This window comes from Lutjanus erythropterus, chromosome 10 (assembly GCF_056507025.1).
Source record: "Lutjanus erythropterus isolate fLutEry1 chromosome 10, fLutEry1.hap2, whole genome shotgun sequence".
NCBI classification, from domain to species: domain Eukaryota; kingdom Metazoa; phylum Chordata; class Actinopteri; order Lutjaniformes; family Lutjanidae; genus Lutjanus; species Lutjanus erythropterus.
The window spans coordinates 4604269-4736185 of record NC_139326.1 but is presented as its reverse complement, the minus strand read 5'-3'; the positions used below and the strand labels follow the sequence as shown (position 1 = coordinate 4736185).

The window sequence follows — 131917 nt, the reverse complement described above, 5'->3', positions numbered from 1 at the left end:
TGTGAGTCCATACATTGTTTTTTAAGGACAATGTTGCAGTTTAAACCTTTAAGAAAGAAGATCAAACCTCACCTGCTGTCTCAGTTCAACCATCGATCATCAGCATTATTCTGTTTAAGCTAGTTCATCCCTTTACTTGTCTGTCATTCAGGTTGTAAGACAGGTAGAAGTATTATCTCAAAATCAACTAAACACATTTTTCCCTTAGAGGACTCCCTAAAAGCTGCAGTAGTTTGAGCATTTCTTGAGGTGTCCCCCAGAGATTAATGCTCGGACTTTTATTGCTTTTACTTTTTAAATGTTATTGTGATTTCAGAGATGTGAGACGCTGCAACAATATAAAGCATATTGCCTTGCATATCACAAGTTAGGAGGATAATCTCTGTTAAATGAAACAAAAGAAAATCTCAGTTACAAGTATAATATTGATATCCACTTACACATCCAGTACAAGTATATTAATGAGTCTGAGAACGAGTGAAAAGGGTGCAAATGTAGAAAGGCATGCAGAGGATCCATCGGTCTCTTGGGCCAAATTCACTTCACTGCCAGGTTTATAAAAAGGCAGACAGACATTGAAGTTTCTGTGCAACCTTATTAAGTTAGTATGTTGGAAGTAGTTTATTCCAGCACTGAAAAACACAAAGAAAAAAGATTGTATTTAATGTTGTTATACACACACACAAACATAGACATTTTGGGAGATAAAAGGCAGACTTTTCTTATAGAATAACTATTCTAGCACTGTCCAAAATCCAATGAAGTTCCATGTTTTTTTTATGCCATCTGCAAGATGCACAAAGCAGTACTCTACGGAAATCATTATTTGGAAAGCTATCAGTTCTGAGTCCAGGCCTGCACACGCCCCACATGACTTCAAACCCGGTCACATTCAGCCTTGAGCTCAATCATGAGATTTATTGTGGACAAGTATGTATATAAATAAGCCAATTCACTTACCAAAAGGGAAACAACATCTGCCTGAAAATGAATTATCACAAAGCAGTATGACCATGCCGTCCTCTCTGTTCCCTGAAAAGAAAACGGACTCTCCATAAGCCAATAACAGCGGTTCATTTTTGGGAAAAAGGCCAACTAATGCTGTGAGCTGTGGCCTCATTACCAGCAGGAGGTGAGCTCTATTTATGGACAGACTGGTTATGTATGCACATCCTAAACAGCCTGAAAGAAAGCTCCAAAAAAATCCTCATTAAACAAAGGCAATTGGTGCAGCAGGGGCAGACCGTAGCATCCAAGCCTCAGAAGCTTATATCTGCATATGAATAGTTGGCAAGATATACTCATTAGCATTTTAATGGATTGAAATGGAAAACATAAATAAACAAATATGCTTATTCAGACACACTGGACAAATCCTGTATGCATAAATATAAAGATGCATGTTAAACATTTGAATAGGCTGAGCATATGATAAAGTTGAATTAATTCAAAGCCAGTGGGATTCAAGCTACCAGCAGTTTATGTTCTTATCTGCTGCTCTGCAATGTAAATGTGAACCTTTGAACCGTTGTTTCAGATGTTTTTCTGTGCTGATCGCACTGCCTCGATATAGGCAACTGTCACCACACAGCTCTGCCATGAGACTGTGCAGCTAAATGCACGTCAAATAAACCACAACACATAGTGAGTCTGTTATCGTGAGGAGATTTGTTCTGAGATTTGTTTCTGCAGTGTGTAGATATGCTTCATGCAAGCCAGCAACCACAAGGAAACTAGACAATAGTGAGAACATGCATCGCAGAAGTGTGATGATGCAATACTGCACAGGAATGGAGCAGTTGAATCCAGGAACAGACCTGATGTATTACATGTGTTTGTGAAATTGATGGGGTCTTTTTTAATGATGATCTGTTGTAAAGTGACACTAAGATCAGCTACAGAAGATATCTGATCTGTCATGTTAAAAAAAAGACATTCACACACCACTGAAACCACAGGAAAAAGATTGAAACAGAAATCAAACAACCTCCGCCACCCTCTCGACCCAGGCTTCACCTCTCCTCCCCTCCGGCTGCAGACACAGACGACCAGTCTGCAAAAAGAAAAACACGCTTCAGGAGGATTTTAAATGCCCTGCTATAATGGACCTGTTTGTTTGTACCTTACCTAAACAGAAAAAGAAGAAAAATAAAGATGTATTTTTACTACAGTGAAACCCAATAAGCATTTACATGAACAAATACACAATGATTCTTATTTTCTGGTAATTATACACAAATGAACACACACTTATGAATATTACATTCCATTTCTGGCATATTCTGCAAATAGATCCCCATAAATCTTACGCACTGGACCTTTAATCTTTGCTTGACAGCCCAATTCAAAATACAAACCACTAACTGAAGTTTTTCCCAATCTCTGGTTTTTATTGGAGTTTTTTCCTCTTAATAATGCTGCTTTTGTGAGGAGACTTTAACTGTAAGGCTATAAAGAATAATTATCATCAATTAATAACTAACTACAAACCCTAACATAGTTCGTCATGCCTCATTATGTGAAAACTTTCCTGTATTTCCTGCTGCTGTTTTTTCAGCACTGGACAGACAGGTGTGCAGTACAACAACAAAGTATGATTGCATTTAATAGCATTTAAAGCTACTAAAAGGGACTTTCATGTTGTGTTGATTCTGGAGAACCCGTGGGCAAAAGCAGTAATGCCTCCACCATGATAACCTCAAAATATAACACCAAAAACAAAATTATCTAAATAAAAATCTTAGCCTGCTTCTTTTTAACAGGATAACATATTACTGTAACTTTGCCTGGGAAATATAAACACAAGCAACCAAACAGAAATGGCCAGTCTTCTTGTGGGTGGACTCGCCAATTTATGTAGGTCTTATAGAGGCATCAGCAATAAATTGAGACCATTTCATCACCAGTTAAAAACTTCTTGTAGTAGCTTTAAATTGATACATTCATTCATTCATAATGGACTGTTCTGAATGTTCACTTTGTGGGTTTTGCAGGTCGAGATGTTTATCCAACAGAACATTTTAAAGCTGGTGAATCTCTCTGCTGCCAATTCGGCCTAATGTTCTCAAGAGACATAAGAGTTTTCAGCGTCCTGTATTTTTAGATATATGTGTGGCATCCTCTTCATGAGTATATGTGTGACCACAAAGAGCTTAAACAAAGTACAGAGTAGCTGCTGTGGATTCCTCAGATGAGGAGTTGGCGGCTGCAGTCGCAGTATCATCATGTCATTCTGTGTGCGGGTGGAGCGGTTAATGATGAGTTAAAACTCTCCTCTTTGTATGTAGTTCTTCATAATTCCCAGCACCACACCCATGACCAGCAGCCGTTGGTAATCAGCCCTGATCTTAGCCTCCTTTACTTTATCATCTTTGCAGACATGGACACACATACATATGCACGCTCGTTCAAATTAAAACAGATGGCATCCTCTTCCCGTCACACAGTTCACTGCAAGTAAACATCAAAAATAAGGGAGTGCAGGAGTAGAGGAACAAGAAGGGAGACGGAGTAAAAGCAACCTTACATTCTCACGAGGGAGAGGAAACTTTGCCTTTTTTTTTTCTCTGTTTGGTGCAATTTTTGAAGGTGTGCATATTTTCTTGAATATATTTTTGTTTCGGAGGTCGTACTGAACAAAATTATGTAATTTGATACAACAAAACAAGTAAAAGGGTCAAATAATTTGCAAAAATTAATGATTAACTTGCCCTTTTATGGTAAAGGTAGTGAAGCTAAGCTAATGTAATTAAAATGAACATGATAACTCCTGATCATGCATTGTTCTTGATGTGATGCTAGTTATTCCATTATATATAAGCTAAAATACTTTAATAAGTAATTTTTACTAAAATCTAAAATCTACCAAACAATTCAATTGTAACTCAGGGTTTAAAGGTAGTGATGGTAAAATAACAAATTTTAATTTTAATGAAAAAAAAATCTAATGTCCCAAAACATTTGTGTTATTGCACCATCACACAGAGGAGTGAGTCTGCTTTTTATTTCAATTATATTTTTTTAAATGGTCTGTTAAATAAAAAGAAAATGGTGGTTGTTGCTATTGTTGCAACATGGAAATAAAAAATGCAAAGAAAACTTAAAGGGCATTAAAGGGTTAAGTATCTTTAAGCAGCGCTCCTGTGTTTATGCTCCTTTTTCCAGCACAGTTGTTATTACACACTTATGATGCTGTGTGTTCAGTATGTGGAGCAGTGATCAGATACACCAGCGGGGGATTTTCTGGACAGGCTGTGAAACAGCTCCACCATGAGGCTCAGCCGGTTTAACTCTTTGCCTGGCACAGAGTAACATCTTCACACCCCTCACCAGGAGTTAGACAGTGACCCGTCTCCCCCCTCACTGCCCATTCAGGCCCACAAACACTTCCCCTCTGCCATGTGTAACCATTAATTTACTGCCCCCCGGGCTGCACTGTCTATGGCTATTGATCAACCAGAGCTCCCAGTGCTAATTTAGTGCCCATGATACATTCTGTCATGAGGGAAGCAGGAAGAGAGTATTGATTAACTTACAGTACTGCTCAGGATGCTGCTGCAGCACCGCTCTATGACAGGACTCTAATTAACTTCTGAACCTCTTAGAGCACTGCAGTTAGATTTGTCCTGGCTCTGCTCTCAGTGTTGACCACACTAAACTGGTGTTATAATGGTAGACATGGTTCAGTTCCCAGTGCAGTCATCCATTCTGAAAATATATGTACTGATGGTGCTGCAGGCAGTTTGAGTTAAAGTATCAGCCCACACTGACATGCATGTACTTCCTCAGCAGTGGCAGATTCAGGCTGTTGAATTAAAATGAAAGTTAAAACTATTTTATTATATGACTCAGATTTAAAGTAACTCCTAGCCTACATCTCTGTAGTAAAAACACAAAGAACTACTAACTATTTAATTAGGTAACTATCAGTTATAAACATTTAATCATTTATTTAAAGCTACTACAACAATATTTTATATTTTGTTGATTTTGGTGGCCTCTGTGGACAAAAGTGACAGTGTTTTCTCCACCATAACTGCAAAATATAAGATCAAAAATAGAAATCTCTAAATATAAACCTCACCCTCCTTCTTTTTAACCGGCTAACCTTCTACTCATTGTGACCTTGTGTGTGGAAACTGTGAACACAGGCTTGTTTCATCAGTAGCAGGTGTTAAGAACCATTAAAGAGAAATAACCGACCTTCTCCCGGATGGTCTTGTTTGCTTATGAGGTCGTAAACTGAGAGGGTTTCATAACCAGTTAAAAACTCCTTGTAGTTTTGACTAAATTTGTAGAATATGGAGCACACTAGTGGGCACTTAGTAGAGGGTACTGTATCATGTTTTTTACCTCAGGGGCATCCATGAGAGCACTTTTGTTGCATTTCTTTTTTTGAACATATTGACACCAGATAAAAACCCTTTTAAAGGATGCCCCCCCTGCTTAAAAGATCTAAGGCCTGGCTGTTATGGAGCCGAAGTGGGTGAAAAACTTGAGGCTTTTAATGAAGAAGAGGAAACAGTTTGGCAGCAGGAGGCATAAGGGGCCATTTCCTGTATCCCCAGTTCCCACATTTCTGCCTCTGTAATATGACTGCATGAAGTTGGATGAATTGGGAATTGTTTTTACTATAACATGTGAGGTACCAGCATACTGTCACAGTCAAGTTGTATTCTACAATTCTGTAAAACTCAAAGAACAATAGTAACAGGCAAAATAGTACAATTAAAGTAATAAAGCCGTGCTGGATCGTGTTTTTGCTCTCAGCATGCTATCAACCACATGAGTCTTAAATTTTCCTTTTGCTGAAATATTTTGTGACCAAACCATTAAAAGATCTGCAACAAAATATATATATTTTTTTACTTATATGTGGCATGAGATGACAGCAGATGAAGTGGTTTTGGTCTCGTTGACTGGACAGTGCTCCTCCCCTGTATGTTCTGCTGCTTTGCTGCCACCCAGTGACTCTGAGATAATAATCCAGATGAGAGGAATGTTTGCTGTAAGTGACTCACTGACACCAGAGCAAAAAGGAAGGCTTTTTATTTGATATAATGTTAGACACAACAAATCACAACACAGTAGGAATATGATAAAAAATATTAAGAAACAAACAGTCATTGATATGAAAAATCAACTTAAATTTTGGTAAAGACATTGTAGATTTGTAAGATTCTGTTAAACAAACATGAAACATGAGAAAATAAATTTTCATCTTGAAATAAAAAATAGAAAGTTGTCTCACTATACAAATATATATTTGTTATAAAGTCTGATTAGCATGATCACGGTTACAGACAGCGTGAGGACAGAACGGAGGATGAAACTGTAACAAATCACTTAACAGCACAGAGATTTGAAATGTGCTTTGTATTTTATGAGAGTGGCAGTTTTGTTTAACGGAGGACAGAGAGTCTGCACATTTTCATTCAGTCACAACCTGCAGCAGTTTGACATCAGTGATCAATAAGATGTCAGGCAGAGATGATCAACAGAAACTAATCGGGGAAACCAGCTGGTGGGACGTTTGGTTGAGATGAAAACCAAAACTGCCAGCACATCATGGTATGTTTGCCCAATTCCTGTTTTTGAAATAATCCAGACTTTGTACATTTCTAAACAAGGTTTTCCAAAAGCATATATATGTTATTGCCCCAAAATGTTTTATGTTTTAGTTCACATTAAAAGCCCAAATATTAAAAAGTGTAAACAGGGACCCATAAAACTTTCTAAATCATCATTGCACAATTAAAACAGCTGACACACCTTGTGATGAAGTGGAAAAAAATGCATCTTAAAACAACATATTCAGTATATAACATTTAAATAAACTCTTTGGTTGTCTTAATTAAATATAGATTGTCCAAAAAATAAAAATAAAAATCATGACAGGCACTTAAGGCAGGTAACATTAGGTTCCATGAAACAGACGCAAAAATTACTTTTCAAGCTGCAGATCATTTATTTTTTGGAGTGGCAGCATTTTCACCTTTAAATACTTTAAATAAGGTAAAAAAAAAAAAAAAAAAAAACATTAATAATTGTTGAGAAAAACAACCCCACTTCCAAAAAATAAAAACAGCATGCAATGATTTGCAAATGCTTTGCGACTTGAATGCAATGAAAAGAGTACAACGACAAGATATTCAATGTTCAGACTGATAAAAACTGATATAAACTTTATTGATTTTTGTAAATATCCACCCATTCTGAATGTGATGCCAGCTAGATGTTTCAAATAAAGTTGAGACAGTGGCAACAAAAGACTGGAAAAGTTGTGGAATGCTCAAAAATAAAAAAAATCCCGACTTTTTTTTAAATTGGAGTTGTCTCTTGAATTGTTCTTTGCATCATTTTAAGATCATATTCATCTGTTTTTAGCATTTATTATAAGAGCATGTGTTCAGTAGTTTGGATAAAAGGCACTCCTAAATGAGGGTTTGTTCGAAAAGTCGAGACAGAAAAGGCCAATAATGCACTGTAGGGCACAATATTTTGAACAATCTGAGCGCATGGAATTGCTATTTACACACATCTGCAGATCGTCTGCATAACATATATTAACCAGAATCTCGCAGTTCCAACACTGACTGAACCCTTTGACTCTGTGTTATCAAGAGAATTTAGACTTTGAAAGTTCTGGTACAAACTCGACCCGCTCTCAGAGACAGGAGGTCAGTCATTAAAAAAAACATTACTCAACATTACCGTACATTCTCAAAGTTAAAGCTTGAGTTAAAATAAATTACGTTTCCACCAAAAAGACCTTTCTGGCCTACTCTTCTGTTAAGAAGTGTGAGATAAAACAGTCAGTGATTAACTGGAGTTTTGGGGTCAATAGAATATGAGACTGTGAATGGAGGGGTGAGCAGATTACCAGATAAGTGAAGATTATCTGCCCTCATTAGACCAATTCAGCTTTATAGACGTGGATCAAAGGCACCGCTTATAATCTTTAAAACTCTTTGAGACTTGTCTGCTCTGGGATAGTTTGAAAAAAAGATATTAACTCATTCCTCAAGCTGGGGAGATCAGACAGAATCTGAGCACTGATTCACCCACATCTGAACTCAGTACAGTACACATGGATGTGACATTAACCTGGAGATCTGACTACATCAATCACTAACCCAGGTTTGTACGTGAGGTGAGTGAACACTAGTCATGGTCAAACGTGTTATCTTGGGTGGATAGTTTGGCTTTTCAGAAGCGGAGTTGAATAAGGCACATAGTCAGTGTGTTGCCCACAGTAGATGCCACTGTAGGAAGTTAAGCAATGTGCTGCTGTGGACAGGGTCAGCAGCAGCAGTGGTGCATCCAAACTATGCTTTTAAAACACCGAAGTCACACAATAACACACAGATCGAGGCAGCAGCAGACCAGCAACTCTTATTTTCTGCAAGGTAAAACCGCTGCTGGAGTTTGGTTGTTTTGGAGAGAGCGATATTTGGTGTATATCCTGTCAGAAAAGGCTGCCTGATGGCTAGTTAAAGCGATGAATATAGTCTTTCTGCAGGCCTTTTTGCTGTTGGCCCTGTCCACAGCAGTACATTGCTAAGCTAAGCTTCCGTGCTGGTACTCCTCTCTGCTTCTCCAAACTGGAGACATCCCGACTGCCATCTACTGAAGGTAGTAATGACTATACATGAGGGCTCATACAACCCCACTTCAAAACCTCCAAAATATCCCTTTAACACAGTGCATTTGAGAGAAATCCACAAATTGGAGTATATGTAACACATTTATGTCTATTTTGAATAAATATGGTATTTGTCTGGATTTGAACAACTCTGCTTATGTGTTGAAGGTTTTTACTTTGAGTGAATGTTGTTCAGGCACTGAAAAGTTATGGAAATCTCATGCTAAAGTAACTCCTAACATTTAAGTGTTATTGTTTACATCAGTCTCCTGTTCGGGCTCAGACACGACCACCTGAACCTGCTCTTCTCACCAAACTGAGCCCGTCTAAACACCTCTCAGAGGTCAAAACTAATGATGCATTCAGGCAATCCACGTCCATCGCAAATGTCAAACACTTCTAAATTTGTATCCAGGCAGCTGCCCTTCAAACGGTGAATGACATGGCAGAAAACCAATGTCTCATAGTACTTGAGTTCACATAACTCTGATGTTTCAGCTCAGCAATAACAGATTAATGGTAAATATATCCATTTAACATCCTTCTCTCTGTTATGTTTGGGATTAACAACACACAAAGGCTGCTATCAAGAACAAACAGTGCAGAGGTTATATTTAACTTCTGTTATTTACACATCGCAGTGCTTTTTGTGTATTCCAGATGAAAACCAAAACACCTATCAACTGTGATAAGATTATTTGATGTTTCTTAGCTACACAGATAGATGAGGATTGCCTGAATGCCACATGAAACAATAGAGCAACACCATGTATTATGGGCTGGCCCACAAAGATAACATTGGTTGTAGACAAAGAGGCATTGTCCTGCTGCATTTGGCAGCATTTGGCATTTCTGCGTTAGCCCCTTTGTCGTGTATGTGATCATGAAAACTGGCCTTTAAAGGATCAGTCAACAGATTTCTAGTCATAAAGTTAACAAACTCCTGTCATAGTTGAATATTACACACTTACATCACACATTGCAAGAGAAAACGTAACTGCAATCAACAGGGTTTTTTTTCCCTGATTAATCAACCAGTGGGGAGAAAATAATCATGTAAATTTCTATCTTTGGTTGGCATGAGCACCTGTAGAGTTTCAACAGGGCACATGAGCACTCATACATAAATTAAATTAAATTAAATTAAATTAACCTTCAGTTGGTGGACTTTGCACACTTTGTACAAGGTGATTGGGTCTTTTCATGCTCTTGAAGTCAACTGCAAAGAATAAGTGGCCGACTTTTCCATAAATGTACCGTGGGCTTATACAGTAAGGAGTCAATCCTCTGGTTGAACAAATATAGAATTATAATTTTTTGATAAAAATGTAAAGACTGTGCTGTAAATATATATACATATATATATATATATATATATATATATAAATATATATATATATATATATATATATATTTTTTTTTACATAACCAGAAAGCTTACAAACCCCGTCACAGGGTTTGGTCTGTACAGACGCACAGACATGGCTTTGGCTGTATTCCCGGTCACGCCTCTGAGGTAAACAAGGTTTCAGATGCTGGGTTGTTTAGGTTCTGTTTTTCCGGCAGGGAACCGTCAGGATCCAGGTCTATCGTGGAGGTCATAGCTGTTTTAATTCTCTGAAAGCAGAGAGGACAATATTTTGGAAACAGCCCAGGCACTTATACAAAGAGAAAGAAGACGGCGAAGACAGAAAGTACAAAACAGATAACTGTTAACTGCAAATATTATCCAAAGCCCCGTCTCTGCACATAACTTTATCCTATTAAGAGATTTTGTTTTGCTTCACTTGTGTTTTGACTGTATGGATGGCAATGTCACTCTGTTGGTCCACCACTTTGGTCAAGACTAAAAAATTTTCCTCAGCTATTGCATGGATGACATTTTTCTTTTTTAGTGAAATGTCTTGAAAACTATTGGAAGGAATTTGGTTTCATGTTCCCTTCAGGATGAATTGTAGTAAACCTCCCCCGACTTTTCCTGTATACCTGCTGTGACATCCCCATCAGCCTCACTGCTATATATACCTTGTGTTTTGTGCTAATTAGTCTCACTTGCCAAACCACATTTAGTTTTAGCACTGTGGGAGTCCTGGAGAAAGGGCTGGTTAAACCTATTATTATTCTGCACCAGAAGGAAAAACCACTCTGGATTGTTTGCATTTCTTTAAACCAATCACATTGTCTTGGGTGACGCTGAGGATGCAATGAATGTGCTTTTGCAAAATAGTGCCAGTAGCAGACTTGTTTTGGTTCCCAGACCCAGCATTAAAATGGCTAAATCACCACAAAAGGCCAGACGTGTCCAAACCAATATGGCTATATATCTATCAATACAGCATGTACATATGTGTATGAATGAAATAGTTGGGCTTATTCCAACAGCCTACTTCCTGTGAGTCAGACTCTGTGCTAATTAACAAATGCTGCATGCTAACACTCAAACTAAAATGGTAAACTTCAGTATGTGAGCATGTTAGCATTTAAGTCAAAGCACTGCTGCACAGTCTCGCAGACCCACTAGGCTTCAGACTTTGAGTCTAGGATGCAGATCAGCATCTGTACAGCTACATACATGCTTGACAGGACGAGCACGATCGGGAACAAAACATAAAAGCACATTCTTCAATGCAGGGAAGCAGAAGGGAGTAAAGTCGGTGTGGAAACTCACCTCTAAAAGCGTGCCTTTGTTGTTACAGATCTCTTGAATGGCTCCAAGTGGGATCCACACTATGGAGACCAATGAGACGCCCCAACCCACAATTTCAGCCCACAGTGGGTACGTGTACTTCCCATAGCGAGCGGGAGTGTACTGGGCGATGCTGGAGATCAGTATACACTATGAAGGCGAAAAGGACAGAAACCATTATTATTAATATTATTCTACTGATAATCCCGAAGAAAACAGTGGCGATTTTATTCAGAAACCTCACCAGCACCAACATGGGACACAGCAGCAGCCAGCAGAGACGAAAGTAGATGCTGGGAGTTCTTCCCTGCATCCTCTTGATCATTAAGGAGACTCTTGGGACGCCTAATGGAAAAACACAAGTGCTGATTACACATCATCAAACACCAACACAGAATTTCTTATGTTGTGGATGTGCAAGGTCTTAAGCATTTTCCATATATAGGGATGACAACATGAGAGCTCACGAGAAGTGAAGCCCCCTGGTGGCTGGTTGCAGTAGAGTTCATTAACCCCGCCCCCACAATTTTAATAAATAAGTCATGATCCAAAATAAAAAATCAAAGTGTGCATCCAATAAATTTATCCCCAAGATGGTTTCTGTCATTTTAGGTAGCGCTTATCACACGACTGTGTGTTCAAATGTTATTTTTTCTAATCAGTTTGGTTTTAATTAGTTATTTGATGATATAAAAAGGGGGTTTTGGCTCCAAATGACCAGCGCAAGATGGCAGCACACGTATCCATGATATTTTGGCTTCATTTTTGTGCAGTAGGAGGAAGTGGAGACAGTGTGTCAATGGCTTTAACTTACGATCTTTATGTGAAACTTACCAAAGATCCAGCAGACAGCTACAACCTCAAAGAAAGCCAGGAACACGAGGGAAACCACAGCAGTGTAGTGGTCCATCAGCTGAAACACATAGATGCCTCCCTGCGCAGGAGAAGAAAGACGGAGAAAGAGAAAGAGCAAAATTACAAAATAGTTGTCCCCTGTGATACAACTGTTAACATGAAGGCTGCCAAATATCCTCAAATGTGTTTTTCTGGTAAGAAAAAAAGAGTTGATATACTTTACCTGGGTAACATGAGGGAGTCCCAGCATATAGCAAACAAGGCACACAGCCAGCGTCAGCAGCTCCTCTCTCTTTATGAAGCGCAGAATTTTGTGACCAAACTCATCTTTTATGAACGTCACGGCGACCTCAACTGTTGCAAACTATGATGGCAGATAAAAAAAAAAAACATTTACCGTGTTAATAACAGTGATCCCCTTAACTGAAATAACAAGTGCAATTGTATGGACGGACTCCAGGGGGCAGCTGAGACACAAAAAAGGAGCCGTTAGTGAACCGAGTCCAGATTTACAGGTGCCTCTTTATTTTTTTGTTGACCCCAGTGTATGGAGTCATGAGGTAGCATAGAAAAAAATAATCTGCAAAAGAATAAGAAAATAACTGTCAGGAAAAAGTAAAAGCATAAATAAGTAAATAAAAATGTGGAAAAATAAAGACAAATGATAAATAAGAATTTTTTTTATTTATTTTCAAATTCATTTGTTTATTTATTCATATACTTTTAAAAATCTAGTTTTTGCATATAAATCTATTTTACCTGTACATTTATTAATTTTTTTAATTTATTTTCATTTAAAGTAATTTATACAAAAAGTTTAAAAGAAAAATAGGAGGATAAATTAAATCATGTGTAAATATAAAGACAAAAATATATATATTAAAGGATAATTATCAGCATTTTTTTTTTTATACAAGAACATTGTGAACAAGTTATGCTTGCATGTAGCTCAAAGCGTCACTAAGCAGGCTACAGGCTCAAAAAGGAGCATTTGTTCATCACATTAATTCACCTAGATTACACTACAACTTCCTTGTACTGTGATCTGACCATTTTAAATACATAAAGAGACAGTAGAGGTGAAAAAATACTATTATTAACTATTAGACTAATGACCTCTTTAGACCTCTAAGTTTCAACATGGAAGGAATGACTTTAAGGTCAGAATCACAGTAATTTTTTATTTATGCTAGTTTGCGCCTAATAGTTAGTCGGTTTAGTGGCACTTAATTTTGAATTGAATGTGAGTAATCATTTCCACATCCATCTCCAAATGGACACAGGTAAACATTTACAGAGAGACAGTCCACTGAAATACGCACAAGACAAAACTTCTGTAACTGTTTTGCCTACATGAGTTAAGCAACAAAACATCCGCCTGGCCTCATTTCCACACGAGCATGAGAGGAAAACTGCCATCTGATTTCAGTTTCCTTTTAGTATGAATGCATCCAACAAAAACAAATTCAAATGTGCAGAGTTCCAGCAAAGCACTTCATCTTCACAATCTCCTCCTCCTCCTCCTCCTCCTCCTCCTCCTCCTCCTCCTCCTCCTCTGTCATACACTGTGTTTACAGAAGTGTTAGAGATGTTCACCTGGCTGTCCAGGCCCAGACACAGCAGCATGAAGAAGAAGAGAGGGGCCCACAGCTGATACACGGGCATGGTGGAGAGGACTTCAGGGTACACAACAAACACCAAACCAGGACCTGAAACATCATATGCAATTGTACATAAATGCATACAAATTCAGCAGGCAGCTGCCGGGAACTGTGCTAAAATAAATGAGATATTATGTGTTCATATGTGAGCTTTAAAGGTGCTAGTATGATGTGTTTGTTACCTTTGGACAGAGACAACTATACGTTATACATAATATATAAATTCATTCTATATAAATTAGAAAGTTATAATTAAAAAATATTGCCTACTGCAGCTTTAATACCAAACTTTTATTACAATTAAGTCTTATTTTATCCTTAAATTTCAGCCGTGGTTTAGTCTAAATCCAGGTGTTTAATTTGTGGAAATAAAATGAAGTAAATTCAACAAAAGATTACATTAAATTAAGGATTTATGTAATATTATACAGTTCATGTGTAGGGCAGTGTTAGGCATTTACACAAGAAGTGTAATAAGGTACTTTTTACTCATTACTCCTTTAAAAAGAAATAAAATTACTTTATGTATTACTTGGTATCAAAAGTAATTAGTTACATTACTAGTTATATTACTATATTACTGTTGCACCTTGGTGGTGGCCTTATTTGGTCCCAGAGATGAACTGCTGATCCAGTGAACTGTTAACACCCAGAAAGCTTTTGTTGTTAGCTGTCACGTTGTCGGCTGTACTGACCTTCCAATTACTTTCCATCACCACAGTTTCTCTCTGGAGGCGACAAACAAACTCAAAATAACGATAATAGTTCCACCTGTGGAAAAGCTTGTTTCTCTCCGTCTCCCTCATCCTCCCCTTCTTTGTTTAGCTGCAGCTGAAAAGTGATCTGCCCTGACCTGCCGCACGTACGCCTCATAAGATTACACCTCTTGTCACTGGAAAAAGTAATAATATTACAGTAATGTATTACTGAATAATTGCTGTCCAACACTGGCAGGGGTTAAAAAAACAAAAGAAAAACTTTAGAAAGCTTCTCCAGAACCAAAGAAGACAAGAGCTTCTGCAAGCTGAGTAGTACTCTTCTGTGGAGTACTGCTTTAAATGGTACATTTCCACTATGTATTCCTTCGTGACTCAGACATGTCAATTATCTAATGCAGATGTGCACATATTAAAATCAGCATCTTGTTTTTCCCTGGAAACGATGGGAAAAAAATATGCTCCCGGGAGGACAAAACCAAAAACATCTTACAGCTGAGAGCAGAGTCTGGGATATATTTGTACATGCATTTCTCTGTAACAGCCTGACATCTTTTCTCACGTCATTATCCATCACATTAAGTCTACGATTCTGTCCTCCGGTTTGGACCCTCAAAGTGATGCGACTTTCCAGGCTTGATACTCACCATCTGTGGCGATGTTGTCCACCGGGAGGTTGTGTATATGAGCCATGTAGCCAATAGCTGAGAAGATCACAAAGCCAGCCAGGATACTCGTGAACGAGTTGGTAAATGCTACAATTAAAGCATCCCTGGGAAAGAAGCAGTATAATAAACAACTTCAGTTGTAGATAATGAAGCAGCCATTTGATCATCGAGACAGTTGTTTTTAGTTTTTCCATCAGATCAGATTGTTAGAAATTATTTTAAAAAAGTAGGAAATGAAAGTAAAAAGTATCAGTTATGGCCTATTTTCTGCATCCCTCAGAGAAGTCGGTGCATATCCTGTATTAAAACACTTTTTTTTTTTTCCTATCAAACATTTCTCCCTGATGGGCGATGTGGATGGTAGTGAGTCCAGCAGACAGGGTTCATTTCAGGCCTCCGCAGGATGGGAGTGACCTTTCTGGAGAGCAGCTGAAGCCTACAGCCACACAGTAAACACAGCAAATTTAGAAAGAGAAGTTCAAAACTGGAGCTTCTTTTATAAACAAGTTCTCCATTCTGTTCATCTGCTTGTTGCTGTGGAACAAAAAAACTCTTACTACACAGATTAATTTCAGTGGACTGTGTTGTTTTTAGTGGATGGCTATCAACTATGACTGATTAATTGTTAAAGTGAATTCTCATACAAAAATAGCAGGAAATACTGTTTTTGTACAGCCTTTCAAATGTGGAGATTTCCTGCAATTCTCTTTTTGTGTTTTGGACTGGCAGAACAAGATATTTTAAAACATCACGTTGGATTTTGAGAAACTGGAATGGACAATTCTCACTGTTTTCAGGCATTTTATCGACGACTAATTGATTAATCTAGAAGATGATCTGCAGATTAATCGATAATGAAAATGATCGTGTGGAAAAGGGTGCATCAGTTGCAAGTCTGTGATATAATAATATATACAGTGAAACCAATATTGTTATTCTTTATATCATTTGTTGTTGTATAACGTGTTTAGGCTGTGCAGTTTTGTACCAGTGTGTAGGTTTCCATAAATGCATCATACAGCAAACAACACTTGTAATTCACAAAAAAACACATACACACAAACAGTGTAATTCACTATTGTAAAGGACCAGTCTGTAGAATTTAGTGGCATCTAGTTGTGAGCCTGAGGAATGCAAACACCTTGTCTCACTCTCCCCTTCTAAGCATGTAGGAGAAACTATGATGATCCCAAAACGACAACATGGCAGCCTCAATGGAAGAGGACCCTCAGTAGATATTAACAACTCATTCTAAGGTCATGAAAGCACAACAATTCTTATTTTCAGCTGATTATTTGCTAATGAATGTTATATTCCATTCTGCTATATTCTGCCAATAAATCTTGCACACTGGACCTTTAACTAGAGCTCATTCACAGCTTTTCAGAAACAGAATATCAGACGTTTACCTGAGAATGTTGTTGTTGAACTTGTTGTAACTAGCCATTGAAATCATGGAGCCAAACGCTATTCCAAGGGAGTTAAACACCTGGGCGGCCGCATTAACCCAAACCTACGATGGACATAAAGGAGAGCATGAGGATTAACTTTATTATACTTCCATGTAATTTAGTTTTTGTTTTTATCTGAGCTCTTCTTACTGGTTTGAAGCGGGCGTCAATGTAACGCATCTCTGCGCACCAATCGGGTGACAGTAGTGGGGTTGTTTGCTTAAGTTGTCAGTACTTTTAATTAAAATCTGTGTTTTTCTTTAACTTTGATTGTTGATTGTGTGCATTTAGTAGTTAATATTTAATGTTCCTTTTCAATACAATTTTCAGCTTGAGTCCTAAGGTATGATATTCTCACCTCAGCTTACTTGTTTTTGTGCTATCACAATAAAGTCTAACAGCTGTTCCTGACATTTTCACTAAAGTTAAACTATCAGATGTTTGTACATAGACACACGTGATCCTTTTTTCAAGACAGTCAGCATGTCTTTAAAACTAATGTATCACTCACTGTCCTTCTCATTCAGTGGTAAACTCAGCAATAATTCATATGCAACATCCAGTTATACTTTCAAAATAAAGGCCTTGGGTAGGTTTAGGCACCAAAATTACTGGTTAGGTTTGGGTTAAAATTCACTGTGCAAAATCATACAGTAATTTAGTGCAACTTAACCTAAATATACAAACTTTATTTATTCAATTTAATTAAACTTTGTATCTATTTTCAGATCCCCTGACATAAGTAATTCTAACTTAAGTCTTCTGACTTAAAATGAGTTGTATGAATATAATGTACAAAGTTCAATCAACTCATTAAATTAAGTTTCTAAAGAAACATGATGAGCATTTAGCACACTTCTCAGTATGTGTCTGATTGTAAAACAAAATGTTTATCATTGTGACTGAAGAGTTTGTTGGTTCAACTTAATATCTTAAGCGAACTGAAGATATTTTCTCAAGCAAAACTGACTTAATATCAAGTTTATTTGAGTAGAAAACTTTATTTGTTTTGAATTATTACAACATTTTCTCGAACTGTCCTTTCAAATTCAGTCAACTTAAAATTTTAAGGCAGCCGGGACACTTAACTTTTTCAAGTCAAAACAAACAGTTTATCTTTACAGTGTAGATACTTAATACTTAAAACAATAAACACTGACTGGTCTCACGTGGGAACAGAACTCCAGTCTCCCGGGTGAAAGTCCTGTGTTTGTTTGATCCTCCCAATCCAGCTCCCCACCCCCCCAAAATCCAGATTTGGACCATCATGAAAAGTATTGGCAATTCATATCCATGTGTACAAATCCATCAGCTACATTTCATGCCTGTTTCACAAACTGCTGTGTTACTGGGCCGGCAATTAAAGAGTCAAGAAAGACCCAGTTGTAGCTGGAGCAGCCTATTCTGGGAAATTTGAAGCTCCTGCTCTGGATTTTTATGAAACATGAGAAGGAAACTATCACTCTAGTTTAGCTTTCTGCCCTGATTCTTTCTGGCAAGTGTCCATAAAATCTTCAAAGCCACATTTTTCATTGCGTCCTGACTGAGTACAACCTTACCAGTTTATTGCGTTCATTGCTGCAATGACCTCTTCCCTTTCTTTCTTTAGCAGCTGTAGCTTCAGCTTGAAGCTTGACCAAACACAAGATAAAAAATCTATTCTCTGAAAAGAGAGGCTTCAGGCTAAGAAAATGAATGATATGTGCATTAAATTCATTGCTCCCTCTCCAATCTTTGCTGTATGAAATAACAGTTAATCAATCTTTTTGATGTTACTCATTGATTAACAGCCTCACCTTAACTTCAAACAGTTTGCTCCAGACAGGTGTCACAAAGTACAGGATCCCATTCTTGGCTCCAGGAAGCTGCACATTATTAATGAGCAGGGCAAACAGGATGAAGTACGGAAATACAGCGGTGAAATACACAACCTGTGTGACACAAACAGTGAAAAGCAGAAATGGATCAGTGTGTGGGTTGTGAGTGTGAGGTTGCAACAGTGGAGCTACTGTAACCTGATTTCAGTGACACCAGAGGGGAGGATTTGTGTTTTACTTTTAAGGTCATCTCAATCTGGGCAGGATATGGTTTAATTTGTAAAATATTGCAGCTGATGAATTGCTGTACAGTTTATCACATGCTGTTCTGATACTCAGTTTCAAAGTTTTCCTCTGCCACATTTTATCATGTCCTGATTCTGAGTTGGCTGAACAGACATGTTTGTTTTGCATCTGACTGAAAACCTCCTTGTCTTTAGTCCTTGACGTGGCCGAGTTACGCACATTAACTGGTACAGACTGTTAAGGACAGAAAGTCTTCAAAAGATAAGGAATGCAGTTACAGAATGGGAGCAACACAACATTAACCATAATCACCACTATGCATCAACACATCTTGCAGAAAAGCAGCCATCATTCTGACCTTGCCGGTTGATTTGACTCCTTTAAATATGCATAAATACACGATGACCCAGGCAAAAAGGAGATAGCCAAAGAGTTCCCAGCGAAGGCCACCAGCTTCTTCAATGCCATTCGTTTTCTCCAGAAGTCTGTAACTGGAAAATGTGAAAAGAAAGTGTAAAAATAGAAATACCAAGTGATTCCATTATTGCATCCATAAAGGTCCTGAAAACCTGGTTTCAAACCTTAATTATTTCATTTCATTCTCAAACCTTTAGTATTTCATAACACACATTGAATACCCAGAACTAAAAGAGTGACAATTTAAAGCAACATACAGACTCGCATAAAAAAAAAAATCCCTGTTAATCTTCACTTATGATCCACTAGTTCTAGGTGGTGTCTGTATCTGCAAAGATCCTGCCCTCTGCCTGTATTTTAATTTCGAGATGTTTCTGGGCGTCAGCCTTTGGGCAGCTGTCTACACCCCTCAGCCAATAGCAGTGTGCAGGTCGTGAGGTCGGGGCTCTATAAAAACATAGCGACCAACGGTTACGTCGCTGTCTCCATCTCTCTCCCCTGCTCTCTGTCTGTGAGAGCTGCAGAGAGACACACACATACACACACACACACACACACACACACAGCCAGAGCTGACTGAGGAAACAGCAGCAGGATGAAGGAGCGATATTTGAATTATGGCAAGGTAAACAGATGTTCTAAATGTTCTAAATATAGTGTATACTTAAACTGAAGTTGATTTTTTTAGGTGGCTAAAATGTTTTGTTGTTGACTCTGTCCACAGCGGTACATTGTTCAGCTTCCTGCACCGGTGCTCCTGCTGCTTCTCCAAACTGAGGGCGTGCGTTCTGCCATCTGCTGTAAGTATTACAACTGACTATGGATGAGAACAGTTAGAAATAAAGGTGCTAACTAGAACCATAAGGGGTTCCTGGAGGAACCTTTTATAAAGCTTCCAACTGAATCCCTAACCAAGAGTTCTACCTAGAAACCCGGGATAGAGGGTTATACCAAGAACCATCTGTGAAAGGTTTCACTCAGGACCCCCTATGAGCGGTTCTAAAGGAGAACCCTTCCACTGTGTAATGGTTCCACCCAGAACTCTATCTGGGGGTTCTTTCCAGAACCTTTATACCTTCTAGGATGATAACAAGAACCCACAAAGGGGCTCTACCAAAAACTTTTTTAAAATTTAAAGAGTTTTATCTAGAGCACTCAGAGGGTTCCACTGAGAACATTTTTTATATTCCATGGGTTTTATTTAGAACACACTCAGGAGGTTCCAACAAAAACTTTTCTATATTCCTGGGGGTTCATCTAGAACCCACTCGAGAGGTTCTACCAAGAAAACCTTAAATATTCAGAGGTTTTTATCTAGAATACACTCAGGATGTTCTACCAAAAAACCCTTTATATGCTACAAAGAACAATTGATGAAAGAGTTCTTCAAGGATCTCAACAATCTTTGAAGAACTCTTTCTTCCAAAAAGTGTTCTTACTGGAACCCTTAGCCTTACAAAGAACCCTTGACAAACAAAAAGGGTTCTTCAGAGGCAAATAGTTTCGGGTAGAACCTCAGCCCCTCAGGAAGAGGGTGTACTTTTAGAACCTTTATTTCTGACAGTGTACCTCATACAACCCAGGGTCAAAAAATCTGAACAAGTCCCTTAAGAGAAACAAAACATGATTTTCACGAAAGCTGCTTCCACCAGTAAACATGACCCACAAATAAAAACCAGAGCACATTAGTGCTAAAAGTAGCGTAAATTAAATAATTTCTGCAGTTAAAAAGAAAGTGAACTATTCTCACTCAAAGAACTGTTGGCTGGCAGACTGCAGGTGGGTGTTGTTGCCGGAAAAACCGCTGGAACAGTTTCCGACAGCATTCCAAGTGTTGTTGCAGGACGTCCAGGGAAGGGTCGCTCCGAACGAGTTGAACAAATAGTAAAGTGCCCAACTCATGAGCACATTGTAGTACGTGGAAAACACGTAGGATATAACAACTGTGGCCAGACCAACACCTGCAGAGCAACAAGTTAGGAAAGAAAACACAAAGTAAGGGACGATTCTGCAGACATGATGCCATCTGTGGGAGGAGGTTTTATATATATTGCTATAAAATTACTCTCTTACTCCAAATTCTGAGGGAGGGGTCAATTATTTGTGCCCACATTTTTAATTATGGGTTTAGTCTACATCTCATATAAACATAAAGAACAGAGAAAAGCCAGCATTGTCTACTCTGTTCAGTGGTGGCCAAGACGAAGTGAAGGAAAGCTCGGCCATGGATAAAAGACATTCCTGGAGCAAAGGATTAGATTCCACTGTGTCATTGTGGATATAACAGGCTTTTGACCAGCTGAATAAAGGTGAGATCAAAGTCCTCCAATGGACGTAAATTATTCAGTCTTTTAACACCTGCGGCTCGAAGCTGCGTTATCATATTACAGGTTGGGGCGTGTATGCCTTTGTATCTCATATGCGTGTTTCTTGTTTTTCTGTCTGTATCCTCCTGAGCAATGACTCAGCAAAAGAGCGCAGCCTCTACAGCAGGCAGAGGGTCGTTATTTTGCTTGAGGACACTTCAGTAGAGTAGACAGCAGGATTTCACCTGAGCCATTTTAAATACAGGAAAGTCTTCTCAATAAGAATCCACAATAAGACATTTTTTACTGTTTGTTTTTCTGGAAAAAAACAACAACACTACTTTTTGTTTTATCTGACACAACAAAGAGAGCTGACAACCATTTTATATTATGAAATCAACTGAAGCAATAGTTCGACATTTTGGGAAATGTGCTTATCTACTGACTTGCTGACTCTGGTGCAGGCAGCAGGTTAGCTTGGCCAACTGCAAAGACTGGAAACAAATGTAAAAACAGCAAGCCTTTGCTTCGTCCAAATGTGACGACATCTGCAAAGAAATACTCTGGCACACAAACCCTTGTAACAGAAAGTCCTTTTTTCCACTCCAACTTCAACTTTCAACTTTATTCGTCCCAATGGACAATTGAGTTTGCTGTGTAAAGTGCAACATATGTTTCGTATTTGCATGTAGCTAACCTTGCTGTTCCCTCTGTTTCCAGTTTTTTTGATAAGCTCAGCTAACTGGCTGCTAACCAGTTACATTTACCATATTGGTATGAAAGCACAGATGGTATCAAATATGAATATAGTCTCACTGATGTCGCCCAAAGGTACCTAAAGAGCCATCATGAAGCTCCCAGGGTTCCTTGGCATCTTGGCAGTACCCAACTAACTCACGGCTAATCCAAAATTGTGCAAAGACATAAAGAGTGAGAGGAGCTGGGCTGAATTAAGCAGTTACCTAGTAGCTAGACACTTGTGACAGGTGACAGTACCCACCAAAGCAGCCAAACTGTTAATTATGCACAATGTTAAGCCTAAATATAGTTTAAACTGTTGAGTTATATGAAAATTCAACCCCGTACAGTAGGGATGGGTGATTGGACAAATATATCGCCTATCGACGGTGGACTAAATCCCTCACTGGACGCTTTTTTGGGCTGATTTTTAGGGTGATATTTGTCATTTTATTTCGCCAATGTAATGGTCTGCAGACTGACAGCTGCTGCTCCGCACCACACTCTCATCCAGCAACACAGTATGCAACACGACCATGAGTGCACTGAGGTGGGTGAGGAGTGAGACATAAACAGCCTGCAGAATTAGACTCTTTTCACACTGTGAATTAAGGATTTCATTCGACCAACGCACTGTTGGTGGTTGTTGGAAGAGTGGGCAGACTAACAAAGATGGTTTTGGTGAGTTTTTCTATAAGCATGGTGTAAACGTGTGTATTTGCTCTTAAGGTTGGAACAGACCCAAGTCAAGCCGTTTTTTGCCTTGTGCTCCAACAGTTGATCAAGCTTGATGGTCTATTTTCTTCCTGTACCTCGATATGCCATATGTTAAGCCCATCCAAGGTTTGAAGATGGTTAAAAGACGTTGCTGGGGAACCTGTAAAAGTGACATATAGACACATCTTAAATTAGCTGATGCGAGCTAACGATTGATCTAGATTAGCTATCTTACATCAGATGCAACGAGCTAACTGACTTTATATTTCTTTTACAGGTTCCCCACCAGCATCTTTTAACCATCTTCAATATCTACAGGACAGGAAACAGGAAAGGAGACACGTTCCACCAGATTTGAAGGTTGTTCGGTTGTTATTTGAGCACAGAGAAAAGGGGCGGGGCTGAGGAAGGGTCGACTTTCAATATAGGGGTGTACGGGGATCGACTCACTTTTAGAGCCCACCTCAAGTTGCCATTGGAGGAACTGCAATTCAGTTTTAAGCCCTTCTGTGTTGGTTTCATTTTTCTCATTTAATTCTCAGCAAGTAAGAAAAAAATAGGTAAATCATTTCCAAAAATGTCGAACAATTCCTTTTTGTGTTAGCTAGCCTGTTATTCCTATTCCTCATCTTTTTCATCATGCAATTGTTGCCACCTTTGTCAGATTTGTCATTTGAGAGTTATAGTGACATGTTATAGCAACAAAAACAAAAGGCTCTCTGTTTTTCAGCAGCACTTTCCTGAAAACATTTTTTTTTTGCTCGACTGGAATGCCATGCTCCGCTGGATCCAGTGTCAATATCTGGTAAAATGGGAGGACAGGCGGCTGAAAAACACCTCTGTGTCATCATAATGACAAAACCAAAGGAAACCCTCTCTAAGCTCCAGGATCAGCTAGAATCACGGTGTGTGATCCGCATTAAGCGCTCCCTCCTTTGTGATGGCCTGTTTGCCTCTTTCACTCTACACATCTGGCTTACATGGTTGACCGCTCCACTGGTACACCAGACACACTCCAAGTGGGGAAGTGATGCGTCATTCAAAACATTACAGACTGCTGGACTCAAAAACAAGGCAGAGCAGACAAAGATGGAGGGAATCAGTTAGAGCTATCCTTGTGTCTCTTCTTTATTAGTTTATTACTCTGTCCCTAGATGCCCTCACTGAGACAAATGAGACATGAATTTAACAAATTAAAATTATACATTTCTACACTGTGATCAAGCATACTGCAGTGAATTAAACATGAGCATAGCTGTTGATTTGTGGTAGATATTTGTGGGCACCTAAATCACAGCAAACTGCAGTGAGTTGCACAGGGAAATCATTCAAAAGAACATACAGAAAAACTACCTGCTTTTGGACCTTGTTTAGCACAGAGCATTAACCAGGAAGAAATGAGCGATAAATCAAGTGAAGGACCCATACGTTTTGACCGGGTAGATAATCTCTGTTTTTAAGGAGATAAGAAAACTATGGAGAAAAATCGTAAGTTAGAACAAGACAGGCAGCATTTTCAATTCACACCCATAAGTATAGATTGTTGATGGCTGGGCTCTTGTTTGATTTGGACAGTAATCGGTTTGATGACAGTGCTCTCTGAGTCCACACATTTCACTGCATTCAGACGTTTGATTTACAATTTTGCAAATACATAAAAACTGGTGTGAGTGTGAGCGTTCTTCCATAAGCACTGTAAGCTTTTAAACAAACAACCTGTTCAACTAATCAAAATCAAATTAAAATGTTTTGTGGTCAAAACTAATGTAGACTGTGAGAGCACATCTTCAGTCACCCATATTTGACTTGATTATCATTCATTGGTTCAGGTGATTTCATTATTTTTTCTAAATGATACACACTTTATGCTCATTCAGTTCCAGAGAATGTTAAATTTCAAGATAAAGAAGTCAAAAAAGACAGTGATTGAAATGTTCATGTAACAAGTTCTCATCCATCAACATGTGAAAACAATCCATTTATCAGACAGAAAGGAGCAAATTTCATTTCAGAGAAGATAGAAAGCACTTCAATGTACACCACAGTCCTCTAAACTGATCATTTTAATGATAATGAAAACTTTGAGCCTGGATTTGGATCCAGACATACATATGATTAATATACTGAAACAGACAAATATGGGATGCATGTGTCATGATAAAACTGTAAAAATGTTCATTAATGCCCTATCTTGGAATATTAAGACCTATTTGGCAGACATAAAATGACACAATCACTTACAGTTATCAAACTGCACACATATTATAATGTATGAAAGTTATTCTCACTGGGTAGTCAATATACAACTACTGACACAGCTGAATACATGTCTGAAATGAGTGCACTCTTGTAATACTTGTTTTTTAGTGTGTCTGTCAATGTACCACCAGGCCACTTCTGTGGAGACACTGAGTGTCTCCGCAGGCTTTTATAACCAAGAGCACATAAAACCTACTGTAGTCTTTACTTGGATATAATGTCCACACAGTATTACAGTTTGTGCACCTGTGAGTCATCACACATCATGTTTCCTGCTTTTTCTGTTCTGACAACCAGGAAGAGCAAATGGATTGTGGATTTTGTCCAACCTATAGTAACTAGTGCTGACTTTCATGTTTATTGCTTAATATTTATTTAAAATCAGTCATGACTGTGCCTAACATTTACGCACACCACTACTTTATTGCTTAGTTTCTACAGACTCACCTCCTAACAAACTATTCTGTTGTTGACAGCTATCACATGCTTATTGCAAAGGCCTATTCTGCCCAGTTTTTCTCTATTGTTTCATTTTTACATTTTGTTACAAATTTTGCATGAAAACAGTTCATCCTCTCGTGACATATTATGGATTAAATGATAGGACCACACGGTTCACACCATTATTCCTCTCCAGGAAAAAGTCTAGCGGAGCTATTTGTTTACATACTGTATTGATCAGCTGGGATTTCTGGGACTAATGGTTAATAATGAACTTTTTTGGGGGCGTAATTTGTTCAACAATGGACTGAGGCAACATTTTTGTGGTAACTATAGAATTAAATTACTATTCTTAATAATTACAGTTACCCCTGTCATTCTAAAACATATTTTCCAGTCAGTGCCCTTTCATGCTAAATGAGTAATGACAGAAAGGTCTCCTTTTTCTGGTGGAAGTATTCCTACTTCTGTGATTAAATCAGAGTATTTCTTGATAAAAATCAGAGTCACAGAGACGCTCTTTTGTTTTTGACTGTGCAACAGGTTTTCTAAGAGAGTGGTAGGAAAAATTACAGGACATTCCTACCAGACAGGTTGTTCAGACCCTCAACTTCTCAAGCCGCACAAGCAATTCCACATTAAAGGGGCCTTTACCTCTGGTTTGGTCCTGGCTGATCATTCAAATTCAGGGGCAGAAAGTTGCAAAAATGAAAACACCTGGAATGAATAGCTCTTAAGCTCTTCAAGAGAGTTAGCTTTATGTTGCGCACTGGAGCAAATCCGCCACAACTCATCATACCAGTAGAACCTGTATGCCTTGGGCCCCTGGAGGACCAGCTGCCATCAGGACTAAGCTGGGCTCGAGTCTGCAAGACCCTACCAGGAGCTTGGATGAACATGGGCCACTTCCAAGTTGCAAACCTGCCGCAGCAGAGCTCCAGAAGAACTTTTAGTAAATATGCTACCATACAGGAAAAGAGAAGGCTTGAGACAAGGTCCAGGGGAGACCAAGAAGCCATCAATCTTCTAGAGGCCAAGACTGTCCAAGTCAAAGTAGATGGGGTCTGTTACTGTACACCATTGCTGCAGAGGAAGCTTTGGGAAGCTTTAATGTCAAGCCTACTGAGCCCTTCTCTCATTGGTGTTCTCCTGTGATTTTGTGAACTCCAAGTTACCATCAGTAGAGGTATTATAGGCATGTTCCATCAGGTGTGCCTCTTGTGCAACAATAAGCCTCTCTTGCAAGATGAATCCCCTTCTACCTATGAGTGAAATAATTTGCTATGAGAGAACACTGACTCCCTCGGGGCTGCATTGACATGCAGGAAATTTCTTTGAGAATGCACTGACGCTGTCCTTAAGAGACACTTGGTTGCAGCGCAAGCCTGTAGACCCTGGGCCCCAACGATGCATCTTCTGGCCAGACAGTGACCAAGCCAAGCCAAAGTGCTTGTCCATCCCAACGGATAAATTCAAAACTGGGATGAAGCATGTTTAAGGTCTTTGTCAGGACTCAGACTGCTGAAATCAAGGAGCTTATGGTTCAGAGACCTGGAGAAATGTCCACTCAGAGGGATACCCTGCTGATGACCTGACCAGGGGAAAGACACTGACTGACCCAGCAGAGTGAAACCAAAGGAGCAGCAGTACACACTTCTTGCTGATACCTCAGGATGAGTGGCCAAAGGTTTCCTCCATCTTCTAGCCTGTAGTGCAAGAGCCACAGCAACATAACTCATAGAAGGAGTTAGCTGACGCCATCATGCAGCAGATTAACTGCCCAGCAAGTTAAAATGGACAACAGCAGACCAATTCTAGAGAGCAGAGGCCCTTATCCTTCAAAGAGCACAGAGAGTTTTCCCAAGGCGTACCTGTTTCTAAGAGCCATATCTTTCATTCCACTTGGATCGACTGCTTTGGCCCCTTCCAAGTGAAGATTATTTTAGGTACAGAGAAAAGATGGAGTATAATCTTCAAATGATTGATGACTCCTTCATTATGGTCCTCAGGAGGTTATCATCCACTGTGGTACTCCAGAAGAACTCTATTCAGACCAGGGAACAGCTCCTTTCACAAAAATGTGTCCCAGCCTGAAGGATGATCTGCCAAGCGAGCATCAGATTGACTTTCACTACAACCCACCTTTGGTACGACACTTGGGAGAAGCACGGGAGTGCGAAATCCACTCTGTGACACCCACCCACCAATTGCACATTGGAACTCAAATAATTACAGATGAGGCGCTGAGCACAGTCAAAAGCATCCTCATTACCGAACCACTAGGTTACATTCCAAGCAATGAGGGAGATCTTGACCCTATCACAACAGATCACTTCCTGATGGGGTGGCCTTGCAGCACTTTGCCTGTCCTTATTGATCCAAAGTCAGAGCTTCCTACCTCTCAGTAGGCACAGTGCTGTCACTGTCTGCATGTCAGGACTGCAGAAGTCAAGTTTAGAGGCAAAATCTACACAGCTGAATTAGTCGCGCTTCCAGATGACAGCAGTCCCATTCAAACAATGTTACTGGTGGTGTTTCCACTGAGCACATTTACAACTCAAATGTTAAGTTTGGCTTGATTTAGAGGCCAGGCATACACAGGCATGTAGACTACCAATCACCAGAACCTTTCTGGATGATTTATGATCCAGTGGCTCAGTGGAGGCAGCTGGCTGCTTCCAGCCTCCATAAACCCTGCCCTGTCTTGAAGTCTGTGGGCTCCCTACCTTGGAGTTGTATGATTTTGCATATAACATCTATAATTTAGCTGGCAGTATATTTTCTTGTCAGCTTTCTTTGTCAGAATCAACATTTGTATTAGATTTGTTAACTTCAGTTTATGTTTGCTGAACAAATTCCTTGGTTTTAGTTAATCCCTCATGTGTGCTTCCTTCATTTGTTGTGGTCTCCGAGCCCGGCTGTAACAATGTTAGTGTTGTTAGTTAGTTATAGATTGGAGATGATTAGCCAGACAGTTTCTCTGTCAGACTGTGAAGGTTATGTCTCACTGGGGACGAAGTTACATGTGAAGGAAGGTTTCTCTTTCATATATGTAAGGCAAGCATTTTCTTCACAGGTACTGACAGGTCGCATCTTTACAGTAAGCAAATACTAGAGCTTTCAATGCATTGTTAAAGTGTGTTTTTTCATATTTACCTCTACAGATGATACACATCAACTGTAGGCTAGCGTGGCTGTGCTGTGTTTTGCTAATTGACACTAAAAGAGTGAATGTTATCCATCCTGACTTCCTGTGTTTTGACTGACTCTGTGGGCCTACAACGATCCTATAACCAGAAGTCTCCTTAATATCTTATTTTTGGAGAGGATGCACTTGTAAGTTTTATATTCAAACACTGTGCAACTTCAGTACTGAGATAGGATTAACAAGCAATTGGTTTATCTTTTGATGAGCAAAACACTGATCGTTTGTGCTTGTTACATGTATACATACTAGAGCTGCAACTAATGATTATTTTCTATTATTCTATCAATTATTTTTTCCATTAATCAATTAATAGTTCGGTCCATAAAATGTAAAAAATGTTGATTGGTGTTTCCCATAGTCCAAGATCAGTGTCCCAATATCGCATTGACCCCAAAAATCTGGTAACAGTTAGGCTCTAATACATACAGCTCCTGGGCATGTGCCAGGAAAAGCGTAAAAAATCTTTCTTTGCAAGACTTGTCACCAAAAATGTGAAATCTAATGGAAATTCATCAGATGTTCCTCCCCGTCACATGAGAGGAGCCTTGGGCAGAGTCACTCACCTTTTAACAAGGGACAAATTTTGGCAAGAGCATGCACGGACCCTAAGCGAGTGTACTGCCCAATAGCAAACTCCATGAAGAGCAGAGGAATGCCACACAGGATCAGCATGGTGAGATAGGGGATCATGAAGGCACCTGAATAAGAGGAACAGACATGAACAGCGGGTGACTGATACTGACATCTTAAATATGTAAACTATGTATGAGACTCCCTCTTGAGATATATAAGATGTGGTAGCTGCTGTGTAATTAAGGGGATAGCTCACCCATTAATGATAATTCAGTCATTATCCACTCATCCTCATGCTGATTGAGGGTGGGGTTTTATTTTTGAGTCTGCAAAACACTGCTGGAATTTCACAAGAAAACAGCACTGCAGAATCTCACAAACAACCGAAGTGAACAGTGACCAGTTTTGAAATGTGAAAAACAACCAAAAACACAAAACGCAAACATGAAATGCCTCCCTAATGCTCGTCTGGTGTAATCAAAGCCTCCTAAAGCCCTGAAATGCCATTCACTTGAGCACGTGCACACCACACACACGCCCAGTTCAGACGGTGTGCATCTGAACGCGGCTCAATGTTAAGGATCTACAGTGAAGATTTAGGCTATAAACATGGTGTCAGCTTGGCGTGAGACTTGGATTACACCAAATAAGCAGTATGGAGACATTTTATGTTTTTTTGTTTTTTTTCCCAGCACATTTGAAAACTGGTCCCCATTCACTTTCACTGTTTGGGGGAGTCTGCAACACTGTCTTCCTGTGAAACTCCAGCAGTGTCTTGTGGACTAAAACACTAAACCCGTCCTTCAATCGGCATGAGGGTGAGTACATAATGACAATTTTCATTTTTAAGCGAATTATCCCTTTCAAGCATACTTACAGTACAACAGGCTTCTGAGTAGTTGCTAATGACCAGTGACACATGGTTCTGGTTTTGTGCCGACATGTTTAATTGAATATCTTGGATAGTAAGCTTGTGCACAGACTGAAAAAAAATGTCTTGTGCGTCATGCTTTCAAATATCTAATCTCTGTGAGAAGACTAACAGACCTGTGATCTTACAACAAAACAACAAAAGTTTGATTAACAGTTTGTTTATCATTGTAAACCCACACCTTAAAATAAATTTGCATCATGTCATTGAAAAGTAGGTCTGTTCTGTCCTGTCATGGCTGTTGCCTCACTATTGTGACTTTTGCTGAGTCATTCTCAGTTACAACACAGACACTATTGTAACATGAGAAACATGAGATAAAGGATTATTTGTTTAATGTCTCTGTAATGATTATTAATACACATACAGTTGTAAATTGGCACCTTGGAAGACAAACAGTTGCCATTTTAATTTCAATATAAAAACACTGATGAATGACTGTGCGGTTTCTGTTGTGATAAGCCAAGTTATGACTGAGACTACTGCTGTGAAAAGGCATCTGTGTAGCTAATATCAGTCATCCTGCATGTGACTGATTTGAATGCTGCAGATTTAAAGGGCTCCTAGTGGAAAGGAATGGAAACATGAAAGACAGTCTGCACACCGTAGCTCTCCTAAATGCAATTTAATGGCACATCCACATGAGAGCGGAGACTTCAGACTTAAAGGACAGGAGTCTGCTCGGGCAGTAAGAATAGTAGGTAACTTAACCTAGTGTGTTTCCTCCAAATGTCCTTTTGTGTGTGTTTTTCTTTAGCTTAATCACAGTTTTGGACATGCTACTGGTACATGAAATCATTATAACATCATTATTTTTATTTATAGTTATTTAAAATGATCAGAAATGGGGAAATAACTAAGCACAAATACTTTTTTAGTGTGCTGAAGTAGATTTTTCAGCTATCTGTACTTTACTTAACCATTTATTTTTCTGATAACTTTGTACTTTTACTTCTTTACAGTTTAACAGAAATATCTGTGCTTTTAATTTTGTTTCCTTCCCAACATCAAGACCAATTTCAGCTGGAAAAGACGACTCACGACAGACGTAACAAGATGAAAATTACATTCCAGAATTAAAGAGAGATAAAAATGGTGCAAAAGACGCAACAAGAATAAAACCAATGTAAGAAGAGCATAAAGATGTAATAAGATGAATAAAGATGTAAAAGAAAAACAAGACATAACAGACAAAAAAAAGAGCATAAAAGAAGTAACAAGAAAAAAAAATGCATAACAAGTCAAAAGAATCATTACAAAACAAAAAACAGATTAAAAAAATGTAAAAAGACAAAAGAAGACATAACAAAAAAAAATGTTGAAGAACAAGATGTGAAACAACGTAAAAGACTCAGTGCTGAATCAGTACTTCTACTTTTTTACTCTACTTTTTTACTTTTTTTTTACCTGTACTGAAACTTGGATAAAGTTTATTGTTAAACTGCTTCCTTTGTCACGAGTGTTTTTGAAGGAACATGTGTGTTTATGTATATAATCTATATTGTGCATATTATATTCCATACAAAGAATATCTGCTGATGTATCTATATGTGTCATAATTTTTCACTCCCTAATATCTGTATCAGCTCCCCAAAAAACCCTGTATGGGTCAGGCCCTATTGCTGATGTTAAAGGTCTTTGGACTATATTAAAGGTGTTCTGGACTATATACTTTACTCGAGGTGTTTCTAATATTTTGTCCACAATATTTACATACATGAGGGCAGATTATAACATCTCTGAATATAAAGCAGTCCAGTATAACACCATCACTGACTAGGACCTCAATGCTATCAGCTATAATATATAATTAAATTATTATAATTGAATACCTCTATGATATTAACATTATAGGAATCAGAAAAGTAGACTTCATGTCAGAACAGTTGTATTGGGTTGCATCAGGAATGAGAAATACTGATAATAAAACAAAGTTTAGTTGCTGTTATATGAATTTTGGTGGCTACAATAGCGACACCTTAAAGCAGACTATTCAAAATTAAAAGCTATCACTGGAAAAAAAAAAAAAAAAAAAAAAAAAAAAAAGCAGCACTGATCGGGCGTTTTCTGCCCGAGGTAGTGATTTTTTTTCAACTCGGGATTATTACCACAGTTCAGACTAACATCCTCCACCCGGTAGTCTGGTTTTACCTCCACCGCTGCTGTAGCACAGGTAGGGAAACCTCCAGACGTTGCCCAGTCCCACCGCGTACCCGACGGATGCCAGGATGAACTCCAGCCGCCCGCTCCATGTGGGTCTCTGCGCCTCTGCTTCCGCGGTCCTCTCGGCGATCACTTTGAGATCTAAGGGTTTCAGAGCACAATCTCTCTCATCAGATGGTATCTTTGAACGCTCGGCACCGACCTCCATCGTAGTTTATAAGCGATGAGAGCGAAGTAACCGTTTTTTGTAAACCACAATCACGCGGTGCTGCTGCGCTACTCTGTATCCTTGGCTGCATCCGAGAAACGACGCTTAAATTTAGACTGAACCAATTGGTCGTGTTCAAATTTACTCTGACTGTAAATTATCCTCTAATATAAATCCTGTGATGATCTATTCAGACCCACAATAAACTCCCTGGACGTCTTAACGGTTCAGGGTTTGCGATGAAAGCCTGTAATATGCGCCATTAAGACAGACAGGAGAGCCTACAACACAATCACCGGTGTCGTGCACATGCAAAGCCCACCACGTCTCTTCCCCATTCAGTCGAGTCAACTCAGTCTTGTGTTCTGTGACATAACTGCAGATGTCCTTTTCCACTCTCAATGCTTCCTCCGGCTGCCGTCAAGCTTGCCGGGTTTAGGTACGCCTCCTTCCAAAATAAAAGCCGACGGAGCGTGTTACGCATGAGAGCAAACAGAAGTGTCACTAATTACACATACTCAAATTACTGTAATTAAGTGCCTTTTTTGGAGGGTGGGGGGTTACTTGTAGTTTTATGAGTAGATTTTCAAGCCTGTACTTTTACTTGTACTTGTACTTAGTATTAATTACAAGATGTATAAGGATGAATGTGATACCTGCTTATAATTATTCAGAAAAAAATCATTTCCAAAATGAAATGCAGCAATGTTCAGAGTACCACTTTTTACTTTTAAGACATTTTACACGAGATATATCCTGAACCCTACTCTTATTATAATCTGAAAAGTTTTTATGAATCAAAAAGTTTGAGACAGAATCATTCTCATACTAATGCTGTTTAAATAATTTGCTTATAGTCAAATTACACTGTTCGTTTTTGGTCTTTGCATATATGACAACATATGGAAAACTATATTTTTTTAAACATTAAGTTTTTTAAGGTTGTATATGAAAATTATCCTTACTAATTACAGCGGTCTTTTGACATGAAAAGTGGTGCAAACACAGGTGGTGTTGGTTCACTGCTACACTAAATGGAACTGGATCTTAATATAAGTGGTGAAACCTGTGTTTACCTTAACTCTCTTATATCTGCCATGAAAAAGGTCTATTAAAAATAATAAGACAAAAGAAAGAAAACTGGTGATCCAAACCTGTCAGTAATGCAGCATATAGGAACACCAAGTCACTTATAAACAGGTAAATGTGTAAAACGGATAATAATATAAACAGAATAAGTCTTTTCCCCCTTCTTTTAATACAATTTATAACTTAACATTTTATTCTACTTCATGAGAGGTACTATATGTATCCCATGTGTCTGGTGTGACAACTGTTTGCCTCATGCTGTGCAACACATCCTCTCGGGACAGAGATGTTCATGTTGTTGATTGTAGTCTGAGGAATGTTGGCCCATGGGTGGATTACTGAACAGGACTAAAAGGCCCAGGGGCCCAAGGCCCCGAGGGCTCATGGGGCCTCTCTATATGAAGCTGTAACAAGCTTTGCACGTTTTGTCACATAGTTAAAGAGCTTAGTTGCTTATGTCAATAACAGAGGGGAGGACACTATTTAGTGGCGTTATTCTGAATATGATTGGTCGGTGTGTGTCATGCTGCTGTTTTGGATGATGCCCGGGATGATGCTCACTTGCTCACTGTATTTTATTCCAAAAAATCTCAACTGGCATTTTTGTTGGGCATTTGTCAACTTTAGATATTCAGTTTAGCGTCGGCTTTTCAACAAACTTTAAAATATTCCACATCTTTCATACATTAATGATATTATTCAACTGTTAAATTAAACCCACAGGAGGCCTCACGCCTGATTGTAACTTAAAAAATGAGATGCTTTTTTTTTATTATTATTGTTTTATGATCATCAGTTTACAAAGTCTCACTTAGATTGTGCGTCCTTGTGCTTCTGGCACAGCAGCAACTGCAAGTAACATTATACTTTCCTGATTTCCAAATGACTTTCACCTGACTTTAGAGGAATTCTCAGATCGACTATCATGACATTATACAGGAAAATATACATAAATTCAATACTTATTTTGTCCCATTACAGACAGTTGATCTGAAAATAGATGAGTAAACTCTTATTTCAAAGAGGATAAACTGAGTTTACTTGTTGTTTATGCCTCTGAACTAAAATATATTGACTAAATTTACTAAATTATATCCAAAGACGAGAATCAACTAAGATGCAGGGTCTGTATTTTCTGATATCGGAGCAGTATCTTACCAAACAGGCTTCCAAAGATCAAATATACTGATCTCATATTGTGTGCATATTATTCTGTCTAATTACCTACTTTTTCAAGTTTTAGAATTAAAACAAGCCTGTGCTAGCTTGCCACATAGTACGAAGTTCATGAAGCTTGCCAATGAGCTGAAGAGTGCACTGCTCCATCTTGTAAAACCACACCTATCTGTGCCAAATACCAAGATTTCAGGGAGTCTCATGATTTCATTTAATAAATGATTTGAGACCCAAAGAGGTAAAATTATACAGTGTTTCACACAAACAAACAAAATATTATATATATATATATTATATATATTAGATAAATATAAAAAAAAAATACCCAAAAAAGACAGATTTGCATGGCAGAACTTAAAATTGTGACTCGTCAGAGGGGCCCAGTCCCCTCCAATAAGTTGGGAACCCCTAAACCAGGCTACCTACCTGTATATAGAGAAGATAAAAGTAGCTCCATCTTGACTACAGAACAATAAAAATGTGCTCACTCATCAATGCATCAGTGACATTTATCAATCATCCATGTCAATAACTTCCCTAATTATGTGACATAACAAAAGTAAGAATTGGCAGCAAGAACAAATACAACATTTACTCTTCCAGCAGTGATGTTGACAGAAAGATCACTTCCTTGACTCTTCAAACACAGTGAGGAAGTCTGAAGCAGGATCTGCATCCAACTGTACTTTTACCGTACGCTGCATCACAAGAATCAACAAATGAAGGCATGAAACTGATTAATAATTTTTGTTTGCCTTTGTAATTGAAAGTTCATTCAGACGGGTGGTGTTGCAAAAAGTAACGTCAGGGTGTGACTGAGGCCAGCATAGCATAAGAAAGGTTGGCTTTGAGCAACACCTTGCTAAATGGATGTGAACCAACTTCCTGCTTCTAGCTGCTCCAAGAACACCTTCTGAAAAAGTTTAATCAGTATGACAAATACAAGGACAGTTGATTTTGACTCATAATCTAATAAATAAGGAGCTTTTCATTGTGCCGATCATATACAGCAACAGCAATAACCAGCAATCTTTTTGTGTGAGCTACTAAGCAGAATTTGATGTGTTGTTTGATACGTTCAGGGAGGTTGGAGGGGTGCGAGTCAGGCTGTGGGTCTGTTGGTCGGGGTTACATTTGTGTGTTATCAAAAAGAAACATGTTGGAGTTAAAAGGCTTCAAGGGAAAATGCCTCAAAACAGAAATTAAAGTATTGGCACTGGGGCCAAATGTGTTAGCTGACAGAGAGGAAGCTGCAGGAAACAGACAGAGGAAGTGGCTTAATGCAGGTATTATATCAGGTCATGCTGAGGACAAAGTCATAGAGGGGTCCAATGAGGCATCATGACTCTATCTATCAGTAAATACACAGCACCAACAATATCAAATATGTACAGTATTGTTCTTTATCGAAAGCGGAGACCAGCTGTGTTTTATGAGCAGGCTTTCTCACAAACTGTCTCCACAAACAAGGAAAAAAGATTAATCACAAGCTTATCAGGAATGTCCTCCTGATATGCCCTGATTACAGTTTAACTGTAGTCTGCTCTGTTTACTCTTCCTGTTTGGTTTTGTTATTTTCTTTTTCTTCAGTTTGCAAAATAGCAAACTGCAAGACTCCTCTAAAAAATAAAAAGTGTGTGGAAAAAAAAAATGCAGAACAAGTTTCTTTATCAATCCAACTTTAAATGAACATGATTTGCAGCAAGGTGAATTTTTCTTTTTGAAGGTTCACAGTAAGTCCTTGCACATTTCCCAAGATCCAGGCTACATGGTCAGATGATTTTTTTTATTTTTTTTATATCTAAAGGTATTCTAATCACATATTTCTAAAATACTTCCAGTTAAAAGCAATTCCAAAGCATATGAAGTAAATCTCAATCCCAACTGGGGGAAGCATTATGTTAAATTCTGTTCAGTCTGTGTGGAGTGTAGTAGGTTCTATTAAAGATATTTATATTTGACATTTCGAGAATATTACATCATTTGACATCACAGTGATTACATTCAAGGCTGATCTGTTTTTAAGATCAGTCTAATCTGGTCTAAGTTACTGTTTGGAAGAGTATAAATAGAAGAGGTCAGACTCTGTGTGGTGTACAAGACAACACTGATTTACTGCAGACCTTTATTTTATCAGATATTGTCAGAAAGTCGAGTTTGTTTAAGCCTTTTTGGGACATTTTCTTTGCTTTTAATGGAAAATGTCCTTACCATTAAAGAGGTCTTTTTTTCATTATTATTAAGAATGATTTTTTTTCTTAGAAACTTGTGAGACATTGTTTCTCCAAGTAAATGTTCTTTCTATTTTTAGTTGTTCTCAGGCTTCTTCACAGTCCGCTGGGGAATATGCTCCGCCTCATTATTGCCAACCACAAAGGGTGTCTCAGACAAACAGATTTAGTGTTGTGTGTCCCATTTTTCCATGTCTGTTTAGCGAGTGTATTTATTGAGTGCATAATAATAAACTGTGTATCTGGAGGATATTTTGTGCATCAGTCAAAACATCACTAGTGACCTTCCATCATGTCCAAGACACAAACAATGAGGAAAAGGAGCAGAGAATGGCTTCAGAAAGTGGCTGTCCTTATTGATTAAGATATTTTATGGCAACGGGGACAAGAGATGATCTGTTTGGAGGGGAAAAAAAAAAGATAAGAACGATTAAGGCAGGAAAGGATGAGGATGACACCTTGTGGGGATTCCGGGAACAACAGGACATGAACATCACAGGACAGTTACAAGGCAGTTCTGGAATATTTGAAGGAGACAGGATTATTTAATAGAATTCAGGGATGTTTTGTTTGCCTGATTTTTCTTAATTATTTACATAATAATGTAAAGTTGTCCAGGAAGAATATATATAGACTACACACAACAACAGACATACATACAACAATAGATTAAATAAGTTTGTGCAAAGAGTATTTTTTGTGTGGTGGGGGGTATTATCAGTGATTAGTAGCAACATTGGTTATGATGCATTTTTATTTTTTGTGCAGTATTAGATTGAAGTACAGAATATCACCTGCTAATTAATGTATGATATCCACTGTTATTTTTATTACTCTTATCACCCTTCAAAGTTTTTAATGTCTTCTTTTTAACTTATTCTGCTCTAAAAATAAAGCAAAACTACAAGTTCACTTTGAACAAAAATCAACACTCCTCTCTGCCACTGAGCCTCTTCTGTATACCTAGACACAATTTACAAAATTCACTCATTCTTCTTTTTATTCATCAATTTTGCTGGAACAATATATTTAAAAAGATCAAAATCTTGGCTATTAAACCTTGAAACATTTAAATGTAGATTTATTGCATTGGAAATGTCTGTGCTTTTGCTTTGTGCTCAGTTTGAAAGTTGATCTAAGAGTCAATAAGAGTTTATTTAGTTAGTTAGCCTGTTCATTCATTCATTCATTCATTCATTATAGATTATATTTATATGTGCTGTTATTCTTTACCTGACTGTCTGTATTGTTAATTAAAAAAAAAACACCCTATATACTCCACTGGCAGTATGTGTGTACATGTGTCATTTATTTATTTATTTATTTATCTATTTATTCATTTATTCATTTTGAGTTACATGAATAAAGTGTTGTTGTTCATTACCTGACTGTCTGTATGTTATCATGTTGTTAATAATAATAATCTATGCTGTTTTTGAGATAACTGCTAAAACTTGATTTTCCAATATTCTCTGGAGGTCAACGATCTCTAACATTTTAATCATAATAAAATATTCTGTTGGTGATCAGAGCATCATAGTGATTTTGTGAAATAGTGAGTTATATCTGTTTCTTACAGCCTGAGGAGAAGAGAAAGAGTTTCACATGAATCTACCAAAACAGACTGAGGCCTAAATGAAGCAGGTCAAGATACTTTCCTGATTAATTTAGATTTGTTGGAATAAGTCACACCCACTTTGATCAGTTATTACCAAAATTCATGCATCCACTTGTGACCCGAGTCATGGATTCGTGCAAAATGATTTTTGTATGAATCCATGCAGCCAATAACGTGATATAAACTTTTTGCATTGATGGCGCCCCCTACAGGTGAAACGCGGAGTGTTGTAATGGGTTAGCTTAGTGAAGACTCCTGAACACTTGCCTCAGTTTTCACGTTGATATCTCAGTGCTTTCATGAGTTATTGCAATTTTTTGAAAATTAGCTATGTTGAGAAAAAGCAAAAAAAATAATGTGATAACTTTAAATCAGCAACGTCTGCAGATGATGCTCAATCATCTTCATGCTGATTGGTCCAAGACGAGTTCATGAAAATGGGATTTTGATAAAATTGAGGAAAAAGTCATAAAAGTAAAATTTTTAAAGCTGAAGACTAGCTGAGAAAATATGCAGATGAATTAAATGATTATTATGGTTGAAGAACTTTTTTTCTACACCATGCCAGTTTTGAGATAACTGCAAAAACCTAAACTTTATGATTACAGCACCACTTTGAAGTCAAAGTTGTTGTTTTTCTTTTGGCTGAGCAGTGTTTTGTTGAGTTTTCATCATACAGTTTTTGCTGCACAAATGCTTTTGGGGGCGAAAGAAAGAAAAACAACAGGGGCCTGCAGCGGCCGAGGGTGCTTGGACCCCTGATTACACACTCCAGTGGCAGTATGCACCTTTTAAGTACGGTCACAACCTGCCGTAAAACCCAGAGACGAAGAAGAAGAAGAAGAAGAAGAAGAAGAGCGTGCAGTGCGGCGGTGTTGGCAGCAGGTGGCGCCCCTGTCGCTCCCTCTCGGTTTGGAGCCAAATCTCAGCACTTTTCTCTTGTTTCCAGGTGCTGCAGTTGAGCCCTTCCGCTCTCCGTATAGGAATTTGCAGACTGCATTACGTCAGTTATCCTGCCAGCGGCTGGAAAGCAGCTCCGCTCCGCTCCAGGAGGAGTTTGTTGAGTTACTCTTTTCTGTGGAGAATTAAAAGGCCGTTTGTGTGTGAGTTTGTGTGCGTGTGTGTTTTTGTGTGTCGTATTCGGAGTTTGGAGTTAGACGACGGAGAGGGATGAAAGTTTGAGGAGCACATCGCGGCTCTCCTGCTTCAGTATGAAAACTTTGTAAACCGGTTTGGATATCGACGACACTCAGAGAAAGTAGATGGAGGAACCAGAAGGTGAGGAAACTTTCAGGTTGTAACTTTATCCTGAGGAGAGGAGTCGTTACATTATATCCGCTCATTATAACTCGAGTTTTAGTCGCTGCGTTGATACAAAGTTGCAGGTTTATTTGTTGCAGTTTCAGTGAAACGTCGAACAAAAGCTACCTGTTGTCGACTCACTTTCCCGCAGCTACTCGAGTTTGACATATTTCAGCTTCAGAGTTTTAAGCCTCCGGTGTGGCTGGTTTCTTGCAGGTACAGATGCTTGTTACTGTTCGGGCTGTGGAGGAAAAATTCAGGACTCGTTTCACATGAAAGTCCTGCAGGACACCTGGCACAACGCCTGCTTTCAGTAAGTGTTCCAGTTTATGGTTTTTAACACGCCTGTTCTGCAGGCACTCAGTGTTCTGTAATGAACACTGTTCTGTCAAACGCGGTCTGATAAGTGAAGGCTTTGTTTTCATAGAAAGAAGAATTGGCATTGACATGGAAACAATTGTTTTTTTTTCTCTGTCGGACAACATGCTGGATGCTTTCTCTGTTTGGGTGTTCTGCATCTGGCCTTGTGGATAATCCCAGAAGCTTCTGTCCTGTAGCCTAAACATGGGCTCAGGTCTGTTTCTGCACAAAATGCACTTGGCATGGGCAGCCTGGCTTGAGATTTTCAGGCGATATACAATATATACCTCAATATACATTTTTCTTAAAACCACAGATCATTAAGACTCAAATGTTGCATGATGCAGGATATATCAACAAAATCAAATATCGCAATATTTTTTGACCAAATACCTCAATATTGTATGAACACAATTCGATTTTTAGTAATGTGAACATAATGTAGAGCTGTAATTATTAATAGACTATTAAATTAATTGCCAACTATTTTGATTACTGATTAATTGTTTGGAGTTATTTTTAGAAGAAAAAAAAGTCCAAATTCTCTCTGATTTCAGCTTCTCAAATCTTAATATTTTCTGGTTTCTTTACTCTTGTGTGACACTGAACTGAATATCTTTGGGTAGTGGGAAAAACAAAACATTTGAAGACGTTATTTTGGGCTTTGGGAAACACTCCTCAACACTTTTCAGCATTTTCTTATATTTTATGAGCCAAACAACTTATCAATCAATACAGAAAATAATAGAGAGATTGATCAATAATGAACATAATTGTTAGTTGCAGCCCTACTATAATGACTGTGTAAATAGAACAGTCTGGTAAATTCAGAAAATCACATCACTTTACTTTAATGCAGCCGTTAAAACCAGCAGCCAACACTTATCATGATATTGATATAATATTGAAATATTGCCCGGTAATAAAATGCTGTTCCTGTCACAGCTGACTGATGGACTCCTGCATTGGGACAGTCCACATCCTCAAATTCAGATTTGTCAGTGAAGTAGTCCTCCTGTCCTGGAGGACTTTGTACAGGCTCTCTCTCTCTCTCTCTCTCTCTCTCTCTCTCTCTCTCTCTCTCTCTCTCTCTCTCTCTCTCTCTCTCACACACACACACACACACACACTGGAGCTGGTGTGTGTTCTCCGGTGTTCACGGGTCACTGCGTCATGCTGAGATATCTGTGTGTGGGGCAGTGAACCTGTGGCTGGATGACTGTTCCCTACATACCAAACGTGATGTGACACTCGCAGGGTTTTCCCCTCCATTAACAGTCACATTCATTTGTTCTCCTGGGAGATAAGAAGGAAGAGCTCAGATTTCTTTCTTCTTCTCCATCAAACTGTTAATGAGCATAAACTGTCATGTGAGGTTTTAAATGAACTAGGGCTGCAACTAACGATTATATTCATTGTCGATTAATCTGTCGATCATTTTCAAGATTAATCACTTAGTTGTTTGGTTCAGAAAATTGTTGAACATGTTGATCAGAGCCAAAGATGACGTCCTCAAATGCCTTATTTTGTCCAAAACCCAAAGATATTTAGTTTAATGTCATAGAAGACTAAAGAAATCAAGAAATATTCACATTTGAGAAGCTGAAATCAGAGATTTCTTTTTCTTAAAAACTCTCAAAATGATTCATCAATTTTCCAAATAGTTGACAATTAATTTAATGGCTAATGAAGGGTAGAGCTGCAAAGATCAGTCGATGAATCAGTTAGTTACCAGCTAATCTGGTAACCGATTAATCGTTTCAGTCATTTTTCAAGAAAAATATATCAAACCACTGCTGGTTTGCTTTTTTTCTTTGTCATTTGTGACAGTAAATGAAGAGTTTTGGACTGTTGGTTGGACAAAAGAAGCAGTTTGGATAGAGCCAGACAGATATATTGGTCAGCTGATATTATCAGTCTGATATTGGCTGTATTGGTATCTGCTTATATGTTGTGTGATTTTTTAATTTTATTTATTTATTTATTTATGTATTTATTTATTTTTCACAGAATATAATGCAGTTTTTTTGTTTCGTTTTCTAGTTTTATGCAGGCTGTATGTAGTTTTGTTTTGTTTTGTTTGTTTGTTTGCCCGATTGGGCAAGTGGGTCAGAAATCTACTTGCCCAAACTCACTTTTTACTTTTTGCTAATCTTGGGCTGCAGTGTCTATAAAATGTCAGAACATTGTGAAAACATCCATCCCTGTTCTTCAAAGCACATTAGCGCTGAACAAATATTGAAGTTTTGTCAAAACTGCAATTTTCTACTACTGGAATTTTCAAATAGCAGGATGCACGATATTTGTTAAAGGCAGAATAACATTTTGAATTAAATATTGTGGTGCTGCAGACGTGTCCTGGCCAACACATCATTCTCTAGACTTAAGAAAATATCCTTAATTTCTTAAGGTCCCTGAAACAAAACAAAACAAAACAGCATAATCATTTTAATGTGTTTTTCAATGAAAATGAGAATAATGATGTAAAAGTTATCCTTTCCTGTAATATCACAATTGCAAGGTTGTTCAAAATAATTGCAATTAGATATTTCTGTTGGCCATTATATCAAGATCAGAATTCTTATACTCCCTGTTATCTGTATTAGTCGGCCAGCATTGGACATTAGTTGGGGTCTAATTTGATGCTACCATAATCACACAGATGATTAAGATCTGTGTGCCTGAATCTGTGAATGCAGCTGATTTGGAGCAGAGTTTTTTTTGTATTAGAAGCCACATATTGCAGAGTGTCTCCAAAAATCCTTTGGTTTTATGACTGCAGTTTGGCTCTGGAGGACTTCTGGCAGGTCCAGAAAGCCCCAAGAATAGAATAAATTAAATGCTGACTTGTGTTTCTCTTGAAGTTTTTGAGCCAGTATCTAGCAGCACATTGTCCTTACGTAACCTGGGATTTCACTCTCTCCAAACACTGACTCTTCAAAAACACATGCAGCTACTTATATCATCACAGAAGCAAAGTTCCTGACACAGCTGACCAGCGACCCCACCCCCCCAACTTTGTACTTTTTTACTCCCTCGCAGTTTTTGGCATCCTCCTTTCATAGCAGTGTCATTGTCTGTAACGTCTTCACTTACACTCCTTAAAAACTTGCAGATATCAGATATTTTTTGCGTGTGTGTGTGGGAAGCCAGACTGCAGTATCGTTACTCATCTAAATGTGCTGAAGTTTGTCCCTCTGAGGTTTGACTCCTTGTCTGTTTCATTACAAGGGTTGCGATATCTCCACGCCGCAGTAATTTGAGAGTCTAATCATAGCTCGCATTTTTTGAAATACAGTCATTTGGCTGAAAGAGCTAAAGGAACTTGTGCTGCAAAATAAAATGTCCTTGTTGATGTGAGCCCCCTGTGGTGCTCCCATTGTCTTGTGTCCACATGTTGCCACTCTGCCCTCTGTGCACCTCCACCTTGTGTAACATTCTTACAAGTTGACGTCACTCTTGTTCCAGTAAACCTGGCTGGCTGGCAGTGTTATTGAGGCCTATAGGTAACAACACGTTCCCCTCTGCCGCGTTCTGCATTCCTAGACAGCGATTCAGAGATGTGAGTCCGCTGTCCCAGACGCTGCCTCCAGAATCCTTTGGGATTGTTTTCTTCCTCAAAGAAAGCTGGATGTTTCTTATCTCCACTGGAAGTGTCTGCAGCTGCAGATATTATCACTATAAAAACAATCCCAAAAAGAGTCTTCTACTTCATTTGTTTTTTACAATACAGGATGGGGTGATATTTATATATATTTGTCCAATTGCTTAACCCCAGAAAAAGATCTACTTTAAAACAAACATTTGCTTTTTTTCATTTCAGCTTTTCAAATATGCAGTTTTGGTGCTTTTTGTTCATATTTCACAGTAAACTTCATATTTTGGTGTCTGAACTAGCGATAGATAATTGGTCGACTGACTAATTGGGCATTTTGACATAGTCAGCATCGGCCAATGCCTGTGCTCACAAGGCCAACAAGCAAAAAATGTCTGCAGACACATCAGCAGATGTTCACCTAAATTTCCTCAGTCGTCATCATCTTTTTTTAAATGTCAGCACATTTCTCCCGTCCTAATAATAATAATACAGTTGAATAATGATGCTTGTACACCATACCTGCTTCTGCCTTAAATATGCCACGGTCTATCTACGTCATAACCCAATGTATTTCTCTATTTTATTGATTTAAAAAAAACATCTAAAACAAAACAGCCATGTATAATATCTTGTAATTTGCCTGGTATAATGGAGCTATTAGTGCCTTTTCTTTGTTTTTCTTTGTTTCTATTTATTGGTCATTGGCAGTCCTGCTCTCTCCTCTCTTAGCCATTGAAGAGAAATTTGTCTTGGACATCCGAGGGAACACAAGTGAACACTCTTTAACAAAAATCAAGACTTCTTTTTTTTTTTTTTTCACATGCTTATGGAAATCTGAGGTGAGTGTTAACATGTAATCTGAGCCTAATTATATAACACACTGTCCTTGGGATATGAATGGAGAAATAACTGTCACTCTCCACTCCTTGAAAAGAGGTTGTTATGGAGAACATTAGGAACACAACAGTCACACACCCTCAGATATGAGCGAAACCCTCTTCAGGTCTACAAGGACACAACCGAAGGTCCCTCCTTTACTATCTCCACTCATGCTCCAACAAAGGAATACACTCCTGCAGGAATGTGGATTTAAGGAAATGAGTAATGTTTACTTTGTAGTGTTTGTGCAGGCAGGACCTTTGCATTGTTCACCGAAGAACCACCTGAGCGTGCCGCCCCCCATTCACCAGGAGACGTAGAGGGAAGTCAGGTGTTTTCATAAGCACCCTTACATCACTTTATCTTGACATATTATAGGGACATAATGGACAATAATTATGGTTTATCAGCTGGCTTTGTCTTCAGAGCGAGGCTGGACAAGGTGGAAGTTTTTGTTTCTCCTGCCACACCTGGACAGATACTGAATGTCATGCGCACCAGCTGAAATACTGCACTTCTCACAAGTCTTTCTCTTTCTCTTCTCTGTTGTTGTGCATATATCTTTGTGTATGTGAAAAGATTAAAACTGATGTTTCAGATGATGAAAGCAGTTATAATTACACAAAGTTAAGACACCAGGTTCCTGTTCTGCAGCTTATAAAAGACAAAATCACATCACAAAGACTTTAATTAGTATCACTGGTGACACTTCAATATGACTGCTGTGATGTATGGCTTTTGTTTTACAATAATTTTGTGTTGGGTATTTGTGCAATGTTCCTGGTGTGTATGTTTTGGTGTGTGTGGATCTGGGTGTGACACTGTATGTTAATTGTAGTTTGATTGTACATATGTGTGGCCTTCTCTCAAACGTCCAAGACAAATTTCTCTTAAAGGAGATAATAAAATCTAATCTAATCTGTTACTTTCCCTCCATGCAAAACATCCAATCTGTGCCAATTAATGGGCCAAACAAATTTACCAATCAATCTCTGTTTTATACTCAGATGTGTGGCATTAAGTGCAGCTGTGGCCACAGCAGCGCAGCCACCATTACTCATGCAGTCTTTACCTCAGCAAACTTTCAGCTCTGCCGCCCCTCATCATGTCACAGTGTGATGAATCAGGCTGGAGTCATTGTTATCACGCTGACCTCGTGTTCATTCTTAATATTTGTTGCTTTAATCTCAGAAGAACACACGGTTTGTTTCCTCACATTATTTGTTGTAAGGTCATTAACATGGATGCCACTTGATGTTAAAGACTAAAGCTTTGTTCCTGCAACACAATCAGTGCTTCCCCCTCTCCTTTTTTCTCTCCATGATAGACACAAAGTTGTGGTCTTCAGTAAGACGGCTCCTTCTTAACTAATGCCAGAAAACTTTGAAATATGTGGAATCTTTGCCAAAGTCAATAAGCCTGGATCAACTATACCTGCAGTGCAGAGAGCAACGTGATGCACAGGGCTCAGCAGAAGGCTGCTGCCAGCCCAGCACTGCACCAGGGGATTAAAAATGCATAAAAAACACATTCCCCCTCAAAGTAATATTTCTGACTTGTCATTTCGGATGATTACATAAGAAGCTGTACTTGAGTAAGGGTACTGTGAGTGGGAAGGATGGACCAGCATCCAGGCGTTAATTTTTCAGACCAAAAAACAAAATCAGAGTCAGACCAGCCACAAAAATGAACAAACAGTTTTATGAGGTTTATCACTTAGGATCTTCTGCAGATAATTAGTGGGAAAAAACCTTTACAGTCCACAAAACATTGGCTGAGCGAGTGGAAAAAACAGACCGAACGCTTTGCTGTCTTCCCAGATCTTTTATACCCTGTTACCTGCTGTCTGTGGCCAATCAGGGAAGGTCTCTGGCTTTAGTACCACTTTGACCCAGGAAAAGATGCTCTATGTAAGAAGATGACACTTCACAAGTTGTGCCAGTGGTACGAGATGATGTACGTTTCCTGTCTCGTAAGTGAGCGGGGTCAGAGATGCTGAAGGTAAACATGTAAATGCCGTGTGGATGGATGAAAGTAGAAACAGTGCAAATTTAATGTTTGCGCCTTATTTTGCAGCTCCAGTTGTAAACACCTTGGTCACGATACTGACTGCAGTTTTGATCTAGTGTACATGTTTTTCATTGTGGGAGAAACCAGAGCACCTGGAGAAAATTCTGAAAAAATATCTTATCTAAAATTGCAATTATTTTGACTGATACTGAAATTACACTTTGATATGCAATATTAGAGGGAGTGATAATTTTTTACATCATTATTCTGATTTTCATTGAATAACATTAAAACAGTTATGGTGTGATTCCTGCTGGAATTTATACTTAACAAATATGTTTTTTAAGTCTCTAGGATACGCTATGTGACGTTAAAGTGCGCCATCTCCCTTCTAAACCTTCTCTGAGTTGAGCCAAGTGGCATCAGTTTCCCTTCATTTAGAGCTAAATTGTACTTAATTGTACTTTGACACAATTTTTAATCAAATTTACGTCTCAAGAAGCATAATCAAAACATTTATACCATTAGTAAAGTTGATAAATAAGTAAACAGTCCCTTTTTTGGAACCAAATGACATTACAGCAGATGGAAAATACCCACAATTACATTTTCATTTAGAAGAGCATGCCTCCTTCTTAAGGTCAGGAAGTTCCACAACAGAAAACCTGTGTGAGCAGAAAGACTAAACACATTTCTCAAATATCACAAGTTCATGGCCCATATATAGACCTAAATGTTAATCAGATAAGCAAGAGGAATGCACACCTTCCTCTCTGCACTGACTAAATGAAATTACATATTGCGACTGGAGATAGTAGGCTCCCTCATGACAGACATAAATGTGATATTCTTAACACGATCATACACATACTGTAAACATGTGAGCATTCAGAGAGCATTTACCAGAATCAGCAGGGCTCTCAGCCCTATTAGAAATAGTTGTTGATCAGGAAGTCACTGCAGTGTCAGTTGAAAGTTTATTATTGTAGTCGTTCCTGAAAGCAACCTGAGTATTGCTTCACACCTGTTCTGTTACTCTTCGTTAAATCTGGAGTCTGGAGAGGAATTAGACCTGTGAACATTTGAGCACACCCATTCATTTTGCAAAACAAATGTCCAAATAGGAGAGACAACACGTCATTTATTTGTCTGCGTTTCATCGCCTCGTCTTTCAGCGTCCTTACTCAAATTACTTTGAAACCAAGGTTGAGAGACAGTCGGAGGATTTGCAAAGTCCTGACTGCACTGACAGCGTTAAAAAAGGAGCAGGACTGGAGACATTTCAGTAACCTAATCTCTGACACAATGGTTCATCCCCGATTGTGCTCTGGCAGTCGAACCTGCTGCCTGCCACCAGTTTGCATAACCAGTGCAGCATGTTGAAGGAACGCTCATAGCCTGCAGGTGCTTTCCAGTCTGCTAGCAACTTTAGCATTCCTCACTCTGAACATTTTGTCCCAAAGTCGCAGCCAGATGTGTCCCTTTTAATTTGCCAATCCTCTTGTGGATCGATCAGCCTGGTGGAAGTATTATTATGCAATAAAAAAAGTATGTGTGTGGAATTCTTGCTATTTACTCTGTAAAACTGATATTTTTGTGTCATTTCATCCTAATTAAACTGTCAACAGTAGAGAGTGACTGACAACATGGGTAGAAAGATTAGAATACAGTGTGATCCTGACTGAACCCACGACGTTAGTCATATGGTTTGCACCTTTGGCCACAAGGCTCACAGGATCCCTTTTTATTATTTAAATTGATGCAGATAAGAAAATGCACAATGGGAAGTCTGTTAAGTATCCTCAAACAAAAACTGCACAATAAGCAACCAGCTGATCTGAGGACTTTGCCCCTGCAGAGATTTTTTTTTTTTGTACCTTAACAGGTCTTTGTCAAAGTTTTCATGTAGTTTTTCCTTCAAACAACTGGGTCCTATTAAGGTGTTGGACTATTTGGCAGCTGTATTGTTAGTGTGCCTTGAATCCACCATCTGCAAAGTCATGCCGGGTTCTCCTCTCTCTCACACTGCACAAATAGCACATATGCAAGACCCAGCACATCTCAGGATGAGGTATTTACTGTGTTCTACACCTTGTTGAGAGGAAAGTACATGTTGTTGTTGATGGGAACATGCCCCCAGCTAATGTTCCTGTCCTTTCTAAGCTCGAAATTGAACGTTTTTTATTCAGCAGTGTGATTTATGGTTTCTAGACAAACTCTTTTACCTTATAACCCCATTCAGTGGTATGTAACATATATGATATGAGGAGCGAGCTTTGGAAAAATGCACAGATAGGTTACCTAGTTTGCATGATGGATCATATTTTTAACTCTTACTAGCTGCAAACATCTCCTTTTTTCTCCTCTGTGTGGCTTTCTCTCACCTAATTCTGTCTCATAGTGTTTAAACTAATAAAATAATAACTGGGGAAAAACTGGAAAAAGTAACCGCTATAGCCACTCACAAAGTAGCACAACGCAATATGAAATGGGGAAAGTTTTGCTCAAGTAAAGAGCAGAACTGAGTAAAACTATAATACAGTCTACCTGTCATATATATACTTCTGTTTCTAAATGTTTTTTTTTTTTTGCTGAATAAAGTAAATTCATTTTCTGACTATTAGTAATTTGTTAAAGAGAAATAATTGGTGTTTATTTTGATTGGGAAGTGATCATTTAATTCTCAAATGTGATGTTTTGCTGCTTGTCTGTGATTTATTTAACTGTAAAGACGAAGGAATTGCTGAGCTGACACCTTGTGATAAGTATTTCTAAAATATCTTATTTTATACACTAAAAGATTAATTGCACAACCAAACATTACAACTGATTCAGTGATAATGAAAATAATTTTGTTGCAGCACTACTGTCTCTGTAGCACTACAAGGATTTTTGATTGACAGTGCAAAAAAGGACATACAGTACCAGTCAAATGTTTGGACGCAGCTTCTCATTCAGTGTTTTTTCTTTATTTTTTATGTTATAGATTAATACTGGAGACATCAAAACGCACGCCGTCTTATGCACTGCAATCAAAGATTTGATAAAATCTTTGACTGCAAGAGCAGAGGACAGTGTGCAAGAGTCTTTTTGCTTTTTATTGTCGACCAAGTGTCTTTGCACCTGTTGACCTACAAGTGTGCAAAGATTTTTTGCTCTTTGATATTTCAGATATATTTTTTGCTTTAATGGCATCTTTGCACACTGACTCTTACTGTACATAGTAACAATAGATGAATACAGATCTGATAAAGCAACCTCACCCACACCTCGACATGTAAGAACGAACAGGAATGGCCAGACAAGCCCAAACATTTTATTAATAGACATACATATGAGTATGATGTAGCTTAGTGTACTTCAGTACAGTTCTTCAGCTTCCCTATTTGCTAGAAAGGTTTAAACTGTTTGCTACGTGGCAAAGAAGCACAAAACTGATCTCTAGATAAAACCTTGGATCTTCTTCATTTGTAAATAATAAATGGCATCTTTAGGATAAAGATCATTGCTAATCTAATTTTGGACCAGTGAAGGCAGCACTCCTGTCTTGTTTCACATAAGACAGAGGGAAGACACAGACCTCACCCATGTGTCTTTGAAAGTATCGAAAGGTCTTTGAAATAAGACCCCGGGCATTTGAGTTAACACCTTGAAGGTGATGGCTTTACAGTAGAAAAAAAAAAATCCCCCATCGCCTCATTCTTATCTGTTCCTCCTCTTTGTTCTGTGCAAACGTGACCGAGGCTGTTTTGTGTCCTCTCAGGTGTTCTGTGTGCTGCGACCACCTGACTAACTGGTACTATGAGAAGGACGGCAAGCTGTACTGTCGCAAACACTACTGGGAGAAGTTTGGAGAGCTCTGTCATGGCTGCTCTCTGCTCATGACTGGACCTGCCATGGTGAGTCTGCTGCACTGACTGTTAAATGCACTTAGCCTTTTGTCAAGAGATTTATAGGCAGTGTCGGTCCAAAATGTTGGACTAATGGATTCACATAAGATTTTATAGAAATACTTCCATCTGAACCAAAATATGATCAACTTCAGTTGTAATTTAAGATTAATTATAGCAATGCTATTAGCACATCTTTTTTTGTCTGTAGTTCCTTTCTTAATTACAAGATGCTTTTCAAAATAAAATACCATATAATATAGGTGCAAGGATCCTGAATCAAAGAAAAATAAAACCCCAAATTGTAGATGATGCATACACCAAAATGTAATAAACAATGAACATAAAAATAATACAAATTACTGTCTGCACAAAAGTTTTTTTAAACTGAGACACTGACATCAGCTGATCTGATGTTGAGCTAAAACAGTAAAAGCTTTGATCACACTTTCTTTTAAGCCTGCCCCGTGGTGCTTTTAACAACATTAGTTTCACAGATCTGAGGGGCGTTGGAGCAGAGGAAGGGGTTAAGAGTTCTGAAATTTAACGTGGGTTCAGACCATGTGCGGATTTAAAAATAAATCATAAATTGAACTCTGTAACAAACTGAGAGCCAGTGCAGTTCGGTCTGGACAGGAGTGATTTGTTTCCTGTGTCAGGTGTTTGTGAGGAGTTTAGTTGCTGCACTCTGGGCAAACCGGCCAACCGTGATGGGCGACTGCTCCATCATTCAGGCAAGTGAATAATAAATAATAGTGGTCAGGGTGGGAGAAAATGAGCAATGTGGCTAAGTTGTTGAGCAGTGTTTCTGGGAGGGCATTGGTTTGACTTGGCAGTTGGCAAAATGTCTGATTTGGGAAATTGAGTTATTTTACAAATACCACCCAACCTGTTGAAAATAGTTGGGGGTTTTGGCATGTGAAAAACAGGAAGCGAGGATGAAACAAACGGTGCCATCATATTGCATTATAGGAAGTGAAGCAGAACAATATATGTTGATCGTTGTTTCTCAGAACCCAACGTGACGTCCTCAATTGTCTTGTTTTGTCCCCAACCCAAAGAAATCCAGTTAACTGTCAGAGAGGAGTAACGAGACCTGAAAATATTCGCACGTAAGAAGCTAAAATTAGCAAACTTGAACTTTTCTTCACCTTAAAAATGACTCAAACCAGTTACATGTACCCACTGTATGTATCCAAAAAGTTTACATTGAGCGCCAACTTTATCCTTTCATATTTTTTTCAGTCTGCTGGTTTGTGATTGCGTGAGGCTTCAGTGTAATAAAGCCCAACCCTGGGTCATGAGTATTACTGTTACTATATGCGATTGCGAGGCTTTCAAAGCCAGCTCTACCATGATCGTATAACAACAATTGCCAACAATTTCCTCCTCTACTTAAATAATACCAGGATGCCCACAGAGCGTGTCAGTGCTCTCTGTGTTCCAGTCTCCCCCCACTGCTCCACATTAATACTAACACGCATTAAAAGGCAGGGAGGTGAGGGGGGGGTCTTTTTGTGGCCAATATTACATTTACAGATGAGTGATACTTTACATTGGCTGCTGCTGAACATAGCACATGGGGCTCTAGACCTCACTTGTGAAATCCCCCTCGAGGCCCCATTATGTTCCCTCTCTGTACAGAAGTTCTCCACAGTTCACTTCCCCGAGTACACAGAGGATGTAGTGGGAAGAGGCCAGAACATGAGGTGGTTTGGGAGCCCATCATGTTCAGTCCTCTGTGGTGAGGTGGCTCTGCTCAGATATTACCCACAGTCTAGGATCTGTTTTATAAAGCAATACTAAAGACGAAACAACACATTCTTGATTAATGAACAATTAAATGTGACCCTGCTCAACTGAATACTGTCGGGAGTGAAGCTACTACAGCCTCGCTTCTCTGCTATGACCAGTCGCTAATGTTACTAAACTTTATTAAGGAACGTAGCTCACAGACTTTTCTGCTTGTGCTAATGTTACGCTATGTGTTAGCATTCACCATCAGGCTGTACCTGTCACATGTGGCTACCGTTCTGACATGGACGGATTATTAGACAACAGGACGCAGACATGTAAAAGCCCCCCGACCCCTCCTTTATATGAGCACACTCAAGTTTAAAGCAACACCGTGTCTCTTTGTAGTCTTTTTGTGTTTCTTTGTGGTACTTTTGTGTTTCTTTGTGATAGTTTCATGCCCATTTGTAGTTGTTTTGTGTCTCTGTAGTCATTTTGTGTCCATTTGAAGTTCATGTTTCTCTGTTGTAATTCTGTGTCTCTTTGTGGGACCTTTGTGTCTCTCTCTGGTAGTTTTTATCTCCTCACAGTCAATTTTTGTGTCTTTGTGGTAGTATAATGTCTCCTTGTGGTAGTATAATGTCTCCTTGTGGTAGTTTTGTGTCTCTTTGTAGCAGTTTGGTGTCTCCTTGTGGTAGCTGTGTGTCGCTTTATGATAGTTCTGTGTCCCTTTGTGGTTGTTTTGTGTCTCTTTGTCATAGTTTGTATATCGTCATAGGCATTTTATGTCTCATTGTGTCAGTTTTGTGTCTCTGTATTTGTTTTGTGTCCCGTTGTAGTTGTTTTACATCTCTTTGTGGTTGTTTGTGTCTTCTCCTAGTCTCTCCTTGTGGTACTTTTGTGTCATTTTGTGATAATATGATTGACTTTCATAAAGAAACAGGTGCTCTGGCCCCGGGCCCCCCTGACACCCTGGGGCCCCGGGCCTGTGCCCAGTAATCCATCTATGAGGTCAGCAAAAGTTATGTAGCCTTCCGACCTGTTTTTACTTTTTTGCTTTTTTCATTCATCTATGCTTTTGTCTTGGTCAAGTTCAAATTCCAAAGTGTAATTCTCCATACCTTGATTCAAATCCTATGACTAATGTTTAAAAGAAATTTTAAAAACTTAACCATCAGCGTAACCACTTTACATGAGCTCAGACTGACACATATCATCAGTTTCTAAAGAAACTCAAAATAGGATTCAATCAGAAACGTGTCTTTTAATGTAGCATTTATGCACAAAGTCAAAGCAGATTTAAAATAAGCAAGAAATAACGGTAAAAGTCACATCTGGCACCAGAGAAACTGGTGTATCTTGAACTTAATCCAGACATCAGCCAGCTTTGATTCAGTATGTACAAGTTGAAACATGAAATTCAGGTGGCAGCAGCTCTTGCTGGTCACAACCGGGGTCACTTGTCTAACATGGAGCCAGACTGAAGTTTTTCTTTTTGCCACCAAGCAACACACACAATGGACTCTTCTATTTAGTATTGGCATCCTGCTTCATCAGCCAGTGAAGCCAAGTGCTTTTGGCAGAGCTGATTTGGCACCGCGTCCTCTCGGCCAAAAAGGGAATCATTGTGGGCCATCAGCAGAGGAGGGTCATGCAGAGCTGCTGCTGCTTGTTAGGCGTTCAAGTCCAGAACACTATTGTTTTTGTCCCAGTTTTAATTATTTGTTGGTTTATTTATTGATTTAAGATGGTTGTTGTATTTTAAGCCACTGTTTTTGAGGGATTTCATATAATTTATCTGATTTTACTCTCCACTTTCAGAGTTTCTACCTCTTCTTAATTAATCTCCACTTTGATTGTGTCTTGCCAACCTTGTTCCAGCTCCGTCTTGCTGTTGAAGCCCGAGGCAGGTTGTAACTGCGGTCGGTGGCGGTGGTTTGTGGTGGTTCTGTTCTTGGCTCGAAGGCAGGGAGTTACAGGCTCCTGAGCTGTCACAATGATTTGGCTGACATCACTCTAATCTGTCTGTAGCAGCAGGGAACCCTTTCCCAGCAACTGACTCACTGACTCAGACCTGTGACAAATGTGAGAAAAAAAATATCGGTGTCAAGTTTTAATGTGCTTAAATCGCAGATAACTAAACGGTGATTGTGTGGCTGTTTCCCTAATCCCTACTACATGCTAATTCTCAGCAGGATTTGTGTATGTTGTGTGTTCATAGCTGAGAAAATAAGCTTAATATTTGCTTTATTGAATCAAAGAAAATGATACATGCAAGGAAAGGAGAAATTTCCAAAGTAATTGATTGCATTAAAAAGTTTACACACAGAAATAAGAGAAAAGAACATTGTGTATCTAAGAGGATCATAACTCTATGAGCAGTTGTTTCCTACCTTTATCTTCCCTTTTAGTCTTCCTCATTTCCTATTTCCCCCTACCCTAGTCTATCATTTACCATAAATAAAATGAAACAGCTTGTAAATATAGGTTACAACTCAGGAATTTCTATGTGTAAAGTGTGTGATAATATAATCATATTATTTTGGAAAAAGTGACAAAATAAAGTAGACTCAGATCAGTCAGTATGACAACTAAAAAGTAGTGAAAGTATGCTGTTTATGCTCCCACAGTGGAATGCACAGAGGAATCAGAGGAGCTGCTCACAGCTTGAAACCATTAAGACAAATTAAGAATGATGGTGAACAGAAAACAAAATTAACTAAAACATTTTGGACAAAAAAAATCCCTTCAGATGGTTAGGTATGTTAATTTCTTGTCTGTTAACTGCAAAACCTCATTGCCAGAAAGATTTGGGGAACTGAACCGAATGTGATTTTCTTTTTTCCCCCCATTCGATTGAGGTTTAGAACTGAGCTTTGAATGTCTGTCATCATGTTTTGTGCCAGAATCACCATAAAAATAATAATAATAAATGAAAAATCCTTGAACAAAGTCCTCAGTTTGAATAAAATGATTCATAGGACTAAAGGAGTTAATCTTTCTTTGTTGAATGAACTTTTTAAATGAATGTAATTGGTTAGATTTATCAGCACAAATGAAATTAATGGTGCTGTTAGTTTGCTGCTAGACCACCCTGTCAGTACAGGTCAGGTGTGTGAGCAAATAGTTTTTTAACTGCAGTGAAAATGTTGTTTTTGAAAGGCTAAACAGATAAAAACACGTCATGAATTTTAAATGATTGCATCCATCTTTTTTTAGTACATTTTTAACTTTTGGACTTCATAATGCTTTAGATTTGTGAACAATCCTTCACAATTCTACAAACAGTATAATACTAGAAATATTAGTGTAGCCTAATCTTTATCTGTAACTGTGCAGAAACACCAGGTTTAAACAGAATGTAATGTAATGTAATGGCAATTTTTAATAATAATGTTCTTTTTAAAGTGAAGTAATTGAGTACATATTTGTCTGGAGGTTTTAAAAAGTTCAGTGTTATACAACAAGACAAATCAATAACCTTTATCTGCCAATGTATCGTTCACAGTCTTTTAAAGAGGACTGTCCTTGAAATGGAGTCCAGTCATGTAATACAGACTTGTATTTAATAACTGATTCTCTGTCTTTGTCTAGATACGAATTTAGCCTCAAAAACATTTTGATGTCAGAAAGATTTTGTTGAAAATTTTAGATTTTGCCCTCAATCTTTTTGTCATTATTTAAAGCAGCCTAATTTACAAAAATATGTGTACATGTTTGCTTTGTTAGTTTTTATTTACTTACATATATATAGTTTCTCTTTTTGGTAGATAAACCTGCAGTGGGTTTCAACCTCAGATGCACGTGTGTTTTACTTTTACTGAGTTTTTGTGTGTCTGACTTTTCTTTTAAAAATGTGCAAATAACCCGATGAATTGACATGAAAGAAAAAAAGTTGCAGAGAATTTGAACGTTGATGAACTGTCAATGTTATGACTGAAGCTATATTGCATTGTATTCTATTTTTGTGTTGTATGGAAATGGGACACATCGTATGTTTCAAAGTAATTCCTAACTCAATGGTTTTGCAGTCTCTAATGAAGGAAACCTTCCTGCAATTATCCATTTTTTCCTGCTTCATTTCATCTCCACATCCCTCAGGTGCACGTGTGCATTTTTCTCCGAGCCACATTTAAAATGAAGACTTAGCTCTTAGGTTTCATAATTGACCCTGAAATGCGCGCTCAGGTATGTGCAAAATTAGACTACCTGCTCGCTGAAGGCCCACGGGCAACACATTATCTCATCTTGCATGAGAGAGAGAAGCAAATGGGATGAAAGGGGAATGGAACATTCAGATTTCAGAAAGGGAAGAGGCTCAGTCGGTGTTAATGAGAGAAAGCACATGACGGACCGCGGGCTGCTTTCAGAGGTTGCAGTGAGAACGTCAGACGAATGGCTCAGACCTGCAGAGGGAGGTGACATCATAGCAGATTCCAGACAGTGTGAGAGTAAAGCAGGTGTTACGACTGTGTCACCGCTCACAGCGGGCGAGGAAGGCAGAGAGCAAACACGCAACACAACGCGCTCACACTCATCCCTGACGAGCAACACGCAACAGCACCGGAGCTCTGCTTCTGCCTCTCTCTGCTTCAAGTTGTGTGAACGCTTTGAAGGTCAGCCCGTTCTGTTTGTGGTTCCAGGTGGCAGGAGAACACAAGTATCACCCAGAGTGCTTTGTTTGTCTGAGCTGCAAGGTGGTGATTGAGGACAGGGATACCTACGCCTTAGTGGAGCGATCGAAACTCTACTGGTAAGACACTTGCACAGTTCTTTTTAAAGCTTTTTGTAATGTTGATGCTGTTGGGGAAACATGCAGCTTTAATGCCACTGATATAATGATTATGTTATGGCATATTGATGCTTAAGTCCACCCTTTCAAAGAACATTGAACTTAGATGATGAAAGGACAGAAGCAGCGTGACCGGAAAAGACAGAAAAACATTTACTGGACTTTTAGGAACTGGAAAAAAAAAAAAAAAAGTGTAGGGGCTGCACCCAACCTGATGTTTATTGTGGCATCTTTTTGGCTAACATGTTGGTCACATTTTTCTGTAAATAAACACACATGTAAACACATCAGGAATATCATAACATGTATGGACATGGATAATTTTAGCTGACCCTGATAACCCAATTATCGCAACAGGCCTATATGGCCTTTTAATTATCGATCAATCTGGTGATCATTTTTGTGATTAACCAGTTGTTTGCTCTATAAAAAGTCAGAAAGTGGTTAAAAGTGTTGACCACTGAATCCAGAAGCCTAATGTGAAGTCCTGAAATGTCTCAGGCCTCAAAACGATGAATCGATGATCAAAATAGTTGGCAATTAATTTAATAGTTGACAACTAATCCATTACTTGACTAATCTTTGCAGCTCCACAGGGCTTCAACTTAATGTACAGCCATGAGCGTTGGTTCTTGGTTAGACATTATTCCATGACTCCTTCAGTTTTGTGCCCTTTGAACAGTAACAACAAACGTGTCCACGCACGCGCTGATTCACCTCCTTTTCTGTTGTGCTCAGTGGAAAGTGCTACAAGCAGGTGGTCCTTACGCCCATGTTGGAGAAGCGCTCACACGACTCAGTCCTCGACTCCCTGCCCCACACAGTGACCCTCATCTCGATGCCCTCTGCGGCCAATGGCAAGAGAGGCCTCTCCGTCTCAGTGCTGAGGGACGTCAATGGCTTGGCTAGTGTCCAAGTCAAAGAGTAAGTAAAGAAGTATGACCTGATGGAGGGGTGGCATGAGTAATGCTTTACGTAACACTGATTATAGGTTTGATAAATAGCAGAGCGCTGCCACTGCAAGAAAAAGGTAGTTATTGACAGTTAAATATGATGTAAGAGTGTAGGTTACTTTCCTCCTGTATGTGCCAGGACTCACATGTAAGTGTTCTGTGTTACTGCAGAGTCAGAGGGATGCTTATTAGTCCAGAGGTGAGAAATGCCATCCACGTTGGGGACAGGATCCTGGAGATCAACGGCCTTCCTGTTGGGACACTGATGGAGGAGGAGGTTGGTCTACGCCTCGCACACGTCTCTGACTCTGGAGTGATTTATGATCCAAAATCACTCAAATGGAGCTAATTAGTGTCTCTATTAAGTCCATTCCTTGAGTGCAATTTGCAAAGCAATGTTCTCATTATACAACATGTGATTTTTGGCATTCCTCACATTCCTCCATCATTTATACATTCTTAAAGTGGGAGAGGACGGTATGTGGAATGACTGCACTTAAAAGCTCATTCTCACACTCTGTCTTCATACCAACTCTGTCATCATTCACCGATTCAATTCATTAATTTTTTTCATTGCTTTGTTTTAGAGTTCCCACCTACTGCATCCTGTTTCCACTATGACACATAACTCAAAGGTTTCATTGCATTTGCTGCTATAAAGTCCTGCCTTTTTAGTTTGTTTTGACCATTATGAGTCCCACTGTTTGTGGAAATCAAGTCTAACTATTCTACTCTCTGTCTGTAGTAGAAATCCAATCAATTGCCAGTTTATGAGGTACACCTGGCAAAAATTAATGCACCCTTTTGCAACAGTCTTGCAGGATTTAGGGTGCATTCCATTACCCATACTACCATATTATTTAGTATGCCAGAAAAAGATACAGTATGTCAAATGCAGTGTGCCAAAAATACCAGGATGTCCTGCATCAGAGGACATAGTAAAAAGAGGTTCTCCCCCAGGAAATGTTGAATATCAAACACTGTATTTGCTGCATTCCTGTGATTTTTTATGCACCAATTTGTACCTTTTCTGCATCAATCTATCATGTCTTATTTTATGGAAAGGAAAACACAAAATTCAGGTGCTATTTGACAATTTAAAATGTAATGCAATATTATGCCTTAAGGCTCTTAGGCAAGTGGTTCATCTTTTTTTTGGTTGGGAGGGGGCAAATAAATGTGTGAATGTGATCTATTCTCAGGAACTAATAATTTTAACATTCTTCAACTCTGATTGGCTTGTTTAGGTGGATGATCTCATTCACCGCACCAGTCACACTCTGCAGCTGCTTATAGAGTACGACCCAGTCAGGCAGCGTTTGGACCGGCTCAGGCTGGGATCGCCGAGGACCAGTCTGGGTGTCCCAGCCACGTCCCGCATGCGTCTGTCCTCACCGTCTGATGCGGTCCTGGAGAGAACCGACGTGGTTGACGACGGCACGCTGAAGAGAAGGTCTTTGAGGTGTGTTAGAGCAGACAAAGACCAAGGAAACTTATAAAGAAGCCACTTAATAGCAGAGTCACTGATTATTTTTTCTTCCAAATATGCAGATAATATCTAAAGGTTATTATAGGCATACTTAGCTAATGTTATAGGAATGTCACATATTCAAATCACAGCTTTACAAACCTCCTGTCACTATTAATTGTGCTTTGATGAACTAACCCTTAGCTATAAAACAATACTATATATGACATATAACATAGCTATTATTAGTCCTGTACGGTAAAGCAGATTCTGGATCGAAATTTAAGGAAGAGAGAAAGAATAATATATATTCTGTTTACAATATTTATTTATCCTGAATTTAGTATTTTCAAAGGACCCTTGACTTTCCCATGGTGAGCATTTTCATTTGACTTGCCATGAACTTTTTAAAGTATGCTTATGATCACCTTTTGATACTACTTGGAGACCATCAGCAAATAAACGAATGTGCACATTTGGGAAAATCTGTCAGTATGCTATTTTCTGAAGTTTGTTCTTTAATTTTTCAGAGGTATGTCTTCATCAAACATCATACGACGTAGATATGTTGTGTTTTAGTGATAGAGGTACCAGTCAGAGCATAGAAAACTGGTTCATGATGAAATGCTTGACAAAAACCTTAAAGCTTACATAATGAGATGAGAGTGCGTGATTTTGAATCAACCACACTCTGTCTGTTCCAGGCGCAGTAACAGCATATGTAAGTCACCGGGGCCAAATTCACCTAAAGAGACGCTTTTTATCACACGAGACATCGGACGCTCTGAGTCCTTGAGATCCTCCAGCAGCTGCTCTCATCGAATCTTCCGCCCATGTGACCTCATCCATGGAGAGATCTTAGGAAAAGGCTTCTTTGGACAGGCCATCAAGGTCGGTCTTACATTTTACTGCTAACATTCACGACTTCTTCAGTTCTTCACACAGCAGGCTTCAAGTTATGCATGTGCTGCTTTTGTCCCACCAACAGGTGACTCATAAAGCCACAGGAGAGGTGATGGTGATGAAGGAGCTGATCCGCTGTGATGAGGAGACCCAGAAAACGTTCCTGAAGGAGGTTGGTAATCTGCAGCAGCAGGCCTGCGCTTCCTCAAAGACAAAACAGGGTCCTCTGGCTCTGCACGGAAGTGTGATTTATTTTACTAACAACTGAAGTATGCTACATGTTCTCTTTTTATTTTGAGGTTTTTGTCAGAGCCTGGTGGGAAAGCATTAGTCATGGATGGAATTTTACTGATGTGGAAACTGATTAGACATAATCAGTTTGAAATCTCAATGGTAGAATTCTCTATATCTCCAACTTTCTTTTCTTAATCTTCAGGTCAAAGTGATGCGAAGCCTCGATCATCCCCACGTTCTGCGGTTCATCGGTGTGCTGTACAAGGACAAGAGGCTCAATCTGATAACTGAGTTTATCGAAGGAGGCACCCTGAAAGATTTCATCAGAGACACGGTGAGTTAAACTAGTTGATTCAGTTAACCCTCTCCGTCTCCTCCTCCACACCAGAGCACAAAACAACCCTTCAGCTGCTACAGAGAAAGCAGTTTGCAGTGTGGGAGGGGGTTGACCTGAAGTAAACTCGCTGCCCTGATAAGTGGGCTCTCGGCTCTGCAGTGGGCCGGCTGGCATGTCAACCGGCCAAGACACGGAATGAGAAAAGTTGAAGAAAGTGTTCCCAGGTGAAATTTAAAGAGCTTAACTCCCCTCCTCCCACAGCACAGGACTATTTTTGACGAGCAACACACAGCCCAGGGAGGAGAGAGAGTTTTTTTCTCTAATTATGTTTAAAGTATGTGGAGGAGGGCCAGTTTTTTTTGCTTTATTTGTTTAACTTTGTTTACATTTACTGTTGAATGCAGTTTTTCTGTCTCTACCTTGGTGCAAAATCATTTTGTATTCACGCCTGTTATGCATTATGGCCTCTGTAGTAGCTTCTATTCATTTCTCTTTTTTTGTGTTTTGTGTTTTTTTTTTTTTTTTTTCACTTGGGACTAACAGGACCCGTTTCCATGGGAGCAAAGGGTGAGCTTTGCAAAGAGCATCGCTTCTGGCATGGTGAGTTGGCCTCTTGCTAAGACGTTACTATTAGTGGAATCTCTGGCAGCTATTTGCCTAAATATGAGTAAATGTGCCATAAAGCACAATTGCACACAGGACCCCTTGTGGGCATTTGGATCACCGCAAGTGGTCCTGAGAATAATCTAAGGAACCCTCAATCTAAGGAGTAAGTGATGCAAGAAAATATATAGTTTTGTTTTTTTCAGTTTATTGCATGCAGTGTGTGTTATTTTCACCCATTCTAAAAATCAAAATAAATTGGGTCTGACTGGAAAACTGAGCAATGAGCACAGCTATATTCATGTGTGATGTTAGTCTCCATGGCAGCCATTACATTGTAGTGAAACCATTTTTTTGAACCTTGGCCTCACTGTATAAAATGAACCCGATGATAATCACAGCCTCATGAAACTTTACAATCAGAAACTACAGACCAGGGGTTTTCAGATGACGTATTGCTTTATTAGGGATTTTGACAATAGGGGGATTTCTGAGCAAATACCAGCTCACAACATGGATTTTTCTCTGGTCTTAATGTTGTATATTGGAGAGATTTTTCTTAACCATTTTTAGCAACTCACGTGGTCAAAAATGTGGCAGCAAATCAAAACTGTATCAACAACAGCAACTTATGATACATAATCAAGCATGAGAATGGCCATCACATATATGCCTGCAGAAAATAAGATTTATGACAGATTTATGTCTAGAAAATATGCTGAGCTGTATCTCAAATTAATCCCAGTTTTAATATGACGTTGACCATTTCTATGTTGTATATAAGGTTGATCTGCTATTTTCTTCCTAAAGATCCTCTGCCGCCTTTCTAAAAATCACAAAAATAAGTGAGAGGGGTGGAGTGGAAAAGTTAAAAGTCTAGACTGTGTTAGAGATTTGATGAGGCCTGAATTCAGCTGCAAAGTCGAGCTCATAGAAGGAAAGGATTAGAGATAGAGAGAGATGTGGATGATGTGTGGATAGTGCTGAAAAGTTTCAGTGAATTCTTTGACTCCTCTTTGACTATCCTGTTTTTTTTTTCAGGCCTATCTTCACTCAATGAGCATCATACACAGAGACCTCAATTCTCACAACTGCCTGGTTAAACTGGTAGGTGACTTGTCAACCAATCAGCCATTACGCACATTATAAAATGTGAACAATGAGAAGGAGGGGTGGGAACAATTAGTTCATGAACCGAGTAAAATTTGGCATGCATTCAGTTGTGAGTAGCAGTAGTTCCCAGGCCTGTGACTTGCCAAGACACTTGTCACAGTGCAGAGTCTATATAAACAAAAATATTGCAAAGCAATTTTTAATGAGATCTCAGGACAATATTGCAGTATTTCATCCGATTCTAGTAGAGCATCCAATATTTATTTATTTATTTATTTATTTATTATCCCTTGATATTAAAGGACATTTATTCTTCTCCCATTCTTGTCTTCCAAACTATCAGCATGTTTAGCTAGTACATGAAAAGTGTGCATTTCTAAAGTGATGTAACTCGTAAAATCATAGTGAACCATCATCTTTCAACAGGACAACACTGTGGTCGTCGCTGACTTTGGACTGTCCCGACTTGTAGTAGAGGACAAAGTTAAGCCTCCACCTGAAAAGCCTTCCAACAAGAAGAGGCTGTTCAGGCGTGTCGACCGAAAGAAGCGGTACACTGTGGTGGGAAACCCTTACTGGATGGCTCCAGAGATGCTAAATGGTGAGCATCTGACAAAAAAAGTGAATTAGCCACTAGATTTACAGAGGATATTCATTCTGTGGGTCAATCACTGTATTTACTTGATCCTGTACTATGTTATTTCAGGAAAACGCTATGATGAGAAGGTGGACATTTTCTCCTTCGGAATTGTACTCTGTGAGGTAAGAACATGCTAATTTTATCCTGATTATCTGCACTGATTACATAGCTCGCATAGACGGATTGCAGTGCTTTTTGCGAGGCATTCATGAAATCCTGAACGCAGGAGCTTCCAGGGAAACGGCAATAATGGCTTCTCGTGACAGCTGTATTATCAGAGCATGACAACACAACCATGACAAACTGTTGGATTACCAAGAAAATCTCAAACCTGAAGATCTAAAATGCACTTGAATGCTTAAGAAATATTAGGAAAGCATGCAGAATGGACAACATTGGGCTGAATCATGTTATGGTCTGTGCTTTAAGGTGGAGCGTGTAAGAATTTTAGTTTTAAACATTCAAAAATTAACTAAAATTATAAACAGAATGTGAATAAATGTAAAATGTGTCTATATATTGTCTTGCAGAGATATCTATTGAAGTTAGCATGCTAACCAGCTGACCCTGGCACCAGTCTTGTAATACGATTTTGTACCTCAAATTGTGATACTGATCGTATGACTGGGCTGCTGAACCAGGTTCTGTTGCCTTCATGCCCAGCCCATCCAAGGCTCCTGTGCTAGCGGTGCAAAAACTTAAGGCCCTGTTTAAACTATCTATAGCACATAGTCTAAATTGCAAGACACGAATACATTTTGGGCTGATTCAACTCTAATTAAATGCTGCATAATCTAGGTGCAAAGTTAGGCACAAGAAGCAAAGGTCTCTTAATCAATCATAGGTGTGTTTTGGGGTTTACATGATTTAAACCAATTGATGTCATCTCCCATTCCCTTTAAAAACCAGATGCGCCTGCACCTGGCACATTGCTATTTAAATGGCGCATTTGCCAAGTTGGAGAAGCAAACGATTTTGTGTGCAAATTCGTGAGATGCTGGATGACCCAGTTGCACATAAATGCAGCACAGCAGTGACTTTACAGCAACAGGGAGCCCATATGGTCAACAGGCATTTTGTCTCCAAATCATCTGACAGGAGATTACAGATGTCTGTTACAGCCTAGTGGGGTGAGCGAGATTTGCAGCATCATTTGTCTTTTCCATCGTCTCTGTGTGAAGTGTAAGCACGTTGTGAACCTGCCTATGTAGGGACATCTTACTCTCTGAATAATGCACCTTTTAAACAGCAGGAAAATACAGCGCCATTGACTTTAACCAGATTTTTGTTGGTCAGTGGTGCAGAGGCTTTCAGCTGCTTCAAGATAACATGGCATCAACAATGCGCCTGATCACACCTCTTTTTAAGTCCATTTGTTACTTACACAACATAAGCACTGCGTGTGAAAATGACAACTGCATTGGTCGGAAACTAGCAATAACAGTTGCTCTGTGCGCCAGTTTGTGTACGATAGGGCCGTAACGCTAACCAGGTGTTCCATGCAGCAGGTAGAGATTCCTCTGGTGATACGCTGCCCATTGTTTGTTAACAGGTGGCCAATTCTTACATATTACATCTTAAATGTATTCATCCTTATCTTTCTAAAGTGTGTGTCTGTTTATTAACAGATTAATGCTGACCACCTCCTCTGTTTTGTCATGCAGATCATTGGAAAAGTCTATGCAGACCCCGAGTGCCTCCCCAGGACTCTGGACTTTGGCTTGAATGTTGGAAAGTTTGTGGAGAAGTTCCTCCCTGAAGACTGTCCACCAGCTTTCTTTCCGCTGACCGTGGCCTGCTGTGACCTCACACCAGACAACCGGTGAGCACCTGCTGCTATTGTAATATATAAAGCTGATACTTTCTTTGTTATGAAAGGTGTTATTTTGCAGAGGTGCTAACTAGAGAGTACTGCTTCTTAATAACTTGACCAAAGCAAGACATACAATAGTATTTGTAGCCTGTTATTTGATCTCAGAGAGTGTGTAGAAGCAGTGGGGGGGGGGACAACTACTTTCAGATGCCATGTTGACCTGCCTGCACAGGGGCACGCCTCTGCTGCCAGATTGCTTCCTCATGTTTTCACTCAACCTTGTCAATCTGGTTTTAACCTCAAGCCCCCCTCGTATGCCCTCCCTGCTCATCCCTCCTCCTCTTTCTCCCCCAGTCCACCTTTCCAGAAGCTGGAGGACTGGTTTGAAGCTCTGTCCCTCAACCAGGAGCTGGGGATCCCCCTGCCAGCAGAACTGGATGAACTGCACCAGAGTCTGAGTCGACTCCACTGGCCTAAAGACCTGTCCCCAGCCTCAAGCACAGATCAGCCATCAACTCCGACAGCGGCCTCTCCAGACTCATCCAGCACGACAGACAATGGCACCTAGGGCCCGAGCCTCTTGTTTTTTCTTTTGTGACCCCTCTGAACTGCTGCACTAATACTGTGGATGAGAAGAAGAGGAAAACTGCATTGAACCCGAGCCATTTTAGAACTGGATAACCTGAGGTAGCTGGACCGATCTCCCTGTGAGTGCCAATGAACTGCAATGAGTGGAAAGACGCATTTCAAAACGACAAGTGTTAGTTACTAATTTTTTTTTACACTACTCAGCCTCCATTCAACACACAAACACGGGGGTTGTACTAATGTTTACTGTGTATAAAGGCAACATGCAACTTTTCTCTGTCAGACGACGAGCATCTTTTTAAGGTGGAAAACAACACGTGACAGCAGTTTTGTTTTTCTGGTTCTCAACTTGTTTAGCATGTGTGGAATGTACAGATCAGTTCTTGCCCAGAGGAGGACTCACTTCACCACAGCAGCAAAGAAAACAAAGATGCTTCACAGGCGAAGAGAACAGAGGGCAGGGCTTCAAGAAAACAGGTGTGACTTAAAGGGACAGTACACGAGTGGGACTTTATGAGGTACTTAACCATAATCAGTATTTTACCTACAGTAGATGGTACACTACAAGTTTGGAAAAGCAGCAGGAGTAGGCATAGAAGCTGTTGTACACACCAAATGAAAGCTCTCTCCAATCCAAACAAACTCCACAGGCAAAATCAGTCATTTTACCTTGCAGAACAAGGGAATTCCCTGTGTACCACTGTTTGTTTGTGTTGTCGTGAGACTGAAGCATCTAAAAAGGTTAGTCCAGATTCACTAATGCCACACAATAACGCAAACAAACTAACAGATGGAGGCAGCAGTGGACCAGCGAGTGACGTGTTCTGCGAGGTAAACTGACTGTTTACATCGAAGGAGTCTGGCGGCTTTAGAGAGACAGATATTTGACTCATTTAACGGCAGTTTCCCATTGGGGAAAAAAAGGCTCTCTGGTGGCAAGGTAAAGTGGTGAAAATAGGGCTGGGTATCACCTTGACTTCCTGGATGAAACTTTTTTCAATACCATTTTTTACAAAATGACAGTTGCATTACACATTACAGAACAAATCTTTAGTTTTATTTTTAAGCTCCATTCAAAGCAGCTTCACAACATAAACCTATTAACCACAGTGTGGTTAAACTGAAGTTGTCTGTTTCCACTCTTTAGTTTTATGTTCCAGCACCTTCAGGCATTTTCCCTTTCAAAGCAGTTTTACAACATTTAAAATAAACCACAACTTTACTGATCAAGTATTGGGTCCACAGCAGCACATTGCTTAGCTTTCTACACCAGTACTTCCTGCTTCTCCAAACTGGCAAGTGCCAATCATCTTCTGTAGGTAATACACTGACTATGCATAAATATCTCATACAACACCATTTCAAAAAAATCAAACTATCCCTTTAAGGCAGCAGTGGGAGCAAAACACACACTGACCCCAAATAGTTTCATCACCCTGAGATTTGACACAAGACGGCGAAGGAATGTTTGGATTTTTTTTTTTTCATACATGCGCCACTGATCTAATATTTGACGAGACAAATACAAGTATGAACTGTACTTTGTTGTCTAATGATTTGAATTCATTTCTCAGAACAATGAATGGACCCTGTTTTCATGTTTTCCACACTCGCATTTTGTTCCAAGTTTCTCAAAAACAGACCAGAAGCTCTTTACTGATATTTGTCAGACGTAGTCATGCAATAGTTGAACAAAACAAGTTGCTTTGTACAGAAGAACTGGATTTTTTTTTTTCTTAAGCAGTGTATATAATTATGTACATAGTTTTACGCCTCTAATTGGATGTTGTTTTCTAATGGGAACTCTAGATTTGTAGATTTTCAGACATTTCGTCAATGGTGGACGTTTTTGCCTTTTTGCTATCATCATGCAAGGTACTGACGACCAGTTGTAACCACTATTATTTATATCACTGTAGTGTTTCATAAATAAACCCTCTGAAAGTTGGCTTTTTGTTGTCATTCTGCTATTTTGCCTGTCAGTGTGTCGACCCGGATCCTGGGCTTTGACGGGTTTAAAATTGAAAAACATTTGTTGGTCTGTTGGTCAGACAACAGCCAGTTGAAGATTTCATGTTTGACTCTTGCTAATGTTCACATTTTATGCCATAAATGATAAATATGCTTAATGACGAAATCTGAAATTGTTAAAAAAAAAAAAAAAAAAAGTCACTTGCAGCCATAAAGAGGGAATAAGTAGGAGCTGTGAAGTGTGTTCGAGGACACAAAAATAAAGAGAATAAAAGAAGGTATGGGCAGAGGGTGGGGTCTTTGTGGATGCAGGGGCTGCCACACACTTCTGGTGATGATCAGGAGGGATTATTATGTTGATGCAGTTTTGGGGGGAAAAATCCTGCATACTTTGCCTATAATAATATTTTAATTTTCTGTATTTGCATTTACTGTAGTAGCAGTGTACTATTTAAGTCTTGAGCTTAAAAGTTTGTGTCTCATATCCAGAGTGTGTCACAGAGTGTTAATGCTGAACATCCAGGGATCCAAACTTCCTTTTAACAGGTTGTTTTTCTTCTTTAGCCGTCAGAGTTCCTTTGCTCTTACAAGGCTCTTCCTGATGTATTATTTTAACCTTAACCTTTAACTGCCAACAGAGGGAGCTGGTGCAAAGAGTTCCCACTGTGAACAAACCCTGAACAACAAGACACTTGAGGCTGCTGTATTATTTTGCTCCAGTGGGGGTAAAAATCCCTCTGGGTGGGTAATTTTAAACATACACATTACGTAAGATCACACTGACTGTGTTTGAAGTTTTATTTCAGTCTCAGCAGTGAAAATATGCATTCATACAAATACAAGTACTAAAGTCAAACGCCGAACAGTATTTTGAACACGTTGCTTATATGAAGAAAATTACAACCAGCACACAGACGCTTGAAGTGATGGAGCAGCAGTAACAAAAATATTACCAGTGATGTGGATCCAGTAATAATCACAAAACAAGATCATCATCATGGAGTGACAAACAAACACACTGGGAAGTAACGGTGCCTCGTGTGTAACAAACTGAAAGTCTTCTGTGTACGATGGTTTCTATTCTCAGGCAGGTGATTTCTAAATGTCTTCTTCAATCAGTAGTTCTACTTCATAAGATGCAAAAAAAGAAAAAGAAATGGCCCCTGAATACAAACATACAGCAGGTAACCATGTACATGCATTCATGTTTTTGAATGTATTTCTGAATGAACCACACCAAACTTTGGACTGTTTCTATTCTATTTCCACTGCTGTCTCTACCATGAAGCATGTTTTAATCTAAGCACCAGAGGCCGTAATACAGAAACTTCCCATCTTAAGTCTTAATCTTTTAACTTTATAAATCCTGTCTTATCTCAGGTTAGGAAATCCTAAATACTCAGTCCAGCACCAACTTTTATTTCTGCAACTACGCAACCAACGCTACTTTCCTCATCTTGCAGAGCTGAACAACTTTGTAAAAATAGTTTTTTAAGGATACTGAAATACTGAAGTCATAGCTACTGTTAGGTAGTTGGTAAGTTAGCTGCTACTACAGGTGGAAAAGTGAAAGTTATGAGAGCTTAATGATAGTCCAAGAGTTTATTTTGGAAGTTATGATGCTTGTGTAACACATTTTCAATCTTAAATTAGGATAGGAACCATAATTTAGGAACTATTCATCAGGTCCTAATCCTAATTACCATGCTTACCAAACCAAGATCGGACCTGCAAGTTAGGAAGTGTCTGTGTTACGGCCCTTCAGCACGCTCGCTGTCCTGCTCTGCACGGACAGACTCTTTCTTTTCCCGATGCCATCTGTTGTGTGTCATGGCAGTGCTATTCTGTCCTGAGGACTAACTACTGTCTCTCATGCTTCCTGAGAGCGCTCTGTATATTTCCTGTCACTCCTTAACCTGTGGAAGAAAAGGGCAAGTCCTCTTTCGTGTCTGCCAATGACCGCCACCACGCGTTGTAACCGCACCGGCCCTGTCAGTCGAGTACAAAGAGAAAAGCACAACAAAAAAATAACCCGGGAAAAGATAAACAAATACATTCAGAAGTATCATGCTAAGGCAGTTTCCCCTGTCTTTAGTGGGCCTGTTTTACATCATTTTTCCCTCATCCTGTCTCAGTCAGAGGAGGACTATTTTTGGACACTCATCTGTGTCACCAGTGTGTCTCCAAGACAAAACAGTCTTTATACAAACACGTTGCTTGTCCACATCTTTGTCGGCACAGCCAGCGGGTCAAATACAAAAAAAACCTCAAATAAAAAATTCACATCTCGTCATTCATCATGTAACCAATCAAGCAACTTCTCCACGTGGAAACATATTAAAAAAACAAAAGCTGATAAACATCCCCCATTCAAAACACCTTCTCTTTATAAAGAACTGGTTTCATCACACGCAATTATAAACACTGGCTAGTCAACCTTAATTCGACTAGATATGCATACTGTTATTTAAGGGGGGGCAGCCCATGACCTCTTGGCTATCAAACGTATCAAATATGAATATTAAAGACTTCAAGATATATCTCAAAGATTGCCCTTAATGGTTTCTAGTTGTCAAGACTGTGTCCATTGTGCGTCAGCTTATCTTGTTTGTGCCTCCGGTGTATAAAAACCAAAGCAAAGGGGACACAAAGGACACAGCGTTCAGTTCAAGTCTTTGGAGCGAACACTGCTCCCCTACTCCTTTTAAAACAGAGGTTACTCAGGGAGGCAGAGAGGAGAAATGAAACCGGGAGTGTTTTGGTCCACGAAAGCATTTTTCACAGTCCCATTTGAGGACGGGGGCGTGCCTGCTCATGCTCCGGGGGTGCCGGCCTGCTGGCCCATGAGAGGGTCCCCGCCCTCCACGCCCTCCTGGACGGGGGTCGTCTCGTGCTCCGCCGTGATCACGATGGTGTTCTCGTCCACCAGCTCGCAGGTGGGGTTGGAGAAAGCCGACAGGGGCAGGGTGATCCTCTGCATCTCGCGCTCGTACACTCGCTGCTCGTGCTGCTTCTTTAGGTCACGACCCCTAAACACAAGCACGCAACAGATATTCATTAGGCCATGACAAGTCTGGAGTTAGCGCTCAAAATCACAAGAGTAGTGGCAGAGTGCAGGTCTCCACGGTGGAATAGATGGTGAAGCACCTACTGCAATGACTGCAAGTTAATATGACAAACTTGCCTGATCAAGACAAATAACAGTTACAAAGCAACATAATCATTCATTCATTTGGAGTCATTTCTTGTGGAGGGTGACACGCAGGTGGATTTTCACTCCTGTCCTATCCCAGTCCCACAAAAATACTCCTCTCCCACCCCATTGAAAAAAAAAACATGTTATGAGAATGGTGAGAGTGAACCAAAATGGGACGGTTGTGGACTGTTGCTGCCATTAAATGTCAAAGAAAGAAGACGAATGCCCGGAAGAGCGACACATTGAAGATGCTGACATGTATAAAAACAATGACAGTCGTGTATGGAAGTATTGTGCATTCCAGGCAGATCATCAGGGATTAATAAATAATTTGCAAAAACCAGCACACAAATGGAATCAAGCTTTTCAGAGGAAAGTAGGAAACAAACCTACTAAACCAACTTACTAACTTACCAAAGCACCTCAAAGACAGATGGTGAGTGAGTTTCAATTCATGTTAGCATTACACTAATTATGCATCTGAAGTTTTATCCTTGTTGTTGTTAAAATAATATTGATTATAGTCGCTTCAGTTATTCCTCTGAGCTAAAAAAAAAAAAATTATTAGCATTAATTTAGCAATCAGTGTTACATCATAATAAAAGTGTTTATTATAGTGATACCTTAAGTACTAGAAGCTGATACTATATGCTGAACCATTTTTGGGGGCCACCCAAGCTAAATATTCTTGATAAAGGGCTTCAGATAACATACTGTATAGATAACAGAGCCTGCTATAATAAGTGCCTGGTCTGCAGCAAACACAAGGGACAGATGGCGACAGGGAACAGAGAGCTGACAAGCTGGCAAGGAGTTGATCTCCTCCAGGGCAGCGCAGTTCTGGGAAGCAACACAAGGCTGCTTTCTACTGATCTGCAGCCAAAACACAGCAATAGCCTACTGTATGCTCTCAGGCTGAAAACACTTCCTACCTGCCTGCTTCCCTGCAGCATGTTGTGCAATGCTGCTCTGCTCTGAAACACTGTGTTTCGCCACCTGTTTTCCACACTGGGGTGTGGTTCGAGTCTATTTCAAGCTGCTTTTTCTCACATTTCCTAGAAACCTTTTTGTTTTCTTGCTGAGAATCACTAAAGAAGATTAACACAACACCAGCAGCTAGTTAGCTTAGCACAAAGACTGACAGAGAATAAGCATATTTTCCCAAAATGACAAAGTTAAAGTTTGCTGTCATACATGAAAATACTCTCCAGTGATTAATATTTTATTTAAGATGGTTTGCTCATGTAAAAAGTTAAAACAGAGAAACACATCTACCCCTTTACTGACAAATTCTGGATCTGACTTCATGTCCTGAAACATGAGAGAGATGCGGTCCTACATATTTGAGCCTCAGTCAGACCCAGACCTAGATTAGGAGCCTGCAGCACATGTATCAGAATGATAAATGTAGGTAGCCTCTTCTATTTGCCTGTTGTTTGTGAGCTTGTAGCTGGCAGTGGGTGACACAGCTAATGCTAACTTTCACTCTGTGTGCTGACGAGTCAGGTTTCTTCTTTGCCTGCATTTGCGCATTAGACAACAATTGGCTTTCAGATTTGTTGTGCAACAAATCTAGTTTGTCCGAGGCGTTTGAGTCTCAGATTTTAGGAAAGAGGACAGACGTTAATTAATTCTGCCTGAATGAACTTAATTTTTTTCTGATTATTAAGTAAACTAAAATGTCCTATATTGTTTTCCTGATGAGAGGAAATAAAACAATTAAATAACCTTTTAACTCTTTGATTTATAAAGTATTTAAACATGTATATGTTTTCAATAACACATCAAGATAATATGAGGTGACGCAGTTTGTCATTTTTAAAAAGTGGGTCACCAGGAAAAAAGTTTGTGAGACACTGTTTTAGGGGAGATAATCATAAGAAAAATGCATTTTGGAGTGGAGGGGATCTTTAAACAGGAATGACAGGTTGTTAAAGGGTTCCTGAGATTTTTAAAGGCTCACTGCAGAGCCTCAAGCTCAGGGGGCTTTTTGCAGTGTTCGACTGCTCGTGGGTGGGAGGCCTGCTGGGGATCAGTGTCCTTGCCAGCGCTCGACCTACACCTGGTTGGTCAGGAGCCTGTTCCCACTGGGGGTGTAGTATGACCCTCTGAGTGCATTACACTCCTCTAGCCAGAGAGAACAGGGTCAGCGTGGTCGTCTACAGCCACTCCCTGCCAGTTGAGGGCAGTTGGAAGTTGCATGCTTGCCACACAACTATCACATTACTGGAGGTGATGTCACTGTACACTGCGGGCGGATATAAAGCCTCTGACATAACGTGCTGCTCCTCCTTATTAATAATCACCTCCTAAAAATAGAAAACAAAGACAGAGGCACTGCTAATCAGATCTGAGAGGCAAACACGGATCTGTGCGGGCATTTTGTGCTGTGCCAAAGGGAATCCGAGTCCCCTCTTTCACAACGCTGGGTACGTCATTTCGCTTATTACATAACTGCAACAAATGTGAAGCAGGCTTCTCCATTCAATCCAACCCCTCCAGAATGCTTAAAATAGCAGGCAGGCATTTTATTTCGCGCGATGTTCCTCTCCACATGTTCTGTCGTGGTTGTCGTTGTGATAAAAGCTTTAAAATGGCTGCATTACGTCCAGGTTGCAGCAGCAGAGAGCATCATTGGGGAATGTGAACAACAGCTGATGCCCTACACTCAAGAGACCACTGACACGCACGTTATCATGTGTGTTTGACTAATGCAGGCATTTCTCCTGCACATCTTCAAGCTATCGACAACACAAATGTATGTGTCACAGGAAACAGGAAGTCACAACAATAACGCAGCACACTTCGGCTTCATGTCACAGTTACAGTGGATGCAGACAATGTAATAATGGAAAGTGAAAACCCCCCTTCAAACAGAAAAATAAGTAAATGCTCTACAATGGGTCCTCTTCTATAAAACCCCTCTAATGCAGCAGCTGCAACTAAGGATTATTTTCATTATTACTAATCTGCCTATTATTTTCATGATTAATTAATCAATTGCTTAGTCTACAAAATGTAGAGAAAATGTGAAAAATTAAATAATTTTCCAGAGCCCAGAGTGATGTCTTTGAGTTGCTTCTTTTGTGAAACCAACAACCCAAAGACTCTTTATTTACCGTCATAAATGACAAAAAAAACCATCAAATCCTAACATTAATTAATCGATCAATAGTTGCAGCTCTAATACTGACCCAAAGGATTGATAATATTGTTGTGATTTAGATACAGACCTCTTATAGAAGTAGCCAAATGTGATGCCTACTCCAAGAATAATTATGATCGCCATCATGAGGATGCCAATGACGTAGCCTGAAAAACAAAAGGATAACATAAAAGGTTAAAAACTGAACATACAAATACAAGCAGAGATATTTAGATCATGGAGTAATGGATGACTTATAACTAAGATAATTTAAAATCAATTAAAAAAGGCTCAAGAAACAAGCCGTTAATTCAAACTGCAGCCACCACCATTTTCAGAGTAATAAAATCCACAGCATACCAAGCGTGCCCAGGTCCTTCTTCTTCTTGGGCGCTGTGCGCACTCGCTGGCTGATTCCCATCACAGGCTGCATGGCAGCTACTTCTCCCTGAGACGGACCGGACCGGGCCGGCTGAAAGCTCTCTGTGGAAGGAGTGGTTCCTGCCGGGACGAGGGCCTCCTCAGCCTCTGCAGAATCCACAGTGGATTCTTGTTCTGAAGACACAATCAAACAATGGCAGAGTCCAATGAGCTGTCAGTAGACCACAAATCACATCAAAGTACACCGTCAGAGACTTTGCAGTGTCTCTCTGCTTAAATTGATGACGAGGAACTTTCATATTGTGCCTCTCTGATTGTTTCCACCCAGTTTTGGCAACAAAGGCTGGGAGACTGTCCTCAGTCTCTACCGGGTGAAACCTTTAGGGACGGACTTGTGAGTCTTCTTTTTAACTGGCAAACCTTCCGCTTTGCCTTGGAAAATGTAAACATGGGCTCATCCGGTCTGCATGCCATAGATTATTTCAAGGAGAATGCGATCCAGTGGCAGGCAGTAAAAATCACTACATAAAAATAACCACTATTCTCACAGATGGCCTCACTCGCTTATGTAGGTCATAAAGGCCTCGAGGCATCAGTATTAACTTTAGATTCTTTCATAACCAGTTAAAACCTCCTTGCAGTACATTTAATATCTGGGTATGTATTAGACCACTGTGGGTTATGTTGAAAATCACTGAGCAGGACTCCTTTATGGCAGCTTTATTTTTGGATTTTTATATGATGTTTTGGCATTGGCATGATTTCTACTGTAATTTGTCAGTAAATGAATTTGGTCATTTAGCCCCAAACAATTTTTCAACACATTTACATCTCCTATTATCAATTGACATTCTCTTTTACTAAAGATCGACTAATGTGTTTTTTATAAGGGCCAATAACGACCGAAACTGATACACATTCACAGTAAAAATGAAAATCATAGTGTCAAATTTAGAATAACTATTTTCTCCTACTTAATACTTCCACTCCGAACACCCACTCAAGTGTTTTTAGTCATTCTGGCTGATTACACCTCGGCTCAGGTGGACGATAGGCTGGAGCTTTGATGGGGATTTATTAGGTCACAAATCTCATCTACCAATAAGAATGATGAAGGTGTAATTTGTCCCGCCCTCAATTTCAGTCTACATTTGCCCACACAGTCCTGAGATTTACTGAAAACACCTGTGTGGGTGTTCACAGGCTTTAACACAAAGCGTAACTCAACTATTATGAACAATGATGATGTATTATATCTTACCCAGCAGTATGTTAAGTACCTTAATCAACAATCAGATGTTGCTGTGGGCGGGACATTTCGCAGGCAAAGATTAATTTTATTGGCCATCCGATTAAGAAACAACAATTCCAGTAATTGTAAATATACTGAGTATCAGAGCCAATGATCAGTCGACCCATAATTTTTACCTTTGTGTTCATTCAGGGACACTAAATAGAACGAGCTCTATAAACATTAACCCTTTGATACCCTTTGACTTTGATACACTACAAGAATTCATACTTAATATTTATATGCATATTAGTTTATCTGATTTATAATTATCTGCACAGTATCTAATGCTTATTACTGTTGTTGTGTTGTATAATGTGTGGAGACTCTTGTTGTGATAATGCACTTTAACTTGACTTGACTCGACGTGCATCATCTCAACTGTGTGGTTTCTAATTACTGCTGGTCCAATAACATTATTGCCAGGACCTTCTCTCCAGCCTGACACGGCTCTATTGTTGCTGTGGGAACATAAATGAGTTCAAGGATTGGCTCTGCAGCCAGCGCATGTTTTTTTTTTTTTTTAAATGTACCAGATGTAAACAGGCTCTGCATGCTCGACTCTGTTTCAGGAAGGGGAGGAAGGTTCAGCTGCGGATGTAAACATCTGCTCTTTAACTCTTTTTTTTTTTTCCATGTCCCCTTTGCAAGTTGTTGTTTATGAACTCCGCTGAAGTTAAAGGGCATGAAGTCATAAACTTGAGCAGCCAATTAGAAGCTGTCTCCAAGGTAAAGGCCGTTCCTCTCTGCCAATGAGCTCAGGTCGGGGCGTGGTCAACGGCTTCCTGCAAACTGAACTTTCTGACATGTGACTGCAGGGCTTTGTTAATGTGTGAGTTAGGTTGAAGGAAACAAAGGGCAAAGACGGGACGATTCACAGTGGCTTAACACTGACCAACTGACCTACTACATACTAATACTGTTATGTGGAAAAACACATGTGTATTGTCAGTAATCCATCTCTGAACGCTGACCTACACATGTTTTATTCTTTTAAAACTTTTTGGCTGACCCACCAAAGTTAACAAATTTGGCAGCATCCACTCTCATCAAGCGCCCCGTCTCTTTATTTGTGGTGACTAATTGGAACATTTGCATAGCTACAAAAATCTCACCTCATTATTTTGCTCAAGCAAAGCCCACTTTTTAAAATAATGAGAGCCTTGCAGGGAAGAGAAAGTAATTGGCAGCACTGGCAGCATCAAGAGAGCACGGTCTGAAAAATCTCACAGAGCCTTCTGAGAAAAAAGAAAAGCTGCAAATTCAGTTTGTTTTGTGGAATATGCACATTTATTTTTGCCAGGTTTGACTTTTGCAGATGAGATTCTGCCAGTTTTTCTACAAATATGCATTTAGTAAAGTGTGTTGCGGCTGAACGATAAGGCAGTCAATATTAAAGCTGCAGCTAACAATTATTTTCATTGTCAACTAATCTGACGGTCCTTTTCTTGATTAATCAAATAGTTGTTTGGTCTATAAAAGTTCAGAGAATGGTGAAAAAAGGGTTGACGTCCTCAAATGTCTGGTTTTGTCCACAATCCAAAGATATTCAGTTTACTGTCACAGAGGACTCAACAAACTAGATAATATTCACATTGGAGAAGCAGGATTCAGAAAATTATGACTTTTTTCCCTTAAAAAATTTACAACAACAAATTGTTGATACTGATAATGACATTTTTAAAGACCTAGTTTTGAGAAAGACCAGGAGAAAAAAGGTTGATTCCAAGAGAAAAAAGGTTGAATTTAACCAATAGAGCCTGATCGATATATGAGATGATAGAAGATATTAGCAGCTATATCAGTACTGACATATGTTTCCTGATATGCACTGATATGAAAACTTTTTTTAACAGAACATGATGCAGATGGTATTTATTTGTCAGCTTTATAGGCAGCATTTTATGTATATCTGATCCTTTATCTTAATTCAAGATCAATTTATATATTTATTTTGCTCTATTTGGTTTATTTATAACTACTCCTGAAAGTGTTCACCACTTTTGAGTGATCGCTACAAAAACATGTGTTTATGTATTTTACTATGTATTAAGAACACTGGTGGATATATCACTATCATAATTTTTTTACTTCCTAAAATCAGTATCGGCTTCTGCCCCAGATATCCAGTATCAGTTGAGTCCTACTGAATGCAACCACTTTATTAATGGTAGTGTGTTCATGGTGGTTTTATCGCCCAGGCCTGTGTGTGTACAGTATTTACCTACCTTTGCATGTGTCGATTGTGCAGAACTGTCTCTGGACCGTCCCATCTGGGCCAGCAATGTAGCACCACGGCCTCTCAGAGGAGTCTGGGTTTCGGCAGTAATTGTGATCTCCAACACCTACGGGAGGAATGACAAAAAAAACACACATCTGTTACCGAAATGGAAACACATAGGTCTGTCTGTGTCTCTCTAACCGTCTGTCTGTCCTGCCGTGAGGGTAAACCGCTGGATTCATGAATCATTAACACCACTTCATCACAGCACAATGAACAGGCCACCATGAGCACAAAGAAAGGAAACAGCAGCCAGTGAATAAAAGGAGCCATTTAACACAATAAATAGACAAATCAGTGGTGCAGTTCGGGCTGATAACACAATTCAATTAAGATTAGTTGCAAAACTGTTTACAGCTACAATGATTAGTTGATTGTTGTTTCATTTGCTGGATTCAGCTTCTTAAATGTGAGAGTTTGCTGCTTTTCTTTGTCATTTATGACAATACATGAGGAGTCTTTGGGTTTTAGAGTGTTGGATAAAATAAACAATTTGAAGCATCACTTTTGGCTCTGGGACATTGCAATAGACCGAACAATTAATCGAATAATTGTAAAAAATAAGTTAGTTGCAGCCATAATCCTGTGATGAGCTGTGTCTCTTGTGCCAACATCTCAACGAAGATGTTGGGGTTTGTTTTCCTGTGAGGAAACTGTTGTAGATTTCCACATCTGTGATATTTTTCAATCCTCAGCGTGTCCCCAACAGCAGAAAACAAGAGAGGAATCCCAACATCATCTTTTACTTATAGAAATACATCTGAATATAACTTATTTACCTGTCTGTGAGTCAGGGTGGATGTTAACATCATAGTCTCGAGTGGTGTTGGTCCAGTTTAGACAGGTCAGACCTGAGGAGGAGCTCTGTTCTTCCCCTCTGTACTCCACACCACTGGATCTCATGCAGTCTGACAATATCAACACAACATGTGGGCACAGTACAGTGATTGTGCAATCAATAAAACATGATTATTATTATCATGCATGCAATATGACGGAAATCAGGTTCAGTTTTTTTTATATAATAAATGACCTATTAAATACAAGAAAACATTGTATCACGTTAAAAAGGTAAAAGTTACCTTTCTGACTTCCATTTGACGCACTGCTCTCCACAATCACCACGCTGAGAAAAACAACGTGCAGAGAGAAGAACATTTTGCAGAGCTGACGGGCGGAGTTCACCGACAACATGGTGCCTTTTCTCTAAAGAATAAAAATGAAAATGAAAAATTAAAAAACAGGTATAAAATGGACGAAGAGCCTGTGCTGAACGTGCATCAGACACACTGCTCCTGTCTGCTGGAGTCCCAGCCCTTGTTTTTGTCAGAGACGAGCTCAGCTTTTTTCGTAAACAAGCCTTCAGTGGGAGGAGTAGGAGGAGGAGGAGGAGGATGAGGAGGAGGAGGAGGAGGTGGAGGAGCTGCCCTTTGCAGCACAAACCTCAAGGTCCTAAAGCCTCACCATGTACACACACACACACACACAGAGGAGAAGGAGCTGAAAAACAGGCTGGCTTTTTGGAGAAACACATCATCAGAACAGTCAAAGAGTTCATTCACATTTTTATTCAAGCTGCAAACACTTACTTCTGTAATCCATCCACAAACTTTAGCCTACTTTTTCTTTTCCATTCTTTTTCTTTTTTCTTTTCACAGTTTCTGTGGTTTATGCTAAAAACTGTCAGAGAAAACAAACAGATATCATCACTAAAATGTGTCAAGAACTCAGATATCAGTGCTAAAAATCAGAAAGAAACCAATTAATATCAATGCTACAAATGGTAAGGAACCCAGATATCAATACTAAAATTTGAAAAGAACCCAGATTTCAATGCTTAAAAAGGGTTAAGAACTATCAATAACAATCTTAAAGAATGCAGATATCAGTGCTAAAAATGTTTAGGAGCACTTTATGCTAAGGAACCCTGATGTCAATGCAAAAAACCATAAAGAAGAAACCCAGATATGAGCGGTGGAAATCATAAAGAACTCAGATATTGATGCTAAAAATAGTAAAGAAACCACATAAACCTTAAAATTGTCAGAAACCACATATTAGTGTTAAAGAACTTAAGGAACCCAAATATCAAAGTTCCAAAATCCAGATATCATTACTAAAAATCCTCAAGAACCCAGACATTAACATTAAAATCATAAAGATATTAATGCTAAAAACTGTAAAGAACTCAGATGTTTGCTTCTATCCTCCAGCCTCAGATTTGATCCTACTTTTTCTTTTCCACGGTTATTACATTGTCTGTGATTTCCTATAAATAGCTGATCTGTTTTCATTTCCATCTTATCTGGCTCTGAGTGCTTGGTGCATCAGTCCAAACCTTCTCTTCCTGCTGCTCCCCAGGCTTCCACCCCATGAGGCCTGTTTTTCCACTGGTCACAAGACGACTCCACACAGAAATAAAGGACAGCTGCCAATAGTATTTGCCTCTATCTGCCCGTGCACAGAGAGCTGTTTACTGAAGAGCGCAGAGAGGCCCTGACTGACTGTGTCATTGTTGGCTGACTGGTAAAGAGGGCAGCCAAACGCCTGAGTCAGTCAATGTGCACTAAGCCACTTTTCAAACAGATGCTCACCCAGTTTTCAGGCAATTACTAGAGTAAACACACAGCATCTGTCCAGCACTCTCCATCACTCTCTGTCCAATCAGGGTTACAGGGGGCATGAGAAACCCAGAATGCACTGGGTGAAACTACAGCTTTAAAGGGATGAGCCAGCTAATATCTGCACTGTCCCGCAAAGACAGAGAGCAGAACTTTTCAAAACCTTTCCAAATCCTGAGCTGAAGTTAAATTATTTCAGTGAAGTCCAGAGTTGGGTGTCATTTCACCAATTTAATTGGTAACTTTTTTTTTATCAGGAGTGGAAGCACCAGCAACTAGTGATTTTTTGCATTATTGATTAATCGTGTCTATAAAATGTCAAACAAATGAAAAAATGCTCATCACTAATCTTCAAATGGGCTCCTTTGTTCAACCACCCGTCCAAAACCCAAAGACTCTTCTTTAATATCATAAATGACAAAGAAAAGCAGCAAATCTTCACATTTAAGAAGCTGGAACCAGCAAATATTTGACATTTTTGCTTGAAAAATGACTGCGACAATTAATAAATTCTGAAAATAGTTGGCAACTATTCACTTGACTGATGGTCGCAGCTCCATCTGTGATGTGGTTGAGGTTTTATACATTCAAAATACTGAAACTCTGTGCCATCATTAAAAATATGCCAAAAAGACCAAACCTGCATTTTGCTAGTCCATTACTTAAAGTGAGCAATACTTGTAGGGAGAGTAATGCAGTGGCATTCTGGGGGATTTCAAGCTTTGCAAAAACCTTTAGAAAATGAAAGTAGCATTGACTGTATGAAAAATAATGCTGCTGCAGAATAACATCCTGAACAGTTCCCTTTATTGTACTCAAGAGATATTTTTTAAAAAATATCAAAATGTACAATGAAATCTTTCTACAACAATTTCATATAAGATTGTCACTGTTGTTTCACTGGTAGACTGAAAACATTTGACATTTTTGAACCTGAGGAACTCAGATGGATCCACTGGCTACTTCAGTGGAAAAATACTCCCAGTGCTGCGCACACACACACACACACACACACACACACACACACACACACACACACACACACACACACACACACACACACACACACACACACATCTGCATGCATGTACACACACATACACATCCAATAACAGTGGATCTACCTTCTTGGCCTTGTTCCCTGTTGCCATAGTTAATCATTTCATTACCAGGAGGACACAGGCTCACTGAGAGACTCTGCCCTCTCAGTAACAATAGCAAAGGCTTTTAATAAGCCAGATGGTCATTTTTCAGTTTTATACACATGTTGCCTTCAGGAAACCTCCAACCTTGCTTGTAAATTCGCTTCTCAGACGGTTTTCAAGGTCGAGGCAGAGGGCAGAAGACAGAATATTGCACACATTACTCTGCTGGATGGATAAAAAGTCAAACAGCTATGTCTTTTCATTAAAATAAAGCCTGTTTTCAGGCATTTTGACAAGCTGCCACGTGTTTTTCTTGCTTTCATCTTGAAGTAGAGCAAAGTTCAACCCCTGTTTGTACTGTAAAGAGTCTGTGCTGTGAAGCTTTGTCTTAAATGACTTGTAAAACTAAAACATATGGGTTTGTTTTTGATCAATAATTGCATACTATAGGTGTCAGACGGGCACAGTTCAAACTTTGTGAGAATTCTTGATATGACAGTTCAAGGTTTTTCCCAAAATTTTGATGTCAGTTTTGCCCATAACTTTCATTATCCAGCATTGCCTTGGTGTGTGCGTCACGTTCTGCCACAGAGTACGTCATGAACATGAAAGCCACCACCTGTAGCTTCCTCTGAGGCGCGTGTTAATCTCAGAGCTCCACACACCAGGTGTTCATGTTGGAATGAGTCGTAGGGAAATATATTGCATAATCTTAATGTATGAATCATTAATACAAGCTGTTGCATATTCTGGATGCTCACAAGCACAATGCTTCATGCATAAACAATAGAAACGTTGTAGATGTGCATGAGACATAAAGTAAAAAACATGAATCTGTTGGTTTGATCAAGGTTTCTGCATGTTTCAAGACTTTTAACACCATTATAAATGAAATCTGAGACTTATTTCATGTCAGTTCTGGCAAAAAGTAAAGTTTCAGCGATGTTAAATGAAAGATACTCCTCACCAATGTCTTCATTGCACAGGAGTTGCAGGACTTAACTTCTGCGCAGAGTAGGTCCATGTTAGTTTTATTTTGTTGATACAGCCTTTGCAATACATTTTTCCCCCCAAAACACAAGTAAAAGCGAGACTGAAGTTAATGCAACTCTATAGAAGTAACAATAACTTCATCATTTAATTTTTATACCTATTCTAAGGCCTAACAATAAAGGACTATTTGAAAGTTTTTAAGGATCTGATAACTTAGTTGTTTAGATCCTGAGAATTTAATCACCTCTAACAGCACCATATCAAAAGTACAACAATCAAAACCTCCACGAACATTTAATTAACAGCCTAATGAGGTCAACTATAGCATGTACAAACTCTTTCATGTCAGTGTTTGTCTTCTGCTGAGAGCCGCCCATCTCAAACAACGGCAGAGGCCTGTGTGATGATGTAAGACTGCTCGAGTGTGTGGTCCGTTGCGGAGCAACTGATGGCTCTCTATCAGATCCAGTCAATCATCCTCAGCCCTCATGTGGTTGGAAAATGGACACTTATCCAGGCAGAAGCCCTCTAATGGAGCATTAAACCGTACACTATATTCCCCCGCTGGGCACCAAACAGATGATTTCTCTCGATGCTGCTGCTGCTGCATTACATCACTGCATCAGTCTGCAGCCTGATACTGCCGCTGATGAGACTTGACAAACAAACTGGAGCTCTGGGAGTGAGAATGAGCATATTGTTTAAGGTAATCATAAAGACAGACCTGAGTGTGACCAGACATCCCGTCCCAACTGTCCCAAATCCTGTCCTGTTTGTCCTGAATATTAACCGATATAGTCCTGTAATAGATCATATGAACGACGTATGAATCAGTGAAAAATATTAGGATGAAAATAAAATATGTAAGAGCATCATTAATGTGTTTTCACTTGTTTATTGCACTGATCAGCCCATCATAAATAACGGTTTGCTGATGTCATCCTTCCTGTTTTAAACCAGATGACAGAGAGTGTAGGTGGGAGGAATCTGTGATAAAAAAAAAAAAATCTAAAAAATGTGTTTGTATGGTCCTGCAGCTTAATTACAATCTGATCTGCTGAGAAGACGTTAACATCCCTTTCACCTTTGAGCACTGGTTCATGTGTCTTATAAGAAGCCAGGACACTGTGCTTCATATCATCCTCAGAATCTGGGACTAATATTAATAACAAATTATCACAGTTACAGTCTGATGTTACTCTGAATTGTTCTGTACGTTTCTGACACACCAACCCCCAATGCTGCTGCATAAAAGAACTTTATTCTAAAAATGAGTAAAGATGTTTTATAAAAACTGCAAAACATTCCAGCAAAAACAGGCCTCACGAGGAACAGACATTTTGCTACATTAATGCAGAGTGAGTCTCTTCTCTGAACAGGTTATATGGTGATGGACACAACAGACTGAAGCCACTGAACTCTTACATAACTCCATCAGCCTGCCAAGTGCTGCTGTACTGCAGCATCAGCAGATGCAGCTCCCATTCAGGACTGACGCTGGACATTCAGATGGTATAAGCATTCCTGAAATATCCACAGGTAATTTCATCCCGGGCTTCGTGCTCATTGAGCGTCCGATCCGTCATGCTGGCAGCTCTCCAGACACGGCAGCTGTTAAAGCGGAGGGAAAGTGGACACCGCTCTGACTGAGGAGACCGCAAACCTCCTGTAAACTTGCACGCAGAGATGTAGGATCACAAAGGTGTCGCACATCGTTGGATGTTTTCAACAGCCGGAGGAGAAAGGCAGCCCTGGTGAGCAGGCCACACAAGGTGACGTGGAGACGGGGGTCCATGAGGAGAGCCAGCCAGGCCGGGGTCAAAGTCTCAGCTGGACAGAGAATAAATAATCACACTGTGACACAAACAATTTTATCATATTTTACAGCCTTTTTTCAAAATGAGACGATAGTGAAATAAAAATAAAATCAAGATGAAAATGTTAGGGAGAGACGAGTTGGGAAGAGGTCCGCTTTGTGTGGCAGGGAGGTTAGATGCACACAATAGAACAGCACAGATCTAACTGGGAAGTCGACTATAACATGCACTTGTTGCATGTCTAAACTGTACACAGATGTCAATGTTTTGGAGAAAGAGAAGAGTGGACGTGGATGAATTTGATGTCAAAGAAAACAAAAGCTTTTGTAAACCACATTGAGTGACAATTACTGCTAAAAACACTACAAAGATGAGGTGACGATGCAGATGATTCATCCCGAAATTCATGGAACTCTACAGTAGATTTAGTCGACTAAAACACTAAAGTTAAAATTATTCGGATGACTAAAATATGACAAACTAAACTGCATTTTAGTCCAAAGTCTGTGCCTATCTGCTGTTCACATTAACACTGATATCACACGACTTCATCAAACACACTTATATATTTAGACTGACTAGCTGATGTTGTTGTACCTGGCTGGAGCTCTTTGCAGACTGTGAGGCTGTCGAGCACCTGTGCAGCGCTCTCCTCTGCCCATGCTTTAAGTCTCTGAGCCAGACCAGAGCATTCAGAGTGTTTATCTGCCATCTGCAGCAGGTACGGCAGCACGTGTGCAGACATCACAGCGGGCTCCGCAAACACGTTGGCTTCATCCTGCTCATACAGACTGGAACACCTGCAAAAAAGACAGCATGCAAAATACTAAAACTTCCCCTCCAGACATGTTTTAAATACTCTATAATTAATGTTTTGTTCAACATGGTTCGCCACGTCCTTTCTCCCTCAATTAAAAACCCTGACCAGCACCACTGCTTGCACTGAGCTGACCAGTGAGAGAGCCGTGCGCATCAAGATGGCTAGTGTTAAGAGAAACATCAGACACATTCAACCATACATTTCTGAGCCTCAGTCAGACCCAGAGTGTGTGTGTGTGTGTGTGTGTGAGTGTGAGTGTGTGTGTGTGTGTGTGTGTGTGTGTGTGTGTGTGTGTGTGTGGCCAACAGACCTGGAGCTCGTCCAAAGCTAATCTCTTATACAGCTGGACACATTGGCCTAATTTTCTCGTGCAGAGTCATGACTGTAAGCTAAAGGACCTCTGTGATTCACAATTTTTGAAAAATCTTTCTTTTATGCTGGTGTTATGTCTTTGGGTTGTCCAATTCACTTGAATCTCAGATTTTAGGCAAGTGCACAAACTAGTCAGTATAGTCAAGTTCAGACATTTTAGGTGACAAACATAAGAACTTTTGAGTGGAACGGACCTTTAAGCAACACACAATCAAGGTTTCTATGTAGGTATGACTGTACTGTTTCAGTGAGGTACCCTACCCGGTCTCTGAGGCCTCTCTCAGCACAGATCTGAGGTCAGACTGAGGCAGGTTACTCAGCAGCACCTCCAGTGTGCCGGGAGTATCCCAGCATTCCTCCAGGAGGAGATCCATCAGGAGTGGCAGAGCCTGGTTGACCTGCATCAGGTAGACGTTCCCCTGACTGTCTCCTCGTCTGGCGTGGTGCAGCAGGGAGGTGAAACGGGCCGCTTTAATCCTCACCTGCTGGCTCTGGTCCTGCAGCAGGTACAGGCCTGTGCTGATCAACCTAAACCAGGAAGAGTCAACCTGTTTAATTTCTGCTCCTCAGAGTGTTTCATCTGATTGATTTGACTTCCTTTATACCTGCTCATGATGGCGGGTCTCTGGCTCATTAGTGGAACTGCAGCCACACACAGAGCTTCAGCACACGCCATCCTGAGCACTTCAGGGGTGTCTGGGGACCGCTGGCACTCCAAGACGCTACACCAGCGCTGGAACATGGACGTCTTCAGACTGATATGCAAAAACATAAGCGGAAAGTCAGAGCTGCAGGTGGAAGTGTTCCATTATGTGACTCTATACTGAGGTGAAAACATATCAAACCTGTAGTCTGACTGCTGGGAGAGCAGCAGACTGGCAGCAAACAGAGCCTGGGACAGAAACTCCGGCCCCCCTCGCTGCTCCTCGAGGTCCCCGAGCAACAAATCCAGACACTCAGACAGAACTGTCTCCTCCAGTGAGGCCGACTGAGGAAGACGGTGGGGTAAAGTAGAACCACCTCCGGCCATCACTGCTGCCAGGGCTGCCAGGAATGTCCTGCGGTACTCCACACTGTGGCTCAACAACGCCTCCCTCAGGTTGGACTAGAGACACAGAGCATCAGTACAGTCTTTTACTCTACTTGTGTCAAATGATCAACTAACTGATTAATTGTTGCTGCTCTGAAAATAACTTTAGGTTTACCATTATTAAAGTAAAACTAAATCAGACACCAATCCAGTGGTTCCCAAACTTTTTCTGGCATGCCCCCCCCTTCAGAAGCCAAAAAAGTTACTAGAACAGAATCAGGAAAAACTCTTATTTGTTTATTTCCCCTCCATAGATTATATTCATTCAGCTTTATTTCTCCTCAGTTTGGGAACCACTGATCTAATCCAACTGAATGATGTAATAAGTACAAAGACGTGCTGTAAAATAACTGGCTGGTGTGCATGAACAGTAGTCGCAGTGTCATATCTTATCAAGCTTATTTAAAAGAGAGTCAATTAAACTTCTAACAGGATGTTCATAGGAAGGTAAAACTGGGTGGTCCAGACATAGTGCAACATGCTGGAGAGTTTATCTACATGACCTACATGAACAGAAAATAATAAAAGGACAGACATCCTCAGCTCGGCTGTACTTAAGTCTCCTTGATTACAGAACAGAATAGCTTGTAGACACGCCCTTCCTTGTGTCAGACAGATTTCAGCCTGAGTTAACATTATATTTAAGCCTATCTGTGCCTCCCCTGTTTCCTCTCTTTGTGCTCGAAGAAGGTCGCTAGACTCGAAGCTGTTGGACAGGTTTTTTGGAAATGTTCTTTTCTCTGTGCTGCAGTCTGGAGAGCGGATCGCGTCTCACCTGCAACGCCCTCTGGATGGCCGCTCCCAGGCTGCTCTGCTGTGGACTCCACCCATCCACCGCCCACGTGACCAGCGAGAGCCTCAGATCAGGGCTCAGTGCAGAGAGGGTGTCCCAGATTTGATGTCCCCGTGTTATATCTGCACATAGGAAGTGGATCGCTTGTCGATGGAAGGATGACAGACCGACCTGTGGAGATAACATCGATAAAGCATTAGTGATGTTTTGTACAGAGGCCTTGAAGGGTCACAGTGGGTTGTTTTTTGTTTTTTGTTTTGCACCTAACCTTTATTTGTAAAGGTATCACAGACACAGGTGTTAGCCTCATCTAAGCTGATACATAATCAGGCATAGATTTAACTGTAAACTCTGGGAATTAAAGAGGAAAAGAAAAAAAAGGAAAAGGCGGAAGAGAGGACATGGACAAATACACACTCACAGTCACATCTGGAGACATGAGCCCAGACTGTGCCAGTCTAACACCTCTCCTCCACTGGGATCATCGGGAGCCTCGGTAGCTGTAATATTACTGTTGTCCATTTCATGTTGAAGGCATCCGTCCTTAGTTGGACCTTGGCTGTTATACTTTCCTTCAAAGAGACACTTTTTAAGCTTTCCCACCATTGTTGTACAGTCGGCGGTTTTCAGCAGCAACACCCCAAGTAGATTTAGCTTCTTCTTTTTTTTTTTTCACATCCTCTGGAGTCTTTCTCAAAATAAAGAATGCAGGCTCTAGGGGCAGGTTTATCCCCAAGATTTGCGTGAATCTCCACCTGGATGTCTCAAATATTGGTATAATTTGGGACAATCCCAGAAAATGTGGGTATGGTCTCCCATCTTCCTACAATCCCTCCAGCACAATTCTGAGACGTTGCTGTATCTCACTAACACAAGAAGGTTCTCAGATTTTTTTTAACTAACTTTTTAAATTTGTGTTTTTTTGGAATAAGTTCTGCATCACTTTGATGCTACTTTTTTTTAGCCATGAATATTCAATGTTTTACAGCAGTAGTTCCCGAACTTTTTAGACCCCCTTCTACATCCCAACTATGCTGATGCACTCTCAGTCTCCCACACTTTCAGAAAAGCAGCATAACCAATTGAAACGTGTGCAACAAACGTAAACGTGATCTACCACCTGAGGAACAAAGAGAGCGACACACGTATTGGCTGAGAGACGGATACAGTAGGATCTCTCACTGACTGAAGACACACAGAGAGAGTGATGCATAAGTAAACCCAGTAACCTAGTGGTAATCATAAGAACACCAACATTACACCACTACTATATTTCCCTCTCATGCACCCTCAGGAGGCAGCTGGCACACCCCACTTAAGGAAATCCTTTTCTTGAGAAATTGTTAAGATTGTGAGCCAAGCTTTTAGGGAATTTAAGATCTTAAGCATTTCTGTGTAACAGGAATATTCTTGACTAAATAAACAACAATTCAGTGTTAATATCACTGACAAATAATTTGCATCATCATCAACATTGTTTCACTGACAAAAACTGTTTAAAAACTAATTTATAATGACAAAAACTAAAACATCCTGTCCTGATTAAAGAAGTATATGAACCAGATTTTCTATTCTTAGATTAAATTAAAAGATTGCTCGGCACACTAAAAATAATAAGTGTAAAAGTTTCAATTTCATCAGCTTGAAACAAATAAGAACACATACTGTACTTAATGTTAGACATATAAAGTATCACTGCATATTAACTAAACTTAAACTAAATTTACTGCAGATTTTGATTTAGTTAACTAAAAACAAACTAAAATATGATGAAAGTTGAGGTTCACAAAAAAAAAGTTTAGTTTGATCACAATTTATAACAGCCACAAAATGTCTTCTGAGAAATATGTGACATCATAACAGTAAGAAGAATAGATACAAGAACACACAGACAGAAATATCTCATGTGGAAAAACCTAAACTGCATAAACTCGGTCAGAAAATGTTGTGTTCATGCATGCATAGTAAAAGGCTTATTGAGAACAGATTCTCAGGGTCTGAAAGACACAAACTGACATGTTGTTGTTGTAGTATAATGCACATATTTGTACATATTTTTATTTTGTTATTTTACTTTCTCTTTATATATATTGATATTTTATTGTAGTATAAGACATATGTTTACATAATTCTTATTTCTGCTGTATCATAATTTTTTATACATTATAGTATCATGCACATACTTTTACATTGTAATTTTCTATTTTTTATAATTTCTCTATAATGCATATATATATACTTCTTTACTTGAGCAGGAACACCTGTAACATAACCCACTGACACCCTGGGATTAATTAAGTATTTCTGATTCTGATTCAGTGTAAATGCATGTTCCTGATTCGATTCTGGGCCAGAGACTTTTGCCTTGTGTCAACTCTCCCCACGTTTCCCATTTTTGTTTTTCTATACTATCAATGAATAAAAATCAGTCACACACCTGAAGCTGCTGTTGAGGTGTTTGAAGGTCATGTACGAGTGTGTCACTGAGCTGCGACAGGTAGGTCTCACAGCAGAACCCTCTCAGTGAGTCGGCCACGCCGAGGTAGGCTGCTCTCACTAGGGGGCAGCGTTGAGCTTCGGTCACCAGCCACAGCGAGGCTTCCACCCTGCTCAGCACTTCACACAGGTCAGCTGGAGGGGCACTGGGAATAGAAGCACCACGGGTTTTCAAAAGCCTGACAGTCAGCGTCTGATGAATGAATAAAGAGCCTCTTTTAAGTCTCACCTGACGGCGCAGAGAGCTCTCTCCAAAACAGCTTTGATCTGCAGCAGCTGTCCGTGGAGGCGGTTGTGACAGCAGCGCTCCTGTGCGCTGGGCAGCTGAGCCGTCAGTTTGATGAGGATGCTCATGTACTCTGAGGGGGGAGTCATGGCAACCAAAGCCTTGGAGGCCATCACTCTCACACTGTAAATAGGACTGGCAGACAGCTGCAGTAAAGGAGGCAGGAAGTCTGACAAAGTTCTGGAAGAGGAGGAAAACCAGAGAAGACATTCACTTGGTCAAATAATAATCAGCTTGAAGATTCATAAACATTAAGTCTTCACCACTGCTTTGTGTGACTATAATACAAAATGTTAACCTGTTAAAGGAATAGTTCAACATTTTGCATTTTTGCTAAGAACTGAACTTTCCTAAGTCCTGTGAAACAGGAAAGGAGAACGTTGACCAAGGTTTCAAAATTTGCGGGATTTAGGTGAGTCTATTAGAATGATGGCAGACCCACTTTCTTGTCTGTCTGTTCAATATGAAGCTTTTGCCTGCAGCTGGAACTTAGCTTAGCATAAAGACTAGAAACAAAAAGGAACTGCTAACCTGGTTCCTGGTTCTGCCTGCCAGCACCTCTAAATCCCACTAATTAACAGGTTTGATCTTGTTTTATCCATACAAAAAAGTGTAGCATCTTGTGATAATTAAACAGTATTCACTCTGTTGAGTCTTGGACACCAGGCTGGAGTTGGGCTAACAGGGTGAGGACGGGGTAGAGCGAGGGTTGGAGGTGTAGCTTGGCCTCGTTAGATGGACCCTGGAGGTCTTGTGCTGCCCCTCTTAGTTCGCCCAAGAGGAAGGGCTGAAGCGCAGGGTAGTGGAAGAAGAAGGCGAGGGGGGACATGCCACGCTGGCTGGGACCACCGTCTTCACTGCCTGGTCGCTGACCGAGCATTCGCGAGCACAGAGAACCTGGAAACACATTTTAATTTCTGTAGTATCGGTGGTATTAAGATCCAAATGAAATCAAGCGGCATTTGGCTTGAACGCTGACAAAATACTACACTGTTTCTAACTAGCTAACTAATAAATCTTAGCTCTGTGCTGCTAAAAGTTAAAGATACAACAAGTTGAAATACTGAAGAAACTCTAAATGTGCCTTTGTCTTACTGTAGAGTTGCAGAGCAGCGTTCCTCATGGCCCAGCAGGGAGAACTGAGCAGAGTGAGGGACAGGATGGCTACAGCAGGAGCAAACTGAAGGACAGCAACTCCCAGACCCGAGCCACGCACCAGGGCCTGCAGAGTGTGAACTGCACACACCTGGAAGGGAAAGGACAGTCACATGAGTACACCTTGTCTTTGTGGTTAATGAGACCAACGTCTTCCCTCTTGTTTCTGTGTCCACAAACCTGTGGCAGGTCCAGAGTTTGGTCCCAGTTCTCAGGCAGAGGGGCTCTGGCTGTCTCCAGTAAGGTTTGCATACTGTGGGCTAATAGTGGTCTTGCTTTGCTGGCCTCCTCCGCTGAGACGACACACAGGATGAGCATCGGCAACCCTGCAGCCCGCCGGGTCACAGATGTGGAACGTGGAGACTGCACCACCTCCAATCCCTAAAAAGAGACACATCTGTCAACATCCAGCCTCTCCATTTATTAATAAAAAAGTATGTTTCAGTACTCACTTGTTTCAGCATGTGGGCCGGGACGTCCCTGAGCTCTGCATCACTTCTGCTCAACAGAGAGGCACAGAACTTGGTGAAGCCTAGACAACATCCCTCTACTGCCCCCTGGTGGAGAGAAAGATGATGTTCAGAAAAGAACATGAGAGATTCACTAAAACTTAACTAAAAATTCATAACTAGACTTTAGAAAACTAACTGAAACAAAACACAGAAAATGTCTTAAAGTTTAGTCTTTTTCAGTTTCAATACATATGTTTATTGAGACTAGGACGTCTACATGACAAACTGTCGTGTTTGTATTATAATACCCATTCAAATCTTCTTAAATCTGATAAATATCGCTCCATATTACAATAGAAATTACAGAAGCCCATTTCTGCCAGTGAAAAGAAAAACATCCCCATGATAAGTCATAATTATGAGACTAAAAAAGTGGAAAATATGACATATTTTTTTTACTTTTCAAAAATAAAAACTGATGAAAATTACAAAACTATAATAACTCTGATTCAGACTTAATGCCTCTAAATGGAACTTACCCAGTGGCGGCATTTGAGAAGAATATTCTTGAATACTTTCGATGCTCTCATCAGATCTTCTTTTGTTAGAAGACACTTGCTGGGTTTGGATTCTGTGAGAATTTTCTCCACCAGGGAACCTAAAAATATTCCTATTTCCTGATATGAAAATGTGAAAGAAAGTTATATCTAGAAAAAACACAGACAAAGAAAATATGCTGAGCTACAGAGTCGGGGTTCTTGTTGAACATACAATACTTTAATACCACTGAACCCTGTTATTATATATAATTATATAATTTTTGGGTCTAAATAATAATTTTCCTACATCATCATCTATAAGAAATCAAAGAATGTGACGTGCTATAAACAGGTGGTGCTTGTTCCCTTTATCTCCTCCCTCTTTTTCTGTCTTTTTTTCTCTTGTATTGTTTGCTCTTTTTGTTGGTTTAAATGTTTTATTTTACTTTTTATTTCTTCTGCTTTTCTATTTATAGTTTGTGATTACAGGCAGCTGTAGGACATCGACTCCGGTGAGGTCAAATTACCGTTTTTGGTTTCTGGTTGCTTTGGAGAGAGATTTATTTTTGGCTGATATAAAGGCAGTTTCCCATCATAAAAGGCTGTCTGACGGTAAAGTAAAGCAGTGAAAATATTCTAAATATGGCGAACACTTTCATTGATACTGATTTTTAGGAGGCTAACATATATTTTCCTGCCGACCCTGTCCACAGCAGTTCATTGTTTAGCATCCATGCTGGTATTCCTGCTGCTTCTCCAACCTGTGAGCGTATCAACCTCCATCTACTGCTGGTAAGTACGTCATACAACTTCACTTCAAAAAACCCGGACTATCCCTTTAACGGTGCACCTGGCCTTTACCTTGAGGGAGACCCAGCAGCAGGTGAGAACGAGGCTGTGCTCTTCGGACAGCAGGACACACTCCTCTCCGTCCCCTTGGCCTCCTCCTCCAGACGCCTGGGCTATCAGGGAGCTGATGGCGTTTCCCATATCACAAAAAGAAGGAGGGGCATCTACAAGAGAAAGGTTTTACATAATTAATCTTAATCTTCATCCCAAAATCAGTACAGTTTCTGCAGATTCCTCCATTACCCTTTTCAGTGGTGCAGGCGTCCAGGTCTCCGTACAGAACCCCCAGCAGCAGCAGAGAGATTTTCTCCAGCAGGTTTAGCACCTCAGCGGTCAGACTGTGGTCGAGTGCGTCACAGACGCTGCTGGGTGCCTCGAGCAAACACCTCTGAAGGGCGCTCAGAACACCTGCAACATAATGCATGACAGGATTTAAAGAAATGAACATCTTTCTCTGCATCTAAATGTCATTTTTGTCTTGTTTTAATTGCTTGTGCTGTGTGATTTTATGATGTGTGCAGTGTTGTTTGTCTGCTTAAAACTGTTTTGTATCAATTGTATGCCTGTTGCATGTTCTTTGCATGTAACTAACCTACTCTGTTCAGGTTTTTATCCTGTTCATGTTATGCCTTCTTTGGCTCTAACCTTGTATGTTGTGTCTTTTAATGGCCAGTTTAACATGACAACAGTTGCCTTTTGGCTAACACTGGCACATTTACAGTGATGCTGATCAATGTGCACAGTCCCAGAGAATAAATAAATAAATGGCAAAATGGTAAATTTACAGTAGATGTCAGTGTTTGTAGATCTTAAGTGTTACCATGTATAGGCCTTGTTCTGGCAGCGAGCATCATGTCAGCCTTAGCTGTCAGGTAGTGCTCCTCCAGCTCCTTCACCAGGAATCTGACCATAGAGGAGGCGTTGGGGTGACTTCCACCGCTGACAGTAATGTTACTGCTCAGCCTGCAGTCCTCGGGCTGCTCTTTTGATCTACAGGTTAGAAAAACAACTGATAAACACTTATCCTTTGCATCTAAAGCGGACGTGATTCTGGACGAGGGTGTGTCGGAGGCAGGGCTTACTTCTGAAGGAGGACTTTTCTCATCAGTGCTCCCATCTGAGCCTCCTGCACCCGAGGGCTGCACAGAAGCTGCTTGGATCGTGTCAGCAGCACTGCAGCGACATCATCTGGAAAACTGGGTGGGAAAAATCTCAACAACAACTCAGCTGAGAGCTCCCGAATCTGTAACATTAATATATATATATATATTATTCATTTATTTTCTAAAATATTCTATCTTCAGCTTCAATTTGAACTATTCAAAATAAATGTGAGGCAAGTTAAGGAGCTCTACCTCATTTGTAGAATCTTCTAAACAGCTGATAAGAACCAGCTGTTTTGTCCTACAGACGAAATCCCACTGTCCTCTTTGTCTGGCGCAGTTAATGAGACACCCGATATTCGCTGGCAAAAAAAAAATTAAGGCCAAGAGAAAATATAAAACGATGTAAAATATTTGACAGAAATAACCAACAGAAAGAATTACTGGCACACAGTGATGTAATGTTCACACAAAAATGGGTCAGTAGTGTTTTCACATCGTCTCTTAACTTCTGCTGGTTGATTTCTGGGAGTAATGATCCTGAAATTAACACAGACGAGGGGCAGAATCTGTGATCAATACTTGCCCACAGACTAAAGGGTGATACAACTACAACATCATGCATTCTGAGTGAACTATTCCTTATTCTAGCTACACATGAAAACTATGACATTTTTTTTATTTTATACTTTGAGTACATTTCAGAGCCTGTATTTTTAATTTGTACTGCAGTAAAGCAGTAAAGCCAACATTTTCCAATCACTAGTTTTCCAAACTGACCTGGAGGTTGTCCCTTCTTCTTGTCTGGGCTCCAGGTGTCAGTGCAGGTCTCCAGCACTGCAGACAGCAGCAGCAGTGCAGTCTTTTTTCTCTGATAACTGTGTCCTGGGGCCAGATTGCTGTATGGAAGTTGACCCAGCCATTCCACAAACCCTACATGATGTACAAAAAAGTTTTGAAGATCAGAAAACGGACAGTTTCCTGAAAAAAGACAGAACTTTACAAAGCATTAACAATTTCTCAACTTCACTTGATACTCATCCTGTGAATGGAAACATTCCTGAAATAATCCTACAGCATTTTACACATTTCTTTTTATCAGACGCCTCAGGTGTGTAGTATAGTGACACTCTGAACTGCCAACTCTGTCAAATACAGAGCTGCAACGAACGATTATTTTCATTATCAGTTAATCTATCAGTTACTTTGCAGATTAATTGATTAGTTGCTTGTTCCATAAAATGACAAAAAAAGGTGGAAAATAACAATAATAACAATAAGCCCAAGGTGACGTCCTCAAATGTCTTGTCTCATCCACGACCTGCAGATATTCATTTACTGTCACAGAAGATTAAAGGAAGCAGAAAATATTCACATTCTGCAAAGTTGAAATTAGAAAATTTTGACCTTTTTTTTTTACTTAAATATGACTCAAAAAGCTAACAATCAATAATCAGAATAATTGGTGATTTGAATTAATAGTGGATTGTGTGTCACTGTAATTATCGTAGTTCCCCAAAAATGTTCCCTGTGGATATATAAAGTTTAAAGGGAGATTTAGTGGCAGAATCTGATCCTTTAAAAAAAAAAAACATAATACACAATATTAACAGTCTTTTGTCAAGAATGTAAAACAGAAGCTGTCAGTTATCTCACCTAACCCCTGCTCCAGGAGATCCTGTGCCTTCTCAGACTTGGCAGCGTCTCCTTTCTTTTTGCCCTTCTGTCCTCTGACATGAGCCAAACAGCCGTCTCTGATACGAACCAGAAACCTCTTCACTGCGGCCTGAAGATGCTGGCGAAAAGGCGACGACTCACAGTTGAGGTTCTGTGGAATAAACTCCTTCATTATTGACATCTCCTCTGCGGTCGGAGTGTCTTTGGTCTTTGGGCTGCAGCAGAGGAGGTTGAGAGCAGCGAGACGGACTTTGTCATCCGCGGATCCCAGAGCGAGCTGGAGGGTTTGGAAGGTGGAGCTCCCCTGCAGAGCCCAGGGAGAGTTTCCGGTCGTGGCCCGATAGGAGCTGAGGACGCAGGCCCAGGCGTGGAGGTGGCCGGGGGCAAAGGGGTCCAGAGAGGCCAGCAGGTGATCCACAGTGGAGGGGAAGACCTGAAAGGTGCAGGGTAATAAGTGTGTGGAGGCGTTGCTCTGCAGGAGAGTCACATCAGAGGTCAGCGCCTCATGAAGGACCGACCGCCAACGCCTCGCCCACTGATTGGCCAGATCCTGCTCAGTGCGTGACGCATCATACAGCTCCCGCCTCTGCTGCTGAATCAAACACCTGTAAAGCTCCGATCCACATGGTGACAGGTGATTGGTCGATAAGCATTTCAGGAGATGACTGGGTATTTCAGCATATTGATCCAGCACCTGATTGATTAAAGAAACATGCATAAGTCATTTTCGGCTACATTAGAAGATTATTAACAGTGTAATAACCCTTTAATCCTCACCAGGTCGGTGCCCAGGTACGGCAGCAGGGCACACAGGCGCTGATATTTGGCTTTGGCTTCCCAGGGTAGCTTGACGATTCTCTGGAGCAGAATAAAATAAAGAGGCTTCTTCGTGTCGCAAAACTGCTCGCAGTCCATCTGATAAAGGTCCAGCAGCAGACTGAAGGCACAACGCACAAACTCTGACACACCCTCCACCTGACAAAACACACACACACACATGTCACAGAGTATGACTGATGCTGCAGGTGGTGCTGAACACACAGCATCATTTTTAGCATTAGCATTTTTTAGCATAAAAAAGACTAAATCAAATAATGCTGTTTAAGTTTTTTCCAGGTTCTTGTATAGCAGTAATATAACGATGTTAATCAGACTCACTGGGCTCTCTGCATTGGTCCAGATGATGTGAATGAGCTCCTGCTGCAGGCTGCTGCTGCTGTCAGGCAGGAGGCGAACGCCTGTCATCTTCCAGATATCAGCCAGACATTCTTTAACTCTCTTCAGCCACAGTGTCAATACTGCAACAACAACACATTTGATGACTGGGTTGTATGAGGTACGTTATCACTTACCTACAGTAGATGGCGGCTGACATGCCCCCAGTTTGGAGAAGCATATGCACATGTATAAACAACCTGTACATGACTCACCTTCAAAGGCAAAGTAGTGACAATCCAGCTTCTCTTCACACAAAGCAAAGACCAGAGGAAACAAACCTTTCAGCAGTAAACACATCTGAAAAGGAGGAAATTGGGGATTTTGTCATGAGAGCAGGCAAGCAAGGGAAGTGTTATTGACATGAGCTTAAATTAGATTTACTTTTGTTGCGTCCACGTGCGAACTGAGCAGGATGTGAAGTCGACAGCAGGTCAGGAGTCCTCTGCTCACAGCCAGCCGGTCCACTCTGTCCTTCAGTGTGGGGCTGCACTGGACCTGGAGAGCACCAACAGTCAGCGTCCAGGGCTCTGAGGAATCGAAAGGAACAGTTAGTCTGTTTACAAATCTCTAGCAGTCACACCTGCAGTATAAACAGCAGTAAAGAGAAGATTCAGCTTAAATTTCTATCACACAAGGTTTGCTGCAGAAGTAGATCCAAGTTGCTCCAGCCACTCATCACATGTTCTGGTCACACCCGATGTTGGTGCAACTTTCGTCCTCTATTAATAATTGATCGATTAAGGCTGATGCAACCTTTTTTAACTATGTTGAGGTAATCAAGGAGCTGACTTTTCCCCAGTAATAATCTTACCTACCTGAGTGTGAGACCTGTAGGAGACTCCAGGCAGCAGCTTCTGCAGCTCTGCTCTCTGGTGCCGTGTTGATCAGCATGGCCACAGCAGTGCCCGCCAGAAGACGGGTGTCCCTGTTGCAGCACTGCAACACAAAACTCACACTGATGAGTCAAAACAAATGTGACAACCGAGCAGACCTCCATCTTTGGAATAAGTGAGGATGAACTGAACTGAATTCATATTTCATTACAAACCTGTCCAAGTATGATGTCCATGAGAGCCTGCAGGATCGTCTCCACTGTTTGGTCCCTGTGCTCCTTGTCCCACACCAGAGGAGCCACTTCACTGGACAACAGCTGGAATATTTGCAAACACACCTGCAGAGATCACAGTTTCAGAGTCCATAAGAAAGATCTCACTTGATAAGTCTGTGATGAACAGACACACCCCTTCATGTACCTTGACCGCGATGTAAAACAGTGGTCCATCTCTGAGAGATTCTTCTTGCAATACAACAGGGAATAACTCCGACACTTTATTCAGCAGGGATGGATACGACTCTCGCCACACTTCACGACCAACAGCGCTGTCCTCCAGGAACATACAGGCTAAAAAATAATAAAAAATAACATCTGAAATTAGTGACATCCTGTAATAACACATGCAGCTGCAACAATTAATCAATTAGTTTTTAACTATTAATTGCCAACTATTCTGATAACTGATTAATCAGTTTTAATAATTTCTTAAGAAAATAAAGTCAAAATTTTCTTATTCCATGTAAATATGAATATTTTTTTTTACTCCTCTATGACAAGAAACTGAACATCTGAATGTCATTTTGGGCTCAACAAAACATTCTGACATTTGAAAGACAAGAAAAGGCAAGTAACATACCATGTCATGCCATTAAATCTAGCAACTCATTTGCCCATTTGCCAAGTGTTACAAAACAATTAAACTATTAAAAACCTTAGGTAATTCATTAGTTATTAAAGTCATTTTCTTGCAAAAATGGCACAAAATGTTGTTTTCAGCCTCTCAAATATGGAGATTTCCTGCTTTTATTTATTAATTTTCACTATTTTCTGATATTTTATTGAAGTTGCAGCCCTAGATTAGAACTAGAACTAACTGAGAAAATGATTAACAGATTAATCAACAATGAAAATAATCATCCACTGCAGCCAAAAACACATCATCTTTGTCGAGCACTGACCTCTCTGCACATCCTCAAAAGACAAGACCTGGAAACAAGATAAAGTGAGTTATCTGCATGACCTGTATGCAAATATGTAAGCAACATGTATGTCAGATATGAAGTGAGAGCTGTGTACCTGCTCAGTGTGGACTATGGAGTGTAAACAGTGATGAGTTTCTCTATGAACCAACTGGTGGTCCACCTTTGCCAAATGTTGCAACATCTGTCAATAAAATATGAAGTTTGAATGAGATTATAGCTTGTATTAAGTGTTGCACAGTGATCAGACACGCTGTAGACCTGACCTGGTCCACTTTCCGACAGGCTGTGGAGATGTTGACCATCTGCAGTTGCATGGAGATGAGGAGTCTGACCAGGAGCAGGAGGAGGCTCTCCTCTAACACATGAAGCTGTGCCTCTGGGATCTGTCTCAGCAGCTGGACGGCCTCCTCTAAACAGCGCTCCTTACATCTCTTCACACTGCTCCTGTTCATGCAGGCATCATTATTCAGTCATAGTTTCAAGATGTGACAAATACAGTGTTGTTCCCAAACACGATGAGGTGACAGGTACCGACCTGGATGATTCGGACAGTTTATCAGTAAACAGTCTGAGTGTTTGTCTGACATGTCCTGCTGTTTGATCCTCAGTGATCACACAGTCCTGCAGGCTTGTCATCAGCTCCTCCAACGACAACATTATCTTACTATCGCCACCGTACAAACTTCTGCTGCTGTCAGACACATCGGCAGCACGCTGCAACGGCTGGTCACGTGATTTAACTCTAATTCTACTGCTCTCAACCGAGTAGCCGTGGTAGAATTACAGCAACATGCTGTCACCTAGTGGTACTGTTCCCCCAAATTAAAATATACATATTTTCCTCTAACAGTACAATCCTGCGACAAATGTAAAAAAAAAAAAAAGATCATAATAAAAACTCTTTATTTTTATTCATCCAATAATAAGTATAATAATTATACACACATATACTATTTGGATGTTTGTTTCATTCTAACTAATGCATACTCTCAGTAAGCAATAAAATAAAATAAATAAAATAAAACAATAAATAAATTAATTAATAAATCTACATAAAAAATAAAATAAAATAAAATAAAATAAAATAAAATAAAGTAAAATAAAATAAAATAAAATAAAATTAAATTAAATTAAATAAAACAGGTATACGTATGTACCACTCCAGACCCGACGGGGTCGCTGTCGAGCCTTGTGGTATAATAGAACAAGACCTTTTCTGGGCTTTGATTGGTTAAACTGCGTTGCTAAGACATCGCTACAGTTTACAAATATGTCGACATGTTAATCTGAAGTGAACCAAATGGCTAACCTGATCGATTTATTATTTTCCTCGCACATTTCACGTCAAATCACGTGTGTTTTACTGTTCATTTCCTTGGCCCAAACTCAAAACATTGTCGGTAAGACCTCAATTTACATTTCATCCTGTTTGATATTAAAATAACTTTACCCCATCAAACCTAGCTAACGCTAAAGAACTAGCTAGCTAAGAGCTAGTTAGCCGACTACCATGCTACCGTTACAGATTACATACATTAGCGTAATTGGATAGTTTACAAGTAATTTTCTGATGCTAATACGTGAAGCAGTAAACTGAAATGTTGTCTTTATGTTGAACAGTTTTCCAGCCGTCATATCTGACCACAACTGGACCAACGGTGACTGCGCTTCTGCTGGGAAACACATCTGACATCTCTCTGAGTGTGAGGACAGTCTCTCCATCAAATACAACAGGTAAAAGATGTTTAAAAAACACCTGATGTTCTGTCCTTAACAGATAAGCTATGTTTTCAGCTATAGTTCTTGCTCCAACATCGACAGAAACATCACCAGATAAATGAGTGGTATTTGGAAATATTATATCACCAGAAAATACCATTCCTCTGTTTAGTAGTCCACAAAAATAGAGAGGGAGGACAACGATGTGGCTGTTTTGTGAATGTGTAATCTGTCATTTGAACAGATCTGGTGGTTGACAATGTCTTTCTTTTGTTTCACAGGAAGCATTGGTTTTCCATCATGTGTGACTGAGGCAACACAGTGGGTGCTCACTAAGGAGCAGGTGGGAAAGGTACGAAGCCAATCTCACAGTGACCCGCAATCATTATGCAGTATTTATAGATAATGTTGTAATAATTCTGAAGTAAGAGGCAATTAGACATGTTTTCTTAATGCATGATTTGGATTTTTATCAGCTGTTACAGACAGTTACCTGATTTTCATGGATATGATATGGATAAGATAACTAATAATTTCACATTTTTGTATTCTAAAAAGAAAGTTCATATAACCTGTGTTTCATGACCTGAGATTAAGAAAGGCATAGATGGATGCTTTAATATTTCATAGCTCTTCAAGTGCTCTATTTTTTCCCTATTGCTCAAGTTTCTAAGTAAAACTTCACAAATAAGCCTCAGCTTGGTTGGAGCATTTAGCCTGACAATCAAAATATAATTTAATGCTTTGACATAATCCGTTAAATCAGATCTTATTATAGTCAGCATTTGTTGGCTATAATGTCATTATCATAACAATAAATAATACTATAAATTTCCCATTATTTGCCCTCAGTATTTATCCTGCATCCCTATAATTAATTTAATAGAACTGTTATAGTATGAACTTCCATTGTCTTCTATCTGCCTCATGTTTGTTTCATTTGGTTCCCCAGACTGCAGTTCGAGTTCAGCTCAGTCTGGATAGAAGTCTGTATCTGTGTGGTGAGAATGAGACAGACATAGACTGCTGTCCAAAGTCACTGTGTGTCCTGGAGACCCTCCAGGTGTCTGCCTGTGTGGGCAGCAAACCTCAAGCATCACTGCTGATCCAGGCTGAGATACATGCCCTGTTGGTGTCTACTAATCCTTCATCTGGTAATTCAAATGAAACATCTCGTTATAATGAGCCTTCGTGCCAGGAATGTATCACATTTCTAATAAATATAAATATCTTATTCATTTCAGATAATAAAACAGCCATTCCAAACCAAGTGTATGAAACTTTGGGCCCTTGTCCATGTGACCTCACATTCAGAGCATGTGATGTGCGCTGCTGCTGTGACAAGGTATTCACATCTCTCACATTATTACATTGTTTTAACAAGAAATCAGTGCATTTTAGGCAAAGATTATATGATAAGATAAGATATGATAAGATATATAGTATATAAGGAATAAATACAGAACAACGGGGGCTAATAGAATAATAACATAAGTAACATAAGTTAAGTAAAAAGTAAGCTTAGCAAGCTAAAATAAAAAAGTAGTATTGACAATGATATCAAAAAGTAATATTGCATATGATAGTGAATGCAATATTAAACTATATTATATGTAATATTGTACATAATACATGATAATAATAATGATAATAATCCTTATGTATTAATCAGCAATGACTGACCCTTCTCCCCTAACAGGACTGTTCCACTGAAGATTTGAAGCTCTTTGAGTCCCACTGTCTCCCAGGGCCCTTTGGTGGACAAGTGTCTCCTGCTGCAGACTATCAGTGCTCTGTGCAGTCCTCTGAAAACTCCCCAGCTTGGTTTCCATTTTTATGTGTCAACTCTCCACCTGAAAACAACCCCTACCTTGGGCTCTTTTACCAGGGAGACACAGTGTGAGAAATCATTAAAAATCATGTTTTGATTGTCTAATTAATGTATTCATTTTGGGGTCATGTGTATCACGTTTTCATCATATATCATTTTCCTTTTAATTTTTCTAGTGCATCCAAGCCTGGCCCATCCTTCCAGAGGCCTGTTTTGTCAGCTCCAGTGCCAGCTAATATTTATATTCAAGGAAGTCCCATTTTCACATTAAATGAACAGTACTTCACTATTCCCCAGGTTAGTTTTCTGTATGCTGTTTTAATACAGCCTTTTACATTATATTCTGTATTGTATGTGTTGTGACGGCTCTGAAAACTAATTCTTTATATATGTCTGTTCCACAGAGGGTGTTCGGGCGGTGTGTAAACAATGCTCCTGTTGAATTTCTGAAAAATTTCAAAGTCGAGTGTGTAACTCTGCTGAGCTCCTGTCCAACCGAATCTCCATTACAGACACAGCTAACAGATTTGAGAGTTAAAGTGAACAATGGGCAAGGAGGTGTGTTTTACCTGCTAAACATGCTTTCATAATGCTTTGATATGTTTTGGAGCTCTATGAATCCCTCTGTCTTTTTGGTTTATGTTTTTTTTATGTGTTACAGGTGATGCTACCGTCGATGTAACTGATGAAGTGACCTTTGACTTGAGTCAGTTTATTTCAAGCAAAGATTCTTTTGCCTCTTCAGGTATGGAGATATGATGATTCATTTAATAGTTGAATAATAATCGATTAATTGGTGCAGCTCTAAAACTGACAATTAAAGGCATAGTTTGAATTTTTTGAAGTGGGGTTGTATGAGATAATTATCCATAGTCAGTGTATTACTCACAGTAGATGTTCTGCTGTGGTAAGGATCATCAGTGAAATCTTTTTTAGCCATCCCACAAAGACAGACCACAAACAATCAGTAGTTTTCACTCTGTTTTTGCAGTTTTAGCTTTCCGTCCAACAGGATTATATCACTTGTTATATCGCTGTCTCCAAAGCAACCAAACTCCTTTGAAAAAACAATAATTTTACCTTACAAAACTTGAGAGTTTCTGTTGTACTGTGGCCTAAATATAGTGTATACTTAAATTGATATTGATTTTTTTTTTTAGGTGGATAAAATATGTTTTGCTGCTGACTCTATCCACAGCAGTACATATCTTAGCCACCTGCCAGTCACCATGTACTGTAGGTAATACACTGACTATGGATAAGTACTTCATACAACCCCACTCCAAAGAATCTGAACTGTTCCTTTAACCTTAATGTCGAAATTTGTTATTATTTCTCTGAAGATGAGAGGCTGGTATGTGAAAATGTGACCTTAGCTCTGGATTACAAAATCTACTGGAAAGGTAATGGCATCACAAGTATCACACTGACCCGCACCATTGGGACCATCACTTTAAATGGTCGGGGTAAGTACCCATGAGGCTTTTCTGTGATTTCCCCAGTCATAATTTACAGATATATTTGGTGTATTTTGCGGCTCATTTTTGATCATCTGTTTTCTGGACAGTGGCGTTAACCACAAGGTATTCTGCTGAGTTTCTAAATGGAAATTTCTCGGGTGAGCCTAACTCAGGGAAACCAGGTAAGAAAAAGATAAAATATTTTTTCCTGAGCTTGGTTGAGAAAGTAAATTGATGTAGAAAACACACCATCATTTTAAATGGCAGGTTATCAGGTGGGAAGGCCTATTATTGGTGGAATTGTGGACACTCTGGACAATGAAACAGGCTCGTTACAGAGGACATCAGTCAATCTTTGGAAACCAGGTAAAACCCATTAAGTCATGTTGTTGATTACTGCCTTAATGGATGTAGCATAATAGTCAGTTACTTATATTTCAATCATTACAAGTTGACTAAAAGACACAGCACCATTTTCTGATGTGTCTAACAGCGGGTGACGGATTCTGTTCCACTGCTGCGAAGAAGCCGGTTCTGTTTGGGGAGAATTCAACATCAGGTTGTCTGCTACCAGTCAGCCGACAGAATCTGACACGGTGTGATCTCCTGAGGTCAGCACTGCAGCATGGCTTCATGGTTGATCCACAATATATCAATATGTATTTCTGCTGAAATAAAATATGTTCTTCTCCTTTTAGAGAGACTATTGCTTCTCTCCAGGCTTCTTTGATTACAGCCACATATGTGGCAAAGAGTGGAGATCCAGATCCTCTAACTGTGACAGACTGGGTGAACATAAGCTGTAAGTAGACGGTGCACAGAAACAATTAAAGCTTTCTTCATTGTGTTTATGTAATGAACTTGTACTGGTGTAGGAGGCCAAGCAATAACTGCTGTGTATGCTGTGTTCACTATATTTTGAATATTTTTTTTGCCCACAGACGGCCTTTTCTGACAAGAAACCACTGTTGTATAAGCCAAATATCTAAAGTCACCTGACTTCACTGGAAAAAAAAACAGTATTTTTACATCGCAGAACATGGGAGTTGCTGATCTGTCTATCTCTATTTTTGATTCAACTTGTAAAGTAAATTGTTTCCAATATTGCTGTTGTCGCAAATTATTCCAGTTGTGACGGTGAACTCAAGCACAGCTGTGGTGGACACCACGAGTTCATGCTCTGGGATTCCATCCCACCAGCATATCCGTGGTTGGAGTCTTATCACTGCCATGGTAGATGGTGTTCCTCAAAGGGAGATCCGTGCTTTGGAGGTCAGGTGTGTGGTGTGCATTTATTGCAGTGTACACTATATTTTTAATTCAGGGGGAGCTGTTAAATTATATGTCCTAATTCCTGTCAGTGTAATAAATCATTTTGACTCAGGAATCTTATTTTGGTCATTTTTAGCTACAGTCTGTCCACCTGGGCACTGGATTGTGGAGGAGGTGATGTTTCTCCATGTGTGGACCCAATGAAGACTCAGTTGTTCCCCATCACCTCATCAGTCTCCTTTATTGACATTCCTGTCAACGCAGGACCACCGAAAACAAGGTGCTTCCTCAGACAGCAACACTTCCTTTATAAAGAGAGTTGTTATAAGAGAGAGTTGTAATAAGTTACTTCATGTTCAAGCAGCCTGACTGATTCTAACTTGTAAACTTGTAAATTGTGATGTCTTGTTTTGATTTTTTTCTCCCTCAGGTTTCAGATCAATTTTACTGAGTATGACTGTGACAGGAATGATGTGTGTTGGCCTGAGCTCGCCTTCCCCATGACCAAGTATTACACAGGTGAGAATAATTATCAAGTGCAAGAAAACCTGACCAGTATTTTTCTGTCTGAACTGTGTGTGTGTGGTGTGTAAACGGCATGTCAGGGCTTTAGGAGACTTGGATTATGCCAGATGAACAGTATGGAGGCATTTGTTTGGAAAATTCTGCAATGCTGTTTTCCTGTGAAACTGAATTTTCATTTTTGAGTGAACTATCCCTATTAGCTTTGGCTTTAAGTCCTGTATACATTGCATTGCTTGCATTTTGTATTTAAATCTAACAATAATCATAATATCCATCATTCCATCATCAGAGCTGCTTGTCCTATGACTAAATAAGAACGATGGGCGTCATCTCAGTACATCAGTATTCAATGTCATTGTCCTGTGGTTGATTCTAGCTTATTAGTATATGTGTCCTAATGCGCCAATGTGCTTAAATAACAAAAAAGCCACTCTCCTACCCCACAGCTGTGATACATTTCTGCTAGAAACACTGCTGAAGTATGATAATAAATACTGCTAACGTAATCAGTGACTTATTTTACTTTCATCCCTCCCAGGTGAGCCATATTCTCAGTCTCTGGCTAAAGGCCTTATCTTGGTTTTCTTCTTTATCACTGCCTCGATTCTTGGGACTCCATGGAGACAAATCCGACAGGCGTGGAGCTTTGCAGTTTTCTAAAACCATGTCACTGAAATTGTTCTAATGTTTTCCATCAGACATTGTTTATAATAAAATAGTTTTTACATGTTTATAATGTGTTTGTGGGAATGTAAACAGTTGTATTTGTGCTCAGTTTTTTAATAAAGATATTTTTCTATGACTTTTTGGGCTCTATCTTCTACTTACTTCATCACAACATAATTATATACATCTGGGCCTCTTGTGAATTCCTCCAGTCTGATCTCAGTTCCACCTGTCAGTTTGTTTATCACGGGGTGCTGCCCAATTCTGGGTCATTGTTTATTCAGGTCTTACATGTTCTGACGTGGGGTCACTGTATAATGACATAATATTTCACCCAACTGAATCAGGTCAAGACAGTGAAGTTACCGGTCCAAAAGACGGAGGAACTAAAATTAATCTGTGTATTTAATGTATTTGTTTTATTGTCTCCCCTCATTTCTCCATCTTTGTCTTAGTGTCTCCTACTTAAAAAAAACCCTGCGTACCCCTAATGGTTTATTTTTCAGAGTCAGTGATGGAAAGTAACTAAGCACATTTACTCAAGTACTGTAACTAAGAGCAAATTTGAGATACTTGTACTTTACTTGAGTGTTTAGATTTTGACACATTCTACTTCTTCTCCACTACATTTCAGAACTGGATATTGTACTTTTTAGTAAATTACATTTAACTGACAGATATTAGTTGTTTTGCAGATCCAGATTTATACATCGAACATTTTTTTATCAGTTTACAAAATAAAAGATAAAACTACCTAACAGTTTAAAGAGCTGTTTAAGTACAATGTTGTATTTATACTTGTGAATTTTTATTTGAGTAAGATTTTGAATACTGGACTTTTATTTGTGATGAAGTACACTGTGGTATTACCATACTTGTCAGCCCTCCCAGTTTTTCCAGGAGACTCCAGTATTTATTGTTCTTTCCCCATTTCCCCCTGGGGTCACAATTCTCCTGTGTACACAGCTACAGCAAACCAGACTTCCTAAGAATTCCTAATTTGTCAGGGAAATTTTAGAGGAATGGGACATGCATTTTGTAAAATCCATTTTCTTTCTTTATGTAGAGATGAAATTAAAAAAAATGCATAAGATCTACAACTAAAGATAGACTTGGTAGAATCTTTAATTGTATTAATCTAACCCAAGATTTGCAGAAGACAGGCACTTACACCTCTTTTTTTTAACTTGTATTTTTATTATTGTTACTCTTTCGGTCTTTTTTTATTCATCATTTTAATTTATACAAAATGGAAAACTTAGCAATATACTTAAAAGAAACAATTGTCTGGAATGATCTTGGACATTTTAATCACTGCAATAAAGTAATAATAATTAAAAAAATTAGGAGCAGGGCAAAAAATAAATGAATGAAAGAAAACAGATGATTATTAGTGTATGCCAGAGATTTATGCACGTTCACGCTCAAGGAACAAATTATTCCGTATTCTTTACCAAGAATTAAAAATGAAATTAGCAGTAACAAAACACATAAAAGTAACATAAAAATGCTGTTGCAGTCTATTTATTAATTTGGCATTTTCATTCTTTGAAAGTCACCAGAAAGTAGATAACTAAGTCTCTCGGTATCAAAATCCTCCCTATTTTTGAGATCTGAAGTTTGGCAAGTATGAGTGTCACTACTTTTACTTCAGTAAAAGATCTAAGTACTTCTTCCATCATTTTGCAAAGTAACAATAATAATTACTGAATAAACACTGTATAGTTTATGACAACTGGCATCACCCCAGAGAAGATGACTGCACTGATTTCAAATATTCTAGATATTTGTGCAAACTTCTTTTTAAAAATTCTTTTAGGATTCTGGTAAGAAGTTACTGGACCATAAAGGCTTTTTGTAATACAGCCTGTAAAGATGTCTGCCTTTCACTGAAGAAAAATGTGGAAAGTGGATACGTATGCAGGTAGATAGGCTCGCCTTCAGACAGCGTCGAGGGTTAAAAACACCATGTTACCAGTAAGTGCGTAGTGCGCAGACTCCGGGAGGCGATGGTCATTGGTCAAAGGTACATTCAGTGTCGTGGAAGTTGGTCGTATTCAACAGTGTGAAGTGAAGTGACGTGTAGTACTATGGACACAGCCAGCGTCTGCTAAAACTTCAGAAACTATGAGAAGAGTTGTGACCACGTCTTTGGATGCGCTATTTTAACGGCCTTTTCACCTTTTGTCTCACGGTTTCAGGTTAAAGTCCGAAGAAAGAAGTTTTGCTTCCAGCAACTAACAACACGGCGCACACCGGTTCGGCTAGCGCATTAGCTAACAGGAAAAGCCTCTGTTGTAACGATAGCTATCTGAAGTCTTCGTTATGTAAGTTAAATATTGTTTTATCACCGGAGCCGGATCATGAGAAGCACAAAGAAAGACTCCATCAGCCGCCGTTGACGTGCTATAAGTTAATTTACTGAACACGCAGCAGTTAGCTTGCTAATATTAGCACGTCGTCTGAACAGAACTGTCAAAATGAGCTCTCTGCTCCGAGGTGAAGAGATGTGTCTGGCCCAACTGTTTCTACAGTCTGGATCAGCATACGACTGCATCAGTGAACTGGGAGAACTGGGGCTGGTGGAGTTCAGAGACGTAAGTTCACACACAGACCAGTTTTAATCTCCTGAAATACAGCGATGTCTCAATTTGAAAGTTTGGTAATAACAAAAGCTGTCGACAAATAGCTGTTTGTTTATTGTTCACACATACCGCCAGAGCTGCTATAACATGTCACCGACTTTCACTTTGAGTCAGAGGTGAAGAGGTCATTTTTCTTGAATGGTACAGAAAGAAGAGCTGTTCCCTCTGTTTCAGACTGAGGTTGTTACAAAGGAGTAACGTTGCTAAGAATATTCTTCCCTTGGATAAAAGTTTGGTGTTTGCCTCACAAATATTATATAATTGATACCATTAGAGATGTTTTCTTTAAAATCATAAAGTTTTACCCTGCAGAACATTTCCTCTAGAGGTTTAAGGATGATTTCAATCTGTAGTGTACTTTTTTGCACAGCTCAATCTGAAACCTTGCCCCATCATTTCTGGCATTGCCAGAATACTTAACACAGGGTTCAAGGTCAGAGTCTGATGCTGTGGGCCTCTCCTCAGACAAAGCTGTTTAAATTACTTGCTTATTTCGCTCAATATCTGGATGCAATCATGATTAGGGCTGCAACTAATGTTTATTTTCGTAGTCAATTAATCAGTTGATTATCTTCTTGGTTAATCGATTAACAGATGTTTGCCTATAAAAAGTCGGAAAATAGTGAAAAATGTCAGTCAGTGTTTCCTTAAGGACAAGATGACTTCCTCGATTGTTTTTTTTTTTTTTTTTTAGTCCACATCCCACAGGTATTCAGTTTATGTCAGAGAGGAGTAAATAAACTAGAAAATATACACATCAAAGGAGCTGAAATCAAAGAATTTGGACTTTTTTTCTTTTAAAAAAAATACTCAAACCAATTAGTCAGTTATCAAAATAGTTGGCAATTAATTTAATAACCGATTAGTCATTGCAGCTCTAATTATAATTGCTATTGATCCCTCAGACACTCAATAATTCAGCCACAGTGCTCCAGTGTTGCTGTTTTACATAACTTCAGACTGCACCAAATATATAAAAAAGGTCTGTTCAAATGCCTTTGTTAGTGTCTCTGACTCTGAGAAAGTAGGAAAAGAGTAAAATCCCCAAAATAATGTTCTGTATACTTTATATATGAACAATCATTTAACAAAATCATACACATTTAAGCTATTCTATGTGATCTCCTTTTGATAATTAATGCAATAGCTTTTTATTTCCCTTCACTGAACCTCCCGTGAACCTGTATGGAGACCCACTGGAGAGGCCTTCATCCCACCTTGAAAACCTCTGCTTATTATGGAAATCTTTTACAAAGATTATGCACTATTTTGTTAACATGTTATGTTTGGATTCTTTGCCTGTGACTAAATTGAAGGAAAATGCACATAAATCCAAATTCTATATACATAAATGTAATTTTACAAGCCAAAAGTCGCTTTTTACTGTTTTTATTGCAAAGCTTTTGAACAGGACCAAAACTGTGAAATTTTGAAACAGTAAGAATGTCATAAAACTGTAAGGTCATGTGTTGCCTGTAAAGTATGTACGTTAACTCTGCAATTATAAATTGTCACTTTAATATTACTTTTTTGTTAAAATGACTTTGTATATATTCACAATTTTCATTATTTATTTCACCTTCTCATTTGCGGTTGCCCCCCTGGCATGTTTGAATGTATAAATTTTGCTTTATGTTTTTTTTAATGGCAAAATGTTCAACATGAGCAATTTGTTCAGTAAAGAGTCATTTAAAAAACGTACAGAAGGAAGTCCTCCATGTCCTATAGAGCTCAGCTGTTGTAAAAATGCTGTTATAAAGTGGTCCGTACAGGTGTTAACTGCGAGGTTTATGATGGTTTGTCCTGAACACAGTGGTATGTTCCATCCTGTCTCAATGATGTTTGTTAATCATGAAAGTGTCTCCTGCTCCTCTTTCAGCTCAATCCCAGCGTTAACGCATTCCAGCGAAAACATGTCAATGAGATCAAAAAATGTGAAGAGATGGAGAGGATCCTTGGTAAGCATGTATTTATCTTCACTACACACATTACCAGTCCTGCTTTCTGTCTGTTAGTTGAGTTGTAGTTTTTGTCAAGCTTTGGACATTAAGAAAAAACTGTGATGAGTCTGCAGAAGCAGAGCAGGAATACATGAAGCCACAGACGGCTCTCTCATTGAATTGAATTGACCCTACAGTCATGAGGAATGTCAGCTGGTTGTAGATTTAGTTGAATGAAATGCCATCCTTGGTCAACTAAACCCTTTATTATTAGATTAAGTGAAGAGAATAACACACTGTCAGGCTTTGCTTCAAATCCAGTGTCACTCAAAGGTTGCCCACAGTATCTGGAAGCTTTACGACATCTTTTAAATGGTCTTTTGTGTCCTAAAAATGATTGTTCTCTTTTTTTAATAGGATACCTTCTGAGGGAAGTCAAGAAAGCAGACATTCCACTACCAGATGGAGATGTGAACCCAGTGGCTCCTTTACCCAAGCATGTCATGGGTATAATGGTCAGTGACTTGCTTGTGTATAATTTTTGATCATGGCAGATGTCACTGCAACTAAATGAATGTATTGGAGTAGTTTTTCTATGTAGAACACTGAATCTTACTTTTTATAGGCATTTCAGATGAACTGCTTTTGTTGGATGATTATTATCATTTTAAGACCCTTTATGCCATTGATATAATGATTTTATTCTTAACAATATCCACACATTGGAATTGAAAAACCCTGCAGTTTATTGTGGCATGGTGGCAGCATTCTTATGAAAGCAAACAAACATGCTTGTAAACAACACAACAGGCAGTAGAGAGGTTAACAAATATTAGTGAGTACAAGTCCATATATTCTAAGATAACTCGATAACATAATTATCATGACAGGCCTACTTTCTTCTGCTCTACGCTGTCTAGAATTGGTAGATTGCATCCAAAATGTTTGTTCACACCTTATAATTAATTATTATGTTGAATTGTTTTTCACTGTGTGTGTGTTCACAGGACCAGCTGCAGAGGCTAGAAGTGGAGTTGGGCGAAGTCACCAGGAATAAAGAGAAGCTGCAGAGGAATCTACTGGAGCTGACAGAGTACACACACATGCTGCGCATCACCCGTAACTTTGTGCAGAGAACTTCTGAGGTTAGTGTGTCATTGTGTGATGTAGCTGTGTTTAGTACACCCACTTTCACAACCTGTTTATACAGCAAAGAAACAAAGTATTTTCACAATATGGCAATAAGAATTTGCACTCTGATTTGATTTTGATTTTCCTTTTTCCCCTTCTGCGTCTTGTCTTCACTAGCGAGAACCCCTACAAGTACAGTATGAGGAGTTTCCCTTCTTAGAAAAAGACACAGTGATGGACTACAGCAGCATGCAGCGGCTGGGAGCCAAACTGGGGTGAGGGATGAAATGCTGCAAGACACCATCAGCATTATATTTATGTTAGTGTTTGGAGTTGGAGTAGTAATATCATGTGATGTTCAAGGCACAATAACATCATTACTTTTCTCACTTGCAGAAAGGAAAAACAAATATTAAGACAGTTAGCTTAAATATATAGACCGACATTATGCAGTACACCTTGTTCAAAGAAAGTTACACCCACAGTAAAAATCCTGTTACAGACAAAGATGTTATCGATAATTTTAAGTCATATTTTTAAGAGTTGGATTAGGATTTTGTGTGCCCTACTGGTAGTAAGTCTCTCTCTCTTGCAGTTTTATTTCTGGGCTCATTCAGAGGGTGAAGATTGAGGCCTTTGAGCGGATGCTTTGGAGAGTGTGTAAAGGCTACACTATCCTCAGCTATGCAGAGGTCGAGGAGTATCTGGAAAATCCTGACACGGTAGGTTTCTCAAAGCTAAAATTGTCCAGGATTTGTTCTTCACTGCGTTGCAGCATGAGATTAAAACATCAACAGGGATGGCAGGAACAGCATTTGCATGAATTGTGTCTGTGTGTCACTGCCTAAGTTTGGTTCTTCACTGATGCATGCTACTTGATTTGGTTCAATAAGACAACAAAAATTTGACTGATGTAAATTTGATTAATTTACTGTAAATGAAAACTAAATTTGGGCCTCATCCAGGACATGCATGTAAGGATGGACTGGATTTAAACTTCTGTTTCCACATGTGATAAGAACTTGTGGGACAAATTAGTATTCTCTGTTTCCATAATTTTTGTAGAACACTTAAACAAAACAGAGAGAAAGAAAAACACACTTTCTTTGGTGTCGTGTTACCACAGTTTGTTAAGGAGGTGTAGAGGACGGAGTACTGTAGAGCCAAAAAGAAAATGGAAATCTGTGACGTAATTTGTTAAAATGAAAAAAAAAAAAAAATGAAAATGACACCGGTGAAGCTGTTGTAAAGTCTGCTCGAGTCCTTCTTGTTGCTCTCATAAACAATGAGTGCTGTGATCTCTTCATCCTGAGTGACAGACAGCACTAATCCACTTATCCATTTCCTCTGCTTGACCAGAAGGCAGGCATGCAGGACTGCGACTGATCAGTGATGGAATGTCAGATCGGTCTTCAACTGATGGGAAATCGGCAACATATATAAGCAATGTTAACTGTGAAAAACACGGTCACACCTTTTCAAAAATTGGCCCGGGAAAACTTTTTAGCTGCTGTTTCTGAGCCAAGAATAAACTTTCAGTCTCAAGCAGCTATCAGTTGTTATTTTTTTGGTAATGAGCAGCTACTTTTGGTTCATTTTATGAAATGCACATATTTTGTACAGATAATGTAATCATCACTTTAAAACCTGCTCTGGGTCCAAAATTGCCCTTCTTCTTTTTTTAATAGATCATTTGTTATTATTGATATACAATACTTCCTCTTGTCTATCTGCAGGGTGAGCCGACTAAAAGCGTGGTGTTTCTGATCTCTTACTGGGGAGACCAAATTGGCCAGAAAGTGAAGAAGATCTGTGACTGGTAATAATTCCACATAAGGTTTCTGTTTGTGGTGCTGCTCCACGTATCCTGAGAAATTCCTGTCAAATATTATTCATGTTTACTGAGCTACATGTGAGGAAAATTGTCATCTCTGTAAACTGATATTTGCATATGAATGCCAAATCTGTAGGCATACGGGAATGTATGCAAATGCTAAATAGATGCCAGATAATATGCAAAGGGTTTAAAGATTAAGATCGTGTAAAAGAAAGAAGGAGTTTTTCTTCTAAACACGTTACACATGTCAGAAAATAGTTGCTGAAAACACTGAGATAACATTGTTACCATGTTTTGTGCCATGTTCAAGGCCATGACATTGCAAAGAAACCTTAATTTACTTCAGCAGATTTTCCCACCAAAAATAGGTAATTGTCAGATATAGGAAGCCTGTATTCCGCAATACTTTATCCCATGATTGTTTTATTGATGGCAGGGAAAAGGGATATTTGTTTTGCTTTGTTTTGTTTTTTTTTTGCTGGTCTTAGTAGTGCGATTTGAATAACTTAATAACTTTGTCCTTCCACAGTTACCACTGTCACCTGTATCCCTATCCCAGCAGCAATGAGGAGAGGAATGATGTTGTGGAAGGACTAAGAACTCGTATTCAGGACCTGCACACAGTACGTCTCACATTTTTTAAACTATCTAATTTCGCAAATGTTTAATCAGTGACCAAAGAAACAGTTATTCTGTTAAAGATTTCTTGCTGTCATCATCCTGTTAAAATATAAGCTTAAAATATGAGCTTGCCAGATGTTTTCTTTTCCTGGTGGTGTGTTTTTAAGATAAAGGAATAGAACATTTTTTCGAAATCAGGTCAGTGAATCACATTACATCAACTAAGGATTTCTCTTTTGCACCACTCTTATTGTCAAAGAACAAAAAAAAACTAAAGAACCATATTAAATGGCTGATTTATTCTCTAAAAGATTAACCTTTTTTTCTTCTTGTGAGCCATTCCTCCTGGTGGTTACAGGGTCGGTCAGGTTTCTGTCTGGGGCACTGCACCGTGAATCATTTGGTCGCTTTAACCGTCTGTGACTGAGAAATAGAATTGCACTCACCCCCTGTAGCACATGATCAGCGTGAGGCCTCAGCTGAAAGTTGGAACAGTTTCTCTCCTTCATGCATGTTTTTTTTTTCATCCACTCCCCTTTCTCGACTGTTTCTCTTGTCCGTCTTGTCTCACACACGCACGCACACACACACACACACACACACACACACACACACACACACACACACACACACACACACGCCTCTTGTGTGAAAAGTAAATGTTAATTTCTATCTGTTAATGTTTGTTACAAATAGAAATAAAAACAAAAGTCAAACTACCAGTTCTTTTGAACGTCTTGAAAATCCTTTGACATTTTCTTTTTATTGTATTTTCTTATTCACATAACAGAACATATAACAAAATTGTTATTTTTTCTTTAATCAGTCATTGGTAAAATTAATTAATAGATTCATCAAAACTGACAGAATCTTAAGAATTTTGATTTTTACCAAACAATACCAAATTTTAGTATTTTAGTAGTATTTAATTTAATTAAGTTTTATTTCCACAGCAACATGTTCCACGTTCTGTGACAGCGTTACATACACTCTTAGAAATGAAGGAGCTAACTAGAACCATCTAGGGTTTACAGCTTGTCTCCACAGAAGAACCATTTTGGTTCCTGTTTGAACTTTTTACAAAAGTTCACTTGAAACCCTTTCAAAGAGTTCTACCTGGAACCAAACATAAAAGGTTATATCTAGAACCATCTGTGAAAGGTTTCAACTAGAAGCTTTTGTAAGAGGTTCTGCAGAGAACCCTTTGATGGCCCAGTGGTTCCACCTAGAACCTTCTGTGGAGGTTCTAACCAGAAGCTTTCTACTTTTCCAAGGGTGCTAACAAGAATTCAGCGAAGGGGTTCTACCCAAAAAAATTTCATATTCCAAGGGTTTTATGTAGAACACATGCAATGGTTCTATTGAGAACCTTTTTATATTCCAAGGGTTTTCTAGAACACACCTTACATATTTCAGATGTTTATTTGATAGTAGATCAATTAATTTTTTTAAATTAAATTTTTGAGAACAATTAATCGATCATTGATTAATTGTTACCATCCCTAATAACAAAATTAAAACAAAATGAAATGATATCACTGTTTGAGTTTATACATCTTATGCTTATAGTCACTGTCTTATTGTTTTGCATTGATACACTTGCATTTTTGTTAACTGTTATTTCTTTGGAATCTGTAAATTGTCCATTTTTCCCATTTTTGTTCGTACTGGGCTTCATGCACTCTTACAATATGTGTTTGTTTCTTCATCACATGTATTTCTTCTACCATATCCAGCCACTGTCAGTGTGCAGGGAAATCCTGTCTGTAACATTTCCCACGAATTGCTTTTTTATTAGCAGCCAGTAAAACTTAAAGTGCGTATCTTCCTTTAGTACTGATTTCTCTACCAGATTAACAAGGTATAGCACTGTACAACTCCTGGGTTTCTGATACCTGAGAGCCTCTTACATAACCTCACAAACCATATCCTGGTATAGCTGGATTTTTGGACAGCTCCAGAATATGTGTGTGTGGTTTGCAGCTATGCATCCACTCTTGGAGTAATTAAGAGATTAAATTCTTACATCAGAACTCACCTTACACTTAAATGTAGAGAGATAAACTAACTCTAGATTGCATTAGGCCGTGATAAATATCTTTAATATCTTTTACTATTGTGCACCCCACTAAGAGTCCTATTTGTCTCTGACTGTGTCCAGGTTCTTCATCGGACAGAGGACTACCTGAGACAGGTCCTTATAAAGGCTTCAGAGTCCGTCTACACCTGGGTCATCCAGGTCAAGAAGATGAAGGCCATCTACTATATTCTGAACCTGTGTAGTTTTGATGTTACAAACAAGTGTCTTATCGCGGAGGTGTGGTGTCCTGTCAGTGACATTCCCACCCTGCGGAGGGCCCTAGAGGACGGATCGGTGAGGAGCCTCTTTTGTTTTGTTTTTTTAAATAATGTTTTAATTGCAAGATAATGTTGAATAGAGTGAAATGTTCTCACAAAACAACACTGCATTTTAACATTTTTACAGTTTTCATGACCGTCTATACACAGAGACCACTGTCTCACACCTCACTTTACTTATCAAATGTGCAACGTGGGGAGAATACTCATCACTTTAAATAGACATGTGCAGATGAATGCTGTATCTGTGGGCACAAGGGAACGTATACGAATGCTAAATCATCGTCAAATAATAGCGCTGGATTCTGAGATTAAGATTGTATAAAGGAAAACACATTATATATGTTAGAACAGTTGCTGAAAATATGTGAAAACTCTGTTGTACTGAATTCAGGAGTCAGTTAAACTGTTCATAATTTCAGTGTTCAGGATTTTTTGAGGTGACCTGAAATGTGGCCCGGTCACATGCCAGAGCCGTGGTCCCTCAGCACCAAATAAGCCCCACAAACTGATACAAGAATGACAAAGTTATAATACATTATTATTATACATTAATATATACACATGGTAAAAATGCCAGAATCAACTAAAAGACTATTTTTCATCTGTAGTCCCAGGCCAAGATTTTTCTGAGCTGTGAAAAACACAAAGATGCAGCGTTGCATAGCGGTGTATTTTTGAAAAAGTTACTCTGAATGTAAACATATAGACGTGCAGTTTTAATGACTAATTAACATGACATTTCTACATGACTTACACAGATGTTTTGTCAAGCAAGTGAAGGTTCAGAATTGAGTTGCATGTTAATACATTTAAAAAGGCGCACGTCATAACAGTACACCTCTGTGAGTGACTGACCATGCTGACCACAAGTGATTGAATGAGCTAGTTCATTTGTAGCACAGTTAATATGCCACTTCATTAAGTTTTAATATTTAGTCAGTAAGCATTTAGATTCTCAATATGTGGTCAATCTGTCAAAATAACGCCTATGCACTAAGTGTCTCTGCTGTCCCAAACACTGTATCTTTGTGTCCGAGGTTCTATTTTTATTGTCCCAAGAACAAAGGTACATCATTCATTTCAAAGACTGACTATAGCGGTGTAGGCGAACGTACGTACAACATACAACGAACGTACAATTATAATTATTTGGCAGATTTTATACATGTCAGTGGGTGAGGTAGATACACAAAACAAGAAAAGGGGAAAAAATGGTTCAAAACAAATGAGTAAACACATAAACAGCTACAACTGTTACAGAACTGATAATGACAATCCTTCATCTCACACAGTTGGCCTCCTTCAAACCTTTAAATGTCTTAACAGTGGTCTGCAGACCTTGTCAAACACTTTCCTTCTTCCTGCAATCCTGAATCTCTAAAAGCAGAATCTCACTCAAATGAAAGTACAGCATCAGAATTTTTTTTCATTGAGGAAGCTCTCAACAGAGTTGCTGTTTTTGACTGCAGGCTTTCTTTCTGTGTTTATTTAACTCAGCCAGTTGCTTGATGAACTGGGGTATTGTTATAATAAAAGGGAGTACTGTATGAGACATTGCTTTAAGAGGCCACTGAAAGGCCACTGTTCATTCAGCTTGCAGGCTGAGGAAGTCAGAGTGAGCATTTGGATAAAGAGGTACAGACATGCACTAATTGGGATAATTGTTGCTACAGAGGTTTATTTATCAGTTTCCCGCAACTGCTGAACCACAAAAGAACATTATATCCACTTCTTTTTCTTGTATTTGTCCTGGATTTATATGTGCCGTGTACTTTTTTCAGTTGCTATTCAAATGTTAGAAGACATTTTGTTGACACTGCTGTTGTTGATGCTGACATTTTGATTTTATGCTGATATTTCAGAGGAAAAGTGGAGCTACAGTTCCTTCCTTTGTCAATCGCATCCCCACCACCGACACTCCCCCCACCCTGATCAGGACCAACAAATTTACCTCTGGTTTCCAGAACATTGTGGATGCCTATGGCGTGGGCAGTTACAGGGAGGTTAACCCCGGTGAGTGGGATGCATTGTGATTTTCTTTTTTCTTCTCCAGAAGTGTGCACAAAATAATAAATTATTTTGGCATGGGCCAAAACAGCTTGCAGCAAAGGGCCACATGCTGGAAATGAATCCATAACTGCTGCTGCAGACTTACAGCCTCCCTACATGGCATGCACGCTACCACTAACTGAGCCACAAGGGCGCCCTCAGTTGGAGTTTTTAACTGCAGTTTGTGACAAAACCTCCTGCCTGTTAACAGTCAGTTCTGTGTGTTAGGCTGGGGTAGAGATGCATGCACAATAGAAAAGCCCACGTTTCTGGTTGGAAGGAGAAACACCTACTTTTGAACATAATGCTAGACTTCAATCTCAACTTGTTTTTGGATGTGGACAAAAAAGTTCAACACCAGCCTTTTCAAGAAGGTGGTTGAGCAAAAGACTGAGGGAGGCTGTGTTTTCACGGTCAAACAAATCTGCCGGTTGGAAAGGTTTGAAAAGAATATGATTATGATGTAAGTAAAATGGAGGCTCCTGACGTTCCACTTTTATATAATCAGTGTCTGCAGAATTGCATGTTAAAGGAAATATCAGTGGAATAATTATTTTCATTAACCATGTAAACAGCTTAGTAGGAATAAGGGCAAAAAATGTAATATTTTGTGCATGTAAACATTGCCACTGTCAGAGAGAAGCGTACATGTAATCTTTGTCGCTGGTAGGACTTGGCTGTAAATTACATTCATGTTTTTAAGAGTCTATCTGAGGAGCTCTAGAAGAGCTCTGCTTCGAATTCTTGTACATTTCATTTAACTTTCCTGGGTTTAATTCTGATTTTTATTGTGTCTTTTTCTGTCAATCACAATTAGTTGATTGTTATTTTTGTGTCTTGCGCTCTTCCTGTTGTCTTTGTATCTTTAATATTTTAATAGTTCTGCAGTGTATGAGTCTTGAGAGTTTTTCTTTTTTTTTCCATTTTCAGCTCCTTTCACACTGATCACTTTCCCATTCCTGTTCGCCGTGATGTTCGGGGATCTGGGTCACGGACTCATCATGGCTCTATTTGCTTTCTGGATGGTGCTCTACGAGAACAACCGCAAACTCAAAAACACGCGGAATGAGGTGAGTGATTATTCCAAAGAAACTGTTTTAATCCAATATTCATTTGTAGGCTCATATAAAGCCACTGGAAATCCAAAAGCACAATAGCCTCCTAACTGTGTGATATATATATAATGAAATATTGTCATTTGTACTCTTTCCTCACATTGGGTTTGAAATGGGCTTACTTATGGTTGGACATTTGTTACAGAAATTGCACAATTAAGTCCGTGAACCAATCATCCAAAAGTGTATGCCAGTTATCACACCAAACATGCAACAAAACCTCAACATCAGGGAACTGAAGCTGTTATATCACTCCAGATTCCTTTCACAGAACACAGGAGCTGCTGTTCTACCGTTGGCTCGATATACAGCAGGTAACAATGGCTTGATCCAAACTAATGTGATAAAACACCAAAGTCCCGCAATAACAGTAACAAACTAACTGATCAGGGCAGCGGCAGTCCGTCAGCTCCAGTGTTCGATGAGATAAAATTATTATTTTTGTCAAAGGATTCTGGAGGCAATTCTATTGTCTGGATGATGATGCATTAAGCAGCTTCAGGTGATCATCAATTTCAGCAGTCCTCTGATTGGAAAATTGAGGAAGTCTCTATGTTTGCATATATATATGGAAATATTTTGATGCTGCCAACATACCTGATGAAGGTTTGTTTGGCCGAAATGTTGATATTTAAGAATATGTCAGCAGAGAGCGAGACAGTGTGCGAGCATTTCTCTCAAGGCCTGTTTTTTAAAATAGTTTTTATAATTGTTGCAAAAGTTTTTTTTCCACTCAGAATTTTCTAGATGCTTAATGAGACACTCAACTTTGATATCAAATATGCATTTTTACTGTTTTAATCTGAATTCCCAGAGGCTTTAAGTAACCTAATAAATGCCAGCATGTGTCATACAGTGTGTCTGAAGTGTTACAGAGTTATTTTGATGTGTACGTGCAGATCTGGAACACATTCTTCGAGGGGCGTTATATCATCCTGATGATGGGCCTGTTCTCCATCTACACTGGCATAATATACAATGACTGTTTCTCAAAGTCCCTTAACATCTTTGGCTCTGGATGGAGCGTGAAGGCCATGTTCACTCAGCACGTGTGGAAGTGAGTACTTCATGACAAGAAGGATTTCATTGTAACTCTAATGTGCATAAGTATTTTTTATTTTAAGAAATCTAATGAAAAAAACTATTCTGTGTGTTCGAAGATATGAAGATAAAATTATGTTTGTGTTTTTATTTGTGCCTCATAGACCGGACGATATCCATGGGAATCATTTTCTTACTCTGGATCCAAATGTTACAGGAGTTTTCAAAGGACCGTACCCTCTGGGAATTGACCCAGTGAGTAGAGATGTGCACTTAAAGTTACACATGCAAACTTACACAATTGTATTTTTGTGTATGTAGATACATGCCAAAAACAATGACAGGGGTAATTAGACTGCTCATTACCACAACAGTTGGCACTTTGCACGGATTTCGCTGAACACCCAGGACAACTGCTTGCTTCCTTAAAGCTAATACTAGGAACTTAAGAAGTAAATAAAAATCTCTTCCCGTTTGTTTTTGGCTTACTCACATACGACTCACTGTAACTTTGCCTGGTAAGATGAAAACATAGGCTTGTTTCATCTGATTTCAAAGAGAATCCAACCCAGGGGCGAGCATTAAGACTAACTACATAGAAATAGCTGATCCTCTCTTGTTAACTTATGTAGGTCATGTAGAAACATCAGTATTAACCTGTTTTCATGGGATTTAAGTTAAAGAGCTATAGATGCACTGACTGCAGCTTTTCTCTCCTGATTCTGATTTCCAAATTCAGTGCATTTAATCCATTACAGTGCAGTTTAAAATGCTGATACATCACTGTGTGTAACTGATTAGGAAACATGATTTTAATTTCAAGTTCTTTACAAGGACAAGCAGTGTGAGACAGTCATAGCTGGTGCTGGTACAGTAAATTGGATCAGTGCATCACTATAAAAAACGGTGTTTTATTTTACATGTGGAGCCTTAAAAGTGTTTAAAAAGTATCAAATGTAATACTCTCAAAATAAGGTTGTAAAAGTATACAATTTCTTTTACAAAGTATTGAATTTTGTTGACAGAGAAAATTTTTATTTCTTGTCCTTCCTTAGGATCGAACCTTTATTATGTTACATTTCCATTCTAAAAACGCTGTATGTGTTATATATTTTGCTGAGTTGTGTATTTACATTATCTCAAATGTTTCCAAAAATCACACACAGCAAACACAGAGAAATACATATTTTTATTCAAGGTGATGGCACCTGGTAGCTGTTGCTAGCTAGCCACTAATCGCTATAATCGAAATGCGAAAACACAGGTTATGTCAGACACTCAGAATCTCATGGGGTTTGTTTCTCCGCACCTGCAGTCGCTTGCAAGGTGTCCCTTATTTTTCCACATGGAAGGTGGCAACCCTATAATCAAACTATCAAATTTATTAAAAAGGTTTTACATAAAAAAGTTATTAAAGGTTTTAAAATTTCTTAAATTAAACTTGGAGAACCAATGGGATACCCTGCACACGGATGCATGTTGTAGGTAAAAATTAATATGGTTTATGGATTCTGGGAGTCAAAGTTGAATTAAATCACATTATTACAGTAATGCCATCTTTAAATATATATATATGTATATGATCTACATGAGGAAACAAAACCATCTGCAGAAGATCAGCTATTTCTTTATAATTATTCTCAATGTCTCCATACCTCTTGATGAAATCAGATGAAACAAGGCTATTTATATTTTCCCAGTCAAAGGTACAGTGAGAAGCCAGTTAGAAAGAAGCAGGAGGAGATTTAGATAATTTATTTTTGTTGTTATATTTTATGGTTATTTTGGTGCCGCTTTTTCCACCTCCAAAATCAACACAAAATGAAAGTTCCTTGTAGTAGCTGTAACCTGGCTGGATTAGCTGGAGTTAATCTTACCTGTCTCCTTTCTGTTGTAAAGATTTGGAACTTGGCATCCAACCGCCTCACATTTCTGAACTCCTACAAGATGAAGATGTCTGTGATCTTGGGCGTCATACACATGAGCTTTGGTGTCGTCCTCAGCACTTACAATCACTTGTAAGTACCACTTTGTTTTTGGTTTTTACCTTGTTAAGCCTTTAATATTAGATGTTATAGTTTTTAATAACCTGCCTTATTCTTTTTCAACCAAAATAGGCACTTTAGAAAGAAGTACAACCTGTACTTGGTATTTCTCCCTGAGATCCTGTTCCTGCTGTGTCTGTTTGGCTACCTGGTGTTCATGATCGTCTACAAGTGGCTGGTCTTCACTGCGAAGGACTCCAGACAGGCCCCGAGCATCCTCATCCACTTCATAAACATGTTTCTCATGCAGGGCGATGCAGTGCAGCCCCTCTACCCAGGACAGGTGAGAAGGTCATGAGATCTCCTGCTACAGAGTCCCTGCTCTGACTGAAGAGACTGAATCTAATGTCTTTACAAATACACTTCAAACTAGGGATCAGTGGTACAGCAAAATTTGGTTTTAGCACAATATCAAGTAATACAGGGGCCATAATCGCTGATATTGATACTGATACTTGTTGTTATTATTATAAGCACAAGACATGAAATGCCACTGCAACACTTGATAACAATGTAATGAAATGCCATATTTCTTCTTCCAGACTGGCCTGCAGATATTTCTGGTGATGATAGCTCTTCTCTCGGTGCCTGTATTACTCCTTGGGAAACCCATCTACCTTTATTGGCTTCACAATGGACAACACCGCCTAGGAATGTACAGGGTGAGGGTTTGAATTGCATGTCTGCGTGTGAATGTGTGCATAGATGTGAAAAACTCCAAATATTTGTTCTCTGTCTGCACGAATGCAGATCTGATTAGTTTGTGTCTTCTCAGGGATACGAACGGGTGCGGCGGAACAGTGAAGAGGAGCTCTACCTGCTGAGGACTCATGACATGGAGGAGGGCAGCAGTCACAGTGATCTGTCCTCCAGCGGAGACCACCAGACAGAGGAGGTGAGCACAGCAGAACAACTGAATAATAACTTATTCATCTACACTTCTTTATAAGCAGCCATTGTTATTTTTTACTGATTTCTGTCAGTGAGGCTGACTTTTTTTTTGTTGTTGTTGTTGTTGTTGTGATAGTTTAACTTTGCAGATGAGTTCTTGCATCAGGCCATCCACACTATAGAATATTGCCTGGGTTGCATCTCCAACACAGCGTCCTACCTGAGGCTCTGGGCTCTGAGCCTGGCACATGCACGTGAGTACGATGGTCTGCAGCACAACACACATACCTGTACAAGCACACACTAAACAGAAAGTGAATTTGTGAGATTATAAATATATTTCCTATAATGCACAATGGTGTGGCTTTGCAGCAAGTTACAGTGTGTCCTCAATGATCCAACATAAAGGTTGTTTTAATTTCTGAATGTCTAATATTCAACCAGGAATTCTCAAAGTTTTGATGATGGAGCGTCAATGCAGGGAGCCAGAATATGATGGAGGGCCGTGCAGGAAAACTTTGTGTGTAGTTTGTGATTGGTCTCCTGTCATTTAACACTGATTGCTTCAGCACCTTTATTAAATATAGGCTATTGAAAGTGAAAATATTAAAATGGACCATGGATAATGAAAATATAATGCATGCATTTCTTGTCTTGTTCGGGGGCAATAAAAAAATCTGTCTGAGGGCCACAGTTTGACAAACAGGCCTACATTTTCTCCCATTCCCAGTAGGGATCCAACAGTATACCAAATATCATAATATTGCAATAAAAATATGTCTTGATACTGTACCAAACCATAAAAATATATACTGTGATGTTACATGGTTAATTGTATTTTATCATTTTTATTTTGTATTTATTATATTATATTTAGGTTTGCTACTGACTGCTGCATTGTTTTTGCCCTGCAGACAATTCCTGCCAGTTTTTGTACATGCTTAGGTCATAGCCAACTACTAGAAAAAATAAAATTAATTAGTATAGAAGGAAAGCAGCAAATCTAAGAAGAATTAATGTAAAACAAACTGGTGGATAATTAAAGGATATTGTTAGCTTTTTTCCCTTTTATGCTATATTGCAAGAGGAAAAATCCTCAGTGAAGGGGCATTTTGACACGATGTGAGAACATCTTGAAATGTGCTCATGCACAGTATTTCATGGTTTATTAAACTGATTCTATTTCATTTTGCACAACAAATTATAATTAAATGGAAAAGTGATTACAGAGCTGAACCAAACAGCCATTTAATATCTCTAATATGCGTGCATAACCTTGTGTGTGTCTTGTAGCCGTTCTGTTAATGTGACTCGCAGAAATCATTCGCCAACCAGGAAGTTAGCATCATTCTAGTTCCTTCCACAAAAAGCCAGTGTGATTTTTTCCATTGAATTTTGGATTAGTGTGGGAGCGATTGCTTTGGCCGATACAAGTCAGGGTTTGCAGGCACTGACCGGCCTCCCTGCTTATTCCACTCGTGGCCTGGATACATCCTGGGATGTCGGTGCCAAGCGTGGCTAATACTGGGCTCAGGGCCCTCACTGGAGCTGATTGGTGGTGGTCACTTGAGATAAGCCTGTCTGGCTGTATGGGAGTCCCCATATCATACAGTGAGACATTGAAATTAATGCTGTGTTAACCACAGACCTGATTTCAGGCATGTAACCAAAAACAACAATCAACAATCCCACTGACTTTGAGGCAAGAGAACCGGAAATGCTAATATGCTAACTCGTTTCTGGGTTTTTGAACTCTTTCCTGCAGCACTCACTTCCCTTTTGTCTTCCCGTTATGAACAATGCACATACTCTTTCTGCTTCCACAGAGCTGTCAGAGGTGCTGTGGGCAATGGTGATGCGAGTAGGACTACGAATGGACACCACTCTCGGGGTTTTATTCCTGGTGCCTGTGTTCGGCCTGTTTGCCGTCCTCACCGTGTCCATCCTCCTGGTGATGGAGGGTCTGTCTGCATTCCTTCATGCCCTCAGGCTGCACTGGTAAGATAACGGGAAACACTACCTGAGTCCCTGTGTCATCAACAGGGCCGAAGCGCTCTGTATTATCTTAGTCTTTTATATTCATATCAGCTGTTTGTTTCTTCCTCAGGGTGGAGTTTCAGAATAAATTCTACAGTGGGACTGGAGTCAAGTTTTGCCCCTTTTCCTTCTCTCTCCTGCCCTCCAGCTTTGAGCATGACGGCTTACTGTGAAGTGACTCTGGTTAATACTGTGAGGTCAGCCAAAACAAACCAGCAAGGTTCCAAGTATAAAAGGACATACGTTATTCCAGAGATGTCATGAGGTGATAGTTTTTTATTTTTCTTTGCATCTTTTAACAGTTTGTCATGTATGGTGAGCTTCACAAGCTTTGGGCTGAAACATGCTGCCCTCCCAATAGCTCGAAGAACACAAACAGCACAAAGTGTCCTGTTGAGATATAACTCTGTTTCTTAAACCAAATGTATGTATTGCATTTATGGCTAGCGGTTGTTGATGTCACTGTATGGAGAACCACATCTGCCAACCTTTAGATGAATTAAAAAAGGTACATTAATAAGCACATTGATGGTTTGGCTACACAGACGCTTGTTAGGATAAATGTATAACTTCTTTTGGTCTTTTCACAGGATTTGCTGATTAAATATGATTCAAGATAAAATAACATCCCCCTTTTCCTTTTAAGAATAATATTTAAGAAAAATATTATCCTTATTTATTCATTTTTCATTTCTTTTCTTCTGTCTAGTTATTTCTATCATTAATTTTGGCTCGACTGACCATTCAAGTCCTGGGCCTCTCTGTTGAGAAAACAGTGTACTCAGCAGGAGCCTCAGGTCAGTTTTCACCTTTCCTGTTTCCTGTATGCACTGTGCTGGGCTCGTTAATGTTCAAAAGATGACCAAATTTTGAAGATGGTTAAAACCTAGACCTGTACAAGCAACATGTACTGTATAGAGTCACATCTGAAAGGGACAATTCACCCTAAAATGAAACATATATTTTCCCCTGGCCTTGTGTGCTGTCTATCCAGTTAGATTGTTTTTGCTGTGAGTTTCCAAGTTTTGTAGATATCAGTCGTAGAGATCTCTGCCTTCTCTCCAATTTAATGGGACTAAATTTCACTCGGATTGTGGTGCAAACCACCCCAAAAAAGACATTTGAAAAATTCAAAATCTCTTTTCAGAAATCAGTTTATGTCTTTTAGAAACAAAGTAGTTCAGTTCTACTGCACAGAGAAAATAGTTCCTACATGAAACTGCTCACAACAAAACAAGGGCTGTGGATTATTTCGAGCCTCAGATGATGATTTCTTTAAAGGGACACTGCTTTTATGTTTTTTAAATGTGTTTTTTGGCGCTTGGAACACCACAGGATTAGTACCATCTAGCTTCATTTAGAGAGAGGATGGACATCTCGACAGCAGATAAACAGTGTAGATTGAGTAACTTGCACCACAGGTCAAAAGGAAAATGTGTTTAAGTTAGCTTATGTTAGCAAAATACAACCTACCTAGCTAATCTACATCAGCCGTTAGCTAGCTAGTTACATCTGATAACGGTAGCAAGGCTACACAACCTAGCCACCTAGCTAGCTCAGGGGTTCTCAAACTTTTTCATGGCAAAGACCCCCGAATTAGATGCACAGAAGACCACCAGACCCCCAGTTTGAGAGGATTTGGTCTAAGGGAATCCACTCTTAAGTTTTTTTATTTTAGGTTTGAAGATCTTCAAAAATTTAATTTTTCTTTTCGACACAGACAAGCCTGGGACAAAGCATAAGTACAGGAAACAGGAAAGGATAAAATTGACCGAAGTACCAAAGCTTCCTCAACTGTGATTGGAGCACAGAGCCAAAAGGGTGGAACTTATGAAGGATGATAATTATTTTGACAGTTTTTTCTTGTTTTTTTTTTTTTGTACCCACTGAGTTTCAGGTTTGGAAGATCTGGTCTCCATACACTGGGTAGTGAGCCACCTTTCAGTTACATAGTCCTTTTTTTCTCAACTATTTGTTGCACTGACTGCCTTACAGAAGTACAACCAAATGACAGCATACTGTATAATTCTTTAGTTTCACTTGTATAAACACTGCAGAGGATCTTCTGATGACTTTTCAGTTTTGAAAAGTGCTCGGGCAGGTGTGTGATGAGATGTATATACTTTTACAGAATTATTTTTTAATTTATTCTATTTTAAAATGTTGCATCAGAATTAAAGATGAATGTTAATGGGATATGATTTTTTTTTTTTTTTAATGCATTCACAGTGTTGCCTATGCGCCTGTCACTTTCTGTGCAATTAAACATTCCATGCATTCATCTGATGACTCACGTCTGCTGGTCGGGAGCCCTTTAACATCCATATTCAGCAGAGTGGCTCAGCTGTATTAACTCTAATGAGGAGAAGATTGACTCATGTACTAATAATAGGCATTGGAAGTATTTGCTAATTTTTTGGATTTAACATTTTATGGATTTTTTTTTCCTAAGGGAAGGAGATTTAGTTGTCATCGTGGTCACATTTTTGAGATGTCCGCACCTTTTCACTGGCAGCACTGTGTGCTATAACACGATACTGCCACACATTTCTCAAAACCTTGTCAAGTTTTAACAGTGGAACAAAATCGAAAGTCGAATCCTGTTGTTACAAATGGTCATTGTTTTATTGGGGCGAATCATGTTTGATTAGCAAATGTTTTCCATTAGTTAAGATTTAATTGTTATATATGTTAGTTAAAGGGGTACTGTAATTTCTTCTAATGCAGCCCCAATCTCACCATTACTTATAATACTATATTAAGAACGGTCTTTTTTTCATTGACAGACAGACGCTCTACTTCTTTTGAGAGAATCATCCTCTTGTCGATAATAAATTGTATTTGTTTGAGTTGGTTTTCACTCAGTGCCCATAACTGTATTTCTTACTGTGTGTGGGTTTAGACAGACTACATGGAAGTCAACACCACCACTTCATGTAGCAACGTTTTACATGGCAAATATGTTCAAGGGCTTTCAGCACAGAATGAACAAATTCATCAACTTAAGTCTTGCGTGCAGTGACTCTTTTAAAAATTATTATTTGTAATTTGGGGAAGCTGACCTTTGTGCTTCTTCTTAAAATGTTTCTTTGTACAGATGTGATTTGAATTAAATGTACACGCGCACTTTGACAAATGAAAGACTTGGTGCTGATCATTGATATGTCAATTATACCAGAAGATGAAGTGATTTATTAGTTTCTGATAAATGCTCCTATTGTGCGTGTTGGTTCACTGGAGGGCATCTGCTGCACATTAATTGGTATCATGGGTAACACCTGTGTTTACCCAACTAGTTCATATTAATTTGGCCGACATGGAAAAGTTTTATTATTATTTTGTTTAAAGATGGCGCAGTGTGAAGACGGCTGTCTTAACACAATTTGCCACTGACTTTAAAAAAGCAATAAAAATAATAAGGAATGTACTAGATGAAGGAATTGACAAATCAAACATTTTATTCATTAAGTAGCATAATAAAGTTCTGTTTAGTCATCTATCGATCGAGGGATTGATTGTTGTCTTGGTGTGAGTCAGTTATGTGCAGCCACAGTGCTGTCACTGAATTTTAGATTTACTGATAAAGCTAGTTCCCACATGAGTTTTCAAAGATAAGGAACAACTCAAAAAAGAGCCTCATATTTGCAAAGCACGTAACAATGACATTATAATTGAGATGGAACAGAATCATGCCAAAGAAAAGGCACACATGCAAGCAGACTTTGAAAGTAGGTTCGAGCAGCAAAGCAAGCAGGTCATGTCCGAGTCTGTTGAAAGATCAGGCACTAAAACATCAGGACGAGGTCGAAAAACTGAAAAAAAGAGAACCAAGAGCACAAAGTGGAGATATTAAATGAACAGATAACAGCAGAACAAACAAGAGTGAGACAACTAAAAGATGAATTAGCAGAAGAGAAAGAGAAACAGGAAATATGGAGGTCTGAGATAATTCTCCAAAACAGATTAAAAGGCAAAGTAAAGAGCTCGAAAAGAAGATTGAAAGCCTGAAAAAGAGGGAAACCCTAACTCCTGTGGTGGCTTCATTTAAGGAGACTATCCAACAAAAACACAGAAATCTCATCTTCAGGCTGATATGAATGCACTGGAAACAAGATCTGATCAGAACAGAAACAGGACTGAAATTTTAAAGGTGAAAGTGCAATAGTCAGGAAGAAATCGAAAAAACATCAAGGAGAAACTTGAGGAGGAAAAGACAGAGAGTCAAAAAAAGAAAAAAACAAAAGACAAGTCACCTCTGAACGAGAGAATTAGTCAAGACTTGAGAGAAAAAGAGTTCCTTCAGGCTAAAGACAAGAGAAGAAAGCCTGTCATGAAATGTTTGGAGGACAGGAACAGATCATCAGAAAACACTGAACGAAAATAAAAGGAACACGTACAGAACTATCTTCTTCTCATACGTGTATTTGAGGGTCTGCAGTATGGCATGACGCCAGCCTAACCTAAACCTGGGACCATGTTTCACATATTTTGGGATTTAAATGAGTAATAGGCTCAAAACGTTTTCCTCAGCCTGCAGCCTCAAAACAGGCTGTAAGGGCTGCAACATAATCCTTAAGATCAACTGTGCCCATCCATGAAAAGTGCTTGTTTTTGCTGCTGACAGGCTCAAACTAATATTCTAAGTCACTGATTTCCAACATGGGGATGCTGTGCCCCACTAGGGGTCACCAAAGCATCACAGGTGGTCATGAGGCCTTTCACTCCATCACTCTATTAAAAGCCACCAAAGAGTCATTTCATCTCGCAGAACACAGGAGCTGCTGGTTTACAACTGACTTGATTTGTTTGTTTTATTGCTTGATAAAGTCACACAAGTTAACACGTGTTAAAACACCAAAGTCACTCGTACCGAGCTTCTGCAGGTTTAATTGTTTCATCATTGTTAAGACTATTATTGAAGATTGAGATTATTATTAAGACATAATGAATGCAGTTTAAGACCAGTC

At 39.3% G+C, this 131917-nt stretch overlaps 6 protein-coding genes across 7 annotated transcripts; 3 read left to right on the top strand and 3 right to left on the bottom strand.

The window, feature by feature from the left end:
• Window positions 1–10053: 10053 nt before the first annotated feature.
• Window positions 10054–33432, bottom strand: LOC146319855 (sodium- and chloride-dependent GABA transporter ine). Of its 2 annotated transcripts, none has more exons than XM_084727927.1 (13): window positions 32486–33432; window positions 29394–29528; window positions 20912–21122; window positions 19103–19235; window positions 18478–18612; window positions 16640–16743; window positions 15210–15334; window positions 13782–13894; window positions 12409–12549; window positions 12165–12264; window positions 11575–11675; window positions 11313–11480; window positions 10054–10261 (listed from the first exon to the last, which is right to left on the bottom strand). In XM_084727927.1, exons 1-13 carry the CDS (start codon window positions 32703–32705, stop codon window positions 10148–10150), a joined length of 1800 nt encoding a protein of 599 aa, XP_084584053.1. In that variant the 5' UTR covers window positions 32706–33432; the 3' UTR covers window positions 10054–10147. The 2 variants fall into 2 exon arrangements, with proteins under 2 accessions (XP_084584053.1, XP_084584055.1); XM_084727929.1 differs by lacking the exon at window positions 32486–33432 and adding an exon at window positions 24276–24395 and having other exon boundaries at window positions 29394–29529.
• Window positions 33433–39814: 6382 nt separating this feature from the next.
• On the top strand, window positions 39815–67984 carry limk2 (LIM domain kinase 2). Its single transcript, XM_084727926.1, has 16 exons — window positions 39815–40097; window positions 40338–40434; window positions 50732–50867; window positions 57236–57345; window positions 58123–58308; window positions 58509–58614; window positions 59585–59799; window positions 60510–60696; window positions 60794–60880; window positions 61145–61276; window positions 61823–61879; window positions 62924–62989; window positions 63422–63596; window positions 63702–63757; window positions 65300–65457; window positions 65803–67984. The coding sequence occupies exons 1-16, from the start codon at window positions 40082–40084 to the stop codon at window positions 66014–66016; spliced, it is 1998 nt and encodes a 665-aa protein (XP_084584052.1). The 5' UTR covers window positions 39815–40081; the 3' UTR covers window positions 66017–67984.
• A 1456-nt stretch (window positions 67985–69440) lies between these two features.
• pik3ip1 (phosphoinositide-3-kinase interacting protein 1) lies at window positions 69441–79644 on the bottom strand. Its single transcript, XM_084727925.1, has 6 exons — window positions 79384–79644; window positions 79081–79209; window positions 78249–78365; window positions 74709–74903; window positions 74437–74515; window positions 69441–71036 (listed from the first exon to the last, which is right to left on the bottom strand). The coding sequence occupies exons 1-6, from the start codon at window positions 79493–79495 to the stop codon at window positions 70820–70822; spliced, it is 849 nt and encodes a 282-aa protein (XP_084584051.1). The 5' UTR covers window positions 79496–79644; the 3' UTR covers window positions 69441–70819.
• Window positions 79645–84299: 4655 nt separating this feature from the next.
• LOC146319852 (tRNA (32-2'-O)-methyltransferase regulator THADA) lies at window positions 84300–100655 on the bottom strand. The gene is made up of 31 exons (XM_084727923.1): window positions 100300–100655; window positions 100028–100208; window positions 99859–99945; window positions 99741–99768; window positions 98981–99129; window positions 98776–98898; window positions 98543–98663; window positions 98109–98254; window positions 97940–98024; window positions 97668–97807; window positions 97287–97484; window positions 96489–97203; window positions 95613–95765; window positions 95085–95194; window positions 94812–94972; window positions 94550–94719; window positions 93973–94137; window positions 93742–93893; window positions 92881–93018; window positions 92342–92446; window positions 92070–92270; window positions 91830–91980; window positions 91379–91631; window positions 90678–90914; window positions 90390–90594; window positions 87935–88123; window positions 86915–87174; window positions 86675–86824; window positions 86331–86597; window positions 85475–85677; window positions 84300–84890 (listed from the first exon to the last, which is right to left on the bottom strand). Exons 1-31 carry the CDS (start codon window positions 100419–100421, stop codon window positions 84643–84645), a joined length of 5613 nt encoding a protein of 1870 aa, XP_084584049.1. The 5' UTR covers window positions 100422–100655; the 3' UTR covers window positions 84300–84642.
• Window positions 100656–100932: 277 nt separating this feature from the next.
• tctn2 (tectonic family member 2) lies at window positions 100933–107371 on the top strand. Its single transcript, XM_084727924.1, has 18 exons — window positions 100933–101164; window positions 101385–101498; window positions 101765–101835; window positions 102436–102637; window positions 102728–102828; window positions 103183–103382; window positions 103491–103611; window positions 103719–103872; window positions 103976–104059; window positions 104658–104780; window positions 104882–104956; window positions 105042–105140; window positions 105268–105385; window positions 105473–105576; window positions 105904–106051; window positions 106183–106326; window positions 106477–106565; window positions 107110–107371. Exons 1-18 carry the CDS (start codon window positions 101065–101067, stop codon window positions 107229–107231), a joined length of 2169 nt encoding a protein of 722 aa, XP_084584050.1. The 5' UTR covers window positions 100933–101064; the 3' UTR covers window positions 107232–107371.
• Window positions 107372–109271: 1900 nt separating this feature from the next.
• On the top strand, window positions 109272–127147 carry LOC146319850 (V-type proton ATPase 116 kDa subunit a 2-like). Its single transcript, XM_084727922.1, has 20 exons — window positions 109272–109834; window positions 111762–111840; window positions 112240–112337; window positions 112830–112967; window positions 113131–113228; window positions 113549–113675; window positions 114690–114772; window positions 115320–115413; window positions 117573–117785; window positions 119635–119785; window positions 120752–120891; window positions 121836–121993; window positions 122142–122232; window positions 123877–123995; window positions 124095–124305; window positions 124565–124684; window positions 124798–124917; window positions 125050–125167; window positions 126740–126911; window positions 127021–127147. Exons 1-20 carry the CDS (start codon window positions 109718–109720, stop codon window positions 127121–127123), a joined length of 2550 nt encoding a protein of 849 aa, XP_084584048.1. The 5' UTR covers window positions 109272–109717; the 3' UTR covers window positions 127124–127147.
• Window positions 127148–131917: the final 4770 nt, after the last annotated feature.

Excerpts from the sequence above, each read along its gene's own strand:
- LOC146319855 (XM_084727927.1), bottom strand. The coding sequence starts at position 32,705 with ATGGAGGTCGGTGCCGAGCGTTCAAAGATACCATCTGATGAGAGAGAT. Across the intron at positions 19,236-20,911 it reads GCCAGCCAACAGTTCTTTGA|TTACAGACTTCTGGAGAAAA; the intron begins GTGAGAATAGTT and ends CACATTTTCCAG. Across the intron at positions 18,613-19,102 it reads GAGTCAAATCAACCGGCAAG|GTTGTGTATTTCACCGCTGT; the intron begins GTCAGAATGATG and ends TGTGTCACACAG.
- limk2 (XM_084727926.1), top strand. Across the intron at positions 57,346-58,122 it reads GAGCGATCGAAACTCTACTG|TGGAAAGTGCTACAAGCAGG; the intron begins GTAAGACACTTG and ends TGTTGTGCTCAG. Across the intron at positions 65,458-65,802 it reads GACCTCACACCAGACAACCG|TCCACCTTTCCAGAAGCTGG; the intron begins GTGAGCACCTGC and ends TTTCTCCCCCAG.
- pik3ip1 (XM_084727925.1), bottom strand. The coding sequence starts at position 79,495 with ATGTTGTCGGTGAACTCCGCCCGTCAGCTCTGCAAAATGTTCTTCTCT. Across the intron at positions 74,904-78,248 it reads CACAATCGACACATGCAAAG|AACAAGAATCCACTGTGGAT; the intron begins GTAGGTAAATAC and ends TTGTGTCTTCAG. Across the intron at positions 74,516-74,708 it reads GAAGGACCTGGGCACGCTTG|GCTACGTCATTGGCATCCTC; the intron begins GTATGCTGTGGA and ends TTTGTTTTTCAG.
- LOC146319852 (XM_084727923.1), bottom strand. The coding sequence starts at position 100,421 with ATGTTGTCGTTGGAGGAGCTGATGACAAGCCTGCAGGACTGTGTGATC. Across the intron at positions 93,894-93,972 it reads CGCCTGCACCACTGAAAAGG|ATGCCCCTCCTTCTTTTTGT; the intron begins GTAATGGAGGAA and ends TTTCTCTTGTAG. Across the intron at positions 91,632-91,829 it reads CGCTGCTCTGCAACTCTACA|GTTCTCTGTGCTCGCGAATG; the intron begins GTAAGACAAAGG and ends ATGTGTTTCCAG.
- tctn2 (XM_084727924.1), top strand. The coding sequence starts at position 101,065 with ATGGCTAACCTGATCGATTTATTATTTTCCTCGCACATTTCACGTCAA. Across the intron at positions 101,836-102,435 it reads CTAAGGAGCAGGTGGGAAAG|ACTGCAGTTCGAGTTCAGCT; the intron begins GTACGAAGCCAA and ends TTGGTTCCCCAG. Across the intron at positions 104,781-104,881 it reads CATCACTTTAAATGGTCGGG|TGGCGTTAACCACAAGGTAT; the intron begins GTAAGTACCCAT and ends TTTTCTGGACAG.
- LOC146319850 (XM_084727922.1), top strand. The coding sequence starts at position 109,718 with ATGAGCTCTCTGCTCCGAGGTGAAGAGATGTGTCTGGCCCAACTGTTT. Across the intron at positions 112,968-113,130 it reads TTGTGCAGAGAACTTCTGAG|CGAGAACCCCTACAAGTACA; the intron begins GTTAGTGTGTCA and ends TGTCTTCACTAG. Across the intron at positions 119,786-120,751 it reads TTACAGGGAGGTTAACCCCG|CTCCTTTCACACTGATCACT; the intron begins GTGAGTGGGATG and ends TTCCATTTTCAG.